The sequence below is a fragment of the Hypomesus nipponensis genome, chromosome 15 (assembly GCF_054491055.1).
Source record: "Hypomesus nipponensis isolate SF chromosome 15, ASM5449105v1, whole genome shotgun sequence".
In the NCBI taxonomy this organism is placed as follows: domain Eukaryota; kingdom Metazoa; phylum Chordata; class Actinopteri; order Osmeriformes; family Osmeridae; genus Hypomesus; species Hypomesus nipponensis.
In genome coordinates, this window is record NC_140375.1 from 17,781,364 (window position 1) to 17,918,670 (window position 137,307).

The 137,307-nt window shown below is 51.3% G+C and overlaps 10 protein-coding genes and 2 long non-coding RNA genes across 26 annotated transcripts in view; 6 read left to right on the forward strand and 6 right to left on the reverse strand.

Annotated features, from left to right (window-relative positions):
• Positions 1-10,755, forward strand: part of mark4b (MAP/microtubule affinity-regulating kinase 4b) — a 33,238-nt gene extending 22,483 nt beyond the window's left edge. Inside the window, exons 11-19 of one of the 3 annotated variants that reach the window (XM_084674017.1) lie at positions 100-199; positions 683-792; positions 940-1,135; positions 1,597-1,814; positions 2,260-2,363; positions 3,892-4,167; positions 5,372-5,454; positions 7,561-7,608; positions 9,938-10,134. In XM_084674017.1, coding sequence (XP_084530143.1) covers positions 100-199; positions 683-792; positions 940-1,135; positions 1,597-1,814; positions 2,260-2,363; positions 3,892-4,167; positions 5,372-5,454; positions 7,561-7,608; positions 9,938-10,002 — 1,200 coding nt within the window. In that variant the 3' untranslated portion in view covers positions 10,003-10,134. Of the gene's footprint in view, positions 1-99; positions 200-682; positions 793-939; positions 1,136-1,596; positions 1,815-2,259; positions 2,364-3,891; positions 4,168-5,371; positions 5,455-7,560; positions 7,609-9,937 lie in introns of all 3 variants that reach the window. The other 2 variants (XM_084674015.1, XM_084674016.1) reach the window with 2 other exon arrangements.
• On the reverse strand, positions 6,631-7,071 carry LOC146257888 (uncharacterized). Its single transcript, XR_014729924.1, has 2 exons — positions 6,883-7,071; positions 6,631-6,774 (listed from the first exon to the last, which is right to left on the reverse strand). It is a non-coding gene; the product is annotated as an uncharacterized LOC146257888 (long non-coding RNA).
• Positions 10,756-12,498: 1,743 nt separating the features above from the next.
• Positions 12,499-17,115, reverse strand: ckmb (creatine kinase, muscle b). 2 transcript variants are annotated; one of them, XM_084674019.1, is made up of 9 exons: positions 16,962-17,115; positions 15,440-15,649; positions 14,916-15,070; positions 14,676-14,808; positions 14,284-14,455; positions 13,701-13,824; positions 13,195-13,384; positions 12,808-13,020; positions 12,499-12,688 (listed from the first exon to the last, which is right to left on the reverse strand). In XM_084674019.1, exons 2-8 carry the CDS (start codon positions 15,627-15,629, stop codon positions 12,842-12,844), a joined length of 1,143 nt encoding a protein of 380 aa, XP_084530145.1. In that variant the 5' UTR covers positions 15,630-15,649; positions 16,962-17,115; the 3' UTR covers positions 12,499-12,688; positions 12,808-12,841. The 2 variants fall into 2 exon arrangements, with proteins under 2 accessions (XP_084530145.1, XP_084530144.1); XM_084674018.1 differs by having other exon boundaries at positions 12,499-13,020.
• A 1,527-nt stretch (positions 17,116-18,642) lies between these two features.
• On the forward strand, positions 18,643-31,553 carry klc3 (kinesin light chain 3). Of its 6 annotated transcripts, none has more exons than XM_084674650.1 (12): positions 18,643-19,057; positions 25,230-25,461; positions 25,638-25,868; positions 26,380-26,449; positions 26,597-26,828; positions 27,158-27,245; positions 27,517-27,618; positions 27,860-28,033; positions 28,130-28,229; positions 28,776-28,956; positions 29,197-29,263; positions 30,190-31,553. In XM_084674650.1, coding segments are annotated over exons 1-12 (1,566 nt in total). In that variant the 5' UTR covers positions 18,643-19,055; the 3' UTR covers positions 30,277-31,553. The 6 variants fall into 6 exon arrangements, 5 of the variants coding, with proteins under 5 accessions (XP_084530776.1, XP_084530778.1, XP_084530777.1 ...); XM_084674652.1 differs by lacking the exon at positions 18,643-19,057 and adding an exon at positions 22,144-24,145; XM_084674651.1 differs by lacking the exon at positions 18,643-19,057 and adding an exon at positions 22,144-23,908.
• Positions 31,554-32,268: 715 nt separating this feature from the next.
• ercc2 (excision repair cross-complementation group 2) lies at positions 32,269-40,647 on the reverse strand. The gene is made up of 22 exons (XM_084674952.1): positions 40,529-40,647; positions 39,971-40,070; positions 39,753-39,830; positions 39,492-39,554; positions 39,187-39,300; positions 38,767-38,883; positions 38,377-38,493; positions 38,116-38,239; positions 37,844-37,940; positions 37,633-37,766; positions 37,178-37,346; positions 36,094-36,282; positions 35,918-35,987; positions 34,656-34,757; positions 34,481-34,544; positions 34,233-34,354; positions 34,001-34,093; positions 33,844-33,916; positions 33,666-33,736; positions 33,179-33,322; positions 32,873-33,016; positions 32,269-32,769 (listed from the first exon to the last, which is right to left on the reverse strand). The coding sequence occupies exons 1-22, from the start codon at positions 40,531-40,533 to the stop codon at positions 32,677-32,679; spliced, it is 2,283 nt and encodes a 760-aa protein (XP_084531078.1). The 5' UTR covers positions 40,534-40,647; the 3' UTR covers positions 32,269-32,676.
• A 334-nt stretch (positions 40,648-40,981) lies between these two features.
• On the reverse strand, positions 40,982-48,045 carry LOC146257892 (uncharacterized). The gene is made up of 2 exons (XM_084675067.1): positions 47,628-48,045; positions 40,982-43,447 (listed from the first exon to the last, which is right to left on the reverse strand). Exon 2 carries the CDS (start codon positions 42,943-42,945, stop codon positions 42,013-42,015), a length of 933 nt encoding a protein of 310 aa, XP_084531193.1. The 5' UTR covers positions 42,946-43,447; positions 47,628-48,045; the 3' UTR covers positions 40,982-42,012.
• An 8,246-nt stretch (positions 48,046-56,291) lies between these two features.
• zc3h4 (zinc finger CCCH-type containing 4) lies at positions 56,292-69,610 on the reverse strand. 4 transcript variants are annotated; one of them, XM_084673895.1, is made up of 14 exons: positions 69,301-69,610; positions 65,404-65,746; positions 65,200-65,307; positions 64,776-65,055; positions 64,405-64,595; positions 64,150-64,243; positions 63,536-63,672; positions 63,211-63,318; positions 62,998-63,109; positions 62,754-62,863; positions 61,847-62,289; positions 61,119-61,432; positions 60,676-60,933; positions 56,292-59,486 (listed from the first exon to the last, which is right to left on the reverse strand). In XM_084673895.1, the coding sequence occupies exons 1-14, from the start codon at positions 69,381-69,383 to the stop codon at positions 57,826-57,828; spliced, it is 4,242 nt and encodes a 1,413-aa protein (XP_084530021.1). In that variant the 5' UTR covers positions 69,384-69,610; the 3' UTR covers positions 56,292-57,825. The 4 variants fall into 4 exon arrangements, with proteins under 4 accessions (XP_084530021.1, XP_084530020.1, XP_084530019.1 ...); XM_084673894.1 differs by having other exon boundaries at positions 64,150-64,246; XM_084673893.1 differs by having other exon boundaries at positions 64,372-64,595.
• A 225-nt stretch (positions 69,611-69,835) lies between these two features.
• On the forward strand, positions 69,836-78,413 carry sae1 (SUMO1 activating enzyme subunit 1). Its single transcript, XM_084673896.1, has 9 exons — positions 69,836-70,154; positions 70,472-70,583; positions 70,879-71,052; positions 73,165-73,310; positions 73,434-73,533; positions 73,790-73,895; positions 76,212-76,356; positions 76,550-76,619; positions 77,956-78,413. Exons 1-9 carry the CDS (start codon positions 70,057-70,059, stop codon positions 78,046-78,048), a joined length of 1,044 nt encoding a protein of 347 aa, XP_084530022.1. The 5' UTR covers positions 69,836-70,056; the 3' UTR covers positions 78,049-78,413.
• Positions 78,414-80,369: 1,956 nt separating this feature from the next.
• On the reverse strand, positions 80,370-91,119 carry bbc3 (BCL2 binding component 3). 2 transcript variants are annotated; one of them, XM_084675148.1, is made up of 4 exons: positions 90,853-91,119; positions 89,285-89,519; positions 85,307-85,503; positions 80,370-82,203 (listed from the first exon to the last, which is right to left on the reverse strand). In XM_084675148.1, exons 2-4 carry the CDS (start codon positions 89,505-89,507, stop codon positions 82,108-82,110), a joined length of 516 nt encoding a protein of 171 aa, XP_084531274.1. In that variant the 5' UTR covers positions 89,508-89,519; positions 90,853-91,119; the 3' UTR covers positions 80,370-82,107. The 2 variants fall into 2 exon arrangements, with proteins under 2 accessions (XP_084531274.1, XP_084531275.1); XM_084675149.1 differs by having other exon boundaries at positions 89,285-89,545.
• Positions 83,334-86,222, forward strand: LOC146257896 (uncharacterized). Its single transcript, XR_014729995.1, has 3 exons — positions 83,334-83,439; positions 85,282-85,674; positions 86,109-86,222. It is a non-coding gene; the product is annotated as an uncharacterized LOC146257896 (long non-coding RNA).
• Positions 91,120-98,167: 7,048 nt separating the features above from the next.
• ccdc9 (coiled-coil domain containing 9) lies at positions 98,168-112,005 on the forward strand. The gene is made up of 16 exons (XM_084674913.1): positions 98,168-98,255; positions 98,784-98,842; positions 99,762-99,866; positions 100,259-100,408; positions 101,282-101,711; positions 102,030-102,061; positions 102,353-102,436; positions 102,802-102,966; positions 103,420-103,598; positions 105,369-105,430; positions 106,032-106,149; positions 106,331-106,451; positions 106,561-107,191; positions 107,286-107,444; positions 107,541-107,891; positions 111,921-112,005. The coding sequence occupies exons 2-16, from the start codon at positions 98,840-98,842 to the stop codon at positions 111,965-111,967; spliced, it is 2,637 nt and encodes an 878-aa protein (XP_084531039.1). The 5' UTR covers positions 98,168-98,255; positions 98,784-98,839; the 3' UTR covers positions 111,968-112,005.
• A 9,371-nt stretch (positions 112,006-121,376) lies between these two features.
• pak4 (p21 protein (Cdc42/Rac)-activated kinase 4) overlaps positions 121,377-137,307 on the forward strand; it is a 20,349-nt gene continuing 4,418 nt past the window's right edge. For 2 of the 3 annotated variants that reach the window (XR_014729926.1, XM_084674024.1), the window contains exons 1-9: positions 121,377-121,541; positions 126,779-127,004; positions 128,697-128,911; positions 129,031-129,469; positions 129,964-130,377; positions 130,925-131,058; positions 131,274-131,400; positions 133,386-133,511; positions 134,067-134,201. Coding sequence is in view for 2 of the 3 variants with exons in the window: in XM_084674024.1 (XP_084530150.1) it covers positions 126,804-127,004; positions 128,697-128,911; positions 129,031-129,469; positions 129,964-130,377; positions 130,925-131,058; positions 131,274-131,400; positions 133,386-133,511; positions 134,067-134,201 (1,791 nt within the window). In the remaining variant the exon portion in view is untranslated. Of the gene's footprint in view, positions 121,542-125,544; positions 125,806-126,778; positions 127,005-128,696; positions 128,912-129,030; positions 129,470-129,963; positions 130,378-130,924; positions 131,059-131,273; positions 131,401-133,385; positions 133,512-134,066; positions 134,202-137,307 lie in introns of those variants that run through there. The other variant, XM_084674025.1, reaches the window with a different exon arrangement.

A 137,307-nucleotide genomic window follows, 5' to 3' on the forward strand; every position in this document is an offset into this window, starting at 1 on the left:
TATATATATATATATATATATAACACTACATTTAAAACACTAATTACACACATACACCCAGTCATGTCCTCTGCAGTAATGCCCCTCCCCTTCTCCCAGCAAATCATGAAGGACAGGTGGATGAACGTGGGCTACGATGGGGATGACCTCAAGCCGCACATCGAGCCTGAAGAGGACTACAACGACACCAGCCGCATCGGTGAGAACAACTACAACACCTACAAGAACTACAACACCCACAAGCCTGCCTCGCCCTGCTCAATGGTGCTCTGCTGGGGTCTACCCTGCCTCACCCTGCCTCACCCTGCCTCACCCTGCCTTACCCTGCCTTACCCTGCCTCACCCTGCCTCACCCTGCCCTGCCTCACCCTGCCCTGCCTCACCCTGCCCTGCCGCACCCTGCCTCACCCTGCCCAGCCTCACCCTGCCTTAGCCTGCCTGGCTTGCCTCACTCTGCCTTACCCTGCCCTGCCGCACCCTGCCTCACCCTGCCTTAGCCTGCCTGGCTTGCCTTACTCTGCCTCACCCTGCCCTGCCTCACCCTGCCTGCCCTGCCTCACCCTTCCCTGCCTCACCCTGCCTCACTCTACACATCACTGTGATCTTCTCTTCACCGTCTCTCTCTCATTCTCACTGTTCCTCGTTTCCCCTCTCCCTACCTGTGTGTGTGTGTGTGTTCCAGACGTGATGGTGGGGATGGGCTACCCCAGAGAGGAGATCAGAGACGCTCTGAACACCAAGAAATACAACGAGGTCACCGCTACCTACCTCCTGCTGGCACGCAGCAACCAGGTGGGCCCACTCATCTGTCTGTGTGTGTCTGTGTGGGAGTGTTTGTTAGCAGATGTGTGAATGTGACCATATATTTCTCTCTCTCTCTCTCTCTCTCTGTCTCTCTCTCTCTCTCTCTCTCTCTCTCTCTCCCCCCCCCCCCCCCAGACGGAGGGGGAGTCCAGGACAAGCAGCAGTCTGAGCCTGGCCAGGGTGCGACCCAGCACCGTCACAAACGGCAACGCCAAACTCTCCACCCCTCCCTCCTCCTCCGCCACGACTGGCTCCGCCCCCTCCTCCGCCCACAGCAAACCACAGCGCAGCGCCTCCACCTATCACCGCCAGCGGCGGCACAGTGACTTCTGTAAGCCAATCACAACGCTCCAATCACAACGCTTCGCAGCAAAACTATTCTACTGTTTTCATGGTGGAGTACGCAGCTCTTGCGGCACAAATGTAGTAAACCTCCCTCTCTCCCTCCTCTCTCCCTCCTCTCTCCCCCTCTCTCTCCCTCCTCTCTGCCTCCTCTCTCCCCCCTCTCTCCCCCTCTCTCCCCCTCTCTCCCTCCTCTTCCCCCTCTCCCCCTCTCTCCCTCCTCTCTCCCTCTCTCCCCTCTCTCTCCCTCCTCTCTCCCTCTCTCTCCCTCTCTCCCCCTCTCTCTCCCTCCTCTCTCTCCTCCTCTCCCCTCCTCTCTCCCTCCTCTCTCTCCCTCTCTCTCTCTCTCCCCCCTCTCTCACCCCCCTCCCTCCTCTCACCCTCCTCTCCCCCTCCTCTCTCCCTCCTCTGTCTCCCTCTCTCCTCCCTCTCTCTCTCCCTCCCTCCCAGGTGGGCCCGCCCCCCCTTGCGCCCCCCCCAAGCGGAGTCCCAGTAACGTGGCTGAGGGGGCGGGGCTTAAGGAGGAGCGTCTCTCGGTGAGGAAGGCCAGCTGCAGTGTGGTTGGCAGTCGCAGCATCCCGCCCCCCTCCAGCCCCATGGTTAGCTCCGCCCACAACCCAAACAAGGCGGAGATCCCCGACCGTCGCAAGGAGGTCAACACCGTCACGGTGAGGGGAAGGGTTTTACTGTGACACCCTCACAGTGAGGGGAAGAGTTTTACTGTGACACCGTCACAGTGAGGGGAAGGGTTTTACTGTGACACCGCCACCGTGAGGGGAAGGGTTTTACTGTGACACCGTCACAGTGAGGGGAAGGGTTTTACTGTGACGCCGTCACGGTGAGGGGAAGAGTTTTACTGTGACACCGTCATGGTGTTTTAACTCCTCACAGATCAGACTGACTGATTAATATGATAACTACAGTAGGGGTCAGGATAACCAGGGGTCAGGTTAACCAGGGGTCAGGTTAACTAGGGGTCAGGTTAACTAGGGGTCAGGTTAACTAGGGGTCAGGTTAACTAGGGGTCAGGTTAACTAGGGGCCAGGTTTTGAATAATCGATAGTTTAATTGTAATGTAATGAATAAACAGATGTATTGACTGACTGGTTTCAGAACAACATTCCTGCCAGTGCCATGACTAGGCGGAACACATACGTGTGCACCGACCGCTCCAGCACGGACAGACACACCCTGCTGCAGAACGGCAAGGAGAACAGGTGTGTGTGTGTGTGTGTGTGTGTACGTGTGTGTGTGTATCCTCTGTTGTGTTGTGACAGATGACTGTCTGCTTTGGTCTCAGAGCAGACAACATGACCTCCTCGCCATCCCTCCCTCACCCTCACCCTCTCACTCTCTCCATCTGTCTCTCCATCCCACCCTCACCCTCTCACTCTCTCCATCTGTCTCTCCATCCCACCCTCACCCTCTCACTCTCTCCATCTGTCTCTCCATCCCTCCATCCCTCCCCCTCTCACTCTCTCCATCTGTCTCTCCATCCCTCCCTCACCCTCTCACTCTCTCCATCTGTCTCTCCATCCCTCCATCCCTCCCCCTCTCACTCTCTCCATCTGTCTCTCCATCCCTCCCTCACCCTCTCACTCTCTCCACCCCCCCCCCTATGAGGGAGAGCCATAATGGGGTGGTGATGCGACTTACAGTAAGTCCTAATAGGATGCATGTATGGGAGAGGGGGGGAGGAGCAAAGGTGGGAATTTGGAGAGAGAGAGTGGAGCAGGGGAAGAAAGAGGGGGAGGGGAGATGGAGAGGGAGAGGGAGAGGAGGAGGGGCAGAGGGGCAGAGGGGGAGGGGGAGAGGAGGAGGGGGAGAGGGGGCGAGAGGGAGAGGGAGAGGGGTAGAGAGTAGAGGAGGGGGAGAGGGAGAGGGAGAGAGAGTGGAGGAGGGGGAGAGAGTAGAGGAGGGGGAGAGAGTAGAGGAGAGGGAGAGGGAGAGGAGGGGGAGAGGGAGAGGAGGCGGAGAGAGTAGAGGAGAGGGAGAGGGAGAGGAGGGGGAGAGGGAGAGGAGGCGGAGAGGGAGAGGAGGGGGGAGGGAGAGGGGGAGAGAGTAGAGGAGAGGAAGAGGGAGAGGAGGGGGAGAGGGAGAGGAGGGGGAGAGGGAGAGGAGGAGTGAGGACAGGCAGTGTGCCAGTGTGACCCCTGTCCCCTCCTAGCCTGTCAGTGGGATGTCCTGCTAGACTAGCTGATGGGACATGGAACACAACACACACACACACACACAGTGGAACTCATGGAGAAACATTTCTCTCTATATGTATACAGGCACACATACTGTATAGACACACACACACACACACTCAGTCACACACGTGTGCACAAACACACTGGTGACATGAAGAGATGAATGGCCTCATGGTGACATGCTACACATGGAGGAATGCAGCTCTGGGACACACACACACACGCACACACACACACACATACACACTGTAACCCTCCATGCTCCTCTCCCATCTCTCCATCCCTCCTCACCTCAGCAGAGGTTAACTGACTCTGCTGTGAAACGGCTGTACACTGACCCAGCACGACCCCAGAGAGACTGTGTGTGCTTTCTAGAGCGTGAAGGAAGGAGGCCCCAGGCCATCTCTCTCTCTCTCTCTCTCTCTGTCTCTCTCTCTCTCTCCCCCCCTTGTTTATCTAACAGGTCTAGGTCAGGGTTAGGGTTACAGCTGTTAGCACTACTAAAGAAGCAATAATCCTCCAAATAATGATCTCCCCCCCCCCCCCCCAGCTCGGTGTCCCACCGCCTCCCCCCTGCCTCCCCCTCCACCCACAGCATGGTGGGGGGGGCGTCCTGCAGCGCCTCCAGTGCAGAGCGGTCTCGTCTCACCAGGGGGGCCAGCGTCCGCAGCACCTTCCACGGGGGGCAGATCCGGGACCGCCGCCCGCCCTCCCACGCCCCGCCCACCTCCCCCACGCTGTCGCACGACGCCAGCCCCCTCCCCCACGCCCGCACCCGGGCATCCTCCAACCTGTTCTCCAAACTCACCTCCAAGCTCACACGCAGGTAAGAGAGAGAGGGACAGGGGGGAGGAGGAGGGGGGGGAGGGGGGGCGGGGGAGGTGAGGTAGGGTGATTTTAGTTCTATTTTAGAGAGATGGTGAAGTTCTACTTTGGTCCTTCCCCTAGTTGGATACCAGTGTGGAGTGGGTTCTAACTGGGATGTTCTCTGCTCTGTAACCACAGTTTAACAGTGTCAGACTAGGATGTTGACACAGTTACATCATATATTGATAGTTAATACTCACTAGATGTGTAGCTAATGAGCTTCAGAGCCAGAGAGAGAGAGAGAGAGAGATGGAGGGTTTAAAAAATGAGTGAGAAAAATGTATAGGGATGTAAAGTGCTGATACCAGAGACATCTACTTAAGTACAGTAATGAAGTATTTGTACTTTGTTACTTCCCATATGTGGTGCGTGTGTGTGGTGTGTGTTTGTGTATGGGGTGTGTGTGTGTATGGGGTGTGTGTGGTGTGTGTGTGGTGTGTGTGTATGGGGTGTGTGTGTGTGTATGGGGTGTGTGTGTGTGGGGGGTGTGTGTGGGGTGTGTGTGGTGTGTGTGTGGTGTGTGTGTATGGGGTGTGTGTGTGTGTATGGGGTGTGTGTGTGTGGTGTGTGTGTATGGGGTGTGTATGTGTGTGTGTGGTGTGTGTGTATGGGGTGTGTGTGGTGTGTGTGTATGGGGTGTGTGTGGTGTGTGTGTATGGGGTGTGTGTGTGTGTGGTGTGTGTGTGTGTGTGTGTGTGTGTGGGTGTGTGTGTGTGTGTTCTTTCAGAGGGATTGATCTTCTCTCATCTGTTACCCTGTACTAACTTTCCTCTGTCCAGCTATCTTCTCCTCCTTATCACACGCTCCCTCTTCTCTCCTCCCCTCCTCTCCCCTCCTCTCCCATCTCTTCCTCTTCCCTCCCCTCCTCTCTCCTCCCCTCCTCTTCCCTCCGCTCCCCTCCTCTCTCCTCTCCTCTCACCTCCTCTCTCCTCTCTCTCGATTGTGGCTGTTTTGAGAAAGCTTCCTTTGTTTGTTCATTTCTGTTTCGTTTCTGCAAATCGATGCTGCTGTCTGATCCTCATGTCCCCTCTTCTCATCTCTGCTTCTTCTCTCTTGCTATATTTTCTCTTTCTTGCCTTTTCTCTTTCACCTCTTCTCTCTCTGCCTGTGTATCTCTCTTTTCTTTCTTCTCTCAATCCCTTCATCTCTCTCTTTCTTCGTAGGGTCAATCTTGACCCCTCTAAGCGTCCGAGCTCAAACAAGTCTGTCTCAGGCTGCACTCTCCCACAAGGATCCAAATCTGTTAGTAAGTCTTCTTGTTCCCATGTTACCTCACTGGCTGCTTCTCTCTGTGCCTGCCTGCCTGCCTGCTTGCTGCCGCTGCTGCCTGACTGACTACCAGCTCTCAAGCCCTGCCTACCTCATCTTCCTCCTCTGTCTCACTGCCTCTCTCTCTCTCTGTGTGTGTGTCCTGCCTCTCTGTGTCTCTGTGTGTGTGTGTCCTGCCTCTCTATCTCTCTCTGTGTCCCCTGCCTCTCTGTGTGTGTGTGTGTGTGTCCTGCCTCTCTCTCTCTCTGTGTGTGTGTGTCCTGCCTCTGTGTGTGTGTGTCCTGCCTCTCTGTGTGTGTGTGTCCTGCCTCTCTCTCTCTGTGTGTGTGTGTCCTGCCTCTGTGTGTGTGTGTGTGTCCTGCCTCTCTGTGTGTGTGTGTGTCCTGCCTCTCTCTCTCTCTGTGTGTGTGTGCCCTGCCTCTGTGTGTGTGTGTGTCCTGCCTCTCTGTGTGTGTCCTGCCTCTCTCTCTCTCTCTCTGTGTGTGTGTGTCCTGCCTCTCTCTCTCTCTGTGTGTGTCCCCTGCCTCTCTCTGTGTGTGTGTGTCCTGCCTCTCTCTCTCTGTGTGTGTGTGTCCTGCCTCTCTCTCTCTGTGTGTGTGTGTCCCCTGCCTCTCTGTCTCTCTCTCTGTGTGTGTGTGTGTCCCCTGCCTCTCTCTCTGTGTGTGTGTGTCCCCTGCCTCTCTGTCTCTCTCTGTGTGTGTGTGTGTGTCCCCTGCCTCTCTCTGTGTGTGTGTGTGTGTGTGTGTCCTGCCTCTCTCTCTCTGTGTGTGTGTGTCCTGCCTCTCTCTCTCTGTGTGTGTGTGTCCTGCCTCTCTCTCTCTGTGTGTGTGTGTCCTGCCTCTCTCTCTCTGTGTGTGTGTGTGTCCTGCCTCTCTCTCTCTGTGTGTGTGTGTGTCCTGCCTCTCAGCTGGGCTCAGCACTAGCGCCCCCTAGAGGGCTGGGCTGACACCAGCAGTCACTGGTCACTCTGTCATCACATAGTTGTTGCTCCCACCGTGACCTGGCTCACCGAGGCTGGATGTTCTCACCAGAGGGGGGGTCCCAGGTCTTGGAAGAGCTGTGACACTGCCACAGTAGAAGCTGTCTGTTGGTTTGAGGTTCTGTCAGAGTGTTTGGATGTGACTACACTGCCCCCTATGCACTGGCGGACACATTACACAGGAAGTCAAATCAACATTTATTTGTTGAGCCCTACAAGCAGTGTCACAGACGGCTTCACATACTGCTTCTCAACCAACCTAAACTGGACCACACTTAACAGAGGCAGGCACACACACACATACAGACAGACAGACACCTACACACACACACACACAGACAGACAGACAGAAGAGTGTTGTGAGTTTGGAGGGGGTTATTAAACTGAGAATCCCCCCCCAGGTTAAAGCAGGATTAGTCATGTGACCTGGTCCTTATCCAGCTCCTACTGATCTCCCTCTCGCTCAGCTAGCTAGCCGTGTCATGTCCTCAGACTGCCTGCTGGACACCCCCCCCACACACACACACACACACACACAGACACACACACACTCACACACGTCATAACCTGTTGAGTTCCTGCCAGACTCCAGCAGCTAAGGATATATCTGTCCAGGTAGATTTCATAAAGGCCAAAATACCCCCCCCCCCCCCACACTCCTAATTCCTGGAAGAGGTTTAGGGTTGCCAGATTGGTGAGGAGGAAACCCCCGTTTAGCGCAGATAGCCTTCCCAGTCTGTCTGTACACTTGTGTAGCAGTGCCCCCTGTGTCTGTTCGGTGTAGGTGCAGGTTTCTCGTAGACTCCATCCCCTGGTTCCTGCCTACGTGCCCACGCTCTGCACACAGCCATCCTGTATGACTGCACCATGTGACCTTGTGACACCCGTCTGTGTGTTGATGTTGTTTATGAAGTGGAATGTTTATAGTGACGGCTGATGATGTCACTGTGGTCAATCTGTGATGTCGTCGGTGAGTCAGTGCTGTGGTTGGTGTGGCCTTGCTGGTTGGGGCGTCACAACAGGAAGGGGAGGGGTTAAGTGGGGGTCTTCTGTCCCCTGATTGGCTGATCCATTCCTAACACACACTTCCTTCTTCCTCTTGAGGGTCACAGACGAACCTGAGAGAGGCCCCAGCCGATCTCCGGTCACAAGGTGAGTCACACCCCCTGACCCTGACACTAGTCACAACCCAGTCTGACACTACTCACAACCCAGTCTGACACTAGTCACAACCCAGTCTGACACTACTCACAACCCAGTCTGACACTAGTCACAACCCAGTCTGACACTACTCACAACCCAGTCTGACACTAGTCACAACCCAGTCTGACACTACTCACAACCCAGTCTGACACTACTCACAACCCAGTCTGACACTACTCACAACCCAGTCTGACACTACTCACAACCCAGTCTGACACTAGTCACAACCCAGTCTGACACTACTCACAACCCAGTCTGACACTACTCACAACCCAGTCTGACACTACTCACAACCCAGTCTGACACTACTCACAACCCAGTCTGACACTAGTCACAACCCAGTCTGACACTACTCACAACCCAGTCTGACACTACTCACAACCCAGTCTGACACTACTCACAACCCAGTCTGACACTAGTCACAACCCAGTCTGACACTACTCACAGACCAGTCTAACACTACTCACAACCCAGTCTGACACTAGTCACAAACCAGTCTGACACTAGTCACAACCCAGTCTGACACGAAACCAGTCTGACACTAGTCACGAACCTGTCTGACACGAAACCAGTCTAAGGCTAGTCACAAACCAGGCTGACACGAAACCAGTCTAACACTAAACCAAATCTAACACCAGTCTAAAACATGAGAGTACAACTTGACAATATGGGTGTAAATCCAACCGAGGACCAGGGGGCAGTGGAGCTCACTACCCCCCCACTGTCAGCTCATCACTGCAGGAGAGGTGGTGACCTGTGCTCTCTCTGCTGTAGATCCGCCTGCTCAGACCCTGACTCTGGGGAAAACCTTCAGGTAACAGCAGCTCGCTCCATAAGAGGGGCTGCTACGCTCCAGGCATCAATATCTAGATCAGACGTGAATATCTATATATCTAGACCATAGATGTGAATATCTATATATCTAGACCATAGACGTGAATATCTATATATCTAGACCATAGACGTGAATATCTATATATCTAGACCATAGACGTGAATATCTATATATCTAGACCATAGACGTGAATATCTATATATCTAGACCATAGAAGTGAATATCTATATATCTATATATCTAGACCATAGACGTGAATATCTATATATCTAGACCATAGACGTGAATATCTATATATATAGACCATAGACGTGAATATCTATATATCTAGACCATAGATGTAAATATCTATATATCAAGAGACCATAGATGTAATTATCTCTATATGTAGACCATAGATGTGACTATCTATGTGTCTATATATCTGTATATCTCTAACTCTCAGTGTGTAGGCTGGACTCAGCTCCTGTGCGTGGCTAGCTGTGTTTGGTGCACGAGGACATGTAGAGGGACAGACCACTGACTGGGGACGTAGATCCTGGAACTGTAACCAGACCTGGTCACCTCAGCGGTGTAAAACTAACGTGAAAAATGATCTAAATGTGATTTGACATCATTGAGGGGAGCATGTCACTAGAGAGGGTTGTGTGATGGGTGAGCTTCTCCTGGGAAGCAGCCGTGTACCGGAAGGTAAACATGTTGTTGTTGTTGTGTAATCCTTGTTGTTGTTGACTCTCGTGACCTGATGTTCTAAAGCTGTGACTCACAATAGGATCTGGAACTTCCTAGCTCAGGTGCGTTTCATTTGGCTTCAGTTGTGCAATGGAACCAATGGAAGCGATTAAAACCCACGTAAAACGCTGCTAACTGGTGCACCCCGTGAGCTGAAACAAACACACAGCGGGTGTATTGGGGTCTGATGGGGATGAACATTCCTCACAGTGGAGATGTTGTCAGACACAGATTAAGAAGAGATGGCAGTTAGTCAGATTAGGAAATTAGATGATGATGTTAAAAGCTTATTTGGCAGCTTTGTATGATACTAATTTACTGTTTTTCTATCTTTTTTCTCTTCTCTCTCTTCACCTACACACATCACTACACTCACACACCCTGACTCTGAACAACACAACACCTCACCCTCCTAACCCTCTCTCACCCCTTCACCCTCTCTCAACACCCTCACCCTCCTAACCCTCTCTCACCCCTTCACCTTCTCTCTCAATTACCCCCCTCCTCCTCCCACCGTCTCTCTCAACAACCTCCTTAACTCTCACCTCACCGCCCCATCCTCTCTCCACAACCCTCAAATAACCCTCCACCCCACCCTTTCTCCCACCCCACCCCCTCTCACCCCACCCCCTCTCACCCCACCCCCTCTCACCCCACCCCCTCTCACCCCACCCTCTCTCCCACACCACCCCTGCCTCTCCGCCCCTCTAGTCGCCATCTACCTGGGCATCAGAAAGCGCCCGAGCCCCGGGCCCCCAGATGTGGCTGGGATGTGAGGGTCCGGAGCCCGCGGGACCCTGCGGAGGTGGTGCTGGCGCTGCGGGAGGCGGCCCAGGGCTGCGGCTGCCAGGTGCACCTGGCCGGCCCCTTCCTGCTGTCCTGCACCCACGGGGCGGCCGGGGGCCGCGTGGCCTTCGAGGCAGAGGTGTGCCAGCTGCCGGGGGGCCCGGGGCGCTCCAGCGGGGTCCGCTTCAAACGCCTCTGGGGGGCCCCTCTGGCCTTCAGGGACATCGCCACCAGAGTGTCCAAGGAGCTGGAACTCTGAGGGAGGGGCTTAGGGAGGGGCGGGGCTTGGGGAGGGACTAAGGGGGGGGGGGGAGGGGCTTAGGGGTGGATGGATGACCGAAGAGGAGAAGGAGGAAGGGTGAGCCAGACTATATGAGAGAACTGACATTTTACGTCCGTCCCTTCAGCTCCCCACCAACCTCGCTCGCCCCCCTCACTCCCCCCCCCCCACAAACCCGCTTGTGTCGCCAGGGTGACGCAGATAGAAAGCCACGGACTGAGACCTGCTAGTGTTTGACCTTGAACCCTGCGATTCGCGTATCATCTGTGACCTCTGACCCCTGCTTAGACTCCGCCTCCTCGGACGCAACCTTGAACCCACTGATCTCCGACTGTTGTTTTTTTTATTATTAATTTTTAACATTATTATTTTGGATATTTCCAGATGAAGATGTTGTATTTGTCATGATTTTTTTTTTGTTCAATCCTTTTTGAGAGCTGCTATTTAAAAAGGTTTTCAAATTTGTGTTTTATTAGTTTTTTTTGTTGTTTCTTCGTTGATTTAGAGGGGGTGGGGCCCTACAACGCAGGCGGAGTGAGGGAGGGCGTGGCCCCTTCAGGGCAGACCTCCGGCCTGTAGGGGGAGACATGCAGAACTGCAGGCAACACTAACTGAATGACGCTGGAATGGAACGCCACAATCCTTAGACCTCACTTCCTCCTCTCGTGTTGCACCTGCCAATCCCAGCTGTTTGTTGAATGCTTACCTAGTGTGTGTGTGTGTGTGTGTGTGTGTGTGCTAGTTGCAAAGAAGTGAACTGCCTGAAATCGACATCTGAATGGGATCGTGGTGGTGATGATGATGATGATGGTGACTGCTTTTCTGAGCCACATTCTCATGTCTGTTTGAGACGTGAAGGTACGTGTTTACCTGGTCGCACTTTAGTTATAGACACACCGGCCTCCACCAGGTACACTGTAGGCTGGGTCTCCTGGGTCACATGATCACGGACTGCTACAGATATTCCAAGATGGCCGTCCTCCTGGTCGCACGTCCTCGTACCCAGACGAGGAGCTTCTTCCTCAACGTGCTAAAATCCCTCCTGCGGCCATTTTGAAAAAGAACGAAAGTTACTCACAGTCCGTAAAAATACGTGATGGTGTGAACCAGCCGTACAATTTTCTAAACTTCATTTGTTGTATAAGCTCATAGGTTTTCTAGAAGGTGCTTGTCAAGTTCAGGATGGTAAATATGAAGTTTTCACAGTCCCTTGCAAAGCTTTTTGCCATGTTCCAGGTTTTCACACACACCTTCTTTCTCTCTCTCTTCGGGTCTGCCTGGGACTGGAAGCAAAGGGTTGTCTCGTAACAAACGTCCAAATCTGATTATCTCCCACTTCTCCTCCCAGAGGAATTTCTGATGACCAACCAGACTTGTGGATCGGTATGTGTGTGTGACAGGGTGTGTGTGTCACAGGGGTATGTGTGTGTGACAGGGTGTGTGTGTCACAGAGGTATGTGTGTGTGACAGGGTGTGGGGTGTTTTAGAATGTGACCTTGCATCACCTCTTCTATAAATGACTACCAGTCGAAGGTCACAAAGCCTGTTATAAAACCAGGCTGGCAGAGAGACAGACGGGTTGTTGGCAGACAGACAGGGTGTTGGCAGACAGACAGACAGACTAGTCTAAACAAGGACTTGTCTCTCTAAATGGGTGCCGGCTTGTTTGTCCTTCCATCTCTTTTGATTGTCTTGTAATATTAGTAAACATGTGAAGGTTTGACCAAGGAGGACGAAGACCCTGAAGGATCCACAGTTCTGTCATCTTCAGATCTTTTCAGTTCAGGCTAAAGGCTACGCAACCACCGATGTCTTAAAATGTGAAAGTTGTCATTTAGGGCTAATTTATTCATCTGTTCTGTCTAGAAGTAGGGCCATTTTGGCACGTCAGCTCACCTAGATGCAGCTGAACACTTCTGACTACACTCTGAGTAGGAGACACTGTTCGTGTGTGTGTGTGTGCGTAGGGACGTGTGTGTGTGCGTAGGGACGTGTGTGTGGATGTGGGGGGGGGGGGGGTACCAGGGGGTATCTTTACAGGACCTGCAGTCCTGCATGTCTCAACAATGTGTAAAGCAAAAATAAATTCTTCTTTCAAACTCTTTCAGAAACAACCAGCTCTGGATGTTTGTTCTCATTCTACCTGAGTGTGCAAGAGTGTGTGTGTGTGTGTGTGTGTGTGAACAGCAACTTCAGACGGCGGGGGTTGATTGGTACATTGAGGCTTTTATTTGCTCAGTTATGTGATACAACCAAAAAAAGTGTTTTAACGTTTCGGTGCATGCACACTGTCCAGGCGCAGGGCCTACAGCGTGAAGGTTTGATCCCAGGGTGTTACAGACTGGATGGGAAAGTTGTTTTCAAGATGTGAGAAGAAAGGAAAGGAACGACGTGTCCTAAGAGAAGAAGAGGTGGTGAGATCTGAGAGAAGAGTGAAGTGTCTTTTTTTTTGTTGCGTTTTTCCTCTAAAAGTCCATAGAGAAGGTACTTTAAGGCTACTCGTCTTTTATCGTACAAAAAGGAAAGATGGCTTTGGCGTCATGTCCGCTCTACTTCTGGGCGGGGATCATGCCGTCGATGGCCTCGCCTTTCTCCAGCTTCTTCTCCATCTCCACCATCAGCTTCACACCATCAACCACCATCTGAACCTGCTGCACCTCGGAGGAGCCCAGACGATCAGCGTTGGAGATGTCGAACACTCCACCAACAGAGGCAGTGTCCACACCACCTGAGGGAGGGAGGGAGGGAGGGAGGGTGTGGATACAGGCATAGATGAGTTTCTCCATGGTCATGCTCAAATGTCACCAAGTACACGGTCCGTCTGTGTGTCTGTGTGTGTGTGTCTGTGTGTGTGTGTGTGTGTGTCTGTCTGTCTGTCTGTGTGTGTGTGTGTGTGTCCTACCTGTTCCGCGCTTCTGCAGACGCAGCCTGCTCAGGATCTCGTTGAACTTGGCGTGTGTGCTCAGCTTGGGCAGCTTGACGTGGACTCCGCCGCGCAGGCCTGTTCCCAGGTTGGAGGGGCAGGTGAGCACGTAGCCCAGGTGCTCGTTCCACATGAAGCCGTGGTTGTGCTTCTTGAAGACCTCCTCAATCTGAGGGGGGGGTGAAGGGATGAGGACAGGAGAGGAGGGGAGAAGTGAGGAAGAAAAGGGGGGAGATAAAAGGTGCAATGGTGAATTTCTGAAACTATTTCCAAGACAAAACCATGTATAATACTTAGTACAAACATACAAATATAATTAAACACATTTAAATTAGACTTTATCATACTTTTTTCCCCCTGATTGGGTTATTAACCACTTATGTAGAGAGGAACCACAAGTGAGACATAAGATACACAACGATGTTCATGTAGGAAAGCAAAGCTGTGCACAGGGTGCATTTGTTTTCAGACGAGGGGCAGCTGACCTTCTGCAGGCCCACGCAGAATCGTCTGAAGACCTCCTTCATGTTGCCGCCCTTCTCCATGGAGATGACGCGGAGGTGGTCCTCCTCGTTCACCCACACCAAGAAGCTCTTCTGGTCGTTGTGCCTGAGAGGGGAGAGGGCGGGAGGGGAGAGGGCGGGAGAGGGCGGGAGGGGGTGGGAGGGGAGAGGCCGGGAGGGGAGAGGGCGAGAGGGGAGAAGGCAGGAGGGTTATATGGACACACAACACTCTGGACACAAACGCGTACCGCATGTGTATAAACAAATATGTGTATATATATATAAATACAAACAGTTATATATTAACACACATACAGACTGCAAAACTGTTACAGCTCTGATATACTCGATAACACAGGACATAACTGTACGTGCAGTTAAATACTTAAGTATGCGTGTGAGTGTGTGCGTGTGCATGCGTGTGTGTGTGTGTGTGTGTGTGTGTGTGTGTGTGTGTGCGTGTGTGTGTGTGTGCGTGCGTGCGTGCGTGCGTGTGTGTGTGCGTGCGTGTGTGCGCGCGCGCGTGCGTGCGTGCGTGCGTGTGTGTGTGTGTGTGCTCACTCACCAGATGCCTCTGCCATCAGGCCAGTCACGGGCCATGCCAGCAGACAGCAGCAGGGGGGAGACGGGCTTGTCGAACAGGAAGTGGTCATTGATCAGCTGATCCTGCTCAGCATCGGTCATGCCTGACAGGGGGTAGTACTTCCCCTTGAACTCACCCTCCAGGGTGGCCAGGGCTGGGGGAGGAGGGAGGGAGGGAGGATGACAGGAGGAGAGGATGGGGGAGGAGGGAGGACAGAAGGAAAAGTGAACACTCAACCCAAACACGTCAAAACACTCCGACCCTTGCCTCCTGTAGACAATCTCACCGCTAACATGCGATTCTTTTTCAAATCAGCCCGTCAAAGTGAGGCGCTTCCTCACGTGGTCATGACGGCTTAGTGACGTCACACTCACCCTCAATGGAGAGCTTCTCCACCATTCTGCGCTCGCCACGGCTGTTGTGGGGGGGCAGGGTGTAGCCCTTGATGCTGCGGCCGGTACGCACGCGGCTGCTCAGCACGTAGTTGGGGTCCAGGTCGTCTCCTCCCTGAAGGACCACAAAGGGTCAACACTGGGTCAGCGTGGGCATGTTGGGCATGGGGCATGTCGGGCATGTTGGCTGTGCACTGGTTGGTGTGCGAGTGTGTGTCCTACCTTCAGGTTCTCGAAGTTCAGGTCGGTCTTGTGCTTGTCGGTGGGCTTGTATCCACCGTGACGGTCGGAGATGATGGGGTCGAACAGATCCTTGAAGACCTCGTAGGACTCCTCATCACCAGCCACGCAGCCGACGGTCATGATGAAGGGGTGGCCTGGACACGCAAGGCATCATGGGTAAGCAACTACAGCCGTCATGTTACCAACCGCTTGGAATCTCGTTCTTTTATCATTTAGATCGGGGAAAATAGCCTCTGGAATGTTAACGTGCCAGTGGATGTTTTGTTTGCAAACATCTTGAAATCACCCCTCCTCCCCCCTCTACCTCCCCCTCCTCCCCCCTCTACCTCCCCCTCCTCCCCCCTCTACCTCCCCCTCCTCCCCCCTCTACCTCCCCCTCCTCCCCCCTCTACCTCCCCCTCCTCCCCCCTCTACCTCCCCTTCCTCCCCCCTCTACCTCCCCCTCCTCCCCCCTCTACCTCCCCTTCCTCCCCCCTCTACCTCCACTTCCTCCCCCCTCCTACCAGGGTTATCCACTCCGGTCTGGATGCAGTCGTCCAGGGTGAAGCCACTGGGAGTGGACTTTCCTCTCAGTTTGTCGTACAGCTCCTTGGTCACCACCTTGGCCATGTGGTTGTTGTGGAGCGACAAGTCGGGGAACTCCTCGTCCAAGGAGAACTTCATCTTGTAGTCGTTGTGGCAATTCTTCGCCATGGTTGCGCTCGTCACACCGTCTGTGGGTGGCAGGGGGGGGGGGACAACGGGGGAGGAGGGAGGGAGGGGGAGTAGAGGGGAGAGGGGGGGAGGAGAGGGGTAAAGGAAGGGGAAGGGGAGAGAGGGAAAAGAGAGAAAGGGAGAGAGTGAGAACCGGCAGGTACACTTGTCGACATTTAAGTGACACGCTCACACACAACCCAGCACTGTCTTCAGACAGGCAGGACACACGACCCAGAGGAGATCCCAAGAACCCAACTGACCAGTCGTCAGCATCCAAACACAGCTTGAATAACAGACAACCAGAAAGTTAAGAAACACCAAGTCAAAGCACCCAGTCAACCTCATATCTGACCACCCCAGTCCCAGGGCTGGGCCGTGTACCATGTGGCGTGTACCGTGTGGTGTGTACCATGTGGCGTGTACCGTGTGGCGTGTACCGTGTGGTGTGTGTCTGTGCAGGGAGTCTCCCAGAGCTCTGTCTATCAGCCTCCGAGCCAGGAGCAGCAGTTGGCGCGTCCTCATGTTTCTGACTGCAGGACAGTCCTAGCTGAACAGCCCCAGCTGAACAGCCCCAGCTGAACAGGGTATTTATAGACCGCCCCTCCACTCTCCACTCTACACCCTCCACACCACACCCTACACCCTTCACCCTCCACCCTACACACCAAAGAGATTTGGGTCTGGGCTCCGGATTGACACCTTGTCCTGGTTTTAGTTCAGATCATCTTTTTCCCAGAAAGACATACCTCCACAACAACACTGTCTATCTATATCTCCACTTCTCCACCAACAAATACAACTGTCCCCAACATTTCTGCAGAACCAGATTTGTTTGTTTTACTTTTCAAATGATCGCTCATATCTCATATCTCAAATACCATCCCCCAACATCCACTATACTGAATATAGCCATCTCTAATGTAACCACAGCTGTCCCTAAAACAAGCTTTCACCACCGGTCTCAAAGCAGCTAAGACATTCTGACACAACAGCCGTCATATCCCCGCTCCAGGCCCTCCCCTCTCCTCCCCTCTCCTCCCCTCTCCTCTCCTCCCCTCTCCTCCCCTCTCCTCTCCTCTCCTCTCCTCTCCTCCCCTCCCCTCCCCTCCCCTCTCCTCCCCCCTAGGCTGAGATACACGCCGCAGGAAGTGAAAATCCACCCCAAGGAAAACTGGTCTCCATGAGAACAGGAACCACCGCTGTGTTAGGATGGGGTGCCATGAAAAAAATATAAAAAGTCCTTCTGGTTCTTCTTGTTTCTGTGGATCTCCAAGCCCTCTCCCACCCTCCCCCACCCTCCCCCACCCGCCTCCAGCCGGGAGCGTTTACCTGCACAGAAGGGGAAAAATGTAACAGCTCCTGGGATTAGATCCTGTCCACCAAAGCCAATGTAAGGGTTGCCCAACTCTGCCAGGTGGAGCGCTTCAGCTCTTATACCCACACCTCCGCTCCCATTGGCCAGTTTGCCTCCGCATTCCTGCTCCTGATTGGACAGCTGCTGTCCCTGCCTTCTGGTTGAGTTTGTAAAAGGCAAAAGTGTCTCAAGATGGCACGACAGCTGTGCCTTCACTGCCTGCTCCCACCACTCACACTCACATACACACACATACACACACATACACATACACACACATGTTACCCGATGGCTACGTGAGATAGGGTTTAGTGGTATGGGCCTGTAAGTGACAAGTGTGAAATAAACACACTGTCTCTCTCTCTCTCTCTCTCTGTGTCTCTCTCTCTACAGTATGTCTCACTCTTTCTCACTCTTACTCTTTTTGTTCCCACCCCACAAACACTCTCTCTCTCCCTCTCTCTATCTCTTTCTGTCTCTCTCTCGGTCTCTCTCTCTCTGAGGACAGTTTCATAAGTGTACAGAGGGGCCCAGGGGGTGAAAATAACCAGCCTCTTGGATTACATCATGGTGACCATAGACTTGATGAGATATCAGGAACTCTCTACTGACATACTTCTCCCTCTATCTCTTTCTCCCTCTCTTCCTCTCTCTCTCCCTCTCCCTCTCTCCCTCTCTTCTGGTTGCCCTGCCCCGTATCTTTCTAGGGAAAACTGGGATCTGGTGAGCCACAGTGATTGGTCCCAGATCTTAGAGAGGTGTGGTGCGCTCGACAGAACCCAGAGAAGCTTCCAGGATGCCGTCAGTCCACACATCTCCCCTCAGGAGGAATGCTGTGTTCAAAGGCAGTGAGGAATCAGATTTCACACAAGGTTTGATCATGTAGTTAATGGGTTCATCCACACAGCAGCAATAGAACAGCAGAGTGAGGCCACAGAACAGGAAGTCATTTGAGGTGACAGGAAGTCGTGTTTAAACAGGACATTTACATTTAGCAGACGTTCTTATCCAGAGCGACTAAGGGTTAAGGTAGTACAGGGACATTCCCCCGAGGCAAGTAGGGTGAAGTGCCTTGCCCAAGGACACAACGTCATTTGGCACAGCCGGTAATCGAACTGGCAACCTTAAGATTACTAGCCCGAATCAAATACCATCCCGATTCCAATCCATCCAATCCATCCACCCCGAGCTGCAGTCCTCGCGCATGCCTGCGGTGTCGTAACCACGATGACCTGTGTGTGACGCAGGCTGCTGCCATCACAGAGGGATGGAATGATTGGAGGGGGGGGGGGGGTTCACCCTAACCCTACAGTCCACCTGAGGTGTGTTATTTATTGAGTTCCCCAATGGAAGGTGCTTATATCAGGTTTGTGTGTGCATGTGGGCATGTGTGTGTGTCTGTATTTGTGTGTGCGTGTGGGTGTGTGTGTGTGTGCACCGTAAAATAGAAGAAAAAAAAGAGTCTCTCTGTGCCCTTTCTCTAAATCAATATCCAGGATCTAGTTTCACAGCTATGGCCTGCTTCTTCCCAGCCCCCTGAAATGCGGCTCAAATTAGTCCCTCACCCCCTCACCCCCTCACCCCTCCCCTCACCCCCCCCCCCTCTCCTAAATCTCCCTCCTGTCAGCTCTATCCATCCTGCCAGCATGAGAGCAGGTAATGTTGAACACAACGATCCTCTGACAGTGCTCTTTCCTGTAGCTGGTTTGATAGCCCTGTCATCAGCAGCGAAGCTGGTGTTTACATGTCGTGGACCAGACTGCTTGTGGGGGCCAAAACCATCTAGAATCAGGTGGATTCGGCTTTTCTACAGAACTGGAAACACACCGGTCCAGGCTGGTTCCTGGAAGCAGGTGGTTCTGGTATCTCCGACCGGAACACTAGCAGGAAGCAGAGTTTGAGGACCAGGGTTGGGGTGGACCTGGGCAGGAGCATTGGGTCTAACGACACCCCTGGACCTGGGTACTCCCTGTGCATTTCAGGATCAGGCTTCTGTCTGGGCCGGAGCCATGAGCCCAGTTTAGCTGCCTTCGTGTCCCCTGGTAGGAAGCTGGAGAGGAGGAACGGTTATGTAAGTAAGGACAGGGACTGAGGGTGGGGGAGGACAGGGGGAGGACAGGGGGAAGGTGGGGGAGGAGAGGGGGAGGGTGGGGGAGGACAGGGGGGAGGACAGGGGGGAGGATAGGGGGAGGGTGGGGGAGGATAGGGGGAGGGTGGGGGAGGAGAGGGGGAGGGTGGGGGAGGAGAGGGGGAGGGTGGGGGAGGAGAGGGGGTTAGGGTGGGGGAGGAGAGGGGGAGGGTGGGGGAGGAGAGGGGGAGGGTGGGGGAGGAGAGGGGGGCTGGATGAGCAGGTGAGGAGGACCCCCATGGGCTAATAAACAGCCACCCTGTAACCCTGTGAGGGGGAAGGGGGGAGGAAGGGGGTCTTTTTACACGCTCAGGAACACAGCTGTCCGGAGTCTTTAGAATGTCAGGGAATTTGTGGACATGTATGCTTGTCTGTGTGTGTGTGTGTGTGTGTGTGTACGTGCGTGTATGGAGAGAAATGTGTTTTACTTGTGTTCTGTTTGTTCTCAGCGGAGAACAGAGATATTTCTGCATGTGACAAAGTGAAATAGTGTTCGTATGTTGATCCGGCCGTGTGCTAGGGAGAGGGTTCTGGTTTCATGGCGTCCTGGGGAAAGATTGAGTGTTGGAACATTATAACACTTTGCTGGCTGACTGGAACATGGAGAACTCTGATCTTCGGTCACGCAGGTTTAAACTCATTGGCCTAGAATGTTCTGATCACCATAACCTAAATATGCTTCTTTCCAACAGCATGGCAACCAGAACATCTAAAGCAGTTTTACCCGACAGAGAGAAACCTCCCAAGGTTATGGGTGTAACGTTTGAGAGTTTTCATTCACTGTCCAGGCCAAAACCCAGACAGGAAGTGAGGCCACCCACCCAGGAAGTTGCAAACAGGAAGCGAGAACCGGCTCGACTCACACCTTCTTTGGAATCCTGAGCCAATCCCTGACCTCGAGCCTTTGAATCTGTCCCAACACCGACACTCAGAGAAAGACGCATGTTAGCAGTATGCTGGGAGCTGCAAATAGACACTGCCGTTGAAATGCGACTCCCTGGGGAGGGGAGGGGAGCGGAGGGGAGCGGAGGGGAGCGGAGGGGAGGGGAGGGGAGGGGAGCGGAGGGGAGGGGAGCGGAGGGGAGAAAGAACAGGATTAGAGGAGGAGTGGAAAAGAAAGGAGAGGAAAGGAAAGGAAAGGAAAGGAGAGGAGGGAGGGAGGGAGGGAGGGAGGGAGGGAGGGAGGGAGGGAGGGAGGGAGGGAGGGAGGGAGGGAGGGAGGGAGGGAGGGAGGGAGGGAGGGAGGGAGGGAGGGAGGGAGGGAGGGAGGGAGGGAGGGAGGGAGGGAGGGAGGGAGGGAGGGAGGGAGGGAGGGGTTGTTTAACTGAACCATCTCTTAGTGAGTATGAAGACTTCAGGTGATTCAGATCCTGCCAGCATGATCCATGATCACATCCCAAAGGTAACAGTTTGAAACATAAAGGCTCTTCTGTTCTGACCACATGCAGACTGTTACATGATGTGAGTCAGCATGTTTACCCCTCCACTGGATTGTCTGCGTAAAAATGATCGCTTTAATCATTGGTACATGACGGTACAACTTTTCACTTTGGGAGACAGTCATTGTTGCTTCCAATACATGTAACATTTAATCATATAACACACAAAAATACTAAATACAATCATTAGGATGACAGACACTGATCAAGACATAACCAGAAAGAATATCATCCACTGAATTATTAACTGTACAAGGTGATTATGAGTTTAGATCCCTATGGGCATAGAAACAGACCCTACGGACTACCAGAGTGGTTTATACAGAATATACATACTGTAAATATTATCAAGTGAACATGATGCAAGCTGCTGTGTAAGTTGGCACTAGCTGGAGAGGACAGAGAGGATTCTGGATCACACATCTCCTCTGGGGCCTTCCACAGAAACACCACAAGATTGGATTGGTTTATTCCAAATGGTGAGCAATTAATCTGGCCAATCAGAAGATACGAAGGGTCCTTTTACATTCCTTCAGCCTATCCGATGCTTTTGGCTGAGCAGTGACTTGTGGGTCTCACTTGTGTGAGAGCGAAGCACCCACAGGCACATGCCTCGCATGTTCTGCGGCATGCGTAAACTACACATGGTTTTGGAACGAAACTCTTGTTAAAAAGAATTTATCTTGGAGGTGGTGTGGGGGGTGTGTGGGGGGGAGAGAGGTGTGTGGGGGGTGTGGAGGGGGGGAGAGGGGTGTGTGGGGGGTGTGGAGGGGGGGAGAGGGGTGTGTGGGGGGTGTGGAGGGGGGGAGAGAGGTGTGTGAGGGAGGTGTGGGGGTGTGTGGGGGGGAGAGGGGTGTGTGGGGGGGGGGGTGGGGGGGAGGGGTGTGTGGGGGGAAAGGGGTGTGTGGGGGGGGTGTGGAAGGGGGGGAGGGTTGGATCAAGCTTCCATTGAAACCCAAGCTGGTTTAGACACGTGAAGACGGTTGTGGGCGTGGCTGTTCCCCTTGTGGGCGGTCGGGTCGAGGTGGGGGCAGGGGTGGGGGTCGAGGGGCGAGCGTGGGGGGCGGGGGGGCTATGTTTAGGACCTCGAGACTTTCCTTGGCTCTCTGCCAGCTCGGGTGATTGAATTGCATCGACTCAGCTGTCTGTCTGTCCGTCCAGATAGCCTGTCTGTCTGTGCGTCCGTCCAGATAGCCTGTCTGTCTGTGTGTCCGTCTCCCAAACCTGGGCCAGAGGCCTGGTGTGTCTGTTACATTCGTGAAAAAAAAAACTTTCTTACATACTAGCATGAAATTAAAACACCTTACATTTGATCTGAGCTTTTTCATGAGTTAAAGTGATGCCATTCTGGTAAACGTTTGATTCTTAAAACACAAAATGTTTATGATTGAAAGCTATGTGCAACTTCTACACATCACACACGTAACCCTAACCTCCATACACACAATCACACTCCTGCAGCTGTCTTCCATGATGACACACCTGTTCAAGGCACACCTCTCTCTCTCTCTCTCTCTCTCTCTCTCTCTCTCTCTCTCTCTCCCCCTCCCTCCCTCCCTCCCTCCCTCCCAGTCCTGGCAGGAGACAGCTGTGCAGTGGTGCCAAAGCAGCTCCACACACACATTGATCCCGTTTTCTGCACTTAACACTTGCTTGGTACAAACGTACCGAGCCTCTGGGTCTTAAGCCTCTGATGCCGACAAAGATCTGTAGCACACACACACACACACACACATCGTCTAGCATCCTTGAGCTAGCCTGACCAGCTAATTAATCTGTATCACCTCATTAGGTCAAGGATGACAGGGGGTCTGCCTGGTTCTAGCCCAGGACAGATTAATGACATCCGGGAGATGATTTGATAATCCAACAATGTTGATGGACTGGTAGATGAATGGATATAAAACCGGAAGTGTTGATGGTGTTATTTTCACATCACACATGTCTAGGGCAGAATGGTCATCCTCTGTTGGGCGGTCTGGATTTAGAAGAGGTCAGGAGCTGGAGGCATGATGGTGTAGAATTTGCAGGTGACCGTGTAGAGACGCTGACCTTTGACCTTTGGTGGCAAACGAGGCCTAGCGACACGGCCGGCGTGTCCTTACATGGTCTAGGCCTTGCATGGTCATCACATTAGCCAGCAGCTGAATCATCAATCAGCCTGCTCGTATAACTGTCCTGCCCTCCACACACACGTGTATACACACATATACACACACAAACAGTTGTTTAGTTGCGTGCCAAGCCCTGCTTGCCTGCTACCCTGGGGACTAACTATAACCCTTCTGCCATGGTAAGCTGCCTTAAGGGAGGAAGCCATGGATCTGGAGAGAAATACATTTGATTGTGTAGAGCCACCAAGGGGTTCTGCACTAGCACTAGTGCTAGCATTAGCACTAGCATTAGCACTAGCATTAGCATTAGCATCTAACAGGCACAGCTGACAGGCTCTGCATCATTGTGTGAATACTGCCTGGGTTGCTGAACACACCCCTTTCATGCGTACAAACTCCAATCAAGTTAACACCGAATCAACTAACAGACATCGTAATCACCTGCTGCATCACAGGCACAGGCATCATGGGCACGGGCACTCCATTAGTCTCTCTAACATGCCATGTTCATACATCTTTTTCTGTCATCCCCCCTTTCCCTCATCTCTCCTTTCCTTTCTTTCCCTCTCTCTTATCCATTCCCTCCTATTCTTTCTCTCTCTCTCTTCCTCTTCCCCTCTCTCTCCTCCAAGGGACCTGTTAGTCATCCATCAAGTAGAAGTACAGATACACATGTAACAGACTCTGGTAAAAGCTGTTGGTGTAGAAGTGCAGACTACACTTTTTCACTCAAGTTCCAGTAAAGAAGTATGACTTCTGACATACTTAAATAAAACGTAACCATTACTAACGGTTTTAGTCGCTCTAAACCTTACATCTGGACTTCATGTCATATTAATAATTCAGGGTTCTCAAGTCTCACGTATTTGCCGTGAGACTCACCCATTTCAACAATTTCTCACGCAACACCTTGTATTTCTCACGCTGCCCCTTAACCAACCTAAACTCTCAAGGAAATGATACGATAAGACTAAGAATAATGTCATATTCACATCATTATGAACAGAAAAAATCTGGTGTAACCTATAATATGAATAAAATATAACTACTGCTAGAACGAGTACATTGATTGTATGACAAGCGTTTTTATTTATATCGCTTTGTTTGTTTTGACTGTCTCGGTGCGTCGGTCCCGTTACCATAGGGTTCCAGTCCCGCAGCAGTTCAAAGGGGCCGCAGATAGATGGCTTTATCCCTAGGACTACATCCCGGTGCCGCGGTGCATGGTGGGTACAGATCAGGTAAGCGCAAACGGTACACAGACCGTCTGAGCTGTAAGAACAGGTGAATGATTTTTAAGTTCAACGTTATAGTGCCGAGAGGATAGCCGTTATCCCCGTCGCGTGAAAACCGAATAGTGGAGTCGATATTTTGATGCGAATATGTCCGAGCAACTTTAATGGGACCACGAATTAAGAACCGGACACACGCGAATAAAACACGTCGAAACCACGCCAGGAGACGGGAATTAGCAGCAGGTGGGCTATTAATAACTTTTGTTGGTGGGTTGAAACTACGAAGTGGTTGGCTATTATTTACCTATCCAATTTAGGGTGTTTCTTCCTTCGGCCGAAGTAAAGTGAGCTGGCACCAAACATGACAAGCTCGAGTTCAGCAGATAGATGTGTTGACTTGAACGTAATTGAAGACGCCTGGACCGGCGGTGTCTGCTTTCCAGCCATTTGGTTTATTCGGCTACATTATTTGTGGGAACAGTGTACTAGCATGCAGGTTTCAACGCAATAGAATCATAGTGAAAGGGGTTGGGCTGTTGACACCTCGACAACATCTATGAACTCCACCTGTCCGGTTGCACCGCCTACATCATCATTCCAGTCCCGGGACCGCACGCTTGATGCTACGTGTTCCGTACCTAGTGTAATTGGTACATAGTGTCCACACATAGTAGACTAGCTTACGTTTGTTGTGCATGATAGCTAGCAAATGAAAAAAGCTGTGCAAAATAAATAATATTGATTATGCCACCAAATACAGATTTAAATTAAAGTAACGAGCCAAGCCTATTTGTGTAAAGAATTTAAGGAGTGAAAGTAAAAAGTTGTCAGAAAAATAAATAGTGAAGTAAAGTACTGATACCAGAAAAATTTAGTTAAGTACAGTAACAAAGTATTTGAACTTTGTTACTTCCCATTTCTGGTCATCGGTGGATATTCTTCCACGCCATGGCGGTCGTCCTTAAAACACCAAAGTGAGTGAAAGTGAGTTGGACTTGGATACAGCAGGATAGACAGGATGATTTCATAGGGAAGGGGCTGATATTGGCCAGAGACTTTACATTTACATTTAATCATTTAGCAGACGCTCTTATCCAGAGCGACTTACAGTAAGTACAGGGACATTCCCCCTGAGACAAGTAGGGTGAAGTGCCTTGATCAAGGACACAACGTCATGTGGAATCGAGCTCGCAACCTTCAGATTACCATCCCGATTCCCTAAACGCTCAGCCATCTGACTCCATCTACTTTAGTTGTACTTCTCTTGTCCTCTCCTCTCCCCACATCCAACCTCTTTTTTCCTCTCACCTCTACTCTCCTCCCCAAGGGTGGAACCTAAGGCAGGAGCCATGTTGTCGGGGGAGGAGATTGTGTGCAGCACGCGGCAGGTGATCGCGGGGCTGGAGGCGCTGCGCAGCGAGAACTGTAACCTGCTGCACAGCCTGCAGGAGGCGCTGGAGGGCCGGCCGGCCGCAGAGAGCGGCAGCCTAGAGCAAGAGAAGTCTGGCATCATCCTCCAGTCCCTGGAGAGGATCGAGCTGGGTCTGGGGGAGGCACAGGTGAGGGGGGGTGGGGCTCAGGGGAATGTGGGGTGAGGAGGTGGAGGAAGCACAGGTAAGGAGGGGACAGGTGAGGACAGTGGAGAGTGTGGGGGACCAAAGATGAGGGAGGCAAACAGGGGCACAAGGAAGAACAAACTCCCCCTCTCTCTCTCCCTCCCTCCCCCCTCCCCCAGGTGATGATGGCTCTCTCGGCTCACCTGGGCTCTCTGGAGGCGGAGAAGCAGAAGCTGCGTGCGCAGGTGAGGCGCCTGTGCCAGGAGAACCAGTGGCTGAGGGACGAGCTGGCCGGGGCTCAGCAGAGGCTGCAGGAGCGGGAACAGGACCTGGTGACCCTGGAGGAGCAGAACAGACACCTGGTCTTCATGAGCACCATGCGGCAGTACGACCAGGAGGACCCCACCGCGGTGAGGCTGAGGAGCACCCTGGCTGGGAGGCACGGGGCTGTGTGTATGACATGGATGGTTCTGTTTGTTTCTTATACATAGGAAGCTATATTTGTCACCTTTAGACATGTATACAGTATGTAGTTGAAGTATGCAATGTACTGTATGTTAGTAGTATATATATAAACTGGTCAGTATGTTATGTACGTATCTACTGTATTGACTGTTGTATACAGCATCTGTGTAAATGTGTCAATAGTGTAGGTTTGTTGTTTATACATATCTATGAGCGGTTGTTTATACAAATCTATAAGAATGTGTTTATACATATCTATAAGAATGTGTTTATACATATCTATAAGCATGTGTTTATACATATCTATAAGCATGTGTTTATACATATCTATAAGCATGTGTTTATACATATCTATAGGCATATGTCTATACATATATCTATAAGCATGTGTTTATACATATCTATAGGCATATGTCTATACATATCTATAAGCGTGTGTAAATGTTTGTGTGTCAGGATGAGAAGGAGTCGGTGAAGGAGACCCTGGATGATCTCTTCCCCACTGACGAGGAGGAACAAGCACAGAGTACGTACCCCCCCTCACGCCCAAACACCACCCTCATTAAGGTCTGCCTTCTGTGTGTGTGTGTGTGTGTGTGTGTGTGTGTGTATGAACGGTGTCATCCTCCACCCAGCCCTCCATCCATAACCCCCCCCCTCTGCTGCCCCCTAGTGTCCCAGCAGCCCCATCACTGCAGCGCCGCCGCCGCAGCCCAGCAGGGGGGCTACGAGATCCCGGCACGCCTCAGGACCCTCCACAACCTGGTGATCCAGTACGCCTCCCAGGGCCGCTACGAGGTGGCCGTGCCCCTCTGCAAGCAGGCCCTGGAGGACCTGGAGAAGTCCTCCGGTCACAGCCACCCTGACGTGGCCACCATGCTCAACATCCTGGCCCTGGTCTACAGGTGAGAGGCTGACTAGTCAGCTACCAGCGTAGCAATGCTAGTTAGCCACGATGCTAGGACACAGTGGAGGTTCACAATAGCAGCTGGTTTGGTTAGCGTCATGCTAGTTAGCCACAATGCTAGGATATGCTGGTTTGGTTAGCGTCATGCTGGTTAGCCACAATGCTAGGATATGCTGGTTTGGTTAGCGTCATGCTGGTTAGCCACAATGCTAGGATATGCTGGTTTGGTTAGAATCACGCTTGTTAGCCACAATGCTAGGATATGCTAGTTTGATTAGTGTCATGCTGGTTAGCGTTGAGCCGGTGTGGTGTTGTTCCTCCCTGCAGAGACCAGAACAAGTACAAGGAGGCGGCCAGCTTGCTGAACGACGCTCTGGCCATCAGAGAGAAGACTCTGGGCCTGGACCATCCTGCTGTAGGTCCCTGAGGAACCTAGAGCGCTAGCTCACCAGCCTGTCTGTCTGTCTGACTGACTGTCTGACTGTGTGTCCATTTACCTGTCTGTCTGACTGTGCGTCCATTTACCTGTCTGTCTGACTGTACATTTACCTGTCTGTCTGACTGTCTGTCCATTTACCTGTCTGTCTGACTGTCTGTCCATTTACCTGTCTGTCTGACTGTCTGTCCATTTACCTGTCTGTCTGTGTGTCCATGTACCTGTGTGTCTGTCTGTGTGTGTGGTGCAGGTGGCCGCCACTCTCAACAACCTGGCGGTGCTGTACGGGAAGAGAGGGAAGTACAAGGAGGCGGAGCCTCTGTGCAAGAGAGCGCTGGAGATCAGAGAGAAGGTAGGTCTCCTACTGTCAGCCCTCGGGAAGTTTGTAAACATGTTTCTGGACGTGTCTCTGAACGCGCCCCTGATGGTGTTTCTGAACGCGCCCCTGATGGTGTTTCTGAACGCGCCCCTGATGGTGTTTCTGAACGCGCCCCTGATGGTGTTTCTGGACGCGCCCCTGATGGTGTTTCTGAACGCGCCCCTGATGGTGTTTCTGAACGGGCCCCTGATGGTGTTTCTGGACGCGCCCCCAGGTTCTGGGCACGGACCACCCAGACGTGGCGAAGCAGCTGAACAACCTGGCCCTGCTGTGCCAGAACCAGGGCAAGTACCAGGAGGTGGAGCAGTACTATGAGAGAGCGCTCCACATCTACCAGTCCAGACTGGGCCCTGACGACGCCAACGTGGCCAAGACCAAGAACAACCTGGTAAAACGGTGGCAACATAACAACAGAACTGAACATAAGAAGACAGAAATAGCAGGATAACTTCTGAGCGTAATGTTTGTGTTTCTGTGTCTCCAGGCATCGTGCTACCTGAAGCAGGGGAAGTACAGGCAAGCAGAGTCTCTGTACAAGGAGATCCTCACCAGAGCCCATGAGAAGGAGTTTGGCTCTGTGGAAGGTGAGACAGGTTTGGCTCTGTGGAAGGTGAGACGGGTTTGGCTCTGTGGAGGGTAAGACAGGTTTGGCTTTGTGGAGGGTAAGACAGGTTTGGCTCTGTGGAGGGTAAGACAGGTTTGGTTCTGTGGAGGGTGAGACAGGTTTGGCTTTGTGGAGGGTAAGACAGGTTTGGCTCTGTGGAGGGTGAGACAGCTTTGGCTCTGTGGAGGGTAAGACAGGTCTGGCTCTGTGGAGGGTAAGACAGGTTTGGCTCTGTGGAGGGTAAGACAGGTTTGGCTCTGTGGAAGGTGAGACGGGTTTGGCTCTGTGGAAGGTGAGACAAGTTTGGCTCTGTGGAGGGTAAGACAGGTTTGGCCAGATTCACTCCAGGATCTCATGTGGCTGGGGGCAAGTGTTCACTTCTGGAAAGTGTTTTATCTTTTTTGTGTGTCAACGTGTGTGTGTGTGTGTGTGGGTGTGTGTAAACGCGCGTGTGTGAACGTGTGTGTCTATATACATGCATGTGTGTGTGTGAACCTGTGTGTGTGTGTGTGTCTGTGTGTGTCAGGGGACGGCCGCCCCGCCTGGTCCCGCCCCCTGGAGGGGGGCAGCCAGCAGGACACCCTGGGGGGTCTGAAGCGGAGCGGCTCCTTCACCAAGCTCCGGGAATCGATCCGCCGCAGCAGCGAGAAGCTGGTCAGGAAACTGAAGGGAGGAGGGCCCCAGGACTCACCACCTCGCACCCCGGGGTGAGCACACACACCTCTCCCTCAGGACACACACACATCAACACATACACACATCATCAACACATACACACATCATCAACACATGTACACATGCGTACACACACCGACCTCTCTCAGAAGGGAGTTTTGAAAGTGTACTGGGTTTAAGGAGAGGGTTCCCCTCTTGGGGTTCTGATGTGAGGGTGAGGGTTAGGAAGCAAGACTTGACTCTCTCTCTCTCCATCCCTCTCACCCACCCAGGATGAAGAGAGCCAACTCTCTGAACGTTCTGAACGTGGGTGCTCGAGAGAGACTGGAAGCAGCAAGGGTGAGACTCATCGCTGGTCTCCCATCAGCATCACCTCTCAGACCTGCTGTATCAGTACATCTGTACTGGGCAACACCATGAGAGGCTCTCATGCCAAGGAACTTGACATGAACACCTTTAGTAACTTAACGTTAACACTTTTAGTAACTTAACATGAACAAAGTTACATTAACTGTAGTGGGGGATAGGTGAGTGTATTTGAGTTTGGTGAAAGTCAGGGAGTTCGATAGCTGATGGTTATGTAGTGGCTAGTGGTTATGTAATCGGGCAATTAATCAGAAGGTTGCCTGTTCGATTCCCGGCCGCGTCAAATGAAATTGTGTCCTTGGGCAAGGCATTTCACCTTATTGCCTCAGGGGAATGTCCCTGTACTTACTGTAAGTCGCTCTGGATAAGAGCGTCTGCTAAATGACTAAATCTAAATGAAAGTGTGTCTTGACGATGGTGTGTGTGTTGATGATGCTGTGTCTTGATGATGCTGTGTGTTGATGATGCTGTGTGTTGATGGATGGTGTGTGTTGCAGATGGTGTGTGTTGATGATGATGGTGTGTGTCTTGATGATGCTGTGTGTTGATGATGCTGTGTGTTGATGATGCTGTGTGTGTTGATGATGGTTTGTGTTGATGATGCTGTGTGTTGATGGATGGTGTGTGTTGATGATGGTGTGTGTCTTGATGATGCTGTGTGTTGATGATGGTGTGTGTTGATGATGGTGTGTGTGTGTGTGTGTGTGTTGATGATGGTGTGTGTTGATGATGGTGTGTGTTGATGATGGTGTGTGTTGATGATGGTGTGTGTGTGTGTGTGTGTGTTGATGATGGTGTGTGTTGATGATGGTGTGTGTTGATGATGGTGTGTGTGTTGATGATGGTGTGTGTTGATGATGGTGTGTGTTGATGATGGTGTGTGTGTGTGTGTCTTCCAGAACCCCAGCAGCCTGACGGAGTCTCGAGTCCTCAGCTCCAGCACCCAGAGTCTGGCACGCCGCGGCTCCCTGGGCGGAGCCAGCTAGCACACACACACACACATGCCCTAACACACACACACACACACACATGCCCTAACACACACACACACATGCCTGTGTGGTTATGGACATTCTGCCCTTGGTCTTCACAGTTACAAATATTTGGATATAAACTTTGGGAGCAAAGACAATCTGAGTGACTTGGAGAAGGGCTTTGAAAATGTTACTGTGTTACTTAATTAGCATTTGTTTTTTAAGCTTGGTACATTCCAGTTTCATCTGCGAATGTGTGTTTCTGTTGAATGCTGTTGAGTACAGATGTGCTATTTGATGATGCTGTTGTTTGCACTAGTTGATTTCCCAGTGATGAAGGTTGTTAACACGATTCTCCCACATTGTTTGAGTAGGCCTATGTGTTAATATGTTTAGCGGTTTGTGTTAGGATGTTGGTTGAGTAGCCTAACATTATATTTTATTTGATACTTCTGTTTACTGACATTAACTGGCTCATCAGTCCTTAATATGAATGTGAAACAAATTTTGATTAGCATATGTTATGCAGTATTTTCGATATTTATACAAATTGATCAAAAATGATCATTTACAGTAATTATTTTATAAGCTGAAGTTGTTCTGTAATAGCTGTCAGTTTCAGGATAATTTTACTGAGGAAAGGTAATCTGAACAGATTTCCAGTAAAATAATCTTGAATTGTAGCTTTATCAAGCTGCCGTATTAACAGCGGTATTAGCAGCGGTATTAGCTGCCGTATTAGCAGCAGTATTAGCATACTAGCATGTGTGCTGTACGCTGTTAGAAGCCCTCTATGTTGTCCATATAGACCTAAGCTTCTACACAGAGAATCACGTCTCTAAAGATGTATATTTTCAGGGTTCCTGCAGGTTTCAGTAAAGCAAATTTAAGACCATAAAGGTTGAAATTTAAGACACGACACATGACTAATATTCTAATAAAAAAATTCTGAAAAATCTTTTTATTTCAATAAATTCAGTCATTGCAAATGCATTAATTTAATTTACAGATCAATCACATAAGTCACCTAATTTTATTTTATTCAGCATTAAGTACAAGGGGAAAAAATGGATTCACATATGAATCGCGATTCAGTCTTCTAGCGATTCAAATCGATTCACTTTTTTTATGTAAGCATATATTGAATCGCAATTTGATTGAAAAAAAAGAAGAAGATTTTTTATCGAATCATGAGCCAAAAGATTCCCTCCCCTAATAGACAGTAAGCTGTACATTTGTTAAATATTTATCTGTGTTGCAGAAATAAATATGTCTATTCAAGAAAAGTCTACTTATCGTCACTGTATTTTGTAAATGAGTTTTTAGAAATCCTTCAGCAAACTTTCACTTGTTTTGTAAGTATGATTAAGGCAAAGTATTCAGTTTTATAACTTGACATTAGTAGAAACAAAACGTACGTTGTCCTTTGGCATTTAGCAGTGTCATACGGGCAATTACACCGTCTTGTAGATAATAACTTTGCAGGAAACCTCTGCGGCTCATTGGGTGAGCGTGTGTACCATCGGGTCTACTGCCAAACATGGTACACCTGGTTCAAGTCTCTCTCAAACCTATTGATAAATCATTTAACTGATATCATATACCCCCCCCCCCAAAGCTTGGACTCAAGAGCTCTGCTTTGTAGGCTACGACAATACTTTTTTGCTACTTTGTAATAACTTTCTGCAGCCAACGTTTCTGGAAATGAACGAGGGTAAAACTTTTTTTAGACCTGACTAAATAAAATTTAAGACTTCGGATGAAAATATGAAAATCCGTTTTTAAGATGTTTTATGGCCTTAAATTTAAAGTTCAGAATTTTAGTATTTTTCAGACCAAACGGGAATCCAGATTTTATATGATCTAGAAACTACAGCAGATATTGAAATAGTCAGTTTGACAACTGTGTGCGTGCCTGGCTGATAGTTTTAAATGATGTGTCATCAATGGAGACCTAATCTCTTTTGAGAAAGTCAATACATAATGACAAGTAGGCTAAACAAGTATGGTACAAAATTTAAACATTTATTAATGTAACCTTCAAACAAATATAAACAAATGTATTTTCCATAAAAAAGAGGTTTTATATGTACAGCTGTAAGTGGCACAGGACAGATGCGTTTACAAGTTCTACGCAACGGACGTGTCTATGACTGATGACATCATGTCACGGCAGCATCGCAGGCGGATGACGTCATCTCGGAGGTGACGTCTCAGGCTGATGACATCTTTGCGTTGGGGTCTTGGACTAATGAGGTCATTACGGCAGCATCTTGGCCTGCTGGCGTCGTCCTGGGTTTATTAGGTCATCACGACAGCGTCCCGGCCTGATGAGGTCGTCACGGCGACGTCTCGGCCTGATGAGGTCATCATGGCGACGTCTCGGCCTGATGAGGTCATCACGGTGACGTCTCAGGCCTGGTGTGCGATCTGAGCGATCTTCTTCAGCATCTCCTCAGACTGTAGCTGCTCCAGAGTCAACAGGGACAGACCCAACTGGTCCTCCTATGAGGGGGAGGAGAGAAGTAGGAGGGTTTGTACATGTAACTAGTGTGTTTGTGGGGAAAAGAGAGGGTGTGTGAGTGTGTGTGTGGTTGCAGCAGTGTACCTGTCTGAAAGGCTGAGCCATCTGGCGCAGGAAGTGTTTGGAGAGCTGGACCGTCTCGTCGATGGTCAGGTTCAGGCTGCCGTCTGTCAGGTGCTCCTGAATCCACCGGGGCAGCTTCCCACGCTTGTCCGCCCGCGCGTAGCGCTGCAGCCGCAGGGAGAGCATGACGGAGACCACGTCAGACCTCAGATCTCAGTCTTAAGGTCGGACACTCATGGGTCTCCAGTACATTACTCTCAGCAATTACTGACACGTGTTATTTTACAACTAGTTGATCAGTTCACAGATTTCCCAACACACACACACCTTGTCAGCGAAGATCATGAGGCCGTAGTCCGTCTTGCCCCGTATGGCGCGGCCGACACACTGGGCGGCGTGTCGCATGGCGTCGAACGTCAGGAAGTCGTTCTCCCGGATCTGGAACTGGTCCCGGAGGTACTCCAGACGAGCCTGCGACGGCCGGGGTCAGAGGTCATCACCACAGCAACAGGGAGGGAGGGGCGTGTGTGTGTATACAGAGAGAAAGATACAAAGAGACAGAGAGACAGAGAGAGAGAGAGAGACAGAGAGACAGAGAGAGAGAGAGACAGAGAGACAGAGAGACAGAGAGACAGAGAGACAGAGAGACAGAGAGACAGAGAGAGAGAGAGAGAGAGAGAGAGAGAGACACAGAGAGAGAGACACAGAGAGAGAGACACAGAGAGAGAGACACAGAGAGAGAGACACAGAGAGAGAGACACAGAGAGACACAGAGAGACACAGAGAGACATGAAGGCTGAGTAGGGATCCAGACCTTGAGGATGCGGCTCTGTGTGTACACGTAGGGAACCCCGAACATGATCACCGCCCGGCCAAAGTGATGCACTGGAGAACACAACACAGCCTGGTGAGGAAACCACGGCTACAGGCTGGCTGTCCACAGACAGGAAGTGACCTCACTCACACACACACACACACTGTCTATCTCTCACCAAAGTCGATCCCCTCGGACACCTTGCCCCGGGCCACAGAGAGCAAGATGGCCCCCCTGCCGTTCTCACACGCCTGGGGAGCAGGAAGGCAGGGTCAGGGGTCAGGGGTCAGGGGTGAGAAACACAAGGCAGCACGGCGGTGTGCAGCTGCTCTCACCTCCTGGAACTTCTCCAGGGCCATGCTGGTCTCTGCCGCGTCCGGGGTCTCGATGAAGATCAGCTTGTTTCTCTGCACGTTCTCCAGGATGCCCTGCACGCACACACACACTTTATGATATCATCTTTTTTTCTTTTTCTTTTTTCTTATATAGTGTATGTGTGTATGCACATCTTTGTGTTAGTATCATGTATGTGTGTATCATGTGTGTGTGTGTGTGTGTGTTACACACCTGCTCGTACCAGGAAGCCACTATGTTCTCCATGTAGACGTAGCTGGTGAAGAACGCCACGATGCCATCCGGCACAATCGCAGACATCTCCAGCAGCAGGTTGCCGTAGTTACGGACGACCGCTGTTAAAACACGTTGACAGTTGAGTTTAGAAAAAGCTTTATAGAAATACCATGACGAAACGGCAGACAGCCAAGCATTCACGTGCCACGTTCATGACATCATTGACAGTGAAGACAGGAACTGACCGAAGTCTTCTCGCGTCTCAAACTTGGAGGTCATGGCCACCTGGTCGTTTCCGCGGCCAACCACCTAGGACAGAGAGGTCAAGCGGGTCAAAAGGTCAAGTCTCGGAGTCAGGGGTTCTCTGTGTTCTAGAACTCCCTCTGCGGGTTCCGTTTCCACGGCGATGTGTATACCCACCAGCGGACAGAGGCAGGTGCGCGCCAGCGTCATGGTGAAGGACGCCACGGTGACGGGCCGGAAGTCGAGTATTTTGGGATAGATGTCCAGAGGAGACAGGGTCTGGGGACAGATCCAGTCATGTGATCAGAGACACACAGGACAGCAGGAGCAACACTGTTTCAACATGCAACAGCTGCTTCACATCGGTATTCTAAATATTCCCTGATGATGGAACAGACTACTGAGGAGGCCAAATGGTGAACTACATCCAGTGGTACTAAAGTTCCTGGCAGGTTTGTGGTTTAGAAGAGAGAGCCGTCTTTAGGGCTGGCATAGTGTTGCAGAGTGCTTCAGAGTCATGAGACTGCGGTGGTATGTTTTCTGGGCAGACAGACAGAAGGAAGGAGGGGTCAGCCGGTGGGTCTCTAATGCCTGATTAGAGGTTTAGATCTCTGCTAATCTGCAGGGACGGAGGGAGGGAGGGAGGGTGAGGAGAGGGCTGAGTGGGGGAGGGGTGAGGAGAAAATCAGGTCTACAGAAGGAAGAGAGGGAGGGAGGGGAGAGACAGAGACGGAGAGTCTGAGAGGGTAGAGAGGGAAGGGAGAGACAGAGAGGGAGAGTCAGAGAGGGGAGAGACAGAGAGGGAGAGTCAGAGAGGGGAGAGACAGAGAGGGAGAGTCAGAGAGGGAGAGTCAGAGAGGGAGTGTCAGAGAGGGAGAGTCAGAGAGGGGAGAGACAGAGAGGGAGAGTCAGAGAGGGAGAGTCAGAGAGGGGAGAGACAGAGAGGGGAGAGTCAGAGAGGGAGAGTCAGAGAGGGGAGAGACAGAGAGGGAGAGTCAGAGAGGGAGAGTCAGAGAGGGAGAGTCAGAGAGGGAGAGTCAGAGAGGGAGAGTCAGAGAGGGAGAGTCAGAGAGGGGAGAGACAGAGAGGGGAGAGACAGAGAGGGAGAGTCAGAGAGGGAGAGTCAGAGAGGGAGAGTCAGAGAGGGAGAGTCAGAGAGGGAGAGTCAGAGAAGGAGAGTCAGAGAGGGGAGAGACAGAGAGGGGAGAGTCAGAGAGGGGAGAGTCAGAGAGGGAGAGTCAGAGAAGGAGAGTCAGAGAGGGGAGAGAGGGAGGGGAGAGACAGAGAGGGAGAGTCAGAGAGGGAGAGTCAGAGAGGGAGAGTCAGAGAGGGAGAGTCAGAGAAGGAGAGTCAGAGAGGGGAGAGAGGGAGGGGAGAGACAGAGAGGGAGAGTCAGAGAGGGAGAGTCAGAGAGAAGGAAGGAGGGAGAAGCAGCCTACCCCTGAGGTGATGATGACTGTCTGGAAGCGTTCAAACACAGGCTTGATAGCGATAGACGGGTCCATGCAGCTGAAGGGAGGCAGGGAGAGAGGGCAGGCTTATCAAACAATCTCAGATACACCGATCACACCACATCAACATCCACCACCCACGCCCGTGCCCCCCGCCTGCCCACCTGAAGTGCAGGACAGGGTTGGCGATGGTGGGCGTCCTGTCCTCGAATGGCTCGATGATGATGGTAAAACCCTTGCTGTAGGTGCTGACCAGCGTGGCGAAGTTGGAGATGAGCGTGACGGCAGAGAAGTCTGCGATGTCGGCGATCTCCAGGGTCCGCAGCAACGAGCGTAGCCGCTCTGCACAGAACCTGAAGGGAGAGAGAGAGAGGGGGGGGGGGAGGGAGGGAGGGAAAGAGGGAGGGAGGGAAAGAGGGAGGGAGGGGGGACATTTTGTTTATTTTTTTGAGTGTGACCTTTACAGAGGTGGGGCTGGAATTCTCTGTCTACACTCGCATGTTCAGGTCGCCACAGTGACAGACTCTTCTGAAGCTGGTTCAGTAAGACAAGCTGAAGCGTGGTGTTCCAGGTTTAATGATACAGGTAGGACAGGCTGAGAGACTAAAGTCTGAAGGATAGGCTGAGAGAAAAGAGAGGAGAGAGAGAATGAGAGGATAGGGGTAGAGAAGAGGGAGACAGAGAGAGGCTGAGAGGATAGGGGGAGATAAGAGGGAGACAGAGAGAGGCTGAGAGGAAAGGGGGAGATAAGAGGGAGACAGAGAGAGGCTGAGAGGAAAGGGGGAGATAAGAGGGAGACAGAGAGAGGCTGAGAGGAAAGGGGGAGATAAGAGGGAGACAGAGAGAGGCTGAGAGGAAAGGGGGAGATAAGAGGGAGACAGAGAGAGGCTGAGAGGAAAGGGGGAGATAAGAGGGAGACAGAGAGAGGCTGAGAGGAAAGGGGGAGATAAGAGGGAGACAGAGAGAGGCTGAGAGGAAAGGGGGAGATAAGAGGGAGACAGAGGGAGACAGAGAGGAAAGGGGGAGATAAGAGGGAGACAGAGGGAGACAGAGAGAGGCTGAGAGGAAAGGGGGAGATAAGAGGGAGACAGAGGGAGACAGAGAGAGGCTGAGAGGATAGGGGGAGATAAGAGGGAGACAGAGGGAGACAGAGAGAGGCTGAGAGGAAAGGGGGAGATAAGAGGGAGACAGAGGGAGACAGAGAGAGGCTGAGAGGAGAGGGACAGAGGCGGAAGTAGAGCATCTTACCGGAGAGGCTTGCGGTCGATGCAGACCTTGTCGAAGATGTCCTTGAGGAACTGAGGAGCGCTCTCCTGAACCACATGATGGATCCTCAGACGAGACTTCAGGTACTCCAGAAAACGCTTCAGGAAGCCCACAAAGTGCTCTGCCGTCCGGATGCTGCCCGGCACAGCCTCTGGAGGGAGGGAGGGAGGGAGGGAGGGAGGGAGGGAGGGAGGGAGGGAGGGAGGGAGGGAGGGAGGGAGGGAGGGAGGGAGGGAGGGAGGGAGGGAGGGAGGGAGGGAGGGAGGGAGGGAGGGAGGGAGGGAGGGAGGGAGGGAGGGAGGGAGGGAGGGAGGGAGGGAGGGAGGGAGGGAGGGAGGGAGGGAGGGAGGGAGGATTTATGGAGGTATAGGTACAGAGATATGACAACTTTCGCATTTTAAGAGTATTCCTTAGAGGTCGAAGGCCTCGATCCTAACCTTGGAGAATTTCATCTGGAAGCACAGGATTGGACATGTACACGTCCGTCTCCCTGGCGACGTTGGCTTCCTTCAGCCCTTCCACCAATCGCCTGTATTCGTCCTTCAGCTTGGCGGCGTCCGTCTCTTTTATCCTATCAGAGAGGAGGGGGGCGGGGCTAGTCACAGAGCGGGGCGACACAAAGTGCACGGTGAAGGTCGTGACTCTTACTTGTGGATGGTGGCCTGGAGGGTGTCCACGTTGGCCTGGCAACGGTCCAGAGTGCGCCTGGTGATGTTGACACTCATGGAGTCGATGCACACATTGTCTACAGGGAGAGAGAGGAAGGATGGAGAGAGAGAGAGAGAGAGAGAGAGAGTCAGGTAAACAAGTTCAGAAAAATGGTATGTTTAAAAAAGAATAATAACTAAGGGGAAGGTACATTTACAAATCCCACTCTGTGCTTGCTCTAGGCAGTGGGACCCAAACAGGAAGGTTCTGACCTATGTTATGAGCTTCGTCAAAGACGACCACCGATTTCTTGGCGAGTTCTTTGGAGACGAGGTCAGCGATCTTGGGGTCGAGGAGGTAGTGGTAGCTGTAGACCACAATGTTGGCGTGCAGAATCTGAGACAGGAAGGATCAGGTCATTGCAGGGAGGACACAAACAATCGGACTGACACAGATTCATCCCTTGTGAGAGGTGTTTCTGAGCTGCACAGTTAGGAGGATCAGGGTCGTTTGGTTGTAGTGTGGCTACGTACAGCGTAGCGTGCCATGTAATACGGACACCAGCCCTTCCTCCTGCCAAAGTCCTTCAGGTCGTCCAAGTTGTAGACGCCAGGCGGGAGGGGCACCTGACGACCCACCGCATCAAACTCCTGAGAGAGAGAGAGAGAGAGAGAGAGAGACAGAGAGACAGAGAGACAGAGAGACAGAGAGAGAGAGAGAGAGAGAGAGAGAGAGAGAGAGAGAGAGAGAGAGAGAGTGTACAGAGAAAAGAACAGAGATTGGGAGTGGGCTAAGAGATAAAATGAGTGAAGGAGAGAGGGAGAGACCGTGATAGTTGGAAAGAAAGAATTGAGAGAGGAAAAAAAGAGAAAAGGAGAACGACAGAGAGAGAAAAATAGAGAGAGACACAAAGGAGATCTTACCTCATAGAAGCGACACACGGGCTGGCTGGCGTTGCTATGGCGCTGAGCGCGGATGTATGATGCTGTCAGACTGTGACATTTCCCATCCACCTCCTTCCCAAAGCGCAAGGAGCTCACCTGGACACACACAAAAACACACACAAACACAACAACAGGAGCAATAAACCTGTGAGCTGCTTGCATGAACACTTGTCTGTACTCTAACCCACACAGTGGATAAGTTAGCCTGTCAGCTGTGAAGGGCAGGGGGGTCAGAGGAGGCAGGCTCTCCTGAAGGGGAGGGGGGGTCAGAGGAGGCAGGCTCTCCTGAAGGGCAGGGGGGTCAGAGGAGGCAGGCTCTCCTGAAGGGGAGGGGGGGTCAGAGGAGGCAGGCTCTCCTGAAGGGCAGGGGGGGTCAGAGATTATCCTGTATCATCCTACCTCTGGATGCACACACAGGTTCTTCCTGGAGGACAGGGACAGGGCCAGGAAGTTGTTCTTCTCTCCCGTCTCCTTGGAATAGAACTCCATTAGTTTCCTCAGTTCCTCCACCACCTGAGAGAGAGAGAGAGAGAGAGAGATGTGAGAGAGAGAGAGAGAACACCAACACAGATAATCAGAGATTAAGCGGTGAGGTGCAGCTCACAGAGTGACAACAGTGTTTACACCCTTAAAAAGCCTAATTCCTCCTTTCTGCAGTAGGAGTGGAGGAAGAGGAACACACATTGTGTTGTGTTTTCTCCTACCTTCTCTATCTCAGGAACGGTTCTGGAGCAATAGATGAGCTTGGTGACCTCCAGGGGGTGTGTCTGGCGGAGAGAGAGGAAGCGGTGAGGAGGGGGGCGACAAACAGAGCAAGAGAAACCATGGTCGCATTCGACAGATGATATCATTAGCATGGTATCATGACGCTTGCTATACAACGCCGTCAAGGGCCAGGGATACAATGGTCTCTTTAGAGATATCCTACAGCAGCTGTATAGATCTCACCAGGGGCAGAAACTCACCCGCTGGTAGGCAACGATCAGAGACAGGAGAGAGATGGTCTTCCCCGTTCCTGATGGCATCTCCAGAACGCCATGTCCCTTTTAGAAAAGACAACTTAGCTTACAACAAATAGCTCATAGACTCAGCAGTAGCCTTGCCTCAATAAACGCGGTTTCGCATCGTGATAGCACGAGCAGCACTTTCAACGTTTATGAATATAGGTGACCTGTCAATTCACCTTGGCGTCCATGGTTCTCTTCAGTTCCAGCATGTAGGAGTACTGTTCAGGATAAATGTAGTCATACGGGAAATACACCAACAGTCCTTCGATGTTCAGCCTGAAATCAAGAATTCAAAAATACTATACATGTTCACTGGGATATGTGACTATGCAAACTAATAAATTGCAAGTGTCATTGTTGTTATTAGCTAGTAGCAAATCTAGTTAAGCGGCAAGCCATGGTTGCTAACTTATGCTAAGGTTACGCTGATGCTGATGAATAAAGGTAGACAGCTAGCTTTGCATCACAATATGATGCAATAGTATTTTGCTTATTTTATTGGTTAAAACAAAATTATTGTGTTTTCATTAGAACAAATAACGTGTTCAGCTGTCAGTAATAGGTACAACCGGATTGCTATCTACTGACTCTATGCTAGCTAGAACTAGTTCGCTAGAAACGTTGAAGTTACACATCAGAGCCAGCTAGCCACCCAACTAGCGCTATCTTAGGTTAAGATCATCGCTAACTTAGTACTGTATTTATCACTGATCTTACTGACAACAAATACTTACTTCATTCTCGTAAGAGATGTAACTTAGCCCTGTTGACCAACTTCAGTCGAACACTGTCTTGATCCCGTTTGATTACTTACGCCTTTCTCAGTCCATGCGCCCCGGCCGCCTAAGACCCGCCTTCCTTTAACTGATTGGCTGTTGATCTTGTGGGTGTCACTTTCTCTTTTTTATAAGACGATGTTTACGACTGTCATCGCACGTTCCGTTAAACAGACTGTACGAGTCAACGACAGTTCAGTTTTGGTCGTCTAAACCATGGATATATATCTAGGATCTAAACGCCAAAAATTGGGAATATAGAGTGGAATATAGAGTGAAATGAATTTATTGGAAAAACAAAACGACATTCCACGATGTCGATGTTATGCTTATTTAGCTACAGTTATTGAGATCACATCATATTGCTAACTGCTCATCGCCTTTTAAGAAAGTAGAAAGTCAACAATGATCGTCATTCATAAATCTTTTTATTTACTGGTCAATATTTTTTCAGACAGACAGACATACATACATGACATTAGAACGGTAGGCTACTGTGATATTGATTGAAGATGACGTAGTGAAGGTCCAATATCATGTCGATGCACAGCTTTGGAGACAGATCATTTATTTATAACATCCAACGAGGCAATTACAAAGCTGTGCATTAAACATACTTTGAGTTCATGCACTTAATTGTCACGTATCTTCGAAAAAGTCGGTACTTGTTTTCTCTCTACTTTGTAGAATAATCTCATTTGATAAGATAACCACTAGATGGCGGCATATATTCTAACACAGTCCAATCTTGATGGCGTTTTTCTTGCAAGGATATTGTATAATTCAATCAGATGTACTGTAGGCCTACGCACTTTGATTAAGCACTTCGAAGAACATCCGAAGAACAACACCAACGATATTTTGACAGTTGCAAAACAAATAACCCCTAAGTAAAATACATCTTTTGTGGTTTACACAGGCTAAATGATTAGGCTACAGATAAGCCTATGCATTCAGAAAAGCTTTGTCCTAGAAGCAAAGATGAAAAACGGATTTAATAAACCGTCATGGTCTACTGATCAAGTTGTCCATTTCTGAGGGAGAGACAATTTGTTGTGTAGGTCCTGAGCCCCAGGAAACAGCGCTTGGTTGACAACTTGCAGTGTTTTGTCATTCAGTCTATTTAGGTCAGTGGCCATAAGTCACAGCCAGTATGGACCATGTCTTCAGTCACAGCCAGTATGGACCATGTCTTCAGTCACAGCCAGTATGGACCATGTCTTCAGTCACAGCCAGTATGGACCATGTCTTCAGTCACAGCCAGTATGGACCATGTCTTCAGTCTCTGTCTGTCAGTTAGCCAAGGTGGACCAGCCCAATCCCAACACGCCACAGCCCCAAGGAGGGCAGCCAAGTCAAGTGTTCGCAGCGCCTGGTTGCACGATGGAGTCTCTTCTGTTCCTCCTCCCCCCCCCCTTCATCCTCCCACCTCTTCCCGCGTCTCACAATTCGCAGCGGTCGTCCACAGTCCTGTAGCGGTCCATGATCCTCAGGACATCGTCCAGGATGGAGGGGCCCAGGTCCAGATCCAGCCCAGCCAGGGACTCAGACCGAGACACCCCGGAAGATAAGCGCCCCGGGGAGACCCCCGTGACGGCTGGCGACTCGCTGCGTTCGCTCCGCAGGTCCTCGTTGCTCAGCCCCGCGTCCGAGTCCAGGCTCAGCCCCCTGCGGGGGTCCAGGGGCCCGCACGTCTCCGACATGGAGTCCTCTGATGAGGCCTCGGAGAACGAGCCGGAGGAGGGGACCAGGTGGCGGAAGGAGGCCGAGTAGGAGAGCTCGTGGCGGGGGTCGACGTAGCGGCCCTGGCCCTCGTCGCACACAGACATGGAACGGTGCTGCTGCTGCAGCTGCTGGATGTGGTGATGATGGCTGTGGGCGTGGTTGTGAGCGTGGCCGTTGTTGTGGTGGGTGTGGTTGTTCTGCTGGGGTGCGGGGGGCTGGGGGTGAGTCCCGGGGTCGTCCAAGTGGAGGCGCGGCGGCTTTGGCGGCGCCTGTTCATGGGCGAGGAACACAGGCATGGAGATGGTGGTCTTCAGCGTGGAGCTGGCGTGGTGGTGGGTGTTGCGGTGGGCGCCGTAGGGATGGTGTTGGCCGTTGGCCCCCGTGTGGGCCTCGTCCAGGTGTCTCTCCATGCTGTGGGAGCGGGCGTGGCCCGGCGGGCGGTTCAAGCCCGGCAGCATGTCCATCTTCCCCTGCAGGAAGCCTACGTCTCCAAACATGTCCCCCTCGCCCTGCGGGCCCACGTGGGCGCTGTGGCGCACATCCCCCAGCGGAGGGCTGATCATGTCACCTGACAGGACGTCGCGCAACTTGGGCTTCTTGCCCCTCTTGGGAGTTGTAGTCTTTAGATACATGGGCGTCTTGGCCGGCATCCTGTTTCCCAGAATTCACCGCGTGCGGGAGTTGCTTCCTCGTCGGTCACCGGAATCTTATATTTTTAGTAGGAGTACGGAGAAAGTAGTCCCAGTTGAGGCATTTGACTGGCTGCTACTCGCTGAGATATGCCACAAGGGAGAGGTGCTTCCTGAAAGTCTTGCAGAAGCCGTACCACACCAGTCTGTCTGCGAGGGTCAGTAGTGGCAGCAGGACCTCTTAGTGATCACAGAGTTATGTGGTGAAGCTGGAGGAGAAAACCTTCAGCCTAAATCAACGCCCCCTCAGAAGGTCAGCAGAGCCACAAAGAGACCTCTGTCCAGATCCCCCTCAGTCCACGCTCTGCCACTCTGGCTTTCTGGCTCTCGTCCTCTGGTGATGAAGAGGATGATGAAGAGTCCGTCTGACTGCCTCTGGGTCTGCTGCGTCTTCTGAGGTCTACGACCGGACCTCGGCTATGAAACTTCTGGAATGTGACATCAGAATGCTAGTCCTGGAGGTCTGTGGAGAAACAGAGAGAGAGAGAGAGAGAGAGAGAGAGAAAAGGGGGAAGGGGGAGAATAGACAGATTTACAACCTGGGACTAGTGAGACAGAGGAGAGAAATATAGGAAGAAACGCTTGAGGAATCTGAGTGTTTGCTGAAGGGGACTGCCTTCCTGCCTGCTACCACACAGACATTCCTCCTTAGTTTTTCCTTACTGAGGTAGATATGTACTGATTATGTGTGTGTGTGTGTGGTGTGTGTGTGCTGGTGTACCAAGGTTTTTTTCAGTGAGTCACACACACACTGAATCATAGGTTTTCTGGAATTGCAGTCACACATTCCAAGAAGGGCACTCTGCTACTTAAGACGTGTTTGTAAAAACACACCGTTTTGTCAGGTAGCCGTTAGCTTGCTGCGTGTGTCTCATCTGCGCTGTGTGTGGCAGCCTGCTTGTTATCAGGGGCCTGGGGGGCCGGGGGGCCCAGGGGAGGGGTTTGGGGCCCAGGGAGGCACAGGGAAGCCCCCAGGTTAGACATGGGTCAGGAGGAACGGACGACTTTAGACCTCAGCCTGAAGCTGAACCAGGGGAAACGTCTGTCAGCTTGCTGAAGTGTTGATGTTTACAAAACATGGTTTCCGTTACCAATCACTTGACCCAAAATTAATGTATCTGACACATATTAGATTTGAAATATGTATATATACAGTATATATATGTAGATATTTGGGGATGGGTATAGCTCAGAGTTAGAGCTTTTGACTAGAGATAAAGCTGTCCCAGGTTCAAAATTTTGCTTTGGACAAACGCAACATCTAAATGGACTCATTATGCATGTCACTTAAAGAGTGATCGAGAGAAGGAGAGAGCGAGTTAGAGAGAGGACAGATACAAACTTCTACGAGCATTCAGTCCCAAGCTCCAGCACACGTCTCCCTGTAATAAAATACCAATCCACATCTTCTTCCCATCTGAGTGTATGGTTTCACACACCCGCCCCACGGCCCTGGCTCCCAGTTCCCCCTGGCTGCTGTGTCAAGTTTGACACACGGTCTTCACATGTCAGGGGCCCTGGAGCCCTCCACCCCCCGCCCGAGGTGAGAGGAGGGCTTGGGGCTCTCCACCCCAGCCCCGGGGTGAGAGGAGGGCTTGGGGCTCTCCACCCCAGCCCCGAGGTGAGAGGAGGGCTTGGGGCTCTCCACCCCAGCCCCGAGGTGAGAGGAGGGCTTGGGGCTCTCCACCCCAGCCCCGAGGTGAGAGGAGGGCTTGGGGCTCTCCACCCCAGCCCCGAGGTGAGAGGAGGGCTTGGGGCTCTCCACCCCGGCCCCGAGGTGAGAGGAGGGCTTGGGGCTCTCCACCCCGGCCCTGAGGTGAGAGGAGGGCTTGGGGCTCTCCACCCCAGCCCCGAGGTGAGAGGACGGCTTGGGGCTCTCCACCCCGGCCCTGAGGTGAGAGGAGGGCTTGGGGCTCTCCACCCCAGCCCCGGGGTGAGAGGAGGGCTTGGGGCTCTCCACCCGGCCCCCAGGTGAGAGGAGGGCTTGGGGCTCTCCACCCCAGCCCCGAGGTGAGAGGAGGGCTTGGGGCTCTCCACCCCAGCCCCGAGGTGAGAGGAGGGCTTGGGGCTCTCCACCCCAGCCCCGGGGTGAGAGGAGGGCTTGGGGCTCTCCACCCCAGCCCCGAGGTGAAAGGAGGGCTTGGGGCTCTCCACCCCAGCCCCGAGGTGAGAGGAGGGCTTGGGGCTCTCCACCCGGCCCCCAGGTGAGAGGAGGGCTTGGGGCTCTCCACCCCAGCCCCGAGGTGAGAGGAGGGCTTGGGGCTCTCCACCCCCAGCCCAAGGTGAGAGGAGGGCTTGGGGCTCTCCATCCCAGCCCCGAGGTGAGAGGAGGGCTTGGGGCTCTCCATCCCAGCCCCCAGGTGAGAGGAGGTGAGAGGAGGGAGTCGTCTCCTTGGTGTTAACGGACCAGAGAAAGAAGGTGGAGGGGGTGGGGTAATCTGGGGGGTGGTGGGGAGAAATAAGTGAGGCACCGGGCGGCTGCAGTCAGATAAGGAACTCTTCTAATAGAGGCAGTCAGATAAGGAACTCTTCTAATAGAGGCAGTCAGATAAGGATTGGTTGTAATAGAGGCAGCACCAGGGTTCATCTTGTTACAGACAGGCGGATGATGTTGGTGCACATGCTCTGTTCCATGAGCTGAAGTCAAACTCAAATCTAAAATCAAACACTGTCTACTTATCTGGTTGTAGTTTATTTTCTGAGGGAATCTGTCTTCCTCCCCAACACACTCCCTTCTGTGTCCTTCTCTCAAACACACCCTCTCTCACACACACACACACACACACACACACAGACACTCTCAGGCTAACTGATTGGATCAGTGGTAGGCATGCAGACAGGTAGTCTAGGTTTCATGACAATGTCTTAATCTTCTCCTGCTCAACTCCTATTTCAAGGCCTGTGTTTAACTTCTTTACACTAACTTACTCTTAATACCCACGGAGGAAATTCCATCACAATCACAGTTGTGGCATGACAATGCTGAAAGGGCAATCGATACAGGATTCAATTCAGATTGTTTTTGGCTCCTGGAAGGGACAAGATTGGTCTATTCACTGGAATGTATGAGATTGCTGACACGAAACCGAAGGCCTAACAATGCCTGTCGACATCTGTTTTGATTTTCCCTCTGTCACTTGTGGTCTACGTTCGCACATGTGTATTAAAAGGTTTCCCGCCGTCATTTCTCAGCTCGAGGTGTCTGTTGGAGTCAGTGAAGTAACTGTCATCCTGTTCTTTGTTTGACCTAGGAAGGTGTGCGCCAGGTAGGTGAAAACCCCCCTCCACCTCTCATCCTGTCATCCAGACAGCGTGGCGCGCGCACACAGCCCCCCCTCTCATCAGGATGCTGCCTCATGCGTCACGCGTTGTGTGCGCAACAGCCGAGGCGGTTATTGTAACAAATGCTTTTTGCTTTGTTTATCAGAGGCTCCCTCGTCTGCTGTTCCCCAAATGTTTATACAGTTAAAGTCGGAAACAAGGCCCACCCAACGCCCATAAAAACTGTTTTGTTGCCCAGTTCTGTGGCGTGGCGCAACACTGTCCGTTTCAGGAAAACAAGCCCTTAACTATTGGTAGTCTGTAGGACCACCCTGGGCTGAATCCAAACACAGACCGTCATTTAGTCAGCCTAGCAACGGTAATAAATTCAATCAGGTCAGGGAACCGGTGATCATTGAGTCATGCCCTTTCAAAACGGACCTGCCTGTAAACGACTGGTGTGTGTCATTTGCCATCTGGTTTGTGGAAAAAATGGTTTATGTGGGTTTGAAATTAGTTTGAGAGACTCCGGGTCCTTGTCGTGATTACGGCCCTTCACTACTTCTTGTGACCTTGAATCACTGAACAACTCGAGACCATTCGTTCCCTGGGTAGTGTACTGACTCGTTATGTAATACTTAGGCTCTGAGATCATCCGATTCCCGGACATCCCACCGTTTAACCGTTTGGTACCACTGAGACACTGAGCTAATCCATCCCACCGACACGAGCGGAGCTATTTCTGAACAGTAGCCCTCTTTCCAAGATCAATTCAGGTTTATAGTAGCCTGCATCTAAAACGGCGACGACTTGAGGGCATTTACAAATAGCGTCAGTTAACGTAATGGACTTGTATTACACGAAGTAGGGGGTGGGTTCACACAGAAGTGATGTGAAGTTTGTTAGAGCTTTACAGTTGGACTTTAAAGTGTAACCGAGTACCGAGAACCTGCCCTAATAACGGAACGCACGGCACACACACTGTTATATCATTCTTCCTTTGAATTACGCCTGTAATCGTTTTAGATTTATTTTATAACCTAGAAATACTGCAATGGCAAATGTACTCTACTGTGATTGTGAATGATCCACGTAGGCCCACAAACTGCGCAATGAGTAGAATCTAATAGCCTACTTAGACATTCGCATGGACCAAGTAGTGTCATTTTGTCCCCATGAAAGAAACATCTCAACAATTACAACCAGATCTACACCAAAATATGTATTAGCCTACGAAGAAACGGCCAACTTTGAATCACAGTCTGGCTATCGATTAGCTGTCTACGGCAATGACATCAGAAATGTACCACAGGCTGCGTGTAATCTGCAACCAGTAACTTCGTGAAAACAACCAAAAGAAAATACATATTTTAAATACTTGCCTTCTGGTTTATGTTTAATATTGTCGTTCATGTATTTTCCACTCGGAAAGAATCGCTGAGCCTTGTGTCTGTATATTCCACCGTTAAGACGAGAGCTTCTCCCGTTATTAGAGCAGGTAAACCTATTACTGCAGGCTGGTTCTGTCGTCTCGAGGAGCGGCTCAAACGCTTGAGGCGGGAAGGGGAGGGGGCGCGAGTATCGTCAATGAAGAAAGTGAAAGGGGAGACAGATGCGCGCGCTGGACGCAGTATGGTTAAATACAAGCTAATTAACTAGTCGCTGTAAACTTCCTCCCTTGAATATGGCACATACAACAACATGCTATAGAATAAATATTAGCCGTAGTCTGTTGCGTGTAATTGCATTTATCTACCAGCAAAGTTAGCGCGATAGCGAGTTACACACTGTTGTTTGAGATAAATCCCGTCACCCCCTCGCTCCTCCGCCCCCCGTCCCTCACCCCTAACCACTTTGCCCCCCCCCCCCCCCCCTCCCCCGGCCCAACCCCAATGAACGCATGTCAGCATACAGTACTCAGTTAAGGGCCGCTGCTTCCCTGGTCCGTGCAACGTCCATGACAGCACGAGCAATTAAATGACCTCCGCTCCGACTGCAAGTGCAATCATAACAGCTGACCAAACACGGTTCTACCGAAACGCACTGAGGGGATGAGGCCGCGCGCGGCACCTTAACTTGATTAAACCTCTATTAAGACAAATGTGTGTCTGTGTGTGTATCGGAGGGGGTGGGGAATATACTGTACTGAACATTATATAATGTACACTTAGCCTTATATTTCTGCAGTTGATGCAGCTTAACGTTCTACTGTGGCTATTTTTGTATTTACAGTCAAATAACTTTCCTTACTACAGCATAACATTTTACACTTAATCAGCGCTTTATCCAGTTAGCAGGTCGGTCAAATTAGGCTGTGGGATCTTTATGTGAGCCTGAAACTGCAGTTGCTTGCAAAGTACGTCCTGGCAACCCCGTGAAGACAGACATCAAGTCGTCAGTCGCGGCTCACCAGGGACGCAAGCTGTGCGTAATTACGCACCGATTACGTGACGAGAAAAAACGCAAACGTTGGCTTCTCGGGATCAGTTTGCATACTCACATGGGAGTTTATTAGTTGTCTTCGCGAATGCATGCAAGCAAGCTAGATTAAAACCCTTTGTTGTGCATCCAGAATGGCTCCTCTCGCGTCTGTTCTGCAAGACAAATAAAAAACTTTTATTTTGCTGAGTTGACTTCAACCAGTAAAACAACCAAACAATCTTACAAAAATACTTAATTTCACTTTTATGGTCTTGTGGTTTCACATGTTAATCAAAATTAAACCAGAGTTGCTAGTGTAATTTTTGACGAGCTCACACACACACACACACACACACAGACGCAGAACCACACACGCGCACACACACAATTCCTTCCTTTGAAGGGTTGAGAAAATCTGTAAACAAGATAAGAACAGACACACGGCTCTGTCGAATCCTGTGAGGACAGATGTGGTTAGATCATACAGTCAACACACACACACACACACACAGGCAGGCAGGGAGGGGGAGCGTTATGAAAGCGTTTGAGTAATAGGGGACACACTCTACACGGAGAAACTGGCCTCTTGGAAAACAGGGGGGCCCCTCTATCCCTATCCTTTTCTTTCTCACACACACACACTTCACAGGAAGGACTGGGGGCTAGTTGGTGCTGGCCTGGGGGTCTGGGGGTGGAGTTAGGGGAGTTGTAGTGGGTAGTGTGGGTGTGGGGGTGGAGGTCTGGGGGTGGAGGTCTGGGGGTGGGGGTCTGGGGGTGGGGGTCTGGGGGTGGTGGTCTGGGGGTGGGGGTCGGGGGGTGGTGGTCTGGGGGTGGGGGTCTGGGGGTGGGGGTCTGGGGGTGGGGGTCTGGGGGTGGGGGTCTGGGCTTGGAAGTCTGGGGGTGGAGGTCTGGGGGTGGAGGTCTGGGGGTGGGGGTCTGGGGGTGGAGGTCTGGGGGTGGGGGTCTGGGGGTGGAGCCGGAGTCTGCTTGTTGGATAAAGCCAGCCTGCCTGTCAGTGGAGCAGCTGGGGTTATGAGGGGGTCACGTCCAGCAGAGCTGGCTGCATGTGTGGGCTCACCAGCCGGGCTCCTCCCCCCACCAGCTGGGCTCCTCCCCCCAGCAGCCGGGCTCCTCCCCCCAGCAGTAGACTGGGGACGGACACACTAGCGCCACACCCAGGCTCTGTAGCAGCGGTGGTTTGGAGACAGGATCGAGATTCTGTCTGTGTTTTTCGGATGTTTCTTTCACAGGGGAAAAATAGCAAGAAGCAGAAAGACCGGGTCTCGTTTGAGGTCATAGCTGGCTTTAGCTCAGTCGTACAACGCTGGAGAGCCGGAGTCAAACCACCCGGACAGCGTTGACATTTTGAGACGGCCGTTGTCGTAGAGACGTCAATGACTCTATTGTTGTTGTGAGTGCTCCGAGGGGGTCAATCTATATGTTTATGAGTGTTACACACAAAAGACCTCTTGTAGTGTTCTAGCAATGTCACAGATAATCATGAGTGAGTGAGCAGGCGAGCAATAGAGCGAGTGATTTTTGACCTTTATGATTAATTAAGTGTGTGAATGAGTGATATTGGACATTTTGTGAGTGAATGAGTGAGTGAGTGAGTGATGTTGACAGTGAGAACCACATGAGAGTTCTTAACTGATGCCCTCATAGGCTGGAGTCTTGGGATTCCAGTGGTACATCAGAGGGCATGTGGTTCCCATTAGATGACTGTGATTGCAGCTTCAGTCCGGGGGGGAAATGGGCCTGGAACATGGGGCCCCGCTTGGAAAGGATGACACGAGAGAAAGAGAAGGAGAGAAGCAAGAGAGGGAAAGAAAGAGAAGGAATGGAGGAGAAAAGCAAAGAGGAAGAGGGAGATAGAGATAGAGATAGAAAGAAAGATAGGAGGAGAGAAAGATGGAAAGAGACAAGGAAAGAAAGACGAAACATGATATAAAGAGAAAGAAAAAAACAGAGAGAGGAGGGAGAGGGAGGAGGGAGAGGGGAGAGAGGAGGGAGAGGGAAAGGAGAGGAGAGGAGGGAAAGGGGAGAGAGGAGGGAGAGGGAAGGGAGAGGAGAGGAGGGAGAGGGAAGGGAGAGGAGAGGAGGGAGAGGAGGGAGAGGGGAGGGAGAGGAAGTGTGGAGGGGTGCAGCTGTAGGCAGGATTGTATGAGCATGTGTCAGGGTGAGTTGGGGAGCCCCCTGGAGTGACTGAGTCACGTAGCTGGATCACGTATGACCACATGGTTTATTCAGCTTCAGGGGTCACGGAGTCACCTGTTACAACACAGTTCAGATGGGGAACAGCTGGGCACACAGGCATAGAGAGACTCAGGCTAGACATAGGCTACGGCATGCGACATCCTCACTGTGTACTGTACATGGCTGTTCCTGTCAGCATGCTGACCAGAGAGGACTTGAAATACTAAATGTGCTTTTTCAGTCTAAATTGCCGCTCTTAAAACTGACGACAGACAGTTGATTTGTCTGCATCTGTGTAAGAACAGGAGAGGGAAGTCATAAAATATGAGACAAAGAGAGAATATAGTGTTTTACAGTGAGCATGTGAGACAGAATTGTGTATGTCACTTTTTCCAGAAGTCTTTTCCAGTGAGTCTGCAAGTCTGTAAAAGACATCAAAACAAGGAGTGATGCAACAGCAGGAGGATGAAAATAACACAGGGAGAAAGGACCAAAGTGTTTCTCTTTAGCACACACACATGCACACACACACACATGCACACACACACATGCACACACACACATGCACACTCACTCACACATGCATGCACTCACACCCACTTCTTTACCCTCTCCCTCACACACAAAGACAGATATTATATATTTATACACAACGTCAAAAACAGAGTCCAGTTCCTCTCTCTCAATCAAACCTCACTCCCATCTCTCTCTCTACCTCTCTCTCTCTCTCTCTCTCTCTCTCTCTCTCTCTTTCTCCCAGATCCTCCCTACGCATCTGCCATTCCGGTCGCCTCCCTTTCTCATAAGCCAACCCACTTCTCTCTCTCTGCCTCTATCCCTCCGTCCCCCCCCAACCTCCTCCCCCACCTCTCTTCCTTCCTCCCTCCCTCCCTGCCCCCCACTTCTCTCCCTCCCTCCCAAACATCCAGGGAGGGTCTATGGTTCACGGCGAAGGGCACGCTAGAACAAATACACAGAAATAGACAACAACAGAGAATGAGAGGAAGCTGGAGGAGACAGAGACAGAGCTGAAGGAACCAGAGCTGGAGGAGACAGAGCTGGAGGAGACAGAGACAGAGCTGGAGGAGACAGAGACAGAGCTGGAGGAGACAGAGACAGAGCTGGAGGAGACATGGAGGAGACAGAGACAGAGCTGGAGGAGACATGGAGGAGACAGAGCTGGAGGAGACAGAGACAGAGCTGGAGGAGACAGAGCTGGAGGAGACAGAGCTGGAGGAGACATGGAGGAGACAGAGACAGAGCTGGAGGAGACAGAGACAGAGCTGGAGGAGACATGGAGGAGACAGAGACAGAGCTGGAGGAGACAGAGCTGGAGGAGACAGAGCTGGAGGAGACAGAGACAGAGCTGGAGGAGACATGGAGGAGACAGAGACAGAGCTGGAGGAGACAGAGCTGGAGGAGACAGAGCTGGAGGAGACAGAGACAGAGCTGGAGGAGACATGGAGGAGATAGAGACAGAGCTGGAGGAGACAGAGCTGGAGGAGACAGAGCTGGAGGAGACAGAGACAGAGCTGGAGGAGACATGGAGGAGACAGAGACAGAGCTGGAGGAGACAGAGACAGAGCTGGAGGAGACAGAGACAGAGCAGGGTGTGGGGAACACTAGGAACCCGGCACAGAGGCTGCGCACACACACACAAATTAACACACACAAGCATACACACACACCTACACACAAATGTTCCCCCAACTAATAGTAGTGTGTATGTAGTTTGAGTGCAGTGTGTGTGTGTGTGTGTTGGGAAACTCCACAGTTGGGCAGTAAGAGAAACAAACATGGCTCACGCCTCATTGACACTGGCCCATTACCCAGAGGGCCGAGGGGCAGGCAGGGGCAGGCAGCTTCACACTGTGAGAATCCTCAGGGGCTCCATGGTTCTCAAGCGTTCGCCCTGGTGTGTGTGTGTACTAACTCACGGCCACTCCAGGCCACTTTTAGACACTTTGGCTCAATCTTTCCTTCAGTTTTGCCAATGTGTACTTTGGTTTGAGGAAGGCAGGTTGTGTGTGTGTGTGTGTGAGAGAGAGAGTGATGTGAAGTGTTGGATAACTATATTTATTTGACTTTGTCATCTCCTGATTTATGATGCATACATTTCTATTTTTTTAAAGAATAATTTAAAGAATAATCAAGTTCCTCATCACTCATCTATTACTATTATAAAACTGGTCTATTCATACACATCAAAGCTTCGGTCCACAGTACCCAGTAGAGAGGAAGCGATTCCTGTGACTCCGGACTAAACACACTGTTCGTTCCACAGGAAGTCAGCAGCATTGTTTTGAAGTCGCTCAACTGCCCATGACGGAGATGACGAGAAGGTATTGGTGCTGCCAAAGGAGGAGGAGGAGGGAGGAGGAAGAGGATGGGGAGGGGGAGGAGAGAAGACGAAGAGGAGGAGAGGGGGAGGAAGAGGAGGGAGGAGGAATAGGATGGGGAGGGGGGAAGACGAAGAGGAGGAGGAGGAGAGGGGGAGGAAGAGGAGGGAGGAGGAGGAAGAGGAGGGGGAGGAGGAGGAAGAGTAGGAGGAGGAGGAAGAGGAGGGGGAGGAGGAGGAAGAGTAGGAGGAGGAGGAAGAGGGGGATGAGGAAAAGGAGGAAGAGGAGGGAGGAGGAAGAGGAAGAGGAGGGAGGAGGAAGAGGAAGAGGAGGGAGAGGAAGAGGAGGGAGGAGGAAGAGGAGGGAGGCGGAGGAAGAGGAGGGAGGAGGAGGGGACAGTCTTCCGAGGAAACATCACTGCAGCAGCGGGTTGAATTCCTATGCTGGAGACAGGAAGTGAGGGGGAGGGGTGCTATGTGTGTGCGTGTGTGAGTGTGTGGGGTCACATGGGAAAGGCAAACGTGACAAACCCAGACATTGAGCACAGATCTCTGAAGGAGTACACTGTTCACACACACACACTGTTCACACACACACAGCCTCGTCCTGGAGGAGCACAATCGCCTCGTGTACGTGAGCGCCATGCCTACGTCAGGAGCGGAGGGTTCACTCCACGGCGACTGACAACAGATCCAGGGTCAAGCCTTAACCAGGCCAGACAGGGCTAAACCAGGCCAGACCGGGCCAGGGCCGGCCAACAGAAAGTCATCCAGCAGCCCTGTCATCCAGCTCCATGGACAAGGACAGCCCCGTCACTCAAACATGTCCAGACAGAGACAGCCCTGTTACTCAAACACGTCCAGACAGAGACAGCCCAGTCACTCAAACACGTCCAGACAGAGACAGCCCCGTCACTCAAACACGTCCAGACAGAGACAGCCCCGTCACTCAAACACGTCCAGACAGAGACAGCCCCGTCACTCAAACACATCCTGCCAGGCGGAGGTCACCCGGCCAATGAGCCAAATAGTTCTAATTCCGAACATACGATATCTTAGTATTATAAGGTGGAAAATATATGGATATGATAGGAAAATATTCTTCAGCATTTGGAATGTTGACATTTTAAGGGACCCCCTGCCCCCCTCTCCAAAGGGTCATAAGTCATTTGGAATGCTGCCCGCTATTGTAGGCTTGTCTGACGTCAGAGAAAATGTAGGAAAGGGTGAGAGAGATGGAGAGAGAAAGAGAGAGATGGAGAGAAAAAAGATGCGAAAGTGAAAAAGACAGCCAGTTGTGTTTGACAGGATTAAATCTAGGCGACTCCAGAGAGGATGTTTGTGGCCACACAGACAGGGCTCCCCCTGCAGCCCGACAGAGGTACTGCACATTGAGTGGACTTCTTCAAATCCTGACCCATTTCCACCTCTAAGAAGATCAAGCCTTCTAAATATACTCGCACGCAACAGGACAGGTACTGCCAGGGTGCATAGGCCTAAGAGGATTATCAATGATAGATACTCAGTCCTCAACTCTTCACAGGAGGACAGTGTTCCACTTTGTTAACTCGAGCGGTTATGCTGTATTTTCGTGCCTTAAAACAAGACTATTCAACCTTTCGTTTGAAGTTCTAGAGCTTCACTTTACAAGCACATAACAAACTATTCACCGAAAACATTTTAAATTATTAAATTAGTAGGAGGGAGGCAGAGAAGTCAACTATAAAAATAAATTTAAATGATCATATTTCAAACTTGACAGATTGAAACAGTTTGGAAACCCAAACTCAAGTTAACAAGTTGGGGGAGCATTTGGGCGGGAACTGTAACCATGGAAGCCGTCATAAGCGGCCGAGTGGAAGTATCTATTTATGATGTGTGATAACAAGTCAAAGATATGTGTGTGTAGTTGTGTGTAGTTGTGTGTGTGTAGTTGTGTATATGACCTCAGCCAGCAGAGGTGTTTTCCTGGTCTGAGATCAGCTCAGTGTGAAATCAGTGGGCACACACACACACACACACACACACACACACACACACCAACTGATGGTGATATCGGTGATGAATAGCTGCTCTTCCTGGTGTTGTCAGGATGGGAGGGGAACAGGAAGTGAGTCACAGTCAGCAGGAAACCAACAGCAGGTCACTACCTCCCTCCCACCACAGAAGAAGACATCGCTTCATAATGGTTCTTGTGTTCTGTATTGCCCTGCTGATACGTTTGATGGTGAACGGCGCCTAACGTGCTATGGCCACTAGCGGCTCTGGTTGTTCCAGAATGTAAGACAAGAGGGCTTCATGCCTGGGTTGCTTCTTACCATGTTATTATGATATCCTCCGACTGTAATATTACCCAGATGTTATATCACCCTGTTATGTTATCAGAAGAAGGGGATGAGGAAGAGAAGGAGGAGGAGGAAGAGGGAGAGAAGGAGGAAGAGAAGGAGGAGGAGGAGGAGGAAGAGGGAGAGAAGGAGGAGGAGGAAGAGAAGGAGGAGGAGGAAGAGGGAGAGAAGGAGGAGGAGGAAGAGGGAGAGAAGGAGGAAGAGAAGGAGGAGGAGGAGGAGGAAGAGGGAGAGAAGGAGGAGGAGGAAGAGGGAGAGAAGGAGGAGGAGGAGGAAGAGGGAGAGGAGGAGGAGGAAGAGGGAGAGAAGGAGGAGGAGGACGAGGGAGAGAAGGAGGAGGAAGAGAAGGAGGAGGAGGAAGAGAAGGAGGAGGAGGAAGAGAAGGAGGAGGAGGGAGAGAAGGAGGAGGAGGAAGAGGGAGAGAAGGAGGAGGAGGACGAGGGAGAGAAGGAGGAGGAGGACGAGGGAGAGAAGGAGGAGGAAGAGAAGGAGGAGGAGGAAGAGAAGGAGGAGGAGGAAGAGAAGGAGGAGGAGGGAGAGAAGGAGGAGGAGGAAGAGGGAGAGAAGGAGGAGGAAGAGGGAGAGAAGGAGGAGGAGGAAGAGGGAGAGAAGGAGGAGGAGGGAGAGAAGGAGGAGGAGGAAGAGGGAGAGAAGGAGGAGGAGGAAGAGAAGGAGGGAGAGAAGGAGGAGGAGGAAGAGGAAGAGAAGGAGGAGGAGGAGGAAGAGAAGGAGGACGAGTGGCACAGTTCAGCTGGTCGATCTCGTCTTTATTAAATACTTTAACAATCTCGCCTGCAACGAATGGGCGCTTACAAAACAGAACCTGGACTCAAATCTGGACTTGTTTACAGTGCAGTCAAGCCATGAGGACAGTACACTAGAAAAACAACAATTCAATATACTTGATTTTCATGTGGATTCAGGTCACCTCAGAGAGCGGATTTTATTAGTTTGAAGTTTTACCTACAAATACGAAGAGAGGCCAAGTCTCAACCACCTGCAACAGACAACATATTCACCTAAAATATAATATATAAAATGATTAGATGTGACAGAAGGTAGCAGGGAGGCAGATGTCTTAAGTATAAAAAATAATAAATTAAAATGATCATATTTCACTCGTGTGACAGACAGAAGGACAGATAGGGTGTCCCTCTCGAGGGCAGCAGGGCTGAGGGGGGCTTTGAGGGGGGGCTGAGGAGGGCTGTAGGGGAGGGGGGGGGCTGTGAGGGGGGGAAGGAGGGCTGAGGGGGGGGTTCTCTCTGAGCCCTGTCAGGGAGGGGGTGTGAGCTTCGCTTAACTTCAGGGATGACCCCTGACCTTTGCTCCCCCAAACCTGACATTCAGACGAGGAGAACCGGAGGTTGCTAAGGTTACAGCCCCAGGGCAACACAGGGGTCTGGCAGATTGTGTCAGAGCGTTGCCATGGCGCCCAACCCAGTCCAGTTTATAGTGATTTCCATTATGTGCCTAATGACTCGCTTTGCTCCACACACACACTTTGACAGATGTGTTAAAAAAGTTAAAACGTGACCGACATCAGTTCTAGTAGTTGACAGACGACACTGTCAGTCAGTAGAGAAACAAACATGGGAAATTATTTGTCAAAACAAAAAAAAGCAAAACAAGACCAAAGATTTGTTAACGCATTTTATATCGTTTATAACACCTCGATATATCTGCAGAAAGAGGGGCGTGGCAGTGCATAAACTCTGTCCGAGTCGTGTGATTGGACGAGGGAAGAACAAATGATTAACGGTAATTGTTCTGATGGACAGGTAAAGGGGCGGGGACTCAGAAAGAGCAGACAGCTAATTGGGTGATGAGGACAAAGGAAGGAGGAGTTATTAATGCATAGGAGACGGTGAAGAGCATGAAGAGCATGAAGAGCATCGACCAGGATGCACTTCACCGCCCTCAGATTTGGATTCTCGTTCAGCTGGGAGGGACACCTGGTAAAGACAAACACATATATCTATACATTATCTTGTCTGTTTTAAAATAGAGATTTCCCCCCCCCTCTCTCTCCCTCCCTCCCCGAGGTCTGTAATAGAATCTGAAGAGAAACCCTGCGAGCTGGCATGGTCACCTGACCAGGCCAGGGGTCAAAGTGCACACGACCAAGCGACAGGTCACAAGTCTGTCAGCAGTACAACCAGCCCCCCCCCCCCCTCCTCCTCCACAACCCGTGAATGTTCACACGGCTAACACAGCAGGTCAGAGGAGCGCTCAGCCCTGTGACCCAGGTAGACGGGGTGGGAGGGGGTCAGAGGGCAAAGGTCACTGGCAGAAGGGGGAGGCCGTGGGGTCGAAGCCTTTGAAAACGTCCTTTAAAGAGGCGTTGTCCTGCTCACTGGGAGTGGGGTCAGGCTGGGCGGGGCTGTTCCCTCCGAAGGGGCTCCCCCCCCCACTGGGCTTGCCCGCCTGTTTCACCAGGCTGAACAGGGACGACACGGGCAGGTTGTGGACGCCTGCGGGGGGGGCCTGGTCGCCGGTTCCAGGGGGGCCCTGCCCGGCCGCGGCCGACCCAGGGGCGGAGGGCCCTCCCTGGGCCGCGGGGGAAGGCGAGGGTGCAGGCTTGGGTCGGGGCCTGTTGTAGCTGTTGTAGCGGTCGGTGGCCGGCTCGCCGCTCTTCTCAGGCTCCGGCTGGTCCAGTGCCGACTTCCGGACGAACAGGGGCTCCTTGGCCTTGGGCTTGCCCGCCGGTGGCTCACTGGGCTTGGGCTCGGCCATGGTGGTGGTGGGGGGGGTGCTGGAGCCGTTACCGGGGCCGTTACCGGGGCTTCCTGGTTTGGTAGTCCGGGGGTCGTACAAGCTGATGCCGCTCAGAACACTGCTTCCCGCCGAAGCCCCGCCCCCAACGCCACGCCCAACTCCGCCCGCCGACAGCAGCCGCGGGTCGTAGGGGGCGATGGTGGGGGAGGAGGAGGAGGTGGATGAGGGAGGAGGTGCTGGGGGGGCGGGGGTGGGGGCGGGGGGCTCGGAGGAGGGCTGCTTCAGGGCAGATTTCTGGGGCTGGAGGCGGGGGTCGGCGGGGGGGGCTTTGCGGGCCATGCGGGGGTCCACCGGCTTGTCGAGGGGGATGGGGAGGGAGGGCGGGGGTCCGAGCAGGCCTGAGGGAGGGGGGACGGGGATGAGGGGGGGCGCAGCCTGAGGGGGACCAGAGTTGACAGTCTTGAGGATGCGTGAGAGGAGCTCAAAGTCCGGCAGGGTCGATGACGAAGAGGAGGGGGGCGGGGCGGGGGGCTCCGAGGAGGCCGGGGGGGCGGGGGGGCCGGGGGGGAGGGCAGTGTGGAGCTGCTGCTGGGTGCGGGACAGGCGGGGGTTGAGGGTGGAGATGGGGGGGATGCCGGGGGGGAGGGGCAGCAGGTCCTGCTTGGGGAGGGGCAGGGGCAGCAGGTCCTCGGGGTTCCAGGTGATGGTCTTAGCATACGGGGGCATGTGCAGCAGGATGTCCTTCTTGATGTGGCTGAACTGCTGCAGCTGGCAGCGCGGGTCTCTCAGGGCCATGCCCATCAGGGGGTCCAGGGGGATGGGCACCGGCTTGTCCCTCAGCACACGCTCCGCTTCCTCCTCCTCCACAGGGGGCGCTGTGAGGGGCGGGGGCTTGTACACCAGGGGGGGTTCGGGCTTGTGGGCGGGGGGGGCGGGCGCTGAGGCGACGCGAGCCAGGCGGGGGTCGGCGGGGGGCCCGGCGGGGGCGGGGGCAGGGTGCGGGGGGTCAGGGTCGGAGGAGCGGACGAGGCGGGGGTCTCGGGCGAGACGGGGGTCAGCCGGGCGGTGGGGGGGGTGGGCGGGGGAGCCCTTCTGGCGGCGAGGGTCGAGGGGGGGGCCGTCGGGCTTGGGGGGGCCCTGGCTCTGCTGACGGAGCGTCTTCAGGATGGACGTGACGCTGCCGCCACCGTCCTCGTCCTCGCTGGAGTACCAGTTAGCAGAGTCTCCTGGGGGAGACACAACACAGAGCTCAGTCAGCCAGGAAAACACGTCTTACTTTAACGTTAAACTTTAACAGCTGAACATCCTCTACCTTCACTGACACATTCATCATGGCAAAGAGTTGCAGGGGAAAAAAACTACCTAACTTACTTAAAAATAACTTATCTTCCCGTCTTTGAAAAGCGTGTATGAAAAGGCCTTGGCTTTCATAATAAAGGTCTGGTCACCCCTGCTGAGAACAGCGTGAGAGGTACACCAGTCTACACATCCTCCCACCAGGACCCTGCTCTCTCCACAGCAACAGCACCATCTAGCTGTGGTGTCTCACAACCAACGATGAAGACCAAAACCAGAAACAAGAGGGGGAGAAAGAAGTAGTAGAGAGAGAGAGAGAGAGAGAGAGAGAGAGAGAGAGAGAGAGAGAGAGAGAGAGAGAGAGAGAGAGAGAGAGAGAGAGAGAGAGAGAGAGAGAGAGGGAGGGAGGGAGGGAGGGAGGGAGGGAGGGAGGGAGGGAGGGAGGGAGAGAGAGAGAGAGAGAGAGAGAGAGAGAGAGAGAGAGAGAGAGAGAGAGAGAGAGAGAGAGAGAGAGAGAGAGAGAGAGAGAGAGAGAGGGAGAGAGAGAGAGAGAGAGAGAGATAGAAAGGGAAGAGAGAGGAGTGAGAGAGAGAGAGAGAGAGAGAGAGAGAGAGAGAGAGTTACAAAGGGGGCAGAGAGGAGGGAGAGAGAGAGGGGACAGAGAGATAGAAAGGGGGACGAGAGAGAGGAGGGAGAGAGAGTTGCACAACCAGGGCCTACAGGATGTTTACTCTGCTGAGAGGTCAGCGCTGAGGTCAGAGCTGCCAGAGAGACATTTCCTGTACTGCTCTCTCAGACACACACACATATATATAGCATACATACATCCTCTATATTTATCCCTCTGTCCTGAAAGCTCACTCCTAGGACGCTACACAAGAATTTCCCCAGGATGTGAGAGAACACTGCTGGGTTAGAAACGGGCTCTGGCCCCAGTCTGGAACAAAGACGCCATTTCTGCTGGGAGTGTGTTTGTGTAGTTTGGTCGGGGCCTGTAGGTGTGAGACTGTGTGTGTATCTATATTAACAGGTGTGTGTGTCAGAATGTCAGTATTGACAGGTGTGTGTGTGTGTGTGTGTCAGTATACCCAGGTGTGTGTGTGTGTGAGACTCCAGTACCTTCCATGTCTCTCTCCGCTCCCCCCTCAGCCAGCCTGCGCCTCTCCTCCTCCTCCTGCTGTTTGTGCTGGATCCTGAGGAACAGCACCCGCTGGGCCGGGGGCAGGAAGTCCGGAACTGACACGCCCGGAGACGGGCCGCCCGGACCGCCATTGGCTGGACCGTCAGACACGCCCATGGAGCCACACGATTGGTCGCCGAAGTTTACTCCTCCTCCGGGTTTCTCGTTCATCCCTCCGAAGCCCTGGAAGTCATCACCTGGGAGAGAGAGAGGGATGGAGAGAGAGAGATGGAGAGAAAGAACAATTCTTTTTATTTTTGGGCATGGGACAGAATGAACGTGTCTTGGTTTAGCATGAAGAGACGACAACAGGCCCAGTGAAATCCACAGCTCCCAGACATGAAGAAGAAAACACAGGCAGCCACAAGTATCAAGCCCTCACCTTCCTCCAGCACGCCCTCCATCTTCTGCTGCTGGTTGAAGAAGTTCTCAAAGAAGTTACCCCCAGGCCCTGGGGGTGTCATTCCCGGCATGGGGGGGCCGTCGCCTGGGCCAAAGCCCGGCATCATGGGGGGCCCAGGCCCCATGGAGGGGGGCCCCTGGTTCATGCCCATTCCCATGTTCTGCATGTCCGGGGACATCATGCCGGGGTGCCCTGGGGGAGGGGGGCCGGGGAAGCGGGGCGGGGGGCCACTGGGGGGGCCTTGGGGGCCGGGGGGACCCGTCTGGCCCTGGGTGGAGCCGGGGGTCTGACTCCTGGGGGGGAGACACAGGCTGGGGGTTAGCACGCTGCATAGACACCTGCTGTACAACTATTCAGGTCATTTGTTTCTGTGTTGATTTATCAACAGTGCTCCACACCATGAGAACTTCACAGCACACTGACAAGACAGGCGCACACACACGTACACACACACAAGACAGAGTCAGGTGGCTGAGCGGTTAGGTAATCGGTTAGGGAACCGGGCTAGTAATCAGAAGGTTGCCGGATCGTTTCCCGTCCATGCCAAAATGACGTTGTGTCCTTGGCACTTCACTTGCCTCGGGGGGGAATGTCCCTGTACTTACTGTAAGTCGCTCTGGATGAGAGCGTCTGCTAGATGACATGTAAATGTAAGACAGACAGACACACACACACACACAGCAAGATACACCTAGCAGGCAGCTCACCTGACGGCTAGTTTCTGGGCCAGCTGTCCGGTGGGCTGGACCTTGATCTCAAACAGGGAGGGGATCTTCTTGCCTCCGCCCCCGCAGGGGGGAGGGGGGCCGATGTTGGGGGGCGGGCCGTTGGGGTTGGGAGGGCCCTGGTAGGGCCCCCCGCCGTCCTGGCAGGGTGGAGGGGGGCCAGGACAGGGACCGGGACCAGACATGGGGCCTGGCGGACCGCTGGGGGGCATGGGCCCGCCCTGGAGGGGCCCCGGGGGGCCGAAGTCCCCCCCTGAGGGACAGAAATCTCCGGCGCTGGAGGTGTCGGGGGGGCCCGGCCGGGGGGGCGTGGGGAGGAGGCCCACCCCAGGGGGGGGCTTGGGGAGGGGGTTGATCCCCTGCTTCTTCAGCTCCTCCACCTCTTTCTCATCTTCCGCTCCTGCCTCTGCATCTTCCGCCAACATCTGGGGGGAGAGAGAGAAGAGATGTTTAAGACAGAGAACAGCATGCTGATTAAACAGATCCTTAATCAGAGGACGGGAGGGCTGTGAGCCAATCAGAGGACGGGAGGGCTGTGAGCCAATCAGAGGACTGGAGGGCTGTGAGCCAATCAGAGGAATGGAGGGCTGTGGGCCAATCAGAGGACTGGAGGGCTGTGAGCCAATCAGAGGAATGGAGGGCTGTGAGCCAATCAGAGGACGGGAGGGCTGTGAGCCAATCAGAGGACTGGAGGGCTGTGAGCCAATCAGAGGACTGGAGGGCTGTGAGCCAATCAGAGGACTGGAGGGCTGTGAGCCAATCAGAGGAATGGAGGGCTGTGAGCCAATCAGAGGAATGGAGGGCTGTGAGCCAATCAGAGGACTGGAGGGCTGTGAGCCAATCAGAGGACTGGAGGGCTGTGAGCCAATCAGAGGACTGGAGGACTCACCTTGTTGAGCAGCTCCTGTGTGTCGTCCGTCAGAGCGTCGTGGGAGAACATGCACTCGTCCCCGTTGACACAGTTCCCTGTGGTGTGGAACAGCTTGCAGGGGAAGTCACGTACAGCCACGAGTCAAGGAACCCAGGAACCAACACAGGGTCTCTCTCACACACACAAGTCACACACTCATTGTCTGTCTCTCACACCCCCCCCCCCCCCCCCCCCTCTCTCTCTCTCTGTAAGTGAAGGATATCGTGCATGTAGGGGCAGTTCTCAGCGCGGGCACAGAAGCCTGTGATGTAGAACTTGCACAGCTCCTTCTTCTTGGGCAGCTCTATGTCATGGCTGAAGTTGCAGTGGTCTCCCTGGAGGCACACACGAACCAGGACACAACAGTGAGAACGCCCCATACACACTACAGTGTGTGTGTGTGTGTGTGTACGTGTGCGTGTGCCAGCTCTCTCACCCAGGTGCAGCGTCCCTCTATGTAGTACTTGCAGATGGCCTTCCCCTTCTTATCCTGCTGCTTCTCATCACTCCTCCTCTGCCCTCCTCCTCCTCCTCCCCCTCCGTCCTGCGCACACACACACACAGTCAGCAGGGCACCCACACAGTCAGCAGGACACATGGTACGGTCCCTTAACACCCCCACACAGCAGGACACATGGTACGGTCCCTTAACACCCCCACACTGCAGGACACATGGTACGGTCCCTTAACACCCCCACACTGCAGGACACATGGTACGGTCCCTTAACACCCCCACACTGCAGGACACATGGTCCCCTCACCCCTGTCTCCATGTCTCCGTTGTTGTCCTCGTCGTGACCCTGGTCTCCGCCCCGGCCACGCCCTCGGTTACGGCCTCGGCCCCGGTTCATGCCACGCCCACCTTTACCCCGACCACGCCCACGACCGCCTTTACCTCCTGACGGTGGGAAGAGGAGGAGGAGAAGGGGAGGGGGGAGAGGAGTGTGGGGGGGAGAGGAGGAGAAGGGGAGGGGGGAGAGGAGTGTGGGGGGGAGAGGAGAAGGGGAGGATGGAGAGGAGTGTGGGGGGGGAGAGGAGAAGGGGAGGGGGGAGAGGAGTGTGGGGGGGAGAGGAGAAGAAGGGGAGGGGGGAGAGGAGAAGGGGAGGGGGGAGAGGAGAAGGGGAGGGGGGAGAGGAGTGTGGGGGGGAGAGGAGGAGAAGGGGAGAGGGGAGAGGAGTGTGGGGGGGAGAGGAGAAGGGGAGGGGGGAGAGGAGAAGGGGAGGGGGGAGAGGAGTGTGGGGGGGAGAGGAGGAGAAGGGGAGGAGTGAAGAAGCAGAATGAACAAACCCAGGGTTAACATCTCGTCTTTTCCTCATCCTGTGTTGCTTGTGTTCAGACCAGGTGCATGCTGGGAGGCCACAGCCGGGAGCTCACCTCTGCCCCGGTCTTTCTTCCTGTACGGGTTCATGTCCTTGGAGTAGTCGTCATAATCATCCTCAGCCATGTTGTCATAGTCGTCCTCCCCGTACTGCTGAAAACACAAAGCTAGAAGAGTTACGCCTCCGCACAGCCAAGCAACAGGTTCTCAGGGAAGAACCCCACTCTGGTTCACACTGGCACTGTTAACACACACGCACACACAGGACGACTCCATACTTGTTTTGTGTTCAGTGATGGTGTTTGACGCACCTCCATGTCATCTCCTCCGTACATTCCTTCTCCCTCATCGTTCTCTCCTCCCATCTTCCCTCCTCCTCCTCCTCCTCCTCCTCGTCCACCTCCCCCCCTCCCCCGGCCTCCTCCTCCTCCTCTACCCCCTCTCCCTCCCCTCATGCCTCCGCGGCCACGCCCCCTCTGGTTCTTCATGCGACCTTTGCCCCCTACGGAGAGAGGAACAGAACCAGGAAGCATGGTCAGTACTTCAGATCAGTGGTCTTCAACCCAACGCTGTCTTGCATGTTCTAGATGTTTCCCTGTCAGAGCAGGGTTGAAGACCAGTTTCAGATCAACCCCCTGCCACATCCGCCCAGCAACAAGCCTAGCAACCACAGTCCAATCACCTCTGGCTCCTGCCTTGCTCCCCCGGCCCCCGCGGGTGTTCCCGCCCCCCCCCTCCTTGGCCTTGCGGTACTGGTTGAGCTCCTTGGCGAAGTCGTCGTAGTCTTGGTCGACCATGTCCTCATCCTCCTCCCCTTCGTAGGTGTCCTCCTCGTAGTCCTCGTAGCCCCCATAGCCCCCCGCCTTGTCCATCTTCATGTAGCCCCCGCCGCCCCCGGCCCCCTTCTTGGGCGGAGGGCCCCCGTGGCCTGACGACGGAGGGGGAGGGTAGCCTGCATGAGACTGGGAGAGGAAGAGGGGGGGGGGGGGGGGGGTACACAGAAGGATGGAAGTTGAAAGTTTAGGGATCTAAAGAGATCCAGAGTCAGGTGCTACATTAAAAGGGCTGTGGTTCCTTTACCGTCCTGTGTGTGTGTGTGTGCTTACCGGGGGAGGGTACTGGGGGCTGTAGTCCCTGTATTTCCTCTTCTCACTGGGGCTGTAGTCTGAATCATCACTGAAGTCTGAGTGGTCGTCACTGGACGAGGCATGGCGCTGGAACACAGAGTGTGAGGTCAGGGTACATGGAGGGAGAGAATGTAGCAGAGCTACACACACACACACACACACACACACACACACACAACCTACTTTGTGTTTGGATTTACGGCGTTTCTTGGCTCTCCTCTTCTCTTTCTCCCGCTCCCTCTCCTTCCTCCTCTTCCTCTTGCGGCGGTGTGACTTGTCTTCGTCTGAGGGGCTGGCGTGGCGTTCTTTGCTCCGGTGCCGTTTCTCTGGGGGGGGTACTTCCTCTCCTCCCCCTCCTCCTCCCCCTCCTCCCCCCCCTCCTCCTCCTGGTACTGCTGCTGCTGCACCTCCATCATCCTCTCCTCCATCTCCTCCTACTGCTGCTGTTCCTCCGCTGGGCTCCTCCTCCTCCACCTCCCCTCCATCATCCTCCAGCTCTCCCTCCTCCAGCTCACCATCTTCTCGCCTGGGGACAGACAGGGAACACGTCAAGACCCAGCCCAGGCGGAACACGACCAGGCGGAACACAGCTCATGTTCACCTCCAGGGTTAGAATGACATGAGTCAGCATTATCATTTGAATTCTTAGGAGCCAATTGGAGCATTGTGCCGGGGGGGGGGGGACGACTTTGAGGGGTGGAACTTTGCCGTGTTTGTGAACACTTGCTTGAAAGGGAAAAAATATTGGAATTCTTAATGCTTGCTCAGCTGTATGTACCTTGTAGGTGTGTGTGTGTGTGTGTGTGTGTGTGTGAAACATTAACCACACCACCAGCCGTCACCCTAAAGGCCCTTAAGTTCCAACACTTTGTACATTCTGAACATCACCCAGACTTAAAGCGGTTGCAACTTGTTTGGTAACTGTGCTAAATATCATCTGTGACGGAGGTTACAGTGAAGGGGGTGGGGGCTGATGGGACTTGGGTCAGCCAGGGCTTGTTGCTGTGTTCACGCGGCAGTGAATAAATAACAGCTGATCCTTTAATTATTAAACTGTGCAAAATCAATCAATCATAAAAGATAACCATTGTTTGTGAGGGTGGGGAGCGGGTTGGGGAGCTGAAGGTCATCTCTTTGGAGAGAGAGCGAGTGAGAGAGAGAGAGGGGAGTAAGACAGGAGAAGACAGAGATATAAGTGTTGCAAGTGTGTGTGAGGGGGGGGAGAGGGGGGGGGGAGAGGGGGGGGCATTTATGGAGAAAGTGTGGACAGTTTGAATGACATGTGTTTTTAGATAAGAGTTCAGGGTCCATTAGAAATGGTGATTGGTCTCAGCTAGTGTTTTTAGTTTGAAGACGTGAACAAGCATCAACAGTGCATCTCCTGCTCATCAAACCACTTCCTCAGATAACTAAGCCTGACTTCCTTTAAACCACCAAAGATCTGATATCTACCAAGCCAAGCATGCAGCACAGACACAGGCAAATCCTACGCTGACTTCTATTGATAATGGACTACTCACTCAAGTAACAAACGACAACTAAAACCTATCTTCTTTCACAACCTGTTTGGTCACTCAACCACCAAGACAATCCTTTCAATGATCAATCTCTGGTCCGGCTAAGCTAACCAGTGAATCATGTCCTGCCACGACTGTGACACGTGCACACACATTAATCCAGTACAACACACAAGGAGGCCTTTCATGGTGAAAGGAGTGGGCTTCTATTGGCCAGGCAGACCTACAGACTTACAAACAGGCAGGCACACAGACTGGCAGATGTACAGACACAGTCAGACAGACAGGCAGACAGACGTACAGACACAGTCAGACAGACAGGCAGACAGACGTACAGACAGTCAGACAGACGTACAGACACAGGCAGACAGACAGACTGGCAGACGTACAGACAGTCAGACAGACATACAGACACAGTCAGACAGACAGAGACAGCATGTGTGGAACAGGAAAGCGTGGTGATAACAAATACTGACTGCAATCGTCTACAGTAGCGTCCTTCTACCGTAGTGGTATGTCACATACAGCGTCCTTCTACCCTAGTGGTATGTCACATACAAACTCTGGCCTCCCTTCTGCCTGATTCGGGACACGCCAGGACCATTCCAAGCCCAGATTCCAGTCATACTGTGCCCAACAGAGGTGTCCCTGGTGCCCTCAGCCAGGCTGTGTATAGACACAGACACTAACCTCAGAGTGGGGGTGTAAATCACACAAAGTAATCTGTGGTCCAACGCCAAAATCCTAATCCAACTGTTTATATTTACTCAGCCCTAAATTGACTTTTCACATAGTACATATGTTCATGACATAATAACAGCCCCACACCAATGCCGATAATTACAGTCTGAATAAAAAGGGCTTTGGCTATCTCCCACATGGTGACCGATCTCTGATTCAACACGTAGCAGCAACATTAGTAGAGTATCCTAGACTAGAGGTTTATCATGCACTGACTTGCTACACCCAATCACAGGATGACAGGGTTTGAGGCTGTGGAAAAAGTAACTATCTTCGTTCTTGTTCTCAAATGTAAACATACAATTTCAAACGTACTACATCATTCATGCTCATGCATAATAATACATCTACAGATTATAATATTCTATAAATGAGTGAACATAAAAGACGGCAAAAAAAATGTGCTGGTACCAAAATTATGGGCAGTACTCACACGACCAAGATCATCGTATTTTGGCACTCAATGTCATTATTACCACTTTCCAGCTATTGGCATTAAGACCCCAGAGCAATTTGGGTAACGTATAGAACGGGTGGAGTGGCATTGGGGAACACTCGAGACAAACGTGGCAAGCAGGGAGTTAGATAGATGGGGAACTTTTGTGTTGTACTTCACTTTTCACTTCTGGAATGCTTTGCAAACGTTTAACAAAGTTCTGGGGCTTGGGTTGGTTATTAGGGAACACAATCTAAAATGGCTGACTCGGCTGTCCTGCTGGGGAAAAGAGGGGGTTAACATCGTAAAACACATTTGAGAAAATATCAAACTGCCCTCGACGACGACCGTGTATTAAGGCCTTAACAGATAAATCGATATACTATCGTAAAATTTTGACATTTTCCAAAGTCTGTAGAGACGGGGCCTGTCCGTTTAATGAAAACCTCGTTTTGTATCCATTAATACATATTAAATTGTTTAAATTATGGGGAGAGTTATTAATTGATATGAACGTATCGCGTACGAATATAATATTGGCAAGCTACTAGTCCCGTCATCTAGCGATGTACACCTCCCCCACCGTGGTCATTTTTAACTGCGTAGCAAGCTAGCCAGCGAGCTAGCTTCGTCTAGCTCGTTGGCTAGCTAGCTGGGGCCCTAACATCAACTTCCATGTTTTCCTGGCAATTAGTTAATCAAGTAATTAATATTAAAAGGTTGACTTGAAACTTTCAATAAACACTAATTGGGAAATTGAAAAAATCTGTTCAAGATAATGATAGGCGGGCACTGGTTCTGTCTAACTTAGCCATGAAGAGTACTGGAATTTAACTAGGCTAGCTAGTCAGACTGGCTAACGTTAGCTTGTTAGCTGATTGTCCTTTTTTCTCAGCTTGCTTTGTGTTAGTGAAACAGCACGCTAATAAATGAACACTGCTCTACTGTGGGGCTATCTTTTACAATATATAGAAGTATACTGTTAATTTACATAGGTTTCCATATACGTTAACTACATTAAATGTATAATTAGCTTGTGACATTGCAATAGTGGACAATTAGCTAGCAAGCACTTCAATCTTTTCTTTAGATGGTGCGACTTTTCTGGAGAAGTTGATGGAACTGATGGTCTTTTTTTTTCTTCGTGGACAAAATTGATCCCTCAATTATCAAATACTATATATTCCAGGTTTATGTTTGACTTTCCACTTTGCGTTGAGCATCGGTTCAACATGGCGTTCGTTACCTCTGTACTTGTTCCCCAGAAAAAAGCCGACTTTATCCCTTTGAAAGAAAAAAGGAAAAAGAAATCCCGTGCTTTTTATACCTAAAAAGCACAGGGCAAATAAATAGTTTGGTAGAAATATGATTGTAGAATTACTCGACCTTTCATCAGTGAGAAGGCTGTTGTGTTCGTGGTTGGTTGTTGTTGGGGAGTTTGGATGGACAGTCATGCTTTCCACAGCCATTTCCTCTAGCTACACATTGAGGTGCAAAAAATTACAACTCGACACTGGATTCTACTGGCTTATGCGTCACTTCACTTGGATCTACTGGTTAATTGTTTTTAGGAAGAGTTTCAGTTCATAGTAGTCAATTCCCACTAACAGTTGTAAGAGAAATAGGTTGAATATGAGTCCTGAGGTTCTCCGTCCTACAGTTGCGCTGTGAAAGCCAGCTCATTCACTAAAATGGCTGGCCGTCTTCTCCAAAGACTACTTGGAGGGGGCGGACTTTTCCGATGATGACGACAGCACACAACGTCCGTCATACGTCTACGAAGTTTACCGAAGTTGTTTGATTCACTCATTCTGAAAGAAAAAAAACAATCTCTTCGCTACTACGCAAAGGACAGATACATTTGAAGAATAATATAGATTTTGTATTTTTATAAAAACATTGTAATATCGCATTACGATTATACTTTAACATCATCAAATCATAACAGAAAAATACTGTTTTTGTTTTCAGAATGTTTTGTCGCTGATAGTTGCATGCCCTGGCTGCAACGTCATCATTGAGCGTCCTTTCGAATCAGTCTCAGCGGGACTTCCACCGTGTTTTAAAGGGAAAATAACTACCTCGTTACTAACATTCAGTATTAAAAAAACGGATTAATCTATATTTCTAAAGGAATCCGAGATGATTGACATGATTGAGAGGGAAGATGCAATCAGTGAAGAAGAAGCTGCCCAATATGACCGGCAGATTCGACTGTGGGGTCTAGATGCACAAAAGAGGTAGAGCTAGACGGCTAACAGCATTAGCTGCCACTGCTATTGTTACTGATATTAAAGTGGCTAGCTGTCCATCTAGTCGCTGTTAATATTTAATTATTTACCAGTTTCCTTTTATTTAAGAGGTCAATATACATTTATGCAAAGCCATGATAACGTTGGCTCTAAAGTAACTACCCCAGGGTCAGTTCGTTTACGTTAGCTAGCTAACTTGTTCAAGTGAACTTGCTTGTCTACTAGCATCAAACTCATGATTCTTTTTGCCCGTCTACACTGTACTTATTTGTCTGTCTATTGGTTCTGTTAAACGTGTCTGCCAGGCTGCGAGGTTCGCGCGTGCTCTTGGTGGGCATGGGGGGTCTCGGGGCTGAGGTGGCCAAGAACCTCATCCTGGCTGGTGTCAAGGGGCTAACGATGCTGGACCATGAGCAGGTACGAACTACGGCGCCACGCCCAGTTAGGACCCTCTTCACACGATGTCGACGCGTTTGGTCGGATTACATTTACATTTTTGTAATTTAGCAGACGCTTTTATCCAGAGCGACTTACAGTAAGTACAGGAACATTTCCCCCCGAGGCAAGTAGGGTGAAGTGCCTTGCCCAAGGACACAACTAACTAGCAACCTTCTGATTAATAGCCTGATTCTTCTACCCACTCAGCCACCTGACCTCCTGGACTCCGTACACGCGGATGTCTTAACCAACCCCCCTCTGTCGTTTGTCCCAGGTGACCGAGGAGTCGAGAAGGGCCCAGTTCCTCATCCCGGTGACAGCCAGAGGTACCAACCGAGCTCAGGCTTCTCTGGAGCGCGCTCAGTACCTCAACCCCATGGTGGAAGTGAAGGCGGACACGGAGCGTGTCGACACCAAGCGTGACGAGTTCTTCCTGCAGTTTGATGCGGTACGTGTGTGACCCCCCCAAGTCTCTGATCAAACACTTTGTCTTTTGGACTTTTTTTTGTGTGCATGTACTGTAGCTGCCCTTACACATGTTTTGGTTTTACATTACATTACGTCCTTTAGCAGATGCTCTTATCCAGAGCGACTTACAGTAAGTACAGGGACATTCTCCCCGAGGCAAGTAGGGTGAAGTGCCTTGCCCAAGGACACAACGTCATTTAGCACGGCTGGGAACCGAACCGGCAACCTTTTGATTACTAACCCGACTCCCTAACAGCTCAGCCATCTGACCGCTGACAGCTTTAATGTTCAGAGGTCATTTGGGGTGTTCATATGCACAGCACGTAGACACATTGAAAGTGCATCAAACTAACAACTTTGTACTTGGTCATAACATTGCAAACAGATGCAGTAGGACATCCTGGTGTGCCTGCCTGCATGACATGCTATAAATAGGGACGTACCCAATATTGTTCTGGCATAATTCATAGTACGGTTATTGAGACACGCCCTCAGATAACACACCCTGTTATGTTTTTCTTCACTTCTCATGATACCAAGTATCTAATCAGATTGGATACTGGATTGTGTTTCTCTCTGTGTCCACTAGATGGTGTCTCTACTCCGTGTTGTACATTGCTGCAGGTCTTTGTTCCTGTATTTGTATGAGGAAGAGCCAAACTCTGGAGAGCTTGTTTTGCAATAATTTGATTGTCTGTTAAATTTTTTTTTTTTGCCACAGTATTTAACTTGATGTGTCTGTAGTTTTGTTCTAGTAGATTTTCTCCAACATCGATTACAAAACCAATACCCATACCCTTGTGCTTTGTAATAATTGTCAGAACACATTTCTCAAAATCGCTTTTCTGTGCAGACGGGCTGTCTGAAACGCCCCTATGTTCCTACATCGCACCATCCTGTGTTGTGAAAGCTGCTCTTCCCAGCCAGTCTGCGATGGAGAACCAACACATCGTTCCCATGGGGGGTTCCATCTGAAGTTCAGTAGAGGGGGGGGGGGGGCGGCTTCTTAAACACTTAGATCCGTTTCCACGGATACGTCTGATACTCAGCACTGGGAAGCTGTTGAAGGATGTCTGGTTTGTAAATGTGTGATGTCGGGGTGCAGTCTGCCTCAATGGATGCTGGACTGAGGGACTGGCTAGGAGGATGTGCTTTGATACCCGGAGAGAGAGGGAGAGACAGAGAGAGAGGGGGAGAGAGAGAGAGGGAGAGAGGGAGGGAGAGAGAGCGAGAGAGAGCGAGAGAGAGCGAGAGAGAGCGAGAGAGAGCGAGAGAGAGAGAGAGAGAGAGCAGGTGGTTCTCACAGCTCAAGGGACCCAACTGTTACCCCTTCTCCCCCTCACAGCCCAGCAGACAGGCAGACAGACAGACTGGCTGGCAGACACACAGGCATGCAGACAGCTGCGTGCTCTGATGTGATGGTTGTGGGAGGGGTCTGGTGATATGGAGTGTTCTGAGGTGAGGTGGGTGCTGGGTGAATGGTCCAGCCCTTTATCCTAGTCTCACAAGCAGACATGGTGTCTGTTCTGGTTTGGCTGATGCAGGAGATGATGCATGCAAAGCATGAGAACAAGCTGTCCTCTGCTGTACCACCTGATAAGAGGTGAACTGTAGAGATGCTCGACTGCTCCCTGGGCTACACACAGACACACAGACAGGGACACATGCTTATCTGTGTCCTCGGGCTGTGCTGGGCTTGGTCAGCTGGATAAGGTGGACCCAGCCCTTGGGTCACTTGTGTCTAATGTCATAGTCCCGGCCACACCCTGTTCATAGCAACAGCCCCTCCAGGCCGGCCCCGTTGGTAAACAACAACAGCGTTTTGTTTACGTGGTGAGCTGCTGTCCTCGGGTGACCTGCAGGGCCTGTGTGTCAGGTGACCTGCAGGGCCTGTGTGTCAGGTGACCTGCAGGACCTGTGTGTCACCTGTATTGCTCAGTGGTTAGAGCATTGGACTGCAGAAGAGGTTGCTGGTGTAAATCCGGTGTAATCAAGCCCAGAGCTGTCATAGTACAGTACATGTAGTCCAGATGGACTCCCACTGTTGCACGCAGGGAGTTGTAGTCCTGATGGCGTTATTCCTCCTCTCCAGGTGTGTCTGACAGGCTGTTCCAGGGATCTGTCGGTGCGCGTGGACCAGCTCTGCTCCCAGCGGAACATCAAGGTGTTCTGCGGCGATGTCTTCGGTTACCGTGGATACATGTTCTCCAACCTCGGCCAAGAACACAATTATGTGGAGTACGTTTCTGTGATGTGTGTCCCCGTTTGAGCCCTCTGGCCTGTTTGCTGTCTGATTCTCTTTGGTTCATGGTTGTGGTTCATGGGTGTGGGTCCTGATTCATGGTTGTGGTCGTCCTCCAGGGAGAAGCCCAAGGTGGTGAAGCCCACCGAGGAGCCTCGTGATGGGCCTGAGGCCAAGAAGCCCAAGGTGGACCCCAGCGAGACCACCATGATCAAGAAGGTGCTGGTTCACCTTCAGTCCACACACACATTTTAAATGAACATACTTCCGAACATTGCAGGGGGGCTTTCCTCCCCATCCCCATCCATGATAAATTAGTGAATTTATTAATTAATTAAGGATAAAGGAAAATGATTAAAGTAATTTAGCAGAATGACAAGAGACACCGTATTTCCTAAACTCCTGTCTCTCCATCCTTCCCTCCCTCTCCCCCCCCCCTTCTCTCTCTCTCCTTTTCCCTCATTTCTTCTGACAGGTGAGCAGCTTCTGTTCCTTAAAGGAGGCTCTGGAAGTTGATTGGACGAGTGAGAAGGCCCAGAGCACCTTGAAGCGCACCCCCGCCGACTACTTCCTGTTGCACGGTGAGGACCACAAATCCCACAATGCCACGCTGTTGTTCTGCATTGTTTGCATGGTTCCAGTGTAACGTCTTGTTCCTCTCGTGTCGGGCAGTTATTTCAGGCCCGTCTGGGTAGTTTCCATCACAGCCTGTCTATCCTTGGCCAGTCATGTGCAATGATGACTACCTGGCTCTTTCCCACTGACAATATCAGCCAATGAGCTGAACTTCCAACCTCCTCTGCCCTGCCCTGATTGGCGCGGGGCAGTGGCGCATGCAACTCAATCGCAGCCAGAGTGGAAATAGAAAAACTGTCTGTTTTGAGTTTATTTTCCGAGGTGTGAACCAGTATTAGATTGTTACTATAATTAGACACGTGTGCGTGTGATCTAGGAGAGGTGCAGAGGGAAGCGCTAACTTCCCCTCTTACAGCACCTTCCTTTCTCACACACACACACACACACACACACACCATCAGACTCACCACAAAAGATGTTGCACTGCAAATGCACGCACGCACGCAAAACCACGCACACCTGAGTAGACCTGAAAACAGCTTCTCTGATAGAGCTGAAAAGAAAGAAGCTGTTTCTCTGGGTTCCTCTTAATCCATGTCCTTTAACTGTCTGAGGCGTGTGTCTAGTTATTCATGTGCTAAAAAGCACTCACACTTTCCCTATACTTTGATTTAGTTTATTCCTAACTAGAGGCTATATGCATGCTCAGATGTTATCAATGTTCCAGGTGTCATTTTCCTGTAGAAGTAGAAGTGAATGTGCTTTTTGAATGCCTACTAGACTGGCAAATGCTTGCATCATTCAGTGAGAGTGGGCGAGGGAATATTTATGCGAGTGTGATGCGTGTGTGTGTGTGTGTGTGTGTGCATGGGTTTGAGTGTGTGTGTGTGTGTGTGTGTTTGTTTGTTTTTGAGTGTGTGTAGCAGCACAGTGGAAACAGGAGTGGGAGGACTGGTCTGTGTAAAGTGGTGGATGGACTACGATTTTCTTATTAACAAGTGTGTGTGTGTGTGATTTACAAAATGTGTCAAATGAAATCTCGTGAACATTACAACTTCACCAGCCACTCAATAGATTCGTTTTAGGGTAGTTGAGTAGGCCTATAGAACATCTCTCAGCTTCTTGCGTATTTTACCTGCCTTTAGTTGGTGGATGCTGCTAGTTCCGTGACATGACTATATGGTACCGGCTTGATTTGCGCAAATCTGAAAAAACATATATATGAACATTGTCAGAAGACGTATCTTTTGACTTGAGCAAATCTGGTTCCAGGCGACACAAAAGATCGACGTGAAAACACTGCACAGACTACTGATTGGTCAGCGAGAATCACGACATGGGATATAGTGCCCCAAGTGCCCGCAATTTTTAGATAACAAAGCTACTATTACAGCGGCAACAGTTAGCGCTGTCTTTAGTAGCGACCGCTATTTGTTATCCTCCACGGGACTCGATTTAATGTCAACCCGCAAAACGAGTCACAGTAAGACATAATAAGGTGTCAGAGGTGTCGGTCTCATTTCCTACACTCAATTCATTACCAAAAGACACAATTTTCCTCTGGCCAGGGATCAGGGGCGAATCTAGGTTCCCACTTTTGGGGGGGCTAAGCCCCGAGATAAAACCTATTATTTTTCCTGTGACCCAGCAAAACTAGGGGGGTCTGGGGGCATGTTCCCCCAGAAGACTTTTTTGAAAATATCCTTTTGATTAGTGTCCTCTAGTGGGTTTTAGGAAGATAAATTAACACATTTTGATGTAAACTATGAAAAATACAAATAAAGGTTTTTTTTTATAAATGTGTTTTGGGGGGGCTAATGAAACTTTTGGGGGGCCCAAATTCTGCTCCAAAAGTTTGAGTGGTTATACAATAAAAATGAATCAAATACAAGGAATGACAAATTTGCCACAGTAGACTCGTGGTACAGAGCTTGCATATTTTGTTCCACCGAAGCATTTCTGAATATCCAAAATATGAAACACGACCACAAAGCTCACTGCTCCATCTGGCCATGCTGGAAGCAGTGGTCAGTTGAGATGTAGACGTAGATGTGTTCCCCATGAAAGGACCCAGTGAGAGTTGGGTGTTGGTCAACATCGGGACAGTTTCGCTATGTAGCTCCATTGAGGGGGTATGATGTGGTAAACGTGCCTGCGGAGACGGTAGCCTACCGTGCCACACCATGTGATAGAATCACCACCCCACTGATGACCAGCCTGTTTGTTGGACTCTGATTACAATGTTCCTTTACTGCAGTATGTGTGGTCTGTATATTCTTTTGAACAGTTGAAACCTAAGTTTTCATAATCTCTCCTGGCAGTGCTCCTGAAGTTCCGCACAGACAAAGGTCGCGACCCCTCCCCAGAATCCTTTGCGTCTGACTCCCAGCTCCTGCTCCAGATCCGCGATGACGTGCTGGAGGTCATGGGGGTCAGCAGTGACGTGCTGCCAGACGACTTCGTCAGGTAACTCTCTGTACACACACACACACACTCTGTATAGACACACACTGTACACACACACACACACACACACTGAACGTACACACAAACACACTTTGCATAGACACACACACACTTTGTACACACACACACTCTGTACACACACACTCCCTCCCTCCCTCTCATCATTAACCGTGTGTGTTCTGTTCCCCTCTAGCTACTGCTTCTCTGAGATGGCTCCAGTGTGTGCTGTGGTGGGCGGAGTCCTGGGACAGGAAGTCGTCAAGGTGAGGCTCCGCCCCTCTGCTGCCTAGCTAGCAGTGACCAGCCACCTGCACACTGCCGTCAGTGTTTTTTACCAACAACAGCTACAGGGACACAGGGTTTCCATAGCAACGCCCCGCCGTCCCCATAGCAACGCCCCGCCATTCCCATAGCAACACCTTGCCATTCCCATAGCAACGCCGCCGCCCGGCCCGCAATAAGGTGCCCCTCGCAGAGGGCCAAGCTGCGGAAGGAGAGACGGCCAATCACCTGACAGCTGGCCGCCCTGCTGGATTTTGGGTAAAATCCAGAACTGTGCGATGGTTGGATGTGGCCCCACCCGGCCCCCCCACCCCCCCTCTCTTCTGATGATCACCATGGAGATGAGAAGTTAGGACATCTATCTGGGCCAGAGGGCCTCTCAAGACTGGCAGCTGAGGAGATGAGTTAGTGGCTATCAAAGATTACTAAACAATCTGAGGAGATGAGTTAGTGGCTATCAAAGATTACTAAACAATCTGAGGAGATGAGTTAGTGGCTATCAAAGATTACTAAACAATCTGAGGAGATGAGTTAGTGGCTATCAAAGATTACTACATAAGCTGGTGAGGAGATGAGTTAGTGGCTAAGGTAGGTAGGTTAGAGTAGAAGAGTTTCAAGGCTGTTTAAGGCGGATGGTAGGGAGGGGGAGAGAGGGAAGGAGAGAGAGAGAGAGGGAGGGAGAGAGAGAGGGAAGGAGAGAGGGAAGGGGAGAGGGAGGGGAAGGGAGGGAGAGAGAGAGGGAAGGAGGGAGACAGGGAGAGAAAGAGAGAGAGAGAGAGAGGGAGGGAGAGACGGAAGGAGAGAGAGAGGGATGGGAGAGAGAGAGAGAGGGAGGGAAGGAGAGAGAGGGAGGGGAGGAAGAGAGAGGTAGAGAGGGGGAGGGGGAGAGGGAGGGGGGAGGGGGGGAGGGGGAGAGGGAAGGTAGGACAGAGAGGGAGGGAGGGAGGGAGGGAGAAAGGGAAGGAGAGAGAGAGGGAGGGGAGGGAGGGAGGGAGAGGTAAGAGTATTAGAGTTCCACAAGGCCAGTCTGTCTCCACAGCGACAATGATGAAACTATCTGCAACTGACGATTGACATCTCGCTGGGCAAAGTCAACGAATGGCACGCAGATCCCTCAGCGGCGCCAAACACGACACACCTACACACACACACCTCAGGGAGATCGGCCTCTGCTCTCTTAGGGATGTGCGTGCGACACCGTGTGTCAGTCTGTGTGTAATGTGATGAGGTGTTGTGCTGGTATCAACGTCTCTCCCTCCTCTCTCCCCCTCCTGTCTCCCCCCTCCCCTCCTCTTTCCCTCCCTCCCCACCCCCCAGGCTCTCTCTCAGAGGGACACGCCACACAGGAACTTCTTCTTCTTTGACGGTCGGAGGGGCAGTGGGGTGGTGGACTTTTTTGGCCCCAAGTGAACAAGCCTGGAGAGAAACACACGCACACACACACTCACATGAACACACACACACACACACACACACATTTAAACACACACTCGCACAGAAACACACAGACTCAAAATCAGAATACCCCCTGAATCATTTGTTAATGTCTGCCAGACAGAAGTTTGGTTAACGTTTCGACACACGTTCCTGCTTGTTTGTGTTCAGATTCTTTCTCTCTTCCTCTTTCCATACCTCAGTTGATACACCTACTCACTGTCGGTTTAAGCTGCAGAACCCCCAGATTATCAATTTCCTGTGTTGTCCAGTGTTCGAAGCACATAATGGGATTTTTACGTTTTGTAATAAAATAAAAATAAAAAAGGTACAGAAATGTTTTTTTGTTTTGTTTTTTACACTTGAGTGAGGACAGTGAGTGAGTTATAAGAAGATGAAGGCTGCGCCATCAGGGATACACACATACACACACATATGCACACAAACGGCCACCACACGGTCGTATACAAACATGAAAGTCTTTATTGGCCTATAATAGTTTGACACGTGCACACCCAAACTGTCACTTGTTTGGCTAATGCCTTCGTTCGTCCTTGCTGTAAAGGCTGTCTGTTTGCATGAGGTAGGCATGATGTCATGTGGGTGAGAGTGCAAGAGACGCAGGCCATAGCCCTGGAGCTAACAGGTAAACAACTAGAATGTTCTAGAATCTCCAGACTTGGAAATCAGGTGTGCCAGGAGAGCTGGTGCCGCCTGTCTCCTGAGTTTCCAACTCCTCCCCCACGCCTCACCCAAATCCCTCCCCCACGCCTCACCCAAATCCCTCCCTTGCGCCTCATCCAAAAAGGGAACACGTCCTTCCCTGGCTGCTATCTCTGCGCTCGTCAGCGCCCGCCTGGAAACACGGCAGGCCACCCAGTAGAACCGGTCAGACTGGTCTAGAAGGTTCCGACACTGTCTCGCAGAGGGGAGGTGTGTGTGTGGCACGGACTTTCTCGATGTCAGGCAGGGCCCAGGACTGGACAAGGAGAGCAGAGATTCACTTCAGCTCCCTGGTGGCATAGTTACTGTGTTCAGTAGCTGAAGGGTGCAGGATTAGTCACCCTAACACAAGGGCTCTGCCCACAATCCCTGGAGTCCTGTTCTCTCTGGAAGGGCCAGATAACAGGGGGGGGGGGGGCATACAAGGCTCTTAGAATATCTGTTTTCATGTTGAAGTTACAATTCCAAGGACATTACTGTCTTCTAAAGATGGGGGAGGGGCCATGTACTGTAACAACACGGATCATGGAGAAGGAGAGAGCACTTTGTAGATTTCTGTGTTTGAGAAAAGAAGCAGAAAGAGAAAAGAAAAACAAATATATATATATATTTATATATATATACAGTATATAATTGAAGTAAAAAAAAAATACACAAGAAAACATTTTGCCCTGTGGCTGAGTGGTTAGTGGTGAGAAGGCAAAACAACAACTGAATCAGTGACATTGGGCAACTAGAATCTCACTGCTCTTTTACTGTGATTAGTAAAAGGGATTAATTACAGCAGATGCTTTAATCCAATCCTGTCCTTGTAATTACACCACATATCTTCATCAACACCACCCTCAAACGCACGCACACACACACACACGTTCACAAACGTGCACACACACACATACTTGCCACCAGTGAAAAAACAACATGACCCCTAGACCATGGTGGATCCTGTGTCTCCTAATGCAGGTGAGTTCCTAGTCCAGATGTTGTCTGCAGTCTCAGCTGAAGGCTGTGTGTGTGTGTGTGTGTGTGTGTGTGTGTGTAGTGTGCGTCTCTCCTGCTTGTTTGTGTAGCCGTTAGACCACTCAACTGAGGGACAAGGAAAAACAACCACGTCTAACGTCTTCAGTCATGTCCAGTACACACCATGTCCAGTACACACCATGCCACCCTGAGCACATACACACCATGCCACCCTGAGCACATACACACCATGCCACCCTGAGCACATACACACCATGCCACCCTGAGCACATACACACCATGCCACCCTGAGCACATACACAGCATGGGAGCTCATCTCAGGGTTTTAGTCACACGTATGTAGATTAATGTCTGACAAGGCGTGACCCCCAGATGCTACACATGTACATGTTTATAGTTTGTGATCCTTGATCTACTAATCTCTCGTTAGCGTGTCCTTAGCATGTTCTCCAGATGTGCAGAGATCAACCACACGCCCCTCCCCCCCCCCCCCCCTGGCCACCACGAGCCCCCCTCCCCCCAGACTGCTAACGTACACATCAATGTAAACAGTTGCCATGACGCTTACACATAACAAGAGGAGAAAATGGGGGGACGATATATTTAATATCTTTATTGTAAAAAAAAACAAAAAAACAATCCGTACAAAATTCATGTACAAAGTTCACCATAGAAAAAGACAGCAAGAAAAATAAAAATCAAACATTACAATTACACAGAATGTGCACTGCATAAAAATGATTGAGACAGAGATGCTGTACAGGACCAGGGTGTACCCCCTCCCTGGTGCACCCCACAGGAAGTCACAGGAGCGGCCACAGGAAGTGGACACAACTCAGGAAGTCATGAGGCCGGCTGCACGTGCTCAGAGCACAGCGTAGCACATGACCACAGTGGTTACAGGAAGCAGTCACAGGGCCCGACCTCACAGAAGAGGACCTGGGGAAAGTATTGTTTAAAGCCCTTTCCTGTAAACATAGAACAGATCTGTAGAATGGTTTTAAGGCCAGGTATGGTAACACACAGAACATGAGATCTATTGAGAAGAACCACTGTAGAACCACTGTAGAAGAGCTTCAGGAGACAAGCACCACCGATACTCAGGGTGGAAGGTGTTCTGTGAGGAAGTTTCAAAGCCTCACGTTTGACATCCAAACCGTGTGTGTGTGCTAACCGGCAATGTGACGTTTTCATTAAGTTGTTTTTGGTTTCTGATAAGAATCTGAGCTCAACTGGGTTTACAACAGGGGATTTAGAAAAATTAGACCTTTAAGTGAAATGACACTTGACTCGATCCATGTCCGGTGTTTGAATGCAGCTCTTGTTGTGGACCCACAGGGTCACCCTGTAGCTGCTGAATCAAGTCACCTGAGTTTGGCTCCAGATGAAACCACGACCATCTTAATCTCCAAATGTATTCAAGCATCTAACTCTTTCAACTTTCCAGCACATTTTAATTTTCCTCAGGAATGTAAGAACATTTTACTTTATTTTATAGGTCCCTTGGTTCTAATCTGGCACGGGTCATATCCTGCCCCCCCTCCCAGGTCATATCCTGCTCTGCTTTATTGTCTCTCTCCAACTGTCCTAATAAATAAGGCCAAAAACTGAGATTTACACACACAAAAACAACAACATAATTGTCCAGACTGGTTTGAGAAAGAAAAAAAAAGCAAAGCTACAAATAGTGGCTTCAAATGTCATAAATTAGGCTCTTGACCCGTATTAATTTCTCAAACTCAAATACACATTTTGTACAGTTAAGGGGCAATTAATTAATCATCTTAATCAAAATATAATAATCACTTTTTAACCAGAGTAACCATCTCAAATCCACTGGATTTAAATTCTTGGAACGGCTCAGAGATTGGTCCAAATACAGGAAACACACTGCACCTTGGCAGGTAACAGCAAACTGAAGTTGTAAGTACTTTTAAGTTCATCAAGTCTACATTTAATTTATCATCATTTCCCAAAAATATATACAAATAACTATTAACACTGGTGACAAGGGTGGGGGTGGGGAAAACAATTCTGACAGTGCTAGGAAGGGTGTCCGAACCGTCCTATTTCACAGCCTTTCTATGAACTGGCCTCGTATTAAAACTGACAAATGAAAGAAAAAAACAAAACAAAGGAAAAACAAACATTAACAGTCTGTTCCAGCAGGCTGTGTCCAGTTCACAGGCTCTCTCCTTCATCCAAAAGGGGGCGCCTGCCCTCCACCTTCACCACAGTCAGACCACAACTGACCACAGTCCGACCACAACTGACCGCAGTCTGACCCGCGCTGGCCGCTGCCTGGCGCGGGCAGGCAGGTTTGCGTCCGTCTTACGTGCGTCTGTGGAGAGCGCTGAGCGTGTCTGAGAGGAAGGTGAGCAGGCCGCGACACACACCTCTCCATCCCTGCCAGTGGGGGGCGCCCTCCTGAAACACACACACACACAGAGCGTCAGGCCTCACACACACACAGAGCGTCAGGCCTCACACACACACAGAGCGTCAGGCCTCAGACACAGAGCGTCAGGCCTCAGACACAGAGCGTCAGGCCTCAGACACAGAGCGTCAGGCCTCAGACACAGAGCGTCAGGCCTCAGACACAGAGCGTCAGGCCTCACACACACACAGAGCATCAGGCCTCAGACACAGAGCATCAGGCCTCAGACACAGAGCGTCAGGCCTCAGACACAGAGCGTCAGGCCTCACACACACACAGAGCGTCAGGCCTCAGACACAGAGCGTCGGGCCTCAGAAACAGAGCAAGGAAACCACACTCCCTGCAACTTCTGGACGGCAGACTCTTTCTGCGAAGACCTTTCGGTTGTCAACGTCACCAGACAGACAACATTATATACAACATTAACAGAGCGAGCCGTCTGAACAGCCCCTGACTGTTGGTGCGAGAGAGATGTGTCACAGTGCAAACAGGAACGCCCACAGCGCATACATCAACAGCCTCATGCCAAACAAACACTCAGCTGCTCATAGTGTCTAATTGGTGCTAGTCAATCATAACCCCATGTCTTGTGTCAAGTCACTGGTGTTTGTTCCAAACAGTAAACTGTCTGTGAAACCACTTACACACACACCTTACACACACATCAACTACATGCACACACATACACTACACACACAGACACACACACTAAACACTTATACACACACATTTACAGTTGGTCACCCTCTGTATGATAATACTGTACGATAATACACAGCTCTCTCACTGAACAAGTGAACTCGTATCACGTGTGATTGAGGGTTTGTGTGTGTGTGTACGGTTTATGTGGTGTGTGTGGTGTGTGTAAGGTGTATGTGGTGTATGTGGTGTGTGTAAGGTGTGTGTGGTGTGTGTAAGGTGTGTGTGTGTAAGGTGTGTGTGTAAGGTGGCAGACAGTAATAGACAGTGTCTGCCAGATTGAGAGGGTGAAAGGAGTCCATCAACAGCTGCTCTGAGTCACTCTCTAAAAATAGCATCACATCTCTGGACGAGGGAGAGGGGGAGTGTGACAGATACAGAGAGAGAGAATTAGAAAGAAAGACAGTGAGAGAGACAGAGTAAGTGAGAGACAGAGTATAAGAGAGGGTGTTGAAGAAAGAGAAGAGGGGGTGGGCTAACGGGACAAGACACAAGAAAAATAAGAACAAGAAACCAACAGTTGTAAGGTGGGGTGTGTGTGTGTCTGTATGTGTGTGTGTGTGTGTGCCTGTGTGTGTGTGTCTGTATGTGTGTGTGTGTGTCTGTGCATGTGTGTGTGTCTGTATGTGTGTGTGTGCCTGTGTGTGTGTGTGTGTCTGTATGTGTGTGTCTGTGTGTGCGCATTTGTGTGTGTCTGTATGTGTGTGTGTGTCTGTGTGTGTGTGTCTGTATGTGTGTGTGTCTGTGTGTGTGTATGTGTATGTGTGTGAATGTGTGTGTATGTGTGTGTGTATGTGTGTGTGTCTGTGTGTGTGTCTGTATGTGTGTAAGTGTATGTGTGTGCGTGTGTCTGTATGTATATGTGTGTGTGTCTGTGTGTGTGTGTGTATGTGTGTGTGTGCCTGTGTGTGTGTGTATGTATGTGTAAGTGTATGTGTGTGTGTCTGTATGTGTGTGTGTGCCTGTGTGTGTGTGTCTGTATGTGTGTGTGTGTGTGTGTGTGTGTGTGTCTGTGTGTGTGTGTCTGTATGTGTGTCTGTGTGTGTGTGTGTGTGTTTACCATTATTCAACCTCCTTGACTGGGACTTTGAACCTTTTATGTCTCACATACCCCTTTTCCACCAACACATTTTGGATGCTGGTTCGGAGCCAGTGCTTAATCTCTCTCAGTTCTTTCTCTTTCGACAGCCTAAAACCCGGCTACGAACCAGGGAAAGTGGTTCTTAAGTAAAACCAAAACATTGCTTGGCTAAAGTATGAACCAAAGTAAGAACCGCTTGTGTCAGGGGCAATCCCACACCTCAACCTTGCGTTCTTCGGATTGTTAAACAGCCTTTGTGTTTGGCGCTGCCGCGCTAGCGTTGCTGGGAAAGATGAGATGTATACAGTGACATAATGACTTGGCTCTGTAGGTTCTTAGAAGGCTCGCAAATTGAACCAGCTCCGAACCGGCTCCCGGTTCACTTTGGTGGAAAAGGGGTAACAGACTGTTTTACAGCCTTAGACATTTACCTATCAGCCCTTTCACTGGCAGTAAATACCACCTCTCTCTCTCTCTCTCTCTCTACCTCTCTCTGTCTCTGTCTCTCTCCCTCTCTCTCTCTCTCTCTCTCTTACACACACACACACACACACACACAGAGGGAGGTGAAAGAGGAAAAAAGAAAAGAAAAACAGAGACGTTGTCTGTGTCACAATGTGTGTGTGTGTGTGTGTGCAAGTGAAAGTAGGAGAGAGAGAGAGAGAGAGACAATGTATGTGTATTACTGCTAAATGACGTCATCTGTGTTTGTTAGGAGAGGGGGTTGGGGGGAGGGGAGGAGTAGAGTGGAGGAGCAGGGGGGGAGGGGGAGATTAGCTTGTGTTTACTCTTACGGCTGCTTGACTGACTTACTCCCCTCACGCTATGCAGAACACAGAGGGAGAGGGAAGGAGAGGAGAGAGAAAGAAGGGAGAGGGAGGAGAGGGGGGAGAGAGGGAAAGAAAGGGAGGGGGGAAGGGCATCAAGTTCAGACAACTGGAAACTCAACTCCAGTCACAACACTCTCTCAGCGCTCAGGGACATCATATTGATCCATTTACACTATTGGCTCACACACTCATGTTCACACACACGCAAGCCTGCTCACTCATGCACACACACACACACACACACGCACACACAACATTTCTGGCCAACACACACACACGCAAGCCTGCTCACTCAAACGCACACACACATGTACACACACACACACACACATGTACACACACATGTACACACACACACACATTTTCTGACCAACACATACTCAAATGTAAAACATCTGTGGTAACTTAAGAAAGGCTGAAATCACACTAAACAACAATCTCCATCTCTCCGTGTCCAGATCTCCACCAGGCTCGACTCCTCACCGCTCTCTGCAGGATCGTAGCGTTCAAGTGGTCCCCGATCGCCCTCAGCTGACGGCCGACCCTCCGCATCTCCTGCTCCTGGTCTCCCCCAGGGGCTTGGGGCCGAGGTGAAGCCCGGGGAAGGAGCTCTCTCTGGGGAAGCAGGTCGGGCAGGGATCCCCTCTGTCTGGGCGTCTGCTGGTTCTCTCTGGTCGAGTCTGGAGGGGAAGAGCACAGGGCGGACGCTGTTATTTGAAAGGTTCTACAGCAAAGACAGGGTGCAGATCAGCTCTCCCCACCCCCACCCCAAGGAACATGCATCTCCTGTCTGTGTGGTCGGTGCACTAGAACCCTACACCATCATCTGGACCTGGATCCCTCAAAACAGAGTAAACACACACACACACACACACACACGCACACACACAGTCCTTCTAAAGCTACAGACTGACTGCATGAAAACAGCCATTGTTTGTTGGGGGAAAAGTCCCCCCTTAATACACCCTCTTTTGAAAGTAAAGCCCCCCCCTCCCCCTCCTCACGTCCCCCCCTCCTCCTCAACCCCCGCCCCTCCTTCCCCCTCCTCAACCCCCCCTCCTCACCCACCCCTCCCTCTCGGTGTTGAGTTGACCAGGGACTCTTGGGGTTCCCACCATGCTGCACGCTACTTCTCCCCATCCAGCCCTCAAAGTTTGTACATAATCTCTTAATCTGTCTAGAATACATGTTGTGTTTGTGTGTTTAGACAACATGCTTGTGTGTGTGTGTGTGTGTGTGTGTGTGTGTGTGTGTGTGTGTGTGTGTGTGTTGACACTGTTTGCAGGGATGCACCATGTGGACAGGACCTGTCACTTGGATGTCCATGTCACTGCTCACATCCACCAGGTTTACCTGAGGGTTAGTTAAGCCACTCAACCCATGAAGTTACACATCTCACTGTATTCCACCATGTTAAACATGTTGTTATACTGTATGTGTATAAAGCAAAGCATGACTCTGTGATTGAAAGCTCAACCCGGAGTAAACCCTCCCCCCCCTTCCTCCGACCCCCTGCTCTACTGTTGCTGAGGGCAACCCTGTCACTGCCATGGAGATGACAGCCCCGGGCAACTGGACTGCCTGGCAACTGAAGAGTCTGGGTTGCTAGCCTGAGGATAAGCTGATTCCTAAGATGCAGGTGACTAGACAGAGAGAGGGAGGGAGGGAGGAAGGGAGGGAGAGTGGGAGAGAGAGAGCGAAGAAACTCTGGCTTGTTGCCAGGGTAACTATAAGCCGGCGCTCCCACAGCCAAGCCAAGCCATTGGTGGACAGATCCAAGGATTGGGCTGTGATTGGCTCTAAAGTTTGGGGGCAGGGCGGGGGGAGGGGCTGGTTGGCGGCAGACCCCTCTCTCTCTCTCTCTCTCTCTCTCTCTGCCCTGGAGAAGGTGAGAGACAGAGATGAGAACACAAGGGGATACGGGGTGTGTGTAGCGTGTGCATGTGTAGTGTGCGTGTGTAGCGTGTGCATGTGTAGTGTGCATGTGTGTAGCGTGTGCATGTGTAGTGTGCGTGTGTGTAGCGTGTGCGTGTGGGGTGTTGACAACAACAGGATGATGTTGTCAGAGGTCTGCTTGACTAGTCTGGGTTATGAGCCCTAACCTGGAGGAAGTACAACGCACACTCCACACTTCATGGATAGACACACACTCCCACATAAGACACACACACACACACTATCCTCCCACACACACTCCACAGACATCCTCACACCAGACACACACCACACTCCCCACCACTAACACACCAAGGCAGGAAGGCAAGCAGGCTGGTCTGGAGGAAGCAACACCGCAGGGACATGTCTCAACATGCCCAGGCCTCTGACTTGACTCTATGCCAGATAGAGAGAGAGGGAGGAGAGAGAGAGGGAGGAGAGAGAGAAAGCGAGCAAATGAGAGAGAGCAAGAGAGAGACAGAGAGAGAGAGAGAGAGAGCAAGAGAGAGACAGAGAGAGAGAGAGAGAGAGAGAGAGAGAGAGAGAGAGAGAGAGAGAGAGAGAGAGAGAGAGAGAGAGAGAGAGCAAGAGAGAAATCCTTGAATATTTTCTTCTTACAACACCTCGAAACCTCGAAACCCAAACCACCACCCTGTCCTGCCCTCTGCCTCGCACCCTGCCTTCAGCAGCATCAAACAGAACCAGACACCTGCAGCTTGTTCCACATACAGCCAGACACACAGAGTCCAGGCCAACTGATCCTGCTGGCTTTACATCATCACAACCCCTTCCCCTCACCTCATAAGCTTGTGACCCCACATCCACAGATCTGATTGGTGGAGGGGGTGTCTGGGGGAGGGAGCAGGAAAGAGCAAGCCTTTCAGAAACAGAAGATAATCTGACGCAGTACTGACTGACCATGCCTCTCACACCACAACACTTTTTAGACTTTCATTTTTCATATTTATGCTATATTAGTCTATTTCCCAGTAGCTTAATAGTGTAGGCCTACATTGTTTACATCGATATAGGTTAAATATGTTTTATTTGATTTCTTGTCTTTAAGTGTGTACTGTTGGGAATGCCTGGAAATCTAGCATGTAATTGACAATAACTGTTAGTTTATATGATAATTAACTTGAACTTGACCTCATCCCTGTTGATGATGTGCAAACAGATGCTAATGCTGACAGCCATCCATCATCCCTCCATCATCCCTACATCATCCCTCCATCATCCCTCCACCATCCCTCCATCATCCCTACGTCATCCCTCCGTCACCCCTCCGTCATCCCTCCGTCATCCCTCCGTCATCCTTCCGTCATCCCTCCATCATCCCTCTATCATCCTTCCATCATCCCTCCGTCATCCCTCCATCACCCCTCCGTCTTCCCTCCGTCATCCCTCCGTCATCCCTCCATCATCCCTCCATCATCCTTCCATCATCCTTCCATCATCCCTCCATCATCCTTCCATCATCCCTCCATCACCCCTCCACCATCCCTCCGTCATCCCTCCGTCATCCCTCCATCATCCCTCCATCATCCTTCCGTCATCCCTCCGTCACCCCTCCGTCACCCCTCCGTCTTCCCTCCGTCAGCCCTCCGTCATCCCTCCGTCATCCCTCCGTCTTCCCTCCGTCATCCCTCCGTCTTCCCTCCGTCATCCCTCCGTCATCCCTCCGTCAGCCCTCCATCATCCCTCCATCATCCCTCCATCATCCCTCCATCATCCCTCCATCATACCTCCCTACAGGCAGCTCAAACAACAACGCTTCTCAATTGCATCTCTAAACAATGTTCCACCCTAGAACATTCCACTCCAACATGTTCCACCCTTGAACGTTCCACTGTAATATATTCCACACTAGCATGCTCCACCTGGAGACAGTGGAAATACAACCAAAGAGGAACTCAGAGGAGTTCAGACCAGGCTGAGACGTGATGACCTGCTCTCTCTCTCTCTCTCTCTCTCTCTCACAATCAGCATGGTCTCTCTCTCTCTCCCTCTCTCTCTCTCTCCCTCACAATCAGCATGGTCTCTCTCTCCCTCTCTCTCTCCCTCACGTTCAGCATGGTCTCCCTCTCTCTCCCTCACGTTCAGCATGGTCTCTCTCTCCCTCTCTCTCCCTCACGTTCAGCATGGTCTCTCCCTCTCCCTCTCCCTCTCTCCCTCACAATCAGCATGGTCTCTCTCTCCCTCACGTTCAGCATGGTCTCTCTCTCCCTCTCTCTCTCCCTCACGTTCAGCATGGTCTCCCTCTCCCTCTCTCTCCCTCACGTTCAGCATGGTCTCTCTCTCCCTCTCTCCCTCACGTTCAGCATGGTCTCTCTCTCTCTCCCTCTCTCTCTCCCTCACGTTCAGCATGGTTGCAGTTGGCTGCTGCACTTGACTACACAACACTGTTCAGTTCCATTTCATCACATTTCCTTTTGATGACCTCACGCATTCCATCAGATGACTTCATACATTCCATTCCCCCTCCTCCCCCCACACCCCCGGAAAGGGCACGAGTAGGCCTCCTACCTGTCCTGTCTCTGGAGGGGGCCTGGGGGTGGGAGCGTGGAGGCTGGCCGGCGCGGGGCGGGGGTCCCTGAGGGGCCGGGCCGGGGGCCGGGGGTCCGGGCTGGAGGCGGTGGGAGGTGGAGCCAGGCCAGGCGTAGGGGGGAAGGAGCTCCATGCGACAGCGCTGGTGTCGGCTCGGCTGGCCGATCGGACCCGGTCCACTCTCTGTCTCTGCCCGGGCCATTCCTGAGTCTGACTGGGGGAGGGGAGGTACGGTTCAGACTGGGCAGGGAGAGATATACAGCAGTTGAAGACCTGCCTGTCCTTGGTTTACTCGTCATTGGCTTTATATTTATCTTTTTTTGTATTTGATTAAAATAATATATACATTTTATATTTAACCTACAGTTTATGAGAACAGAAACCTATGAAGACAAGAATAATTATTTCTTAATGTCGTTATGCTTTTCTGTCCAACCACGATTCAGACATTTGCACATTACAGGAATCGTTGTCCAATATTGTTCTTTTCGTCCCCTCTCGCGACGGCGTCGCCTAGCGACCTATATTCTAACATGATCACTAGATGGCAGTGGCGGCACCCTCGTGAGCACGAGACCAGGCTTGTTTATAAACAAATCCGTGCCCAGCGGCAGACAGACACACGCATTCGAGGCGCGCGCCCCGCTCTTGTCAGTAGTAACAATAATAACAGTGTAGTAGTTTTGTGGCGCGCGTGAAGTCTCCCCCCTCCCCCGCGAGATACGAGCTCGCGATTTATGTGCCGAAATGTCTTGCTGTGGATGACGAGAAGGTCCTCATTGCAACAGACACGATCTTATCATTTGTGTTCGACTTGAAACATATCTCACGGAAAACGTTATCAAAGACCGACCTGGCGGAAAACAAGCCTTCGCTGTTTGCACTGGCCCACAGCACGAGCTCCAGCGAGAGCTGTCTTGCTCGCAGCTTGATGGGACCTTCTGATGAACAGAATCGAGATCATCTCAAAAGACAAACCGATCGCGATAAAACCAAAACCAATTAGCCTACTAGAGAATAAAATAAAAATTATACCCAGGCTAGCTATATCTAGATTTCTGACCTATGTAAATGAAGTAGGCTATCCCCCGCTTATCATCCAGCTGTATGACTGTTGTCTGACTTCTGCGTACTGAAACTCAGGCAGCTCGTAGCCTGCTGAACCCTAACCTGCGGGACGTCCTCGTGCCAACTCTGAACCCTAACCTGTGGGACGTCTCGTGCAAACATCGTTAATTGACATCACACATGTCTAGGCTACTGATTATTGTTCCTCCGCGAACGTGTCAAACTTCCCTGGGGTTACAAATTAATGGAAGCCGATGAAATGTAAAATTACTGAAATATATCAAGGAATAATTCGTTCAGGTGCAATTCCAACCGAGTTAAAATGTAGCATTTCTCATAATCACATCGACAGCTAGTTTGGCTACAGCTGATGCAAGATATGACCCGCCTGCAACTGGCGGTTCCGTTGGTTGAGTTTTGCAGACACTGAAGCCCCAAAATTGACACAGAAAGTTGATATGATTAGTTTACACACTTACTTTGCTAACCTGACGATCCGTGGTGAATGCTGATCTGTCCGTATACTGGGCAAACTAGATAACTTGTTGACATTAGAAACAAGCGGTTTGATTCGCGGCTTGGACGCTGAGGATAATCCACTAGAAATGAACAATCTGACATTCCACTTTTTCCGTTGCGATTGTCTTTCGCGGGTAGTCCGTTCACACGCGTTCGCCGGCGCGCTATCGCGTTGAAATCGATGTTTATCCAACAAGTTGTAACGGAGCTATGGTCCACAACGTTGATTACAGTGGTGAGTGTTTCAATGATACCTCCCTGCTTTCACTCCCGCGAGCCGCTCGCCTCTAGTTGGCCCCGCCCTCTGCTCGACAGCGTTGACAACAAGTCCTGACATGCTGCTGACGCAAGACTCTACCTGGATCCGCCGGACACGAGCCCCCTCATCTTTACAAGACTTTGCAGAACCCAACAAAACACCAATTTTGCACCCCCCCCTCCCCCCTCCCAACTCCCCCGCCCCAACACACATACACCCGCCGCTCCTCTCTCCTTCCTGTGAGTTCAGATTGGCACATCTGGTACAGTTCTTATAGGCAAACAAAGGTATGGTGGGTTGGAACTGTGGGTTAATAAACATGGAAGGAAACTGTAACATGCGGCATTCACACCCTGGCCCTCTTCAACATCTGACTCCATCTTAAACTGTTTCCTGCAGCCCATCCAGTGGCCACGATTTAATGTAACATGCAAGTGTATTATTGTTGCGTGTCTGTATAATGCACCTTAAGTAAAAACAAACGTCTACTTTATTCCAAAATATTTGTCTCTTGGGATTTAATTTGGATAGTTGCAATGATGGAAACAATCCTTTTTGCAGCATGACTGAATGCCAAACTCTTCCTGGCTTGGAGCAATTGACACCCATCAGAATCAGGCGGCAAATCCTTGCTAGCTAAATGACCCTCGCACATTATATAACATACTTTTAAATCTGGCATTAGGCTGTATTTTGACAACCATTAAAATCCATTCATGAAAAATGTCATTATCCCAAGGAATTTAACCAGATCATTTAATTCACACCGGATTACGAATATTTTACCCATGATAAACCGATGCAGTTGCTTCTCACATTTTTAATGCGGTGCTTTGATTGTGAGATTGTTTTAGCGCTAATGCGATTATATCAACACGACAGTAATTGGCCGTGTTTATTAGATCCACGATGCAGCCCCGGAATTCCCCTAGTCTGCTGGTCCTTTGACCTCGCAGACACGTGACAGACCGCAACTATTGTCCCAGACGAAATCAGCTGCGGGTCTCGCGCCGGGGAGGCTGCACGGGGTTTTGTTCGGGGTTCCTAATCGTCTGGAAATGACAGCTTGTCTCGAGCTCCAGCATGGCAGATGGGAAACGCCCTCTTGTGCCAGTAGGGGAATCCCCGCGCAGGTACATGTCCGGGCGAACACCCCAACCAGCTCGAGCCACCAGACCCGGCCTGGCATCAGGAGAACATGGCTTCCTGATAAGTGACTCCAGATAGCCTACATGGGTCTGTTCAGGGGCGCAGGTTTGTTTTCAAATGTGAGTGGGACAGTTGTAACTGAGGATGCGGCTGTTAAATCAAATTTTCCTAATTAAAAGTGTGTGTGTGTTTGTTGGGGGGGAGGGGGGCAGATTTGCAGTTTTCAGAAGGTGGGTGCGTCCAGAATCACCGTGATAGGAGAACATACGCGATTCTTAGGTTTTAAAAATGCGGGTGCAAAGGGTAGTTAATCTTTTTTTTTTTTTGCTCACAAAAACATGCTCAAAATTAATACTAAATCTTAAAATTTAAAATGAATAATTAGAGTACAACCAACCATGATAGAACATACAACTCTGACATCACTTACATTTTTTCAACAAAAAAAATCATTTTTTTACATTAATTTGAAAATGTTAATGTTTTCATCCCAACAGTAGGGTGTGCAAATGCACCCCCTGCACCCGTGGTAAAATCGCCTATGCAGGGGAAGATCAGGCCCTGGTCACACAGGGGCCCTGGTCACACAGGAGGCCCTGGTCACACAGGGGGCCCAGTAGAACCCCAAAATTTCCTGCAGGATTTAGATTTTGGGGCCCTGAGTACACATTAGCCAGGGGGCCCAGAACCCCAGCTGTGCCCTTGGGAGGGACTGAAAGCTGCTTAGTTAGAATGTGACCACATGACTGTGCTACTCTCATCCTACACTGCGACTTTTAAGTTGAAATCCTCACGGCTACTGGGCAAGGTTCAGTTGAAAGTCACAAGATACAAGGTACTGTGTACTGAAGATGTTCACGTTTGGTGTCTAAAGGGGAGTCTAAAGGGGGAAGAGGGAGTCAGGTGGATGAGAGGTTAGGAAATCGGGCTAGTAATCAGAAGGTTGCCGGTTTGATTCCCGGCCGTGAAAAAGGACGTTGTGTCCTTGGGCAAGGCACTTCACCCTACTTGCCTCGGGGGAATGTCCCTGTAGTTACTGTAAGTCGCTCTGGATAAGAGCGTCTGATAAATGACTAAATGTAAAGGCTCAGGTGTAGGCTTAGCTTTCCTCACATGGATGCCTAGTCCTAAAGCCAGAGAAAACGTAAATGAAGATCTAAAAATGTTTAGATCTTCAAATGTTTTCTGTTTTAGACTAGGCTGAATCCATGTCAGGGACACTGGAGAACCGGCTTTGATATGTATTTCTAGGATTTCTACATGCCACGCAGAAGATAAACCTGATGATGTACGCGATGAAGATGAGGGTAATGAAGATTACGCTGGGCCTGTGTGATGGTTTGTTGTGAAGCATGAGGTCACCACTCCAGCCCGGGTCATGTGATAGGCTGTTGTGTACACGTTGTGTCACCGTGGCGAGTGGCACCAAGACGCGAGTAACTCGAGCAAGACCACACGACTCGAGTGACAGTTTGTTCACATGCAGCCCGCTGCTCACCATCCTACTGTATACCTGCCTGTCAGCCTGTTTAAATCATGGATGCTGTTGTTGTTTACCAGCTGGACTGTTGACCAGCAGGATCAAGCTGTGCTACAGGTAATCCAACCGCTGGTCATGTTGAGAGGCCTCAAGTAAACAGCATCACAGGCCGACCGATCAATCTCCAGAGGGATTCCCTAGACTCTCTCATCCTGTCTCCTTATGTGTCCTCGACTGTTTTTAGTTAGTTTTTTTTACTCATCTTGTTTTTTACTCAAGTTGTTTTTCTTTCTTTCTTCCTTTTTTCATTCTTTCTTTCATACTTCCTCTCTCTCTCTCTCTCTCTCTCTCTCTCTCTCTCTCTCTCTCTTTCTCTCTCTCTGTCTGTCTATCACCCTCTCCCTCCCCCCCCCCTCTCTCTCTCTTCCCCCCCAGCCCCCCCCCTCTAGCTGACTGGTCCTCCTTGACCTCAGTGCCCCAGAGGGAGTGGTGCAGTGGGGGTTACTGGTGTTGAAGGAAGGCTCTTGGATTTCACAAAGCTCTGGAAAGGAAGACAGTAGGCAGAATGTCACAGCAACCTGATAAAATTCACTGTGTTTGAGTGTTTGTGTGTGTGTGTTTGTGTGATTATCTGCCAAGGTAAGTAACCAAAACAGAAGGACACAGTATGCTCCCCCCCCCTCCCCCCATTCCCAACACACACACAATGAAAGCTGAGCCAATGTTTGGTTGCTACAATGACATCATCCATTACCCCCCCCCCCCTCCTCCGCCCCCCCCTCCTCCCCCTCCCCAGCACAGAAGGGAGACTAGACACTCACCCGCCCCCCTCTCTTCTCCTCCCCTCCCCCTCTCTTCCCCCTCTCCTCCCCCTCCACTTCACAGATTAGTGTGTGTTGCAATGGTGTTAAGGAGCTGTTAACTGGCTCTAGCAGGGGGTGGTGAGGGGACACAGGTGTGCTAACACAGGTAAGAAGCATCAGTGACAGGCTCAAAACACTTGCATACTCTTCTTACATTTTTTCCGGAGTGACTTTTAAAAAGCCCATGCACAAGAAGTCGGATGGATTCTGTCACATTGAGCTAAACGGAGTGTATTGCCATGAAAGATATGGAATATAACATATTTACATAAAGAGATTTGGAATAAAATAGATTACATTTACACAAACATATAATAGAATAAAATACCTTTACATGAACAAATATATCATAGAATATATTTAAACGAAATAAATAGAATATATTTACATGAACAGATATAGAATATAACATATTTACATTACAGTAACAGATGTATAACAAGGACATACGTAATGCTTTACAGGTGCTGTGACATCACCCGTTATCTGCGCGCTACATCCCAGTATGTGGTTGTGGTCTACAGTAACTTCATCAGTGTTATCAGGGGAGATAAGATTGATGAGGACCTGTCCTGTCTGACAGGTAACACAGATCACGTTAAGGCTTAAGGCCTATCTGACTGACTGAGACACAAACCAGGACAGGTTTACTGTTCATCTCCTCAAAGCTGCCTCGCTGCCTTGCACTTATCTGTCACAAAGATAAACACCAGAATCACCAGGAGATAGGGTTAGATGAGGTGTTCCTGTGTGGGGTGGATGGTTCTGGTCACATGCTTGTGTTCAGGTGGACTTCCTGAGGTCTGGAAGACCGGACATCTTCCTCGTGTGTGTGTGTATGAGTGCGTGTGTGTTTATGTATGAGTGTGTGTGTGCGTGTGTGTGTGTGTGCGTGTGTGTGTGTCCATAACATGGGTCAGTGCTAAAGAGGTGTGAGGCTGCTGCCTGTAGGAGATCATTACCTCATCATCACCTTAGAGAGATCGACAGATGGACTAAGAATGCGGGGAGGTATGCGTGTCTGTGTGTGTGTGTGTGTGTGTGTGTGCGCATTCACGTGTCTGCTCTGCATGCATGTTTTAGTGAGTGTGTATGTGTGCACTACCATGTTCATATGTGCTTGTGTGTGTGTGAGTGTGTGTGAGTGGGTGAGTGTGAGTGAGTGTGTGTGAGTGAGAAGGTCAATCATTAATAATAATAATTCATTTAATTTATAACGCACTCTACATTCTGAATCTCAAGAGTGCCACAGTACATAGTAAAAACATTAGTTCAAAACAAACTATAATAAAATAGATTTAAAAAGTAAGAAACACCTTTCTAAATAAAAAGGTTTTTAGTCTTAAAAGAGTCCAGAGTCAGTCATTCCCATGAGTTCTCCGGTGACTTTTCCAGACCAGCAAAGCCTCGCTTTCATAAGACTGAAGAGGACAATGTGAAGGAATGTGCCTCTACAGCAACCCTGGTGACAACCCCCCCCCCCCCACCCCCCCCCCCACCCACACACACACACACACACAACCACACACACATGTATAAAAGTACTTCTTTGTCACTTCTCATTGTCTGCCACCAAACATTGAACTTTTGTAACTTTAGTCATAAGCATGACCTGGTCAGAAAACAAGGCATGGGATGGACCTGTGTGTCTGTAAAACCAGACACACACACACACACGCACACACACATGTGCACACACACAACTTATCCCATCTCACCACCATCCCACAAGGGGCTTCCCTCTATATGGCTCCACTGGTCGTTCGCACGACAGTCAGAAGATAAATCAAGAGGTGTCCCCATGTGTTTAACTCACTCACACCATCAGGCCTCTTCACACCCAACTACACACAGGTTCCTCTCTAATTGTTTGACTTTTCTCCAGACAAACACAGGCTCATCACAGTCACACAGTCTGCAGATCTTTCCAGAACCTCTGGAAGCGTCTCGTGCACTGTCATGGAACGCCAGAACCTCCTTACTGTGATAGAATTTGTGCAGACCTTCGTAGAACCTTCATAACTTGTCACAGGACCTCTGTAGACTCCCACTAGGCTGTGTTCTCAGGGGTCAATATGATCTGACCATCACAATTATGAGGTCATCGCCAGGACTCTTATGACTCACCCTAAGTGGCAACCAGCAGCTTTTACACAGCAGTAAGACGACACCTTACCCCCCCCCCCCCCACACACACACACACATACAGACTCTCTCTCACACACACACACACACACACACACACACATCCACAGTCATGTCTCATGTGTGCAGGTGGGCAGACAGTATTGGCGCAGTAAGAGACTTCAAGCTCATCTTGTCCAGTGTCAGTGAGCGGGTCAATACAGGCAGGTAACCGGAGCCCCCCCCCCTCTCCTAGACTGATACACCTGGATCAGGTGGCACAGACATCAGTATCGCTCGGTAAACAAATGAACCTCAAGGTCTGTGTTTTGCCTGACAACCGATTGGTTTGTTTTTGTCTGTGTGCGGTTGTTGTTGTCTGGAGAGAAGGAGGGGATGGGAGAGTAGGAGGAGGAGGGGGGAGAGGGGAGGAGAAGAGGAGAGGGGAGAGGAGGAGGAGAGGGGAGAAGAGGAGGAGAGGAGAGGGGAGAGGAGGAGGAGAGGGGAGAGGAGGAGGAGAAGGGGGAGGAGAGGGGAGGAGAAGAGGAGAGGGGAGAGGAGGAGGAGAGGGGAGAGGAGGAGGAGGGAGAGATTAACTACATAATGTTCTGTTTATAATGTTGTAAAAACAATGACAGTAGTAGAACAATGTTCAGTAAATTCATGCTGTGAAGTAAAAACTGTCAAAGTGAGTGGATAATGCAATAACTGCATTACAACTTTACCTGTCCAACACATTTCAGGAGTTACTCACCTGTTGTAGCTGTACAATTATCCACCTTTTTAATTATTAATTACAACTACCTCCGTGTGAGTGCTAGGAATCTGTTCATTTATGATTAGTAATTTCACCCCTTAGGTCAGTTAGCTCTCTCAAACAACCTTTCCCGGAGAGAGATGAGAACTGGCAGGAGAGAGAGCGCGCGCAAGGTGGAATGAACTTTTTGGCGGCCTTCTTTCCGTCTTTTGTTGGACACGATCGCCCTCTAGTGGACCGCCTTGATGATGACAGAATTGTGAAATATCCCACAAATGTCTTGGGTTTATATTAGCAGTCAAGCCAGAATAGGAGGACCCACCTTAAAATGAGCGGGCCAAAAAATTAATAAAAAAATTAAACACAAATCAACAATTCCTTATTCTTTTCTTGTAAGTAATCAGAAATGTGGTGAGCCGGACACGGGTCCCCTCGTGGCTACGCTACTGGTTTATATGTCGCTAACAGGTTACGGAAGACAGAACACAAATGGCATAATCTCTGCCACGGCAACGACTGATGTATCTGAATTTGATAAAAGTTAACAATCTAAAATTGTTCCAAGTGTTATTCATTAGCCTATCTCTTTAAGAACGTGTTAGGGGTTCCTTATGGCAGGAAGTTGCGTTTGGTTTACAGGAAACGAATATGAGGACACATTGTCGTGGAGCAGGAGTTGAAACATTGTAACGATCCACTGCTCACAGACTAAGAAGCCCACTTTGGTTAAGGTAGTAACGCCGTCATACAATAAGATAAATGCATCGTTTCAACCAGCACTGCTTAAGGTTTTGTTACGGAATATATTGTTCATAGCCCCACAGCATAAGGCTTTGGTTTACTGATGCACCGCCGTATTCAGCCATGGCCCTGTCGTCTAGCGTAACTTCTCCAGCGTCTGCAGAAAAACTACTTAAAACCGCGAAACTACTTAAGTGATATACGTTGTTCATGAGTTTATTCTAAAGCTGTGTTTTGAATACTTACTAACTGAAACTCCGAGGTCGAATACGTTATTTAGCAAGGCTGTGCCTGCGCCTACTAATTGTAATACGCTTAGAGGCTTTGAAAACGAATAGACTTATTAATTCAAGTAGGTTACACGCAACTTCATGTAATAGTGTAAATGATATATTTGTGTGTCTTACCCGCTTAACAGGACACGCCATAACAGCCAACGGACCATTTGCATTGCGGTTTCGAAGTTTTAAGATGTCACGTTATTTTGTTTTGTTCTAAAGTCCTGTATTTCACACTAGGTGCACGAGGAAGGTTTTCAAACACAGCACCTTCACGTGAAGACAGGCCAAGAGCCATGGTGAGCTTTTGATACGCTAGTTTCACATCCATTGTTTTCTTGCAAATCATTCCTATGCCTTATGGTAATTTCATAAGTCAGTTGACTACTTGACCCAAATAACAATTGTTATTTATAGAGCTTAAAATGTTGTTGGTGTATTTGTTCCAAAAGCAAACCACAAGGATAACCAAGTGTGCATGTTAACTACACCCATGTTAACTACACCCATGTTAACTACACCCATGTTGACTACACCCATGTTGACTACACACATGTTAACTACACCCATGTTGACTACACCCATGTTGACTACACCCATGTGGACTACACACATGTGGACTACACACATGTTAACTACACACATGTTAACTACACACATGTTAACTACACACATGTTGACTACACACATGTGGACTACACACATGTGGACTACACACATGTGGACTACACACATGTTGACTACACACATGTTGACTACACCCATGTGGACTACACCCATGTGGACTACACACATGTGGACTACACACATGTTAACTACACACATGTTAACTACACACATGTTAACTACACACATGTTGACTACACACATGTTGACTACACCCATGTGGACTACACCCATGTGGACTACACACATGTTGACTACACACATGTTGACTACACACATGTGGACTACACACATGTGGACTACACCCATGTTGACTACACCCATGTGGACTACACCCATGTGGACTACACACATGTGGACTACACACATGTGGACTACACACATGTTGACTACACACATGTGGACTACACCCATGTGGACTACACACATGTGGACTACACCCATGTGGACTACACCCATGTGGACTACACACATGTAGACTATACACATGTTAACTACACACATGTTAACTACACACGTTAACCAAAATGGCGTCTTCATGCTGTTGAGCAGTCTACCGCGGTGGATCTGAAGACGAAGGAGGAGAAGGATGCCGAGCTGGACCGGAGGATCGAGGCCCTGAGGAAGAAGAACGAAGCGCTGGTCAAGAGGTACCAGGTACGGAGGCCTGTGAGGGTCACACCTAGCGCTCACAGTACGGAGGCTTGTGAGGGTGACACCTGGCTCTCACACTGTATGGAGGCCTGTGAGGGTCACACCTAGCTCTCACACTGTACGGAGGCCTGTAAGGGTCACACCTAGCGCTCACAGTACGGAGGCTTGTGAGGGTCACACCTAGCTCTCACACTGTACGGAGGCCTGTGAGGGTGACACCTAGCGCTCACGGTACGGAGGCCTGTGAGGGTCACACCTGGCTCTCACACTGTACGGAGGCCTGTGAGGGTCACACCTAGCGCTCACGGTACGGAGGCCTGTGAGGGTGACACCTAGCTCTCACAGTACGGAGGCTTGTGAGGGTGACACCTAGCGCTCACAGTACTTCTCTACAGGAAATAGAAGAGGACAAAAAGAAGGCAGAGCAAGAGGGCATCGCCGTGACGACAGCCAGGAAGCCCCGCCCTCACGATGGAGAACCAGACAGGCGGAGGACAGAGAAGGAGAACTTCACTGTGACCGTAGACCTGTCCAGGCCTGCAGGGGTGAGAACAACACACACACACAGCACCCGCCACCTAATCAATCAATCAAACTTTTATTTATATAGCTCATACTAAGAGGCAACACTGTGCGCTTCACAGGGGGAAGGGAAGGGGGGGGACACAAACGTGGATTTTTGTTTGTTACCAGACGTGTGGTGGAGGAGTGAACTGACCACATCACCTCAGCCTCTCTGATGACATCATCATGACATGCTGCTCATTCCTGCCAGTGGAACCACTCACAATCATCATTTACAATCAGACCTAACATATATCTTGATTTCCTGTCAATCAGGCCAATGACGTGTTCCCATTTACAGCCAATTCAATAGGGTGTGTATTTCCACTTCCTGTTTTGACATTGCAAAGAGTCGTACCGTCCCTAGTTTCTGCCACATTGTTTTCTTTCCCGGTGGGAGATTCATTATACGAGTCTCTAACTGTCCAGCCAGCTGGAGCAGGGAGTTGTGGTGTAGCAGGTTGTCCATCTCCAGAATAACAGCATGAGGGTCATTAAGGACTCCAGCCTGTCTGTCACTGAGATGCAGGAGGAGAGATGATGGACGGCATCACACAGTGAACATGCTGGCTCTCTCTCGCTCGCTCTCTCTGTCTCTCTCTCTCTCTGTCTCGCTGTCTCTGTCTCTCTCTCTCTCTCTCAGAGAACATGCTGTCTCTCTCTGTTTTCCCAGCCAATTACAGCTTATCCTCCATGCCTTGCGCGAATGGAAAATCAGTACATTTCCAGCACACTTCCAATTGTGTAGAAAAAATATAATGGATGCATAGATGAGGCTTTCAGTTTCATACATTTTTAAATTCAGCATGGTCTTCCCCCGGCTGTGTGAACACCAGTCCTTCTCCCCCCTGCAGGACAAGCGGTCTGTGATGAATGACTGGAAGAGCGCAGCGCCTCCGCGGGGCAGGAGGTCCTCAGAGGAGGGGGATGGTAGCCCCCCCAGGAGGGCGGGGTCAGGGCGTCTGGGGCGCGGCGGCCAGCGTGGGGGCGGGGCCCGCCAGGAGAGGAGGGAGCCACGCCCCGATAGAGAGCCTTGGTCAGAGAGAGAACCTCGCCCGGAACGAGAACCTCGCCCGGAACGAGAACCTCGCCCGGAACGAGAACCTCGCCCGGAACGAGAACCTCGCCCGGAACGAGAACCTCGCCCGGAACGAGAACCTCGCCCGGAACGAGAATCTCGTCCGGAGAGACCAAACAAGGAGGGGGAGACAGGGGAGGGGCCTGGGATGGGCCGGAGAGGAGGAAGGAGAGGTGGAAGAGGAGGGAGAGATGGAGGAGGGAGAGATGGAGGAGGCCGAGAGGGGGGAGGGAGAGATGGAGGAGGGAGAGATGGAGGAGGGAGAGAAGGAGGAGGGAGAGATGGAGGAGGGAGAGATGGAGGAGGGAGAGAAGGAGGAGGGAGAGATGGAGGAGGGAGAGATGGAGGAGGGAGAGAAGGAGGAGGGAGAGAAGGAGGAGGGAGAGAAGGAGGAGGGAGAGAAGGAGGAGGGAGAGAGGGGGGAGGGAGAGATGGAGGAGGGAGAGAGGGGGGAGGGAGAGATGGAGGAGGCCGAGAGGGGGGAGGGAGAGAGGGAGGAGGCAGAGAAGGAGTTGGAGCGCCACAAGCAGGCTCTGGTGGTGACAGGAAGTCTAAGGTGAGTGTGTGTGTGTGTGACTCTAATACTGTTCAGTGATCAGTCATGTTTCATTACCGTCTGGTGTTGGTGGAACTCAGCTTTGCCCAGAGATGGGGTTTTAGGCTATAAAAGGTCAAATACATATATTTTGTTCTTAAAAAAAAACAGAAAAAAACCTGTCTGTTTACCCCTCTTTCTCTTCTTCCTCTCTTACCCTCTCTCCCTCTTTCTTTCTCTTTCCTCCTGTCTGTCTGTCTGTCTCCCTCTCTCCTGTCTCTCTCTCTCTCCCTCTCTCCTGTCTGTCTCCAGGAGTGGGAGGAGAAGAGGAGACAGAATATTGAGCAGATGAACGAGGAGATGGAGAAGATCGCAGAGTATGAGAGAGGCCAGAGGGTGAGACCCACACACATCCCAGCACCCAATGTGTCGTTTACCTACAAGAAATCACTAGAAAAGCTATCTATACTACAAGTCCAACTAGATTTCAAATCTAAAAACAAGAAAATCACACTCCTTTTAGACGTACAGTCAGGTTGCAAAATAAAAATACAATTCCTCCGGCCAAATGGCTCGTGAACGTTCAAACTTGACCAGCCACTCGATAGATAATCATAGTTTTTAGGACTGGTGAGTATATAAATTCTACTAGCCTCTTGCACATTTTACCAGCGTTTGGCTGTCCTGCGTACAGTTGTTGCGGTGCAGATGAAGGAGGTGTTGGTTAGTCCGTCAGACGGAGACTCTGGTTCTTTCCCCAGGGGGACGGAGACAAGCCCATCCGGAACTTTCTGGACGACCCTCGGCGCTCCGGTCCGGTTCCAGACATCGATCGCAAGGAGGGTAGCCGACGGCACGTCCGTAACTGGGGCGGGCTGGACTTTGAGAACGTGAAGACGGGAGCTGAGATGGAGAAGGAGTGGAGTGTGAGTCACATGACCCAAACGCGGTGCTGGTTGTCAGGTGGAGCTGCGTCTCACCTGGCTGTACAGGGTTACAGATGATGACTCGTGTCTGTCTGCATCCTGTATCCCCCTCTCTCTCTCCTCCTGTCCCTCCTGTCCCTCCTCCTGTCCCTCCTGTCCCTCCTCCTGTCCCTCCTGTCCCTCCTCCTGTCCCTCCTGTCCCTCCTCCTGTCCCTCCTCCTGTCCCTCCTCCTGTCCCTCCTCCTGTCCCTCCTGTCCCTCCTCCTGTCCCTCCTGTCCCTCCTCCTGTCCCTCCTCCTGTCCCTCCTGTCCCTCCTCCTGTCCCTCCTGTCCCTCCTCCTGTCCCTCCTCCTGTCCCTCCTCCTGTCCCTCCTGTCCCTCCTGTCCCTCCTGTCCCTCCTGTCCCTCCTCCTGTCCCTCCTGTCCCTCCTCCTGTCCCTCCTGTCCCTCCAGAGTCGGAGGCCGGGTCCTAAGGGGACAGACATGACCATGTTGATGACGGGGCGTGAGCGGGCCGAGTACCTGCGCTGGAAGAAGGAGCGCGAGCAGATCGATGAGGAGCGTCTGGCACGCCACCGTAACGCTACGGGCCAGTGGAGACGGGAGTGGGACGCCCAGAAGACAGACACCATGTGAGGGGGGGGGACCAGAAGACAGACACCATGTGAGGGGGGGGACCAGAAGACAGACACCATGTGAGGGGGGGGACCAGAAGACAGACACCATGTGAGGGGGGGGGACCAGAAGACAGACACCATGTGAGGGGGGGGACCAGAAGACAGACACCATGTGAGGGGGGGGACCAGAAGACAGACACCATGTGAGGGGGGGGACCAGAAGACAGACACCATGTGAGGGGGGGGACCAGAAGACAGACACCATGTGAGGGGGGGGGGGACCAGAAGACAGACACCATGTGAGGGGGGGGGACCAGAAGACAGACACCATGTGAGGGGGGGGGGGGGACCAGAAGACAGACACCATGTGAGGGGGGGGGACCAGAAGACAGACACCATGTGAGGGGGGGGGGGACCAGAAGAAAGACACCATGTGAGGGGGGGGGGGACCAGAAGACAGACACCATGTGAGGGGGGGGGACCAGAAGACAGACACCATGTGAGGGGGGGGGGGGGACCAGAAGACAGACACCATGTGAGGGGGGGGGACCAGAAGACAGACACCATGTGAGGGGGGGGACCAGAAGACAGACACCATGTGAGGGGGGGGACCAGAAGACAGACACCATGTGAGGGGGGGGGGGGCCAGAAGACAGACACCATGTGAGGGGGGGGGACCAGAAGACAGACACCATGTGAGGGGGGGGGGGGACCAGAAGACAGACACCATGTGAGGGGGGGGGACCAGAAGACAGACACCATGTGAGGGGGGACCAGAAGAAAGACACCATGTGAGGGGGGGGGGGACCAGAAGACAGACACCATGTGAGGGGGGGGGACCAGAAGACAGACACCATGTGAGGGGGGGGGGGGGACCAGAAGACAGACACCATGTGAGAGGGGGGGACCAGAAGACAGACACCATGTGAGGGGGGGGGGACGACCAGAAGACAGACACCATGTGGGGGGGGGACCAGAAGACAGACACCATGTGAGGGGGGGGGACGACCAGAAGACAGACACCATGTGAGGGGGGGGGGGGACCAGAAGACAGACACCATGTGAGGGGGGGGGGGGGGACCAGAAGACAGACACCATGTGAGGGGGGGGGGGGACCAGAAGACAGACACCATGTGAGGGGGGGGGGGGACCAGAAGACAGACACCATGTGAGGGGGGGGGGGGGACCAGAAGACAGACACCATGTGAGGGGGGGGGGGGACCAGAAGACAGACACCATGTGAGGGGGGGGGGGGGACCAGAAGACAGACACCATGTGAGGGGGGGGGGGGACCAGAAGACAGACACCATGTGAGGGGGGGGGGGGACCAGAAGACAGACACCATGTGAGGGGGGGGGGGACCAGAAGACAGACACCATGTGAGGGGGGGGGGGACCAGAAGACAGACACCATGTGAGGGGGGGGGGGGACCAGAAGACAGACACCATGTGAGGGGGGGGGGGACCAGAAGACAGACACCATGTGAGGGGGGGGGGGGACCAGAAGACAGACACCATGTGAGGGGGGGGGGGGGACCAGAAGACAGACACCATGTGAGGGGGGGGGTGGGACCAGAAGACAGACACCATGTGAGGGGGGGGGGAACCAGAAGACAGACACCATGTGAGGGGGGGGGACCAGAAGACAGACACCATGTGAGGGGGGGGTCTTGATGTGTGTGTGTCTGTATGGGGTTTGTGTGTGTGTGTGTGTGTGTGTGTGAAGTGACATGGTGTAACAGAGAGAGAGCAGTAGATGTGACCAGGTGATGTTTTGTCTTCACAGGTTCAAGGAGGATCCAGCTTTGGCCTCTGAAGGCAACACACCTGACCAGGGTGGACGCAGAGGCAAGACACACACACACAGTCCCACCCACCCACACACACACACACACATTAGACTGCTAGACTGAGTACAGCACTGGCAGGTTCCCAGGGAACATCTGTACTGTCATGGTCCACTGGCACTAGAGTATGAATAGTATCTGTGTATAGTCATTTGTGTGTGTGCATGTGTCCCTATGTTTGTATGTGTGTGCATCTGTGTGTGTGTGTGTGTGTGTGTGTCGTCCCTACAGCGAGGGGGCATAGCTCCTGTACTAAGCCTCCAGGAAGGGCAGCAGGTTAGCCACAAGCATGGGATTGTGTGTGTGTGTGTGTGTGTGTCCTGGTTGTGTGTCAACATGGTCAGTCCCACCGTGTGTGTGCTGGTGTGTAGCAGTGACGCTGGCTGTCTAACTAGACTGTGTTTACTGTGTGTGTCGTACATGCAGATGACCTCACACCTCAAAGCTTCCTGGGAGCACTGATGCCACTGGCTGTAGTTGTGTGTTTGCTTTGTTTTGTTTTTGACACTTTTAACAAGACTGTGTTGATATTGCTGCGTCCCCTAACCTCCATCTCCTCCCCTCTCCCTCAATCCGTGATGTCTCTCTCTCTCGTTCCTCAGATGACAGTAAACGCCCCCCCAAGGCGCCCACGTTTGGAGACTTCCTGGGTCAGGGGCGTGGCCGGGAGGGTGGGCGTGGCGAGCGTGCCCGGGGGCGGGGTCAGAGCAAGAGTTACAGGTACGTCCTGAACCACCTCTTCCTCTCCCCTCCTATGGCTCTCATTGGAGGAGAAGATCTACTGGCCCTCCCACTTGACCTTGTCTGTCCAATGAGGCCCAAGACATCCTTTACAATTCTCCTTGGTGTGAACATGTGTGACCTGCAGAGGTTAACGTTTATGGGGGCTTCTCTGTTCCAGCATGCATGACAACCGCTGGGAGGGAGAGAGGGAGGACGAGGAGAAAGAGAAGAGCGACAAGCCCAAAAGAGAGGAGAGGACGAAGGAGGGAGAGAAGACCAGAGGTTCCACGTCACAGAAGGTACGCTGGCAGAGTAGCCTCTCCTCTCCCCAGGACTCGGCCGGGCCGCGCAGCTGGTCCTGAATGCCTTCAGATCCACTTTGAAAAGATGAATGTGTTGATCCCACAGGTGGGGGAGAAGAGTGGAGCAGGAGAGGAGGACGAGGACGAGTGGGAGGACGCCAGCGACGGGGAGGACGAGGAGGACGTCTCAGGGGATGACGACTCTGAGGAGGAGGAGGGCAGGAAAGACAGAGAGTCCCAGAAGGAGAAAACGACAAGGAACAAAACCCAGACCGCCAACTCCCCTCCCCCTCCCTCCTCCTCTCCCTCCCCCTCCTCCCCCTCCTTGGCAGCCAGCCCCAGACAGCAGCGCACCCCCCGGCCCAAGGTCCACATTCCCCCCCCGCAGGCAGCTCAGGACTCCCCGGAGGGGGCCAAGCCCCTCAGTCCCTTCACCCCCCTGGAGGGCCACCAGCCTGTGTCCGACTGGGGGGAGGAGATGGAGATGATGTCACCACGCAGCAGCCTGGGAGAGAGCCCTCTGAAGCCCCCCAGTGCAGAGAGCAGCCCCCCCCAGGCCCAGAGCAGCCCCCCCCAGGCCCAGAGCAGCCCCCCCCAGGCCCAGAGTAGCCCCCCCCAGGCCCAGAGCAGCCCCCCCCAGGCCCAGAGCAGCCCCCCCCAGGCCCAGAGCAGCCCCCCCCAGGCTGAGCCCCTGGACAAGCAGGCATCGTCAGTAGAGAAGGAGGACGTACAGAGAGGTTGGTTGCTGTTTATAGATGAACACTAAAAACTGCATTTTTGTCCGGTTGCTTTTGAGTAAAACATCCTCTTTCCTCCCCTCCCCCCCCTCAGTGGTAGTTTCTGAACCGGCACCAGAGGACACCCCTGCCCTGGAGACAACAGCCCCAAAACACCCTGCCTCCAGCCCCCCCACACAAGCCCCTGAAACAGAAGCCCCCTCAGCCTCTCCCCCAGCCAGCCCCAGCCCAGCCCCAGGCCTCCCACCTCAGGGTAACTGCCTCACACTAGCTCGCTTCACAGCTTGGGATGTAACTGGGTGTTTGAGGAAACATTGATTCTGAAATGTGTGGTTTTCTTCTATCGCAGACTCAGCGGAAGCCCCTCCCCCTGCGGAGGCCCCTCCCCCTGCGGAGGCCCCTCCCCCTGCGGAGGCCCCTCCCCCTGCGGAGGCCCCTTCCCCTGCGGAGGCCCCTCCCTTTGCAGAGGCCCCTCCTTTTGCAGAGGCCCCTCCTTTTGCAGAGGCCCCTCCCCCTGCGGAGGCCCCTCCCCCTGCGGAGGCCCCTCCCCCTGCAGAGGCCTCTCCCCCAGCAGCTGAGCTGGAGACAGACCAGACCCCACCGGCAGCGACCCAGGTAGCCGCTGGCGACCCTGCCCCAGAGCCCGCCCCCTCCGGGCCGGAGGCGGAGAGCGAGAGCCCGTCGGAGCTGCCGTCCTCAGGTGCGGTCCGCATCGCTGACTTTGAGACAGTGGCTTTCTGTAAGGAGCGCCTGACTCCTCCCACTGGGCTCTGACCACACCCCTCCTCACTCCCTCTCCTTTCTCTCCCCCCCTCTGTCTCTCTCCTTTCTCTCCTCCACCCCCCCCCCTCTGTCTCTCTCCTTTCTCTCCTCTCTCCCCCTCTGTCTTTCTCCCTGTCCTCTCTCTCCCCCTCTGTCTCTCTCCCTGTCCTCTCTCTCCCCCTCTGTCTCTCTCCTTTCTTTCCTCTCTCCCTGTCCTCTCTCTCCCCCTCTGTCTCTCTCCCTGTCCTCTCTCTCCCCCTCTGTCTCTCTCCTTTCTTTCCTCTCTCCCCCTCTGTCTCTCTCCCTGTCCTCTCTCTCCCCCTCTGTCTCTCTCCCTGTCCTCTCTCTCCCCCTCTGTTTCTCTCCCTGTCCTCTCTCTCCCCTTCTGTCTCTCTCCCTGTCCTCTCTCTCCCCCTCTGTCTCTCTCCCTGTCCTCTCTCTCCCCCTCTGTCTCTCTCCCTGTCCTCTCTCTCCCTGTCCTCTCTCTCCCCCTCTGTCTCTCTCCCCCTCTGTCTCTCTCCCTGTCCTCTCTCTCCCTGTCCTCTCTCTCCCCCTCTGTCTCTCTCCCTGTCCTCTCTCTCCCCCTCTGTCTCTCACCCTGTCCTCTCTCTCCCCTTCTGTCTCTCTCCCTGTCCTCTCTCTCCCCTTCTGTCTCTCTCCCTGTCCTCTCTCTCCCCCTCTGTCTCTCTCCCTGTCCTCTCTCTCCCCCTCTGTCTCTCTCCCTGTCCTCTCTCTCCCCCTCTGTCTCTCTCCTTTCTCTCCTCTCTCCCCCTCTGTCTCTCTCCCTGTCCTCTCTCTCCCTGTCCTCTCTCTCCCCCTCTGTCTCTCTCCTTTCTCTCCTCTCTCCCCCTCTGTCTCTCTCCCTGTCCTCTCTCTCCCTGTCCTCTCTCTCCCCCTCTGTCTCTCTCCCCCTCTGTCTCTCTCCCTGTCCTCTCTCTCCCTGTCCTCTCTCTCCCCCTCTGTCTCTCTCCCTGTCCTCTCTCTCCCCCTCTGTCTCTCACCCTGTCCTCTCTCTCCCCTTCTGTCTCTCTCCCTGTCCTCTCTCTCCCCTTCTGTCTCTCTCCCTGTCCTCTCTCTCCCCCTCTGTCTCTCTCCCTGTCCTCTCTCTCCCCCTCTGTCTCTCTCCCTGTCCTCTCTCTCCCCCTCTGTCTCTCTCCTTTCTCTCCTCTCTCCCCCTCTGTCTCTCTCCCTGTCCTCTCTCTCCCTGTCCTCTCTCTCCCCCTCTGTCTCTCTCCCCCTCTGTCTCTCTCCCTGTCCTCTCTCTCCCTGTCCTCTCTCTCCCCCTCTGTCTCTCTCCCTGTCCTCTCTCTCCCCCTCTGTCTCTCACCCTGTCCTCTCTCTCCCCCTCTGTCTCTCTCCTTTCTCTCCTCTCTGTGTGGTTCATCCCTCGTCCTTGGTTTTCGCTGTCGCTCTGTGGTGTTCACACCCTCCGTCTCTCCGTTTCTTCGAGTCATGATGTCACTTCCTCGCTCCCCTCCTCCCTGGGAGCGCTGCTTACATGATGTCACTTCCCCTTGGTGGCATGACACAGCTGACCTGTCAATCACTCCCTTGCTCTGTGATGCTCCTCCTTCCTGTCGTCTTCTTCTGTGGACTGAATGACGCACTAACCACCTGCCTACCTCCTTCCCTCGCACACACACACACACACACACACCCTCCCTAACTGTACTCACTGGTGTGACCCTTCTCAACCCAAAATCATCCCAAAATTATATTTGTGCTTTATTTATGACTTTTTACTTTATTTCCCACGAGCACATCACCAGGGGGCGCTCTCCCCCGTCGCCGTGGTGACGGTGTGATGCTGCTTGCGTCATGGCGTGCTGTCAGTGCTGTCAGTGTTGTGTCTGTGTTGTGTCTGTGTGTGGTCTGTTCTGCTGACTGATGCTCCCAGGCAGCAGAACAGGACATGCTCTCTCTGAGGCAGGAAAGTGGCTTCAAAAAGTTTCACCGATCAGACAAACACCTTGAAACACAAGATTCATCCACGTGACCAAGCTAATATTAAAAACACCAAAAACAAAAGTTACTCGATTTTGACAGAAATAGCCACTTCCTTTTGCTTGGGAGGACTGCATGATTCCATTGTTATGCCTTGTCTCCATTACTACTATAACAGATATACTATTCTGGTGATAATCCAGTATTTCTGCTGTGTTGGTGTGTCAGTAGTACCTTACATGTGTGTTCAGTATTGGTGCGTTTGGTGTTAGTGCTGTTCTATAATGTGACTGTGTTCAGCATAATGGAAAGATCAGAGAGGAGAGATCAGCATGATGGAGAGAGAAGGGTTGTTTCCTCCCTCCTGGTTGAGGACTGATCTCATCTTTATCTTGTACGTCACCCATCTCTAATGTCTCATGAATTCTTAGCTGACAGATGGTTAAGTGCTAAGTGATCTCCTCTCATCTCCCCCTCTCCTCTAACCTCCCCTCTCCTGTCCTCCCCTCCCTTCTCCTTTCCTCTTCTACCCTCTCCTCCTCTCCTTCCTTCTCTTCTTGTCCCCTCAACCCTCCACTCCCCTCTTCATCTCCTCATTCAGTGTGAGTGTGTTTCTAATCAGGCTAGCTAATGACTGTGTCCAGGATGCGGCTGAGGGAGCCTCAACACTTCTCCTCAACAGATCACATTACACTCCCTCTCTCTGGCTTTTTGTCTCTCCTTTTTCAGTCTCATCCTGTAAATCTGTTCCTTCTATGAATCTCTCTGTCCTTGTGTCCCTCTGTCTTCGACATTTAGTCATTTAGCAGACGTTCTTATCCAGAGCGATTTACCGTAAGTACAGGGACATTCCCCCTGAGGCAAGGAGGGTGAAGTGCCTTGCCCAAGGACACAATGTCATTTGGCACGGGAATCGAACTGGCAACCTTCAGAAGACTAGCCCAATTCCCTAACCGCTCAGCCAGCTGACTCCCCTTCTGTCTGGGTCTCTACCTGTTTTCCTTTCTCTGTATTTCTCTCTCTCCCTCCATCTCTGTTAGGTCAGGGTGGAGGGCAGGAAATGAAGGCGGGCGCAATTAACGACTAAAAAGCTTTTATGAGGAAATCGTTGAGGCTGGGGAGAGGCTGGGGAGAGGCTGGGGAGAGGCTGGGGAGAGGCTGGGGAGAGGGTGGGGAGAGGGTGAGGAGAGGCTGGGGAGAGGCTGGGGAGAGGGTGGGGAAAGGCTGGGGAGAGGCTGGGGAGAGGCTGGGGAGAGGCTGGGGAGAGGCTGGGGAGAGGGTGAGGAGAGGCTGGGGAGAGGGTGAGGAGAGGCTGGGGAGAGGGTGAGGAGAGGCTGGGGAGAGGCTGGGGAGAGGCTGGGGAGAGGCTGGGGAGAGGCTGGGGAGAGGCAGGGGAGAGGCAGGGGAGAGGCTGGGGAGAGGCTGGGGAGAGGCTGGGGAGAGGCTGGGGAGAGGGTGAGGATGGTAGGCTAGCCTCACAAGTGCTGCTGTGATTCAATAAGGACTGTTGCTCTGGTGGATCTTCATTACAGATGTTCCTGAGTGCTAGGAGGAGGGGGTGGAGGGAGAGAAGGAAAGAGGAGGCGTGTGAGTGTGTATGTGGAGAACCGCAATGGGCAGTGGCAGGGTGAGGCAGTGTTGCTGGGTGACCAGGAACAGATGAGATCGGATAGGTGGGGGGGGAGATGGAGATGTCAGGGAATCTAATCAGCGTTAAGAACAGGCCCTCTGAAATGGCCTGGCGGCCGTGTCCGCTTTCTGTCAGGAGACGTTCCGTTAACGAGCGACGCTCCCTCTCTCCACCCCCTGTGTGGCTTCACACCTCTCGCACTGCACGAAGCGCAGCCATCTGCCCCCTCTTCCCTCACTCCTCCCTCAACCCTCCTCACTCCATCTCTGTCATCTCCTGTTTGTCAGTCGGCACAGTGATGCGCATGCTTCTCATCCAATCAGATCAATCGAGTGGCGGATCAATGACCAATGACGGTGTGTGTGTGTGTTGTTTTCATGTGTGTGGTTCCAGCGGGAGAAGAGCCGTCGTCCTCCTCCTCCTCCTGTACTCCCAGCTGAGGCGCACAAGACACCACAGTGACTCCCTTCTTCCCCCCCCCCCCTCTGCTCTGTTGACAGGCTGAGACTTGAGCTCATCTGGACAAACAGACTTTCCACTGCTATACAGAAGCTGGAGGGAGAGAGGAGGAGGAGGAGGAGGAGGAGGAGGAGGAGAGGATAATACCACACCTCTTTCTCAGTTAGCTTGATTGAAGCCGCCAGCGTAGACTAAAGAGGAGGAGGCATGTAGATACCTGGACCCTAAAACACACACACACACACAAACACACACACACACACTGTCTCCTCCTGCTCCTCTCCCTCCCTCTCTTCTCTCTTATACCTTCAACACTGTCAGGTTCCAGTCAGTCTGCCACACAGAGAGAGAACTGGGTTCTAACACAGGTGGAACAGAACCTGCTACCTTGTTACGGTGATGATGATCATGATGATGGTGGTGGCGGTAAGCGACAGTGAGGGTGATGTGATAACCCTCCATGTTGTCCTGACACGTTTTTGAATTGAGTTTTGATGAGTTTGTGTGTTTGTTATATTAGTGTGGGATGAGTCACTGCTCGCTTTGGGTTGCTGCCCTGAGACCCCACCTCAACACTCCTGCTTTCCAGATACACCCTCCTTGTGCTCCTGTTAGTTCAGAGAGACAGGGAGGGAGACCGACAGGGAGATAGTAGGTGGTAGTGCCTGCTGTGGTGTTCCTGGAAGCGGGCATTATTTAACATGAGAAACAGTACAGGGGAACATCGTCTAGAATAAATGTTTACATGAGCTAGAATGCAGCTCAGTGTTTCATTAGGCCACACCCTCTCTCTCTCCCCTCTCATGTTCTCAATAGATAGTGTGGGTTATCTGTTAATGTGTGTCTTTAATTATTTTAAAGATAATGTGTGGGTCAATGTATGGACCGTTGATCACTCATACGGAACAAATTCATTGAACAGAGGTTTAGATTAACAATGTACAGAGCGCCTGTTATCACCTAATCATGGACACGAAAATATGTAAATATGAATGTGGGAAGAGCGTTTTTAACTGTCTGTTGATAATTATGCTATCACATCAGGAGTATTTTTTGTTCGTTTTTTTTCTTTTTCTTTAAATTTTCTCATTATGTGACCCATTGTTTTGAAATGTGATTTTGGTGCAGTGACTGTGAAGTGAAGGCAGGTGTTTGTAACATCTAATGCGGGTTAAGGCTGTCAGTCTAGCGTCTCGTCGCATCGCATCTGTGACTGACTGGGCTCGTGGCTGTTCACGTGCTGTCGTTTTTATAAAGGGCTGACACGAGGTGTCGCTTACCTCAGCCGCCAAGAGTTTTTGCGATTTTTCTAGTTTTTAAGTTGGCCTTTTCACAGCATCATGAAATTGTTGTACAAAACAAATTCTCTCAGATTTTGATGAGTTTAAACTCTGATCAACCATTGCTTTAATTTTTAATTTTCCACAAAAAAACTGAATGATGAAATTGTGAGTGGATGAATACATGGTTACGTGAGGAACTGCAATATGTACAGTTTTTAAAATGCAACTGAACATTCCAAGGTTGTCTGAAGACGTATGAAAAGGTTTATTTTTTTTACTTGCTTTGTTTTTATTTCAGTTTATGACGCGTGATTGTATAGACCTTCGGGCATTACGTTCAACCTGCTTTACCTGTCTTCCGGTTGCACCAGAAAACTGCTTTGTGATGTTTTTGTTTTTAATTTGCCTTCAGAATGGGATGGCATATCCCGATTTAGATTAATCTAAAACTATTTTTCAGTGTAGTTTCCGAATGAATCACTGTCCCTATAAGATACCACCCTCCACCTTTTGAAAAACACTTCAGTCAAGTTTTTAACGTCTTTTCTTCCTAGAAAAGCAAATGTGTCGTTTATTTGCCCTCTTATATAATATGCACGTCAAATGTATCACCTTGGTTTATTTTTGCTTTTGAGTTCTGGTATCCAATAAATGTATTTGTCTGGTTGTCAGTGAATGCGTCAGTGATTTGAAACATTTTGAAGCAGTTGTGCGCGTTTGTAGACATTTATTTCCATCCATGCACCAGCAGCTGATGTACTCCGGTTTGGGGTTTTTACCTGCGCACGGGTTCAACTGTGCTGCTGAGCCAAGTATGTTAGTATGCGGTGCTTTTTTAATGCAAATGTTTGGACAGAAATTTGAAAGATTACCGGTATTCACACTTGATCACGCTCGAGATGTTAGCTTCTTAAATACTGATTTCTGAGTGGCACCTCCCTTGCATATTTGGGGACAGCTGTAGATCTGCAACATGATAGCTACAATCAATGTTCCGTCTGGTTTACGCTCCGCCCTGATTGATCCGTATAAATTGAAGAGATTGATCCGGCCGGCGCGCACCGACGACACCGACCCTCCTCACGGGATAACTGAAGCGTCCCACGTCAATCCCAGGAGCTGCAACTGCGTTGTCAACAGTTCAGGCGGGCTGAGAGGAAGGGCAGCCTGTTTGGTCTCCGGACACTCACTGAAAAACAGACTACATTCAGCGCAAGAATACAAGAACATACCCATTTTAAAATGAAGGCGAACAAACAAGTTTCTTCTACCGGCGCCGGGGTGAAGCAGAACGGAGACATGCAGAGGAGGCCGAGTTATCCTGGCGACCAGCGGGTTAAACATGCCAACATTGCCACCAAGATTTGGGTTAAAGTGGCGATGGCTATTGCGTATTTTCTATGCATATCCGTATCAGCGTTCATCCTTGTAATCTACTATGTGTTTTTCTGGACACCGGATGCGCCTTACAATGTCACGGGCACAGCAGCACCGAACAGCACAGTGTGCAACTCAAGGTTATAACTGAGTGTTCATCAGGCGCGAGGTTATGAGTTCCCATCCTTTATCCCGCACGTACAGTTTCGAGATGCGCTCGAAGACTCCTGGACATAGGGCATGCACGCGCTGCATCAGTGCACCTACTTATACCGCAGCAAAGGGGAAGATTACAGCTTCACACACACTCAAGCCAGCGGTACGTTTCATTCGGGATGACGTGAGGACCGAGGAATGCATTGGAATCTCTACAGTTGTTGTTATATTCAGGTTTTATCTGTAGTAATTGTAAAAGCTAGTAGCCACATAACTTGTTTTTGGCAGATGTTCGTTTGAATGCGGGGCACTATGCCAAGTAGCAGTAGCCTGTCCTTGTTAGAAAAGCACGATCTGCAATACTTCTGATGAGAAACGGAATGAAACCCATCGAATGAAAATCATCTAACTGAGATCTGCATGGAGAGACAGCTGGAATCTGTCAGAAAAAGCAAAAAAATCGAACCTCTGGTCAGGTAGTCGGTGCCTCATTCTATGATGTCATCCAATGTACCGTTTAATGCTTGGAGGCAAACAGCAAAGTAGCATATTTCACTTCTGTGAGTCTCCATTTTCAAACCCTCTAAAAATCCAACAGTGTTTATCTCAGCACCCGTAGACTTCTACCCGTCAGTTGATAATATTTACAGTTTTTATATACCTTGTAGATGAATATAGCCTACGTAGATTTCCTCCTGGAGACCTGAAAAACTATGCATATACATGAGTTATCATTTTCTGCACACGTGAACAGCAGCACTTTATTTTAGGAGCAGACAGATTCTGATCTGGTTCTTACTGTTTTATGATGAAGGAGATCTAATGTCATCAGTGGACGTTTTCGAAGTTTGGACGTTTGAACTGTATTATCGTCGTCTGTAAGCCCTGTTTTACCGCCAAAATGCGTCTGTCCATATGGACTGTATGTTCTGCCGTGTGTGTGTGTGTGTGTGTGTGTGTGACTTTCTGGGTTAACTGAACTTCATATCCATCGTTTTCCTGGTTTCTCCGTGTGCTGTTGTGCCATGTGCTGTCCAGGTCTTAAACACTCTGCAGTCACTTGTTAAGACAACGTACACGAATACTGTCACCATGTATCTACAAGTCTCTGCTGAGACTGAAATACACCAAGAGTTGTTGTATGGATTCAAATGTATGGGCCATCTCATTCCACTTCTGTCTCTCTCTTTCTGCCTCTTTCCAACTGTCTTTCTCTTTCTTCTTCTCTCCCACTCTTTCTCTAACTCCATCCCTCTCCCTCTTTTTGTTTATCCTACTCTTTCTCTAACTTCTCTCTCTTACTCACTTTCTCTCTCCCTATCTCTCTTAACTCCCCATCTCTCTATTCCCTCTAATTCTCTCTAACTCCCTCTCCCTCAGTCTCTCTCCTCCCTCTCTCTCCCTCAGTCTCTCTCCTATTTCTCTCCTCCCTCTCCATCCCTCTCTCTCCCTCAGTCTCTCTCCTCCCTCTCTCTCCCTCAGTCTCCCTCAGTCTCTCTCTATTCCATCTCTCTCCCTCAGTCTCTCTCCTCTCCTTCCTCCCTCTCTCTCCCTCAGTCTCCCTCAGTCTCTCTCCTCTCCTTCCTCCCTCTCTCTCCCTCAGTCTCTCTCCTCCCTCTCTCTCCCTCAGTCTCTCTCCTCCCTCTCTCTCCCTCAGTCTCCCTCAGTCTCTCTCTATTCCATCTCTCTCCCTCAGTCTCTCTCCTCTCCTTCCTCCCTCTCTCTCCCTCAGTCTCCCTCAGTCTCTCTCCTCTCCTTCCTCCCTCTCTCTCCCTCAGTCTCTCTCCTCTCCTCTCTCTCCCTCAGTCTCTCTCCTCTCCTTCCTCCCTCTCTCTCCCTCAGTCTCTCTGCATTGTGTGTGAAGCGAACGGGAGCTGCTTCTCTTCTATCAATAATTAAATTGCACTGAAAGTTGTCAGAAGCTGTTTCTTCTCCCCTGCCAGCCTCCTACCTCCTTCTCCTCTGTCACACCTCGCCCGCCCCCTCGCCCATCCTACCCGTCTCTCCTCCTGTTCAGAGCCCCTGTGTGTGCGTGTGTGTGTGTGTGTGTGTGTGACTTCATGACTCAGAACAGTGGCTACCCAGACCCTGAGCATGCGTGTCATTCTCACACTCCATCACGATCCGAGCGCTGAGTAATGATATCTAGACAAGCGAAGGGGGCGGCCATGATTGATTCGTTCGCAGCGAGGAGTCAAGACAAAGGGACCCAGAACTGGGATCCCTGTAGGAGGGAGCTGAGAGGGTTCTGGGGTGCGTCTCAATCCTGCGAAGATGCCCTCTTTAACTCGTGTCCAATCACCTCCACCTCTGACCTTGAACCTTCACTGGCTGGTGTTCATTCAGAATCTAAAAGGGTTTGTCTGTGAGTTGATTTGAGGAGAGATGGTCACTAGTTGAGACCCCTGTTGTGTACGATCTTAATCAGACCTCCCTCCACTCCACTCCTCTCCCTCCACTCCACCCCTCCCCCCTCCCCCCTCCCCCCTCCCCCCTCCCCCCTCCCCCCTCCCCCCTCCCCCCTCCCCCCTCCCCCCTCCCCCCTCCCCCCTCCCCCCTCCCCCCTCCCCCCTCCAGTCTTGGGTCAGTGAGCAAAGCAAGCACTGCTGCCCCCTTCAGGCAAGCCACCACGCTCTGATCAAACCTATACGGCTGGCTTGGTAATCGTGCATGGCACTGATTTAGAAATGTGACCCAGGTGTGTGCCATGATGCCATGATGTGTGTGTGTGTGTACATTTTATATATACAGGTTACACACACACACACACACACACACTGTAAATATATAACTTACATACACACATGTGTGTGTGCGTGTGTCCTAGAATACCTTAGGTAAACTCATGCCAAGGGGGCCAATAGACGTGAAGAGACTCACTTGTCATCATCATCATCATCATCATCCTCATCGAGCATTAGGTCTTGTTCACGCTTGTCTGTTTGTGATTTACTGTTAGAAATATGGCTTCAGGCAGTATTGATCACCTCTTACCCACAACTCTGTTGTAAATCCCACAGCACTGTTTGTGATACAGCAATAAACAGTGTTCAATTTTACCACTAGAGGTCAGTCAGATACAGCTGAAAATAACAATTTGTTGTTTATTTGTGTGCTGTTTCTCTATACAAACATTAGCCGAGTTTCCCAAATTAGTTTAGAAGCTCTTAGTTTCTCTATACAAACATTGGCCGAGTTTCCCAGATTCGTTCACATTGGCTGGGTTTCCCATATTCGTTAAGAAGCTCTTAACGCTCAGAGCTTCTTAGGAGCGTAGAGCGTTAAGCTCTGAGCGTTAAGAGCTTCTTAACAAATCTGGGAAACCCGGCCATTGTCAGTTATCTAACTGCGTAAACAAATAGATCTACTGGGTTGGGTTGTCTACCAAGACAAACCAGAAACATTTCCTGTATTTGTATTGAATAACATGACTTCAGTCCATCCATGGTTTTCCTTAGTGGTATTTAATTTAACAGCCACAAACCACAAAACCACAAAGTTTCATCATTATTCATAACAAATGCTATGTATTGAACAATTGTACAGCTTGACAAAGTGCACAGCATTGTGTGTATACCCCCGAATGACAACACTGACATAATCAATGAAAAACCCACAATAACATTGGCGTTGACAATCAATGGGATCAAATCGATAAAACGATTCTGGCTTAAAATCCTGTTTGCGTTCATCCATCGTGTTATCTCTCTTCTTCTCAGATATCATCCTGATATCATCCAGCCACATAAGACCTCATCCTTTCCCTCCGTCATCATCCTCCCTGCCACAAACACCCTCATCCTCTCAATGTCGTCACCATGTCCAGCCTTCCTTTCCTTCGTCACATAATCACATACTTCTCTTCTTCCTCACTCGAGCCCTACATCTCCTCTCCTCCTCTGTCAGAAACACCCCTCACGGTCCCCAGCCTCCCTCCTCCCCCTTCCCCTCCTCCTCCCCTCTCCTCCTCCTTCTCCTCCCCTCTCCTCCTCCTCCCCATCTCCTCCTCCTCCCCTCTCCTCCTCCTCCCCTCTCCTCCTCCGCCTCCTTCCCCTCTCCTCCTCCTCCCCTCTCCTCCTCCTCCCCATCTCCTCCTCCTCCCCTCTCCTCCTCCTCCCCTTTCCTCCTCCTCTGCCTCCTTCCCCTCTCCTCCTCCTCCCCTCTCCTCCTCCTCCCCTCTCCTCCTCCTCCCCCTCTCCTCCTCCTCCCCTCTCCTCCTCCTCCTCCTCCCCCTCTCCTCCTCTTCCCCCTCTCCTACTCCTCACTCGTCATGGTCGAGCAGCAGTTCCTCCATGTCTGTGTTGAAGCCCTCCCCCAGGAGAGCCCTGATTTCTGGGGAGGTGTGCCGTCGCAGGGCCCTGAACATGTTACACCCCGCGGCAGACTGATCCTGGGGGCACCTGGGGGGCACCTGGGGGCACCTGGGGGCCTCCGGCGGGGGGCCATCCTCACCCTTGCCCCCTCCGCTCCTCCCACCCAGGGCCTCCATGGTCAGGCTGTAACGTTTGGCCCTGAGGGGCCTCTCAGCACCCCGGCGCTCCTCCGTCTGGCCCCGCCCCACACGCCCTTCGTCCAGGAAGCAGCGGTTCCGCAGCGCGGTCGGCCTGAGGTGGGCCTCCAAAACGGACAGGAAGGAGGGTTCTCTCCGGTTCTCCAAGAGCAGGTTCTGATGGGGGTCCAACGATTCTATCAGGAGCGACTGAGAACCGCGGGCGGAACCTGCAGCGCTGAGGACTCGTGTGGGGGTCATCCACTTCCAGAATCCTCCCGAAGGTTTGCCGGCGGTCGGGGTGGGATGGGTCTTTGGGGTCGAGTGGTGGTCTGCTGGGCAGGGGTGGCCTCTTCTGAACCAGCTCGGGAGAAAGCGAGGCCTGGTGGAGTCGCCTGCCTGCTGCCCCAGTTGGTAGGGTCCTGGGTGGGTTCTGTTGGGCGGGGTCAGGGGTCCAGACTGGCACAGGGGAGGGTTGGGGATAATCCGGTCAGTCAGCCACGACCGGAGGCAGAAAGGAGACAGGGAGGGGCAAGACGAACGTCTGTGACTGGCCCCCACACTCGCCTTGCCCTCCTCTCCCTCCCCACCCTCCAGGGCGTATGGGTTGCAGATCACATGATCCATCAAAAGCAGATCCCCCATGCTGCTCTCACAGAGGAAAACGCCAGCGTCCGTGTGGAGAGAGGGCAAAGGAGGGTCACCCCCGCACCCCAGTCCTCCCACCGCCACACCCTGCTCAGGCTCCCCCTGTACCCCACACAGGTCCTCCACGTCCTGTCCTCCACGACAATCCACCTCCTCCACCTCCTCCTCTCTCCCAAGGCGGCCATCTTGTCTCTGCTCCTCACCCAGCAGCCACGCCTCCTCCTCCTCCCCCACCTCCTCCCCCACCTCCTCCCCCCGGGCCTTCAGCTCCCGCAGGAGGAACTTCACCACGCTGCAGTGGCGGCGCCGGGCGGCGTAGGCGAGGGGCGTGGCCCCGTGGCGGTCGACAGCGCTCGCGTCGGCCCCGTGCTCCACCAGCAGACGGACGGCGTCCAGGTGCCCGCTCTCGCTGGCCAGGCTGAGGGCGGTGCGCCCCGCCCCGTCCCTCCGATCCACCTCCGCCCCCCTGGACAGCAGCAGCCACAGGAAGCAGCCGCGCTCGGACGGCCGAGGGAGGCCAGCGGCAAACATCAGAGGCGTGCGGCCCTCAGATCCCGGTCCTTCGACGGCGGCGTTGACCACGGTCTCACCCAGAGCGGCCAGGACGAAGCGAGCCAGCTGAAGCTTCCCTTCTCGCATGGCCTGCAGGAAGATGCCCACCCCGGACCTCGGCTCCACCCCTCCCCCGGCACTCTCCACGGGCATCGCGCTTGTCACACCAGACTCCAGCAGGAAGAAGGAAGTTGTAACCGAGAGCGGATGGAGAGTTTGCGAGCTCTGTTGAGACAGACCTTGACTGTGTCCAGCGAGGCTTCCAGTGAGTGACTGGACCTTGGTCAGCCAGCCTGGCATGTGCGCCTAATAACACATCGATCAGGTTGAAGCCCCCCAGGCCACTCTGGGGTTCTCATCCCTGCTCAAGCTCTGTCCCTATTCCCCCTCCCTCCCTCCCTCCCTCCCTCCCTCCCTCCCTCCCTCCATCCCTCCCTCCCTCCCTCCCTCCCTCCCTCCCTCCCTCCCTCCCTCCCTCCCTCCCTCCCTCCCTCCCTCCCTCCCTCCCTCCCTCCCTCCCTCCCTCCCTCCCTCCCTCCCTCCCTCCCTCCCTCCCTCCCTCCCTCCCTCCCTCACTCCCTCCCTCCCTCACTCACTCACTCACTCACTCCCTCCCTTTGTCCTAACCTTTCAGTGGCCTTCAACGTTTCCCCCTTGTGTCTATTGGCCCTTCGTTTTGCGTCCTAGACCTCAGGAATGTGAACGTGGTCATGTGTTAGAGGAAACAGGAAAATAAAAATAGGCTATATATTATCACTAAAAATTGTTGTCACTGCAAATTGAGTGCCTGTGGCCTGTTATGTTTCAATCATCACAGTCGGATCAATCTTGATAGTAGGTTTCGTTGCTATGGCGATGAAGTGTAGTTCCCCGGATGCAGCATTTCTAGTCTGAACAACATGGCGACGGTAAAGTGATACTTCGGCGAACATTTACTCAGTTTGGGGGTAGCGCAGGCTAACAAAGTTAGCCCACTTCTTTACAATTGGAAGAGGATCGTTTGAATCCACACGCTGGTGGAACTAAAGCGGATTACATAGAAAACTTCAGGTAACGAATACGCCAATTGTTTATTTCACACAACCATAGTAGGCTGTAGCCAGAACACCCAAACCAGCTAGCTATAACGTTAGCCAAGTCAGCCATACATGCAAGAACTCCTCAATAAGTTTAGCTGGGTTCACCAGTCCAGTTCTGGAAACTGATGCTGTCTTTATGCGTTAGATTAGTGCATAAACATTCGCTAACTTCCAACAAATTGCTATGCTACATGAGCGATCGAGCTGCATTATGAGTAAGCGTTACAGTAGTTAGCTGATAAATTGTATTTTCTTTTTCATTTTTTGTTGCTTTGTTGTTAGCTAGCTTGCTAGCTAGCTGGCTGATTTAGCTTGCTAACTTAGCCACTCAGCCAGTCAGACAGGATAACTAATTGTTTGAGATGAAAGAGTAATTCCTAGCTAGCAAGCTAAGCGAGGTTGGCTAATTTAGCGTAGCTAATAAGACCCTAAGCTCCTACTGGTCAGCTTAAAGAACTGACCAATCCTCACTGAAGCGAGACAATATTTGTCTGACCAGTGCGTAAACATTTTAGTGTGACAGACGGATAATAATGTTGCATATTACTGATTTCTAGCAACTAATGCTATAATTATGACCTGTGACTGTGCAATATGAATGTGTCACATTATAGCCAATTAAATGTGCTAGTTTGTTTGTGTTCAGGCTTGTCAGTGACCATGGTTAATGTTAATATAGGTCGGTCCCCCCCCCCCAACCCCCCGCTGTTCACCCCTCTCTCTGTGTCTCGTCTCCCCGCGCTGGACACAGCAGTTGATAGATGTCTGGCGCGGGTGTGACAGGGTGCAGTCTGCAAGGTTGTGCGATCAGTGCTGGGCACTACACACATTCCTGGCATGCCTCAGACCCACTGAGGGGTCTCTCTCTCTCTGTCTCACACACTCACACACACACACACACACACACTCACACACACACTCACACACACACACACACTCACACACACACACTCACACTCACTCACACACACACACACACACACTCACACACTCACACACTCACACACACACACACACACTCACACACTCACACACACACACACACACACACACACACACACACACACTCACACACACACTCACACACACACACACTCACACACACACACACACACACACACACACACACACACACAGCGTCATCAGACCACAAGACACTGTGGTTTGGTTTCACACATCTGTGTGTGATTGCAGTGGGCTGATATCTCATGTAGCAGGGGGGCCATGATAAGACTGGCATAGAGCTTCCCTGGTCCTCTGTGTGTCCTGGCTAACAAAGCCCTGTCTGTTCAGCCAGTCCTGGACCAGGACAGCCTTAGGACACGCTGCACTCACTGTCACAGGGAGACACATTGTTTTCCATGTTTGCGTTGTGTAGTCGTTTCAATCAGAGAGCCTTAATCAAGCCAGGACCTGCAGTCCAGAGAAATCAAGTCTTTGTGTGCACAGAAGGAGAGGAGAAGAAAGAGAGATTAAGAAAAAGAAAGAGAGAGGGGTGTTAAGAGAGAGCGAGAAAGAGGGAGAGACTGTGTGTGTGAGTGCTTGTGTGTCCTGGCCACAGTTAACCTCTGCTTTATAGCGTGGATGGATTCCATTCCCGAAAACCCCCACCTACAGTATGAGCCTGTGCTTACACTCAGCTTTCACAGTTCTGAGAGGGAACGTGTTCCTCTGGGCAGGAAACTGGGGCGCTTTGAAGACAGGGAACAGTTTAGACGGGATAACACTGAAGAGTCCTCTCCTAATGTTGTTGTTGTGCAGGGAGAGGGAGTGGTCTTGTCGAACAGGGATTGGGCAACTGGTGAAAGTGCTGTTGTTTTGCTAACATCATGCAGCATAACCCTCGAATATTCTCAGTGAACAAGGCGTAGCTTTTGTTTCAAAGCCAGTGAATGGGGGTATGCGTCAGTCACAGAATGTGCTGAACTGAACCGATGGCCTGCTTCGTTTTTTTTGGCTACCATTTTGATACTCCTATCACAATCAGATACAGGCCATACGAGGCCCCGTCGGCCTTCTATAACTCCCTTTTCAACTGAAATTCGAATACATTTGAACAACTTCATTGCTCCCGTGTCAGAAATCAAAATGCAGTGTTTACAAACATGAGGGGAAGCTAGTCTTATGACTCAAGCTGGACACTGTGACTGCAAAGTAAAGCTAATGACAAGCCTTGATATCCCAACATCGCATCACCCTCACTTAGGGAACACAGTCACTGTGTGAAGACAGAGCTCGTCACGCAACATGTGTGATTCATTCACACGCAGGTTAACCCCCTCCAGGGGAGGCCCCTGGCTTTGATGCAGAGCTTGTAACAGCACCGGAGGGCCCCACAGCAGGACATGGAGGTGTGGAACGCTTCATCCAATGTTGTCCTCCGGTGTCCTGTTCCCTGGTTCCGCCCGGGCCCTTTGATGTGCAGGAGCCGGCTGTGTGCGGGGGGCCCAGGGAACCAGGGGGTCCGGGGAACCACGGGGCCGTTCAGGACCCCCGGTACAGAGGGCGGCTCACACGCCCTGTTTCCCCCCAGTGCCGGCTGGGTGAGACGGGAGGGGAGCTGGGGTGGAGGGTGGAGGAAGGGAGGAAGGGAGCTTGTAGGAAGGGAATGTCGCCCTGGTTCATGGAAGTTCTGAGTTCTTGGTTGGCCTCAGGGCTTGGATTGTGTAGCAGCCTAGTGTGACATCACGCCTGGACCACTGCACTGGCTGGTGGTCCACACCCCATTCTCTCTCTCTATCCCCCCCCCCTCTCTCTCTCTCCCCCCCCTCTCTCTCTCTCTCTCTCTCTCTCTATCCCCCTCTCTCTCTCTCTCTCTCTCTCTCTCTCTCTCTCTCTCTCTCTCTCTCTCTCTCTCTCTCTCTCTCTCTCTCTCTCTGTCCCTCTCCCTCCATTCCTCCCTCCCTCTCTCTCCCTTTCTGAATCCCTGAGGTGAGTCAGCCAGCGTCTGAGTTCCCCGTTCCCACCGTGCGGTGAAACCCAGGGGGAGGAGCTGAGCGAGCCGTAGCCCTGGGGCCAGGCCCTCTCCTGTTTGTTATCAGAGCACTCTGAGAGAGAGTGGTCTAGGGTGCTCAACTCTCCTCTCTCTCTTCCCCTCCATCCCTCTCTCTTTCCCTCTCTCTCTCGCTCTCTCTTTCCCTCTCTCTCTCTTCCTCTCTATCTCTCTCTCTCTCTGCCCCCCCCCTCTCCCCCTCTCTATCTCTCTCTCCAGCTTTATCATTGACCTTTCAACATTCCACAGCCCGGCCTGGAAGTCTCCCACCATTGGCCGGCTCACCAAAGGCTTTGTTCAAACCCAGCCTCTGGATTGGTCGGTGCCGTGCATGTGTCAGTTTGGTTGCTCATGGTCATGCTGTATTTGCACTCACGGACTCATGGGAAAGTTCTGGTCCTCTCCCCTTTACCTGGGTCTTTACTGTGTTGGACTGTTGACATGGATAGATAGAGGGATATAACAGAGGTTGGAGAGGGTTTGGCCCGGGGAACGATCGCCAGTGTCTTGGAGATTTGGGAATGTGTTATATGGGTTATAAAGACAAGGAAGGCTTGTCTTTATTAACCCCCATCCCTTTATGCCACATTATTTGTTATTGTTTGCATGTCCTCTTGCTCGGACACGTCACGTCATACAGGCGCACATAACATTTCCTAAGGACTTCATAGGCATGCGCTCCAGTCTCCCTAACCAAGCGTAAGAAACGATACTGGGGTTACCACTCCTGTTGTAACTTGTATGAAACAAGGTGCGTGTGTGTTGGTAATGTTATACACATGAGTCATTCACAAACAAACGCTGATAGTTGACAAATGATTCGTGATTACTCCAGGCTTTGTTCACGCAGCTGTAGTAGTAGTTAGTACGAAGCCAGGAGGAGTATAGCTGAACGCATGCAGGGGCGGTCCGCTTGACTCCTATTTTACGTTAATTTCCCGGTGACGTAATGATACTTGGGCCGCATTGAAACCAAAGGAATGCCACACATCGTTATCTTTTTATTGTTTAGTTTCGGATTATTTATGTCCGCCATGTGTAATTTTTAGTTTCATGTCCGGCGCATCCTGCATCAGACACCGTTTCACTGTTGAAGAAAAACTTTGTGTCATGTCACTTTAGGGAGTCTCGCGCTCCTCTCCCTGCGCGAGCGAACCTGACGGGATCTTTTCCTCGGTTGTTGTGTCGCTCGTGGGTCTCAAATGATCTCAGATGGATTATTGTTTCATCGGTAGACGTTGAGGTGAGTTTCTAAGTCGAAAAAAAGTTGTTCTGGCGCTATTGGAAATCGTTGTATAGTAACGTGCAAGACATTGGCGTTTCACCTTTGTTCGACCGAGAGAAAAGTTGAGAATAATCTTCTTTTTTTTTTTTTTTGCGTTTCTCAGCATTCCTATGTGCTATGACTCCACTGCAGGTTTAGCTGTCATTCAAACTGGAGAGCTTCCTTGTTTGCTGCCGAAACAGTCATAATAGCCAAGACTACACCAGCAACATTCGTTACAGTAACTTTACCGTTTCTTTCCATATAAATGTTTTTTTTTCTTCATGTAGCTAACGAGCTAATCTAAACCCCCCTAGTAGGTTAGCCCATTCCGAAGGCTGCGATATTGAAGTTATGACATCTGGTATCTATTCGTGGCTCCGCTCTGACGTGTAGCTACATAAACCTGCTCTTATCGGAAGCTTTGCAGGCAGCTGGGCAACGTTTCCAACAGCAACAGTCCACCGTGCCACAACCCTGTTTTCCCTTCTCCTCTTCTCTTTTCTCTCCACTCAGAAAGACCACACACAGTCCTAATGCTTGCTTCGTCAAGTAAGAAAATCACCCGCAAGAAATCTACCCTTCTCCTGTATATGCCAGCTGTGTGTCGATCAGGTTTTAGCGGTTCACCTCTAGATCAGGTTTTAGCGGTCCTCCTAACGTGTGTCTCTTCTTCTGTGTGTCTAAGTTCGGTGGTTTCCCCAACCTGTGACTTAACCTGGAGCCCCCAGCCCCCCTCATCACCCCAGCCCCCCTCATCCCCCAGCCCCCCTCATCCCCCAGCCCCCCTCATCCCCCAGCCCCCCTCATCCCCCAGCCCCCCCTCATCCCCCAGCCCCCCTCATCACCCAAGTCCCCTTCATCCCCCTCAGGCCCCCTCATCCCCCCTCATTCCCCCAGCCCCCCTCATCCCCAAGCCCCCCTCATCACGTGTCTCTCTCTGTCTCCACAGGTCCTGATGTTTCTTGGCTCCCACCATGTTTACCAAGAAGAAGAAGTCTCGTATCCAGATCTCGGCTCCCTCCAACTTCGAGCATCGCGTTCACACCGACTTCGACGAACAGGAGCAGAAGTTCGTGGGGTTGCCGCGGCAATGGCAGTCACTGATCGAGGACACGGCGAAGCGACCAAAGCCCTTCATCGACGTGAACATCATCACCACTGTGGAGCCCCGCAAGGTCAGGGGTTAAATGTCACAGGGTCAGGGTCAGGAGGTAGTTTTGATTATGCAACAAGATCACGTCCCGGATTCCTGTAGAACTAAGCTTCTTGTAGAACTGAGCTTCCTGTAGAACTGAGCTTCCTGTAGAACTGAGCTTCCTGTAGAACTGAGCTGTGTGGTGCTGGGCAGGCTCACAGGTGGGCGGGGAAGGAAGCTCTGTGTTTATTGACGAATGGGGAAGCTGACAAGCGTCGCCATACCAACAGTGCAGCAGATTAGGATCTGGATGTACAGAATCCAAACAATCAACATGATTGTCTGTTGGTTCCTCTAAAGAATAAACACAAAACTAGAAATTGAGAAACTTTATGAGAATACTTGGTGAGGTTTTGTCGTCCTCTGTGTTTTGTGTACCTCGTGGGAGTGGCCAGTGACCATCCAGGAAGTTGTGGTTTGACCCTGACTCCACTACCCCTGCTTCCAACATTCACATGTTACTCATTTAGCGGACACCTTTATCCAAAGTGAGGTACAAATAGTTTGTGAAGAAGATACAGCCTCAGATCAAGGATCAGAAGTCCTGAAGACTCTGTGGTCAGAGTCAAGAAACGATCTGTGTTTACTAGGGGTGTAACGATACACTCAGCTCACGATTTGATACATATCACAATACTGGCTTTACGATACAATACGTATCACGATACTGGGTGTTCGATACAATACGTATCACGATACTGGGTGTTCGATACAATACGTATCACGATATTTTGAACATTTTAAATTAAACTGAAATTTTGTTAGATTTATTTCCAAAACATTAAACATTTTCAATCATTTTCTTTTTTGTACATACAATTTAGGTAACTCAGTTCAAAGAATTTCTATGAATGCATGCATGATGCAGGTGCAGAGTATGTCGCGTGCTGGTAGCTCAACCAATAGGATCAAACAGACGTTGTGTTTTAAAATGTTTTCCATTACTCTACGATACATATTGCAACAATTTTGTATTGCGATATATTGTTCCATTATATATTGTTACATGATATATTGTTCCACTGCTAGTGTTTATTCATGACGGCCCAAGGAAACCACATGTCAGCTACCAGGCGTGGTGAACAGACACCCTGCACAGGACAGTGCAGCTAAATCACCATGACATGACTGCCCTTTCTTGTCAGTGCTACAACAGGATTTCAAATACACTGTGCAGATAAAGGACACATTCACAGTTAACAATAATCACATGGAAGCTCTTAATGCTCGCTTTTTTTATTCTGGGCATTTTTCTCACACAGACCCCTGTCTTAGGCCAAGCAGCAGAGTAGTTAGTTGAGGTGATGTGAATCATGTTTTAGGGATGTTTACCTGAGTCCCTGCTGATGTGTGTTTGGGGCGTTCAGAAGGTTGTTTGTGTGGTCTGAGAGACTGGTAATAATGTCATGCCTCACTCACCTCATGTCTTGGGTGTTGGTAGCTGTTGGTGCCAATGATCTGTGTGTGTCTGTGTGTGTTTCTCTAGACTGTGGTTTTAAACTGTGTGTGTGTGTTTCTCTAGACTGTGGTTTTAAACTGTGTGTGTGTGTGTTTCTCTAGACTGTGGTTTTAAACTGTGTGTGATGAGAGTGTTTGTCCAGACCATGGTGTGAGTGTCGTGTGTGTGTGTCTCCAGAATGAGGCTCTAACCTGTGTGTGTGTGTGTCTCCAGACCATCGTGCGGGGCAGCAAGATGGGGGTGGATGGCTCCCTCACCTGGCTGCTGGATGAGTTTGACACCATGTCCGTGACGCGCTCCAACTCCCTCCGCCGAGGAAGCCCCCCCACACAGCCTCGCAGAGGCTCCGCCTCCTCCGGGGGGGGCCACGAGAACGGAGACCCCCCCCTCCGCCCGCAAATCCCACATCCCGATCGCCACGGAGACAGGTAAGACCAGACCGGGTACCCGGGGAAGGGATTGTTGGGCTGAGGTAGTCTGGTGTTTGCTTGTTTGTCAAGTGTGTCTGTGTGTGTGTGTCCTTCACATGTGTGCCCTCCTCCCCCAGGGATCGTCCCAGGCCCGACCACCAGGGGGCTGGAGACCCCCAGCGGCCCTCCCAGCGTGCCCCCCGCCCCCCCAGGGAGACGGAGGGCCGTCAACAGCAGCAGCCCCGCGGCCAGGAGCCCGGCAGGCCCCGGGGGGACCGCCCTGGGGCCCCCCCGCCGCCACCACATCGAGACCGAGAGCCCCGCGGCTCCAGGGAGCCTCAGGAGGAGGTGGTGCGCAGGGAGGGGCCCAGCGACCGCAGACCCAAGTCCAGCTACGCGGGCCGGGATGGGAGCCCCCAGTCCCCCCGGGATAAGAGGCCCCTGTCGGGTCCCAACATCCGCACTCCCAACCTCCCGGTGACGGAGGGTGTGGTGAAGGCGGCCCAGCAGACAGGACGGCCCTTCAACACCTACCCTCGCACCGACAGTGAGGGGGGGCGGAGCCCCACCAGCCAGGTACACAGGACAGACGGACAGAGAGGCAGACAGAGAGGCAGACAGAGAGGCAGACAGAGAGACAGACAGAGAGGCAGACAGAGAGGCAGACAGAGAGGCAGACAGAGAGGCAGACAGAGAAGCAGACAGAGAGGCAGACAGAGAGGCAGACAGAGAGGCAGACAGAGAGGCAGACAGAGAGGCAGACAGAGAGGCAGACAGAGAGGCAGACAGAGAGGCAGACAGAGAGGCAGACAGAGAGGCAGACAGAGAGGCAGACAGAGAGGCAGACAGAGAGGCAGACAGAGAGGCAGACAGAGAGGCAGACAGAGAGGCAGACAGAGAGGCAGACAGAGAGGCAGACAGAGAGGCAGACAGACAGACAGACAGACAGACAGACAAGACAGGTTGTCTTAGTTAACAAGAGGCTCAGCTGTGTGTCTGATGCATGTTCTCTCTCTCTCATCTCCTCTCCTCTCCCCCCTTATACCCCCCCACCCCTCCCCCTTCCACAGGAGCTAAAACCCCCCCGACCTAATGAAGCTCCACCCCACAACGGCCCTGGCCCCCCCCGCAGCAAAGCCCCGCCCCCTAACCACCCCCATCACTCCTCTCACCCCACCCTGGGCCCCGAGCCCCCCCACGCCCCCAGACCCCCCGGCCCCGCCCCGGCCCCCGGGCACCCACCCCAGCAGGCCCTGTCTCCCCAGAGGGAGCCCCAGAGGGTGTCCCACGAGCAGTTCCGTGCTGCGCTGCAGATGGTGGTGGACGCCGGTGACCCTCGCTCCTACCTGGACCACTACATCAAGATCGGAGAGGGTTCCACCGGGATCGTCTGCATCGCCACCGTCAAGAGCACCGGCAAGCTGGTGGCCGTTAAGAAGATGGACCTGCGCAAGCAGCAGCGCAGAGAGCTGCTCTTCAACGAGGTGCGTGACAGCCACGGTTTAAGGCCTTTGCACACAGTCCAAAATTTGTGTCCGAAATGTTTGCACGTAAAAAAGTAAATACGACCTCACGTTATGTCAATCGCGCTTAAACACTGCTTCCGAAACTTTGTTCGTCAAAACAAAGTTTGGATCGGGTTCGATTTTCTGCGTTTTTCGTATCCATAGCCAGCATTTTGAGAGTATTTTTATTTTATTTTGAGGCTGACGATTACGAAAAAACGCATACAAAAATGTCGGACTCAGTGTGCAAGGGCCTTTACACGGACGGTGTAGGGCTTGTGTTCAGCAGAACGTTTCCCTCTTCAAGTACATTATGTCATTGTATGTTTGTCGTTAAGGAAGTTCCCTTGACAGCTTATGGGAACATTAAAACAACCGGGTGCGATACAAACCAAACACATTCAACCGTTGTCCTGTTAGAGAGCGCTAACAGGACAACGGGCTGATTGTCTTGGCCTACCTGCCTGTAACAGTGATCAACGATGGTTGTCTCTGTCTCCGTGGTAACACTGGTCCCGTCCCGCAGGTGGTGATCATGCGGGACTATCACCATGACAACGTGGTGGAGATGTACAACAGCTACCTGGTGGGGGATGAGCTCTGGGTCGTCATGGAGTTCCTGGAGGGGGGGGCTCTGACTGACATCGTCACACACACCAGGTAAGATAGCGTGTGTGTGTGTGTGTGTGTGTGTGTGTTTGCATGATTTGAAGTTTGAAATTGAGGAGTTGGACACACTTTGTTGATGTTTGTCTCAGTACCACTAGATGGTGCTGTGGGCCTCTTTACACATGGTTTTGTAGCGTTCTGTTGTTGTTTGTCTTGATCAGCTGTGCTAATGACCTGTGTGTGTGTGTGTGTCTCCTGTCCTCCAGGATGAACGAGGAGCAGATCGCCACAGTGTGTGTGTCAGTGCTGAAGGCTCTGTCAGTGCTGCACACCCAGGGGGTCATCCACCGCGACATCAAGAGTGACTCCATCCTGCTCACACACGACGGCAGAGTAGGTTACTGCTAGGCTAGGCTAGGCTAGGCTGGGCTAGGCTGGGCTGGGCTAGGCTAGGCTGGGCTGGGCTAGGCTAGGCTAGGCTGGGCTGGGCTGGGCTGGGCTGGGCTGAGCTGGGCTAGGCTGGGCTGGGCTAGGGTTAGGCTGGGCTGGGCTGGGCTGGGCTGGGCTAGGGTTAGGGCTAGGCTGGGCTGGGCTGGGCTGGGCTGGGCTGGGCTAGGCCGGGCTAGGCCGGGCTAGGCTGGGCTAGGCTGGGCTAGGCTGGGCTGGGCTGGGCTAGGTGAGGCTTACTAAACTGAGTTTTCTTCTTGTAAGATGCTGGGCTGAGCCGAGGGCAAACCTGAGTGTGTGTGTGCATGTGGTTTCACTTCCTCATAGTGGTAGAGAGCCTGGTGTCACAGCATGGTGCAGGATAGCCATCTGCACACCCAGTCCACTTCTCAGAAGACTGGGTTTATGTTCCCCTCACTGGGCGTCAAACTCACACACATCCGATTGCATGTGTTTTCAGTTCTTCATTGGTTCTGGGTATTCTGAAGGGTTGAGTGGCTGATCTGAAAACGCCTTGTTGTGTTGTTGACGGCCTAGACATTTAGGGTTCTTGATCTCAGGGAACTGCAGCTGAAACATCGTTGCTGTGTCATCGCTATCATACAGCCCAACAGTTGTGACATCATCATTACAGCATCACTATTACACAGCTAAATGGTTGAAATGGCTCAGGATTTAGTTTTTTTATTTTCTAACTTTAACCCCTGCATAGCTATAGCCTCATTTTTCTTCTGAACTAGGTCTGGGATTTCGGTGTATTAGTCGGTTTTCCCCCACCCATCACCCCCTACGCATTAAGGTCAAACACGCACACAACAGGACTGATATTTCTCAAAAATAGCTTTATTAAGGAAATACGCCGTTTTATAGTCAACTTTATTTTTCACAGCGCATTATGCCATCAGACGGATTTTAACAGGTAGTGATTACAACGCATCACTGCCTGGCTACAGCATAGACCTTTGAAAAATGAATAAATAAGAATAACAAATAAATAGTCTAATGACTTCCATCCGTTTAAACGTCAGGCTTGTCGACCCTGGCGGAAACCTAATTATTTGACAATTGAGTTTTAACTTGACCTACTCTACTTAACGTAAAACTATGAGCGAAGTTGACTGGTCATCAGACTCAAAACATGGCTTAATGCCATATTAGACCATTGTTTTGAACTAACAGTGGTGGCAACTTATTAGCGAAAAGTAGGCTATAGCTAACTTACAGGCTAGCCTACTGTAGGCTCTGAGATAACAAACATCAGGCTATTAGGCAGCCTGGGCATACATCCCCTATCACAGGCCCATCTATGTGTTTTTGTTCATGAAAATCTACATATTCACATGTTCTGGGGTAAGACGTGTGCGCGGTCAATTCACTGTCAGTCCGACAGCTGAAAAAACTTGGTCAGACGGAACGGAGGTTGTTTTTCTCTCTGCGTTGTTTTTCCACCAGTCTGTGGGATTTGAATCCAGGGGAGGTGGCTGGTCATTCAGGGTAGCTAAAATGTTGTTCTCATAATGCGTGGGAATACAACAATTATTCATTAGGCTTGGATTTTTATTCGAATGAATTCGTAATGACAATTAATCGATCATCGATTATTCATTACCAACCCTACTCTGGGCAGATCCAATAGTTTTAAACCTCAACAGAGAACCTGCCTTCAAGGAAGTTCACGCTTGTCAATGGAGCATGACCCTAACCCTAACCAGACCCTCTGTACAGGAGTCTGGGTAGGACCAGGCTAATATAGTTGACCCATTAGGATGTATTTAAACAGCTAACCGTATTATGACGTTGTCATGTTCTGATTCTTGTGTGTGGATGAAGGCCCGTAACCCCCCCTCTCCCCCCCTCTCCCCCCCTCTCCCCCCTCTCCCCCCCTCCTTTCCCTCTCTCTCCACCCCTCCTCTCCCTCTCCCTCAACCCAGGTGAAGCTGTCAGACTTTGGCTTCTGTGCCCAGGTGTCGAAGGAGGTCCAGAGGAGGAAGTCTCTGGTGGGAACACCCTACTGGATGGCCCCCGAACTCATCTCCCGCCTGCCCTATGGACCTGAGGTAGGACACACACACACTCTCACACACACACACTCTTACATACACACACACACACATACAGAGTGAAGAAGGTGTGTGACTAGTTCCTGGTTAGTCTGGCTCTATCCAGTTTATCCAGTCAGGCCAGCTTAACCAGGCTGCTGCTAGTCATGTGACCTCTCCCAGTTTAACCAGGCTGCTGCTAGTCATGTGACCTCTCCCAGCTTAACCAGGCTGCTGCTAGTCATGTGACCTCTCCCAGTTTAACCAGGCTGCTGCTAGTCATGTGACCTCTCCCAGTTTAACCAGGCTGCTGCTAGTCATGTGACCTCTCCCAGTTTAACCAGGCTGCTGCTAGTCATGTGACCTCTCCCAGCTTAACCAGGCTGCTGCTAGTCATGTGACCTCTCCCAGCTTAACCAGGCTGCGGCTGGTCATGTGACCTCTCCCAGCTTAACCAGGCTGTGGCTAGTCATGTGACCTCTCCCAGCTTAACCAGGCTGCGGCTAGTCATGTGACCTCTCCCATCTTAACCAGGCTGCGGCTAGTCATGTGACCTCTCCTCTCCTCCTGCAGGTGGATATCTGGTCCCTGGGGGTGATGGTGATAGAGATGGTGGATGGGGAGCCCCCGTACTTTAACGAGCCCCCCCTGAAAGCCATGAAGATGATCCGCGACAACCTGCCGCCTAAACTGAAGAACCTCCACAAGGTAGGAACACTATACCTAGAACCTCCATAAGGTAGGAACACGATACCTTGAACCTCCATATGGTAGGAACACAATACCTAGAACCTCCACAAGGTAGGAACACAATACCTTGAACCTCCATATGGTAGGAACACAATACCTTGAACCTCCATATGGTAGGAACACAATACCTAGAACCTCCACAAGGTAGGAACACTATACCTAGAACCTCCACAAGAACCTCCACATGGTAGGAAAACTCTATACCTAGAATCTCCACATGGTAGGAACACTCTACCTAGAACCTCCACAAGGTAGGAACACTGTATACCTACAAGCTCCACAAGGTAGGAACACTGTATACCTAGAAGCTCCACAAGGTAGGAACACTGTATACCTAGAAGCTCCACAAGGTAGGAACACTGTATACCTAGAATCTCCACATGGTAGGAACACTCTACCTAGAACCTCCACAAGGTAGGAACACTGTATACCTAGAAGCTCCACAAGGTAGGAACACTCTACCTAGAACCTCCACAAGGTAGGAACACTGTATACCTAGAAGCTCCACATGGTAGGAACACTCTACCTAGAACCTCCACAAGGTAGGAACACTCTACCTAGAACCTCCACAAGGTAGGAACACTGTATACCTAGAACCTCCACAAGGTAGGAACACTGTATACCTAGAACCTCCACAAGGTAGGAACACTGTATACCTAGAACCTCCACAAGGTAGGAACACTGTATACCTAGAACCTCCACAAGGTAGGAACACTGTATACCTAGAAGCTCCACAAGGTAGGAACACTGTATACCTAGAAGCTCCACAAGGTAGGAACACTGTATACCTAGAATCTCCACATGGTAGGAACACTCTACCTAGAACCTCCACAAGGTAGGAACACTGTATACCTAGAAGCTCCACATGGTAGGAACACTCTACCTAGAACCTCCACAAGGTAGGAACACTGTATACCTAGAACCTCCACAAGGTAGGAACACTGTATACCTTGAACCTCCACAAGGTAGGAACACTGTATACCTTGAACCTCGACATGGTAGGAACACTCTACCTAGAATCTCCACATGGTAGGAACACTCTACCTAGAACCTCCACAAGGTAGGAACACTGTATACCTAGAACCTCCACAAGGTAGGAACACTGTATACCTAGAACCTCCACAAGGTAGGAACACTGTATACCTAGAACCTCCACAAGGTAGGAACACTGTATACCTAGAAGCTCCACAAGGTAGGAACACTGTATACCTAGAAGCTCCACAAGGTAGGAACACTGTATACCTAGAAGCTCCACAAGGTAGGAACACTGTATACCTAGAAGCTCCACAAGGTAGGAACACTGTATACCTAGAAGCTCCACAAGGTAGGAACACTGTATACCTAGAAGCTCCACATGGTAGGAACACTCTACCTAGAAGCTCCACAAGGTAGGAACACTGTATACCTAGAAGCTCCACAAGGTAGGAACACTGTATACCTAGAAGCTCCACAAGGTAGGAACACTGTATACCTAGAACCTCCACAAGGTAGGAACACTGTATACCTAGAATCTCCACATGGTAGGAACACTCTACCTAGAACCTCCACAAGGTAGGAACACTGTATACCTAGAAGCTCCACAATGTAGGAACACTGTATACCTAGAACCTCCACAAGGTAGGAACACTGTATACCTAGAACCTCCACAAGGTAGGAACACTGTATACCTAGAAGCTCCACATGGTAGGAACACTCTACCTAGAACCTCCACAAGGTAGGAACACTGTATACCTAGAAGCTCCACAAGGTAGGAACACTGTATACCTAGAACCTCCACAAGGTAGGAACACTGTATACCTAGAACCTCCACAAGGTAGGAACACTGTATACCTAGAAGCTCCACAAGGTAGGAACACTGTATACCTAGAACCTCCACAAGGTAGGAACACTGTATACCTAGAAGCTCCACAAGGTAGGAACACTGTATACCTAGAAGCTCCACAAGGTAGGAACACTGTATACCTAGAACCTCCACAAGGTAGGAACACTGTATACCTAGAACCTCCACAAGGTAGGAACACTGTATACCTAGAAGCTCCACATGGTAGGAACACTCTACCTAGAACCTCCACAAGGTAGGAACACTGTATACCTAGAAGCTCCACAAGGTAGGAACACTGTATACCTAGAACCTCCACAAGGTAGGAACACTGTATACCTAGAACCTCCACAAGGTAGGAACACTGTATACCTAGAAGCTCCACAAGGTAGGAACACTGTATACCTAGAACCTCCACAAGGTAGGAACACTGTATACCTAGAAGCTCCACAAGGTAGGAACACTGTATACCTAGAAGCTCCACAAGGTAGGAACACTGTATACCTAGAAGCTCCACATGGTAGGAACACTATACCTAGAAGCTCCACAAGGTAGGAACACTGTATACCTAGAAGCTCCACATGGTAGGAACACTGTATACCTAGAACCTCCACAAGGTAGGAACACTGTATACCTAGAACCTCCACAAGGTAGGAACACTGTATACCTAGAAGCTCCACATGGTAGGAACACTCTACCTAGAACCTCCACAAGGTAGGAACACTGTATACCTAGAAGCTCCACAAGGTAGGAACACTGTATACCTAGAACCTCCACAAGGTAGGAACACTGTATACCTAGAACCTCCACAAGGTAGGAACACTGTATACCTAGAAGCTCCACAAGGTAGGAACACTGTATACCTAGAACCTCCACAAGGTAGGAACACTGTATACCTAGAAGCTCCACAAGGTAGGAACACTGTATACCTAGAAGCTCCACAAGGTAGGAACACTGTATACCTAGAAGCTCCACAAGGTAGGAACACTGTATACCTTGAAGCTCCACAAGGTAGGAACACTGTATACCTAGAACCTCCACAAGGTAGGAACACTGTATACCTAGAAGCTCCACAAGGTAGGAACACTGTATACCTAGAAGCTCCACATGGTAGGAACACTGTATACCTAGAAGCTCCACAAGGTAGGAACACTGTATACCTAGAAGCTCCACAAGGTAGGAACACTGTATACCTAGAAGCTCCACAAGGTAGGAACACTGTATACCTAGAAGCTCCACAAGGTA

What these genes read in the sequence shown, in the direction of transcription:
- ckmb (XM_084674019.1), bottom strand. Translation starts at nt 15,629, where the DNA reads ATGGCGAAGAATTGCCACAACGACTACAAGATGAAGTTCTCCTTGGAC. An exon ending in GACCGGAGTGGATAACCCTG is followed by an intron (nt 15,071 to 15,439) that starts GTAGGAGGGGGG and finishes TTGCGTGTCCAG; the next exon opens with GCCACCCCTTCATCATGACC. An exon ending in TGAACTTCGAGAACCTGAAG is followed by an intron (nt 14,809 to 14,915) that starts GTAGGACACACA and finishes GTGGTCCTTCAG; the next exon opens with GGAGGAGACGACCTGGACCC.
- klc3 (XM_084674649.1), top strand. Translation starts at nt 24,851, where the DNA reads ATGGCGGTCGTCCTTAAAACACCAAA. An exon ending in GTCGTCCTTAAAACACCAAA is followed by an intron (nt 24,877 to 25,229) that starts GTGAGTGAAAGT and finishes CTCCTCCCCAAG; the next exon opens with GGTGGAACCTAAGGCAGGAG. An exon ending in CGAGGAGGAACAAGCACAGA is followed by an intron (nt 26,450 to 26,596) that starts GTACGTACCCCC and finishes GCTGCCCCCTAG; the next exon opens with TGTCCCAGCAGCCCCATCAC.
- ercc2 (XM_084674952.1), bottom strand. An exon ending in ATTACATGGCACGCTACGCT is followed by an intron (nt 38,240 to 38,376) that starts GTACGTAGCCAC and finishes TTCCTGTCTCAG; the next exon opens with ATTCTGCACGCCAACATTGT. An exon ending in CTCCAGGCCACCATCCACAA is followed by an intron (nt 37,767 to 37,843) that starts GTAAGAGTCACG and finishes CCTCTCTGATAG; the next exon opens with GATAAAAGAGACGGACGCCG.
- LOC146257892 (XM_084675067.1), bottom strand. Translation starts at nt 42,945, where the DNA reads ATGCCGGCCAAGACGCCCATGTATCTAAAGACTACAACTCCCAAGAGG.
- zc3h4 (XM_084673892.1), bottom strand. Translation starts at nt 69,383, where the DNA reads ATGGCTGTGGAAAGCATGACTGTCCATCCAAACTCCCCAACAACAACC. An exon ending in GCCGTAAATCCAAACACAAA is followed by an intron (nt 65,308 to 65,403) that starts GTAGGTTGTGTG and finishes TCTGTGTTCCAG; the next exon opens with CGCCATGCCTCGTCCAGTGA. An exon ending in AGCGGAGAGAGACATGGAAG is followed by an intron (nt 59,487 to 60,675) that starts GTACTGGAGTCT and finishes TGTCTCCCCCAG; the next exon opens with GAGACTCTGCTAACTGGTAC.
- sae1 (XM_084673896.1), top strand. Translation starts at nt 70,057, where the DNA reads ATGATTGACATGATTGAGAGGGAAGATGCAATCAGTGAAGAAGAAGCT. An exon ending in CGACTACTTCCTGTTGCACG is followed by an intron (nt 73,896 to 76,211) that starts GTGAGGACCACA and finishes CTCTCCTGGCAG; the next exon opens with TGCTCCTGAAGTTCCGCACA. An exon ending in CTGCCAGACGACTTCGTCAG is followed by an intron (nt 76,357 to 76,549) that starts GTAACTCTCTGT and finishes GTTCCCCTCTAG; the next exon opens with CTACTGCTTCTCTGAGATGG.
- bbc3 (XM_084675148.1), bottom strand. Translation starts at nt 89,507, where the DNA reads ATGGCCCGGGCAGAGACAGAGAGTGGACCGGGTCCGATCGGCCAGCCG. An exon ending in CCCCTCCAGAGACAGGACAG is followed by an intron (nt 85,504 to 89,284) that starts GTAGGAGGCCTA and finishes CTTCCCCTCCAG; the next exon opens with ACTCGACCAGAGAGAACCAG. An exon ending in CTACGATCCTGCAGAGAGCG is followed by an intron (nt 82,204 to 85,306) that starts GTGAGGAGTCGA and finishes TGTGTGTTTCAG; the next exon opens with GAGGGCGCCCCCCACTGGCA.
- ccdc9 (XM_084674913.1), top strand. An exon ending in AGTATGAGAGAGGCCAGAGG is followed by an intron (nt 102,437 to 102,801) that starts GTGAGACCCACA and finishes TTCTTTCCCCAG; the next exon opens with GGGGACGGAGACAAGCCCAT. An exon ending in GGTCAGAGCAAGAGTTACAG is followed by an intron (nt 106,150 to 106,330) that starts GTACGTCCTGAA and finishes TCTCTGTTCCAG; the next exon opens with CATGCATGACAACCGCTGGG.